This window comes from Pelobates fuscus, chromosome 3 (genome assembly GCF_036172605.1).
Source record: "Pelobates fuscus isolate aPelFus1 chromosome 3, aPelFus1.pri, whole genome shotgun sequence".
NCBI classification, from domain to species: domain Eukaryota; kingdom Metazoa; phylum Chordata; class Amphibia; order Anura; family Pelobatidae; genus Pelobates; species Pelobates fuscus.
The window spans coordinates 35,079,075-35,223,253 of NC_086319.1; the positions used below are offsets into that span (position 1 = coordinate 35,079,075).

Sequence of the window (144,179 nt, forward strand, 5' to 3'; positions counted from 1 at the left end):
TTGGTTGTATAGGGAGAGGTATTAGCAGTAGAAAGAGGGAAGTGCTCATGCCATTGTACAGAACACTGGTGAGACCTCACTTGGAGTACTGTACACAGTACTGGAGACCCTATCTTCAGAAGGATATTGATACCTTAGAGAGAGTTCAAAGAAGGGCTACTAAACTGGTTCATGGATTGCAGGATAAAACTTACCAGGAAAGGTTAAAGGATCTTAACATGTATAGCTTGGAGGAAAGACGAGACAGGGGGGATATGATAGAAACATTTAAATACATAAAGGGAATCACAGTAAAGGAGGAGACTATATTTAAAAGAAAAACTACCACAACAAGAGGACATGGTCTTAAATTAGAGGGACAAAGGTTTAAATATAATATTCGGAAGTATTAATTTACTGAGAGGGTAGTGGATGCATGGAATAGCCTTCCAGCTGAAGTGTTAGAGGTTAACACCGTAAAGGAGTTTAAGCATGCGTGGGATAGGCATAAGGCTATCCTAACTATAAGATAAGGCCAGGGACTAATGAAAGTATTTAGAAAACTGGGCAGACTAGATGGGCCGAATGGTTCTTATCTGCCGTCACATTCTATGTTTCTATGTTTCTAGGTGAAAATGTGATTCTTTGTTAAGCTAATTTGCATATGCCCACCCAGAATCCTTTGTAATAACATCACTGCAGATTTGTGATTTCTGTGGGAAAAGCAATTCTTATAGCTTGACTAGTGTGCAGATTTTTGTTTAACATTGTATTAACTATATATATATATATATATATATATATATATATATATATATATATATATATTAGAACGGAGAGGAAAGAAGGATTGGGGGCAGATAAATTTTTATACCTCACAATCCTGACCTTCCCAAGACTTGAAAGCAACCCAAAGATAAGTAATTAATAAAACATAACCTTTATTAAATATAATATAAAACTGATTATAGAGTATACAACTCATAATTAATCATAAAATGCTAGCCTACACCAGGCTAACAAAACCATTAAATAATGTGAAAAACAGGAGGAAAATAGAAATTAAAATAATAAATCAAAATAAATTAAATAAAATTAAATTAAATAAAAAATGACCAAGCAAGCCGAAGCAGAAATTAAGAGTGTACTGCTTCAGAAGGCAAATTGAAGTAAAAGAAACACTAACAACTAGTGGAAACAAATGTAACAGATAAATAAGTATCTATAAGGGTGGGACTCATAAGAATAGAGCACATCGGGGGGAGAAAGGTAAACCGTAATGTAGGGAAGGGATAACCTATAACTCCAAGTTTTTCCCTAACGTGCCTTCGAGGGCAACCCTTAAAAAATTCTAAACCCTACCCGCTCCCCAGCTAGGGATTAGAAGCCCCTTTAAATACGAAGTAAGTAAATATAAGAGTACTCTCCCCACATACACATAGTTGTGTGGTTGGCGGCTAGATTAGGGACAATGCTGCAGCATATCATGACTCTATAGATAAGCCACCACTCTATGGTTTACTATACCTTCATTTTATTTATTTTAATTTAATATTTTTATTTTACTATCAGACAACTATGTGTATGTGATGAGAGTACTCTTATATTTACTTTCTTCGTAATTAAAGGCGCTTCTAGTCCTTAGCTGGGGAGTGGGTAGGGTTTAGAATTTTTTAAGGGGTGCCCTCGAAGGCACATTAGGGAACAACTTGGAGCTATAAGTTATCCCTTCCCTCCATTAAGGTTTACCTTTCTTCCCCAGATGTGCTCTATTTCTTAGGATTCCCACCCTTATAGATACTTATTTATCTGTTACTACATCGGTATACATACATATATATATATATACACTGGACAATACAGTAAAACTGCACATTTTAGAGTGGCCTTGTATTGTGGCCAGCCTAAGGCACACCTGTGCAATAATCATGCTGTCTAATCAGCATCTTGATATGCCATACCTGTGAGGTGGATGGATTATCTTGGCAAAGGTGACGTGCTCACTAACACAGATTTAGACAGATTTGTGAACAATATTTGGGAGAAAAAGGCCTTTTGTGTACATAGAAAAAGTCTTAGATCTTTGAGTTCAGCTCATGAAAAATGGGGGCAAAAACAAAAGTGTTGCGTTTATAATTTTGTTCAGTGTATATCCTTCTTTCCCTCTATTGGTCACTTCTCACTTGATTTTGATTAAAAAGTTTTGTTGCTGTCTCCTAGGCACCAATCATCTTTTCTCCAATTAATCATGTCTTTTTTTTTTTTTTTTTTTACTTCCTTGGCGGAATACAGAATCAAATGAACATGTCCAGCCATCATGCTATTTGGTCGGTTATACGTCTTTATGGTGCTTCAATTATATAAAATTTGGTTGAACAACTGATCAGCCTAAATTCTGATGAACTGCAGTTCAGCCAAAACCAAATGCACAAGTTTAGTAGGTATGTGATCACTTTTATAATAAACACTTTATAAGAGGGGTCCTCTAGTATAGAATGTTGGGTCTATTCTGTAATAAACTGACTTGAAAACCATATTTGTACATGAAACGTCATACAATACTGTTTAACATTTGTCCTTAATGCATTTTATTCCCGATCAGTAAAAACCTTAATTATATTTCACGCATTTTAGCATTCTGCGCTTCCAGAATACAACCAGACATTGCATGACTGAAGCTCAGTGTACAGTGTGATACTTTTTATATCTGTGTTTTATATATCAAAATACCAGATTTCATACTTTCCCCTGCTGTGTTCTAAGAATAGTAGTTTAACACTAACAAAGTGGAGACCTGCATCGTGAGGGATATAATAAAATGTAAAATCAATAAGCTGGTTTTCTCCATAGACATGTTATTTTACCTACAAACGTTAACTATCAATGGTCTGTTTTGGCATCTTTGCAGATATTATAAATAATTTTGCTATATTGTTTATAATTGATGATTTCATTAGATGTGACAGTGTATTTGGCTACTTCACATTACGGTCATCGGAGAGTCTTTGCACACCCGACCCAGAATACTCCACTGGATATTGATATTAACTTAGCTGCTTCTTCAAGAAGAACTAGTTTCAACTAAGTATTATGAGGAACAATGACAGACAAATGACATCAAGCATCTATTTCAGTATACATTGTTGAATATTTTCTACAGTTAAAATTTGAATCTACCATTATGGGATCAGAAATAATAGAACTAATATGACAATATACTGACTACATGCAAAAAAAAAATTGACAGACTCTTATGAAATGTTATACATTGCAATGCTAAGTGTTTTATCTAGGTTAAACTGGATGATGCATATTGATTAAAAAATAACTTTAAGAGTTAAAAAGAAAAACATAACATTTAGCCTCATAATGACATTGTAACATTCTGTCCACCATGACATGAAAGTTGCCTAAAACTATCTATAAAGGTTATGATATGGGATGATGCTAAATGTACAAACATGCAGTAATTAAATCCCACTTGAAACTGTACTGTCTTACGAATTTTTAAAGATCTCCTCATAATCAGTTCCTATTTTCTCTACTCCTGCTTAGTTTACTTGCAATTTGGTTCTCTATCATCCTGCTCAATTTTAGTTCATTTACCGTATATACTCGAGTATAAGACGAGTTTTTCAGCACATTTTTTGTGCTGAAAAACACTCACTCGTCTTATACTCGAGTCAGTTGTCTGTATTATGGCAATTTTCATTGCCATAATACAGACAAGGACCGGGGGCTGTCAGGAAGCTGTAACTTACCTTCACCGCAGCTCCTGTCAGCTCCCTTCTCTCTTCTCCAGTGCGTGCAGCTCCCAGGTCAGCTCCCTCTGCAACTCTCGCGAGAGCCGCGGGGTCAGAGCGTTGCCACGGGTTACCGTGGCAACGCTCCGCGAGGCCGCGAGAGTTGCAGAGGGAGCTGACCTGGGAGCTGCACGCACCAGAGAAGAGAGAAGAGAGCTGACAGGAGCTGCTGTGAAGGTAAGTTACAGCTTCCTGAAAGCCCCCTCCTACAGTCCATCCATTGGAGAGCCCCCCTCCCTGGCCAGCTAACAAGCAGGGAGGGGGGACGAAAAAATAAAAATATTAATAATAAAACAAATAATAATAAGAAAAAAAAATATTAAAATAATAACATAAAAAAGTAATACAATTAATAATAAAAGAAAAAAAATTGTTACCTAAAAAAAAGAATAACATTAAAAAAAATATTAAAATAATAATTAATTAATAAAATGCCCACCCCCCACCAATGCTCTGCACTCACACACACACACTGCACACACACACTGCACTCACACATACACACAAAGCATTCATACACACACTGCACTGCATTCATTCTAAACACACTGCACTCATACATACACACTGCACTCATATACACACACTGCATACACACTGCACTCATACACACACACTGCACTCATACACACACACACTGCACTCATACACACACTGCACTGCATTCATTATATACACACTGCATTCATACACACACACACTGCACTCACACACACTGCACTCACACACTGCACTCATACACACACACTGCACTGCATTCATTATACACACACTGCACTGCATTCATTATACACACACTGCACTCATACACACACACTGCACTCATACACACACACACTGCACTCATACACACACACACTGCACTCATACACACACACTGCACTCATACACACACACTGCACTCCATTCATTATATACACACTGCACTCATACACACACTGCATACACACACACTGCATTCATATACACACTGCATTCATTATATACACACACACTGTAAATAAATATTCAGTTAATATAATTTTTTTAGGATCTAATTTTATTTAGAAATGTACCAGTAGCTGCTGCATTTCCCACCCTAGTCTTATACTCGAGTCAATAAGTTTTCCCCGTTTTTTGGGGTAAAATTAGCGGCCTCGGCTTATATTCGGGTCGGCTTATACTCGAGTATATACGGTAGTTTGTATTAGCTCCATCTTGGTTTTGTATGGTCCTTTTTAGAAACAATGTGTGAATGTTTCATGTGGATCCCATGTTCCACCCCTGTTTTCATGTTCTGCTATAATTTATCTCTCTTTATCTCTCATCATTTGTAGCTTCAAATCTATTAGTTTTTACTTTGTTCCTCTTGTTTCTTCCTCTAGTAGTTTATATGTCATGATGTAGCCATTAACCTAATTTATCCATAATCTCCCTTTTGTATTAAAGTGTCCCTTTTGGGGGCAAGCCTGGCAGCAGAATTAGACATATACTAGATGGGCTCTGCTTCCTTACCGAACATATTACCGATTTCTAACGAGCCCGAGTGCCATGATCATACTCAACAGATCTACAGGGAATATGGGACGAAAAACAAAAAAACAAAAGCCGGACAAACAAAAAATGGGGGTAAATATCGGTGATTTGTTCCGCCAAGTACAAGGCGCAAATGGGCCCAAAATGGCCACGGCTTGGAAGAATATACAAACTCCTCGGACGACCTGAGCCTGGATGACTGTACCCACGGTATGTTTGCTCCGTTAACACAGCAAAACCCAAAAAATGAGAAATACGACCTGGTCACCACAGAGATGTTAAAAACTGTGGTTGGAGGACCTGCAAATGGCAATATTGTTAAAAACTATGTTGGAGGACCTGCAAAAGGCAATCCAGGCTGATGTAGTCCAGCTTCGAGTGGACCTGACAGACCTGGTAGGCTGCATCGGAGTGATGAAGGCCTCCTCAGACAACCTGCGGTGGGGGGGGGGTGGGCGGGGAATCATTTTACTCGTGGGACATCACAGCATACACATATGTGTGTTTTATTGCAGTGATTATGTCTACAGTATTGTGACATTCACAGTTAAAATGCCATGCAGAAGTTCGAAAATAACAACATTTCTTAATTTCTCACACTTTTTTTTTTAGATTTTAGTCATATTAAATAATGTTCCATAAATAAATAGCTCATGTTACATAAAAGCCATATTTCTCCTGAACAAAATGATAAATAATAAAATATGGCTGCACTTAACATTTAAAGAGGTAAATTATGATTGAACAGACTTATAGCTCAAATTCTAGGTTTTGTTTTAATCAGTACATTTGCCTCTGTCCTTAATGGATATTAACTCTATTCCATCTTAATTTCATCTTAATTTCCCATTTTATTCTTAGTTACATCGCCATTGCCTGGTTTCTCTAACTCCAGCACAGGTCTTTATCACATATATCTGTGTCTCTCTATTCTATTCCCTCATGTTTTATTCCCTATTTTTCTTCAGCTTATGTATAAGGTTCTCACTAAGTGCAGATTATACTCCTCCAATATGCCCATCATGGGGAAATCAGATGACAAACTCAATTGGGAACTGGTATTTGGCATATCTTACATTCCCATGGGTTTGGTATATAACGGTAATCTCATAAAATGTAGGATTACAATTGATACTCTAAGGGAAAAACAAACGAACAAACAATAAAATACATCCATCAAGGATTCTACTAAATGTTTGGCATTTGTAAGATGGGTCACAAAATGTTAGAAATTTAGAGTTTGGCATTTATTATTTTGTCTGGGTTTAGGTTTTAGGAGTTAGATATTAGGGCTCTATGTTAGTGCTAGATGCTAAAGGGAAGCTATAGTCCTGAGAATAACAATCGTTATTTTGGGTTTATAGGTTCCCTTATGTCCACCTCCCTTTGCATTTAAAAAAATTAAGTTAAATAAGGTTTACTCACCTCGTTGCCAGCATTGGGACTCCTCTGCTGCAGCAGCCCTCTCCACTTTTGAAGATGTCCACATACCTTCTTGACATGCCATGCTTCTCCAATCAAATGTTTCTATTACCATATTTGATTCCAGGACTGTGTTTTACTCGGTCTGGAGTAGGAAGCACCTCTCATTACTGTCAGGAAGAAGCCTCTAGAGGTGTATTTAACATGGCAATGTAAATATTGCAGAATATATAGTGACAGGCTCCCTGCACTCAGATCACTTTACTGAGATGAAGTGGGCTGGGTGTCTGTATGCTGCTTTAAAATGAGATTTTTTTCTCACTTCTATCCCCCTTTGCCTTAAAAAAAAATAACTTAAATAGAGTTTACTCACCTCCTTTCCTGCTCCGAGACTCCTCTGTTTCAGCTTGCCACTCCGCCTTTGAAGACGTCAGCATGCTTGCTGATTTGTTTGTGACCTCTTACAATCCATTGCTTCTCATAGAGAATCAATAGGTTGGAGGTACGCATGTGTGACCAAAGGCAGGGCTCCTCCATTAAAATGCTTTTAACAGCATTTGAATCCAAGAGCAGACAGCTTCACTCAGTCTGTAGGACAAAGCACCTCTACTGGCTGTCAGGAAGACTACAACTATAGGTGGATTTAACCCTTCCATGTTAACATTGCAGCATCTAAAAAAAAACTGCAGTGTGTTACATAGCAAAAATTAAAATGACAAGACCACTCCCCCCACTCCACTTTACTGAGATGAAGTGGTCTGGTGGTGTGGTGGTGTTCCTTTAAGAGCACTGTAGTGTTCCTTTAAGGGAACATAATTATTTTACATTCTATCCACCCTTTGCATTTAAAAAATATTTAATTTAGATGAAGTGGCCTGGGTTATTATAGTGTCTCTTTAAGAGGCACAGGTTAGAGTATGCATTTGGGATTGAGGTTTAAGCTTAGTAATTAGAAAGTCATGTTTTGCATTAAGAATACAAGTGTGGCATTAAGAGTAAGAGTGTGTGGTTAGTAATTGTAGGAGGAGGATAAGGATAGGCCTTATTATTGGTTGGCATTAGGATAATACTTAAGGATTTAACCCTAATGTAAATAACACAAAGGGATATAGTAATCCTAGTGCTGCAACATTAAACAAAATCATAACATTCTAGCAATAGCACTGTTCCTTGTGTAACTTTCATTACATTATTCGCTTATTCCTATCATTTCTTTTTTTTTTTTTTCTATGATTTGTTTATACTCATTCTATATTCTCTCTTACCCAATTTGGTGTCACCATTTCCCCCTGCGTTGTTATAATGCATTGTATCTGATCAGCTGACAAAAGGATCAGAAGTGAGTCTCATTTGATTTATGGAAACAATAGTGTTCCAGACGCCTTGTTGCATATTGAGAAAGCATAATTATGCACATATGCAATGATAAAAAATAAATAAAAATGAAATAATACTAACTGGAATAAAAGCAAACATGTTTGGCTGATGACATTTTTTTGCAGCTTTATGTATTCATGAATTTATGGATAACTTAATTTAGAAGGAAATGGTAGCACAAATAAAATGTCTTATATCATTCACTCTATCTAATCACTAGACACTTGCAGGCATATTATATTCTTGATGTGTACATAACGTATATAAAATACATCCCTTAGAGATGATCAAAGATAGTTTATATGCAGTGAGCCAGAGAACTGTGTTACTAGCTAGCCTGAAAACCCATTTCATTATCCTGTTTAGATCACATCAAATAACAGATTTTAAATGTATATGGAAATGGAAAGTGAAACATACAAGATACACAGGCACATTTTGCTGACCTATACAGTACAGGCAATGTAATAGGTCATATTTTACCTCTTTTGTTTGTGACAAATAGCTTAGAATGAAAAGCTCTGTCCGTGGTGCTGAAATATCTGGTGATTGATGAGTGTGTCTGGCTGATAAATTTTAATGCCAGCAAGGGAGCCACAGTGATTCATCAACTATGGTAAAATTGTGTTCTCTGAAGTATGTGAAATTCATAGAGATTTAAATGTTATGTATTAAATATTAGCTTTAGGCATTTTACATTTAACTCTCATTGGTCGGTAACTAGCAAAAGGGAACCAAGAATATATGAATTGTAATAAAGCTTTTTTTTTTTTTTTTTTGCAGTACTAAAACAAAGCGTAGATCACAGTTACCAAGGAAAATAAGGATAATAAAATGGCAAGCCTGCATTATCAATAACTAGCTCCAGTAAAACCCTGCATTTATACTAACAATATTCGAGTGTTCCAGATGAACTAGAAAATCTACAATGATTACAAACGAAACCTAATTAGACTGAAATAACTGCGCCCATAATGAATGTTTCTTATTCTGAAGATAAATACATAGTATTAATACTAAGTGCTTACTCGTTCAGTATTTTAGTGTTTATATTAATTTAGACTTTTCTATTTTTGAGGTGTATTATAAAATATAGAATGTTCATGTTTAAAATATAAATGTTTTAAACATTAAGTAATCGTTTTATTCTTCTTACTGAGGGCTTGGAAGAAAATTCGTTTTCTTACTATTTATCTGTCTTTTTTAATGATTATTTAAAAAAAAAATAGCTATAGTGTGCCGAGTGCTTTTTCTCTGAAATTGTTTTATGTTAACATTCATGCCATTCATCCAGATCATTGCTTTTAACTTATGTTAAATTATTTAGAAGTTGTTTAACATCTCTTCTGCGTGATCGTAAATTGCGAATATCAGAAATTGTAATAGGGGTATTAAATTACATTGTAATTAGAATAATTGTATTAGAATAATATTTTTATTACATGTTTAAACTGTGTGGTAAGAACATGGGGTGTTTCTTATTAGTTCAATATACAAAAAAGTAATGTAATTTCAATATGTTATATTTCTATGCAGCATATAAAAACATGAAATGCTCACTTGAAATGCGCACCTAAAAATAGATGCATTTAAATTAAATATTAACCCATTACACTTATCATGTTTAGCAAAAAATAATCCTGAGAATTAATTTTTTTTTTAAATATTTTTTGGGGGTATGTGAAGTTTTGATATAATTTGCTACTATTTGTGTACCAAGATGTATACAGAAAAATTGCCAAATACATGAGTGTTCCATGGTTGGTGAAGTGTGCCATCCCTATAACTCTCACGTGGTTGATACTTTCATGTTGTGTGGAGCCACAAAGCATGTACCATGGTCAGAATCTCTCTAAAGGTAGGGAAGGTATTCCCTAAAACTACTACTGCAAATCTTCTCTTATTGCCTGGGAAAAGGTCATGCAGGAAGAGGGTAATTGTGGGTGCTTTTAGAAACACTAGCAAGCCATATCTATGGATGATGGTCTCCAAAACTATGTAAGAGATCATCATCCAACCATGAGTGATGTTTGATCTTCCATGGAGAACCTGACATCACCATAAGCTTGCTCTCAAGCAGGTGTCGGAGATTGTCCCTGCTGCTCCTGTATAGGTTTTAGACTATTATTTAAACCAGTGAAGCAGATGACCATGCTCTGAAACCTAGAGGGCTGCACTCACCTTAACCTGCATACATTATAAGGGTTCTGTTGAGGCCAAATTATACAACAAACATTATCCACCGCACTCACTCATTCGCTAAACTGCAATTTCAAAACTCACATAATGTTATTATTTTTTTATATACAACTAATCTAGGCAAAAATAATGGTGTGCAAGGGTGTTGTGGCAGGCTTAGGCAATGTTTTATCATATGCTGTTACTAAACCCCACTATTTTTGCCTAGGTTAGGTATTTAAAACACAAAAAGAGAGAGGGAGACTATAATATAGTTATATAAGTAGGAAGAATATAGTAAATTCAGGCAAATAACTATTGTATTTTCTAGGCATCAGTTATTTATCCTTTAAAACAACCCTTTTGTCTAACTAGTATTCAGGCAAAACCAAAATGGCTAATTTCCAGGAGTGCCTGGGTGTCTACTGACTAGCAAAAGTCACTTTCTCAGGGTGCTTGGGCTAATTTTGGTGAGTGGGAGGCACTTGTCTGGGGTGCTTGTGACCCTTTTAGTAAGTGAATGACACTTTATTTTGGCCCTGGGCACCTATGGATAACAGGAGCCACTTTCCTTTGTGCCTATTGGTTAGCAAGGAACACTTTCCATTGATGCCAGGACTCCAATTGACTAGCATGGGCCACTTTCCCAGGTGTATTTTTGGTGTATTTTGGTTAGCAATAGCCACTTTATCAGGTATGCCCAGGCACCTATTTACTAGAACAGGGATAGGCAACCTTCAGCACTCCAGATGTTGTGGACTACATCCCCCATAATGCTCTTACACCCATAATGCTGGTAAAGAATCATGGGAGGTGTAGTCAAAAACATCTGGAGTGCCGAAGGTTTCCTATGCCTGTACTAGAAGAATCAATGTCCTAGGTTGCCTGAGAGGCGATTGAGGAGCAGAATCAACTTTACCTAGGCAAATGCTGTTTTAAAGCTAAAATAACTATAGTTGCAAAGCCAAAAGTATGCTGCCTTCAAATATTTTTTTGCCTACCATAGCTATGTTTTATATATATATATATATATATATATATATATATATATATATATATATATATATATATATATATATATATAGCAACATACTATACTTATACTGCTACATAACAAATAGAATGAAATCCCAGGATAAATAAATTAAGTACCTTTCCTTATGATGGTTTGTCCACACAAGTTGTGTATAAATTATGGTGCAAATGTGTTGCAAATCTATGGAAAATATTTTTTTTTCATTTTCTTTTCGTTTTTTAAATAATACTAAATAATGAGTTATATGTTTTACCTTTAAATCAATATTTTCTTTCTTTTTCTTTTTTGTCTATAAACCGTTTGTAAAGGAATATAACAAGAATTAAAAGATGACAATATTCTCAAAATTGGCATGGCTTCGTCTATACAGAGAAAGAACAAACTGCTCTGTCACAAAATGGGTTGAAGAACATTCTATAGAAACAAAACATTGCACATAGTATTACAAGACTCAAATAAAGGAGATTTTTCCTGCATCCAAGCTGCATTTTGATGCTACATTGGAACATGGTTTTATGAAATATTTACAGAGTAAATGTCAATTTTAACCAATTAAGGGCTTTTACTATAATATATACATCTCTGGTAACTGAACAGCATTTTACACATAATTGGTCAGCGGGAGAACATCTAATCATTATGTTTTTATCCCTGGTAAGATGACCCATCCCTCTGTTGGGTATTTTGTAGCATATGTGTTAATTTTCCGTGTATCATCGTTATTGTATTAAATCATTTTAATATATTATAGAATCGCAAAAGCAGGTCTCTCAATTATTGTTTGTCGACATACAGCTATGAATATGATATTTTACTTAATGTAATGTTTCGCTTGTGTTAATTTTCTTCTAATAATGTTATGCTGTACGATGTTGCAAACTTCACTGACCCTTTTAAAAAAACATAATTTATGATAATGAATTAGCAATGGGATTTACTATGATTTATTTTGGACAAAAATTTCAGAGGTATGGAAAGCCGTTATTGTTCCCCAGAATTTTGGCTATCTAAGAGGTAACAATTACTGGCATAGCCTCTGGCTTAAATGTTACCTTTTCTTCTTGTCTAGTTTACTGCATGATTGCTATTGTCATTTTTACCTGCTATTGTCATTTTTAACATGTTGATTTTGGTTCATACCTGGTAAAAGTGAACAGCAAAATTTCCACATATTATAGAATCGCATATATATGAATTTATTTGTTAATTCATTTTACATTTATTTATGAAAAAAATATGTCAGAACCTAATAAAGACAATTTCAATCAATTTGTTTTCAGTATAAAACAATACATACATACCGGTAACTTCATTTTATTTTTATGGTCCATATATAGCCCACATATTGGACTACCAATAAGTCAGTGTATGTGGTGTATATTTCTTGATATTTTAATCTGAATGTTTGATTGGAAAATGTACCATATTAACTTCTTTGGCCTTTAAAAAAAAAAATGACAATGGTTTGGATAGACCTTTAACACACCAGTTCATGTTAAATACAGCTATTATATTTTGTGGGCACATTTGTTATAACGTGGCATTTTCAGACATATACAAAAACACAGTATTTTGCAGACTCCAGTATTTGAAGGGAAAATACCCCACATATACACACATCCACTCAAACTTTAAAGGGTTAAACCTCTCACACACTCACACACAGACAAACACACACGTGCACGCAGAAACACTCCTAGGCACAAAGATACATGCTCAGAGACACTCACACACATACATTCCCACACGTTCATACACACATGCATAGGTGCACAAATTCAGATGCACACATTTGTATTATCTGCCTTTAAATTTTATACAAATTGGTGTTTAATGAATAGCCCTCATTTAAGGACCAGTGTAGTTTATGCTGTTATTACAGACTGGTCTTTACATATCCTATTCTAAAATGGAATACCCAAGTCATTTAGTAACATGAGTGGTGTATGGAGCTTCTGGTGCAAGACAAGTAGAACATTGCAAACTGACATAAGGTAATATTGTATTGGTGTCAAACTAAATGATTGGTCTTTCAGAGGTTAATACGTGTGTATCTTGCAAATACCAGCAGACATATCTGGACTTCCTTGTGATTCTAGTCTGCATGCCCTTGTGATTCTAGTCTGCATGTATTTCAAATATCTTCTTTATTGGTTTGACTTCAATAATTTGACTTATTTCTAAATGCTAAAACAATTAAGGATAAATGCATTTTCTTCATGTAATTATCATATTATCTTTCCATTATTTTAACAAGTGTTTTGTATGTCAGTTTCTCATCAAAAAACAGCCTTTGAACAAGTAAATTTTTATTTTAATCAAAAATGTATTTTTCTGCATAAAAAAAGATTTACATATTTATTGGCTCTACTACTCTACAGAAATGTCAATTTTATAACATCATGTGTCAAATCTAGTTTATCTCATCACTTCAAAAACTCTTGGCTAAAATGTGTAATACGTCACAGGAGGAGGTATTGCTGCTCAGTTCATCTACTGTATTATTAAAAAAAAGAAACAAACAACAAAAAAAACAAATGCATAAAACAATGCTATATCTTCATACTGTAGTCAACAAAAGAAGTTTTTTTTTTCTCTTTATACATTTTTCCTCTCGTATTATTTTCTCCATGTTTGGTATTATTACTACATATAGCCAGTTATCTCAAATACTTTTAAACCGATCCCATGTAGAGTTATCTTTTAGGACAGTGATGTCACAGTTAAAAAAACAAAACAAAAACATTTTCTGCCAGTCTTCCTGCTAAAGGAGCACAACTAGAATATTGTGCTTGTTTGTATTCCATAAATTAAGCTCTGTCAGCATGATGTTTTTACGGTATGTTAGTTGGTACTTTAAGAACAGTGGATTTCACTTCAAGAACTGTGCTTTCTTTGTCTGAATTCCAAAGGCTTAATAGATACAGGTCACTGTAAGCAAATGCTGGTGTCTGTATACTATTCCCAGTACACTTTCTGTCTAAATCACGTCTCAAGTATAAAGATGTGTAGTTGAAAAAGAAGGCCACAGAGATAATTCCAAAAAGGCCCCCAAGAATTATAATCAAAGCTGTTGTATTGATATTTTCATTTTGCTTCAACATTTTTTCAATCCCTTTTGTGGTGACATTAATACATTGCTTTTCTATGTGTTGGAAGATGTTAGGTGCATCTATACAAATTTTGTATTCTGTTGATGGACTGAGACGTGTGAAATTGTATTGTTTGATATCCGATGGCATCCGAACGACGTGAGCTATCCTGCTAAATTCAGTGTTCAGGAAAGTTGTCCATCGCACACTGGATTTGAGGATCTTTGATTCTGTTTGCCAGGAAAGCATGACAGAATTACTTTGTACTTCTTTGATATTTATTTCCATTGATCCGTTGACATCCCCAGGAAAGGATCCATCCACAGTGAGCATAATAGTTTTCAAATCAGCGCCAACCAAGTTCTTTGCCACACAAGTATAAAGTCCAGCTTGTGAAACAGTTATATGTTTAATTTCCAAGGTTCCTTCAGAGTGGATATCATAAATACTAGCGACAAGGTTGGGTAGAAGTTTGATACCTGATGGTGTGATCCAGTAGATTTCTGGTTCTGGTTCTCCTGTTGCTCTGCAGTGCAATGAGACTGAATTGCCAGTTTTTAAATCCATATCCGATGGAAAACTCTGTGGTGCAATCAATGGAAGACATATCTCCATCATTTCCCTAAAGTGAATTTGCCGGACATTCTGTCCTTGAAGTTCAGGCGGATCAACACAAAACAATGAATCAGGTTCCATAAAGCGAATATTGGTTTTATTCATATTGATCCAGCGAATAACACAGTCACACCTGATGGGGTTGCTGTGAATGCTTATTTCCTTAAGGTTAGGCAAAGAGTCAACTGTACTCCGATAGAGAGCATTCAGAGAGTTGCTGTTGAGCATGAGGGTCTCCAGTTTAGGAAGTCTATAGAATGCATTGGGATGAATGTATGCCAGCTTAGGGTTATTTGTGGCTTCTATTTTTCTTAGATCTGGCAGATTTTCAATAGCAAGACTATCTATTGAAACTAGTTCAGGCATGTTATTAATTCCCAGCTCTTTCAAGTGTAACATATTGCTAAAATCCCCTCTTTGTATAAGCCTAATAGGATTTTTATTAAGATCCAAAAATTTGAGGTTCAGAACCTTCTGAAGAGCAACAGCGGGAACTTCAATTAATCTGTTGTCATAAAAAGAAAGGCTTTCTAAATTTTCAAGGCCTTCAAAAGCATTATCAGGTATGTGTGTAATATTTATCCCTGCTAAAACTAGGCTGCGCAGATTGATAAGTGGCCTAAAGTTCCAATCTTCAATTTTCATTATCGGATTTTCCCCAATCATGAGGATCTCCAAATATGGCATAAACTCAAACCATTTGCTATTGATCACTTCCAGTTCATTTGAATTAAGATGAAGCCTGAGAAGATTGCCCACCCCTGCAAAAGCTTTTGGTGAAATTGTAGATATCAAATTATGATTAATATATAGTTCTTGCAAATTTTTCAGTCCAAAAAAACATTCGTCTGTCAGTTCAACAATCTTATTTTCTTCCATGTATAATGAAAGTATCTGATGTGCATTGGTGAAATTGATATTGACCATTGTGGATAAATTATTTTGTGATAAATCCAGTCCTGTGAGATTTACAGGGAAGTTGTCTGTGTTCTTTATTTCTTCAATGTTGTTGGATTGTAAAAGTAAGACTTGTGTATTTACAGGTAACTTTGCGGGGATGTCATAAAGCTCTAACGCATTGCAGTCCACCGTAAGAGCCTCAATATAAATGGATCTTGGTGTAAACCAGGGCCTGATTTCACATGCACATAACTGAGGACAGTCTACTTTTTTCTGTGTACTGTGTACGAGTGCAGCAGTGGCTAGCCCAAGCAACAAGTTTAGTCTGAGGGACATTTCCCACACCATTGTTCAACTCTTGAATATTGAAAGTGGAGAAAATTATATAGTTTTCACTTCCTTTGTGTTATCAGTTATTCATGGACAAATGGTCACTTCACGGAAACATTGCGTGAATTTACCAAACAAACAACCATACAAAAAGCTAGTTTTTCTGTTCCAGAAACTAATTGGCAATCACTTCTTTTCCATTGTCTGCTCATGCTTTACAAGTGGCTATGCGTTCTTTTCATAGACATCAAGCTATTGCCTTGTAGAGTGCCCTTGTAGGTAGCCATAGATGATCAAGCAGTTCACTTAGAAGCGTATTTGTAAATTCCCATAATTGAGCAGTGACTTTCAGGTAGATGACCTAAAACAGAAAAGAATAATTATGTAAAAAATTAAGGTAACAAAATTATTTTAACTATATTAAAAAAAACCTGTAATTACCACATATTAAGAGCCAATGTATTATGTATGACTGTCCGTGTCACTGAAGAGTGGTTGAATGTTGACACAGAATAAAGACAATAATTACATTAATAATCAAAATGAAACTTTGCTATAAATTATTAATATTGTTGCTATAACACTTTACAATATGTTAGGTATTATTGTACACTTTGATCAACAAACCTGTTATACCATTTTGTGCTTTGCTCAAAATTTTATATTTTGATATTATATGTTCTCCCTTTTATAAATAGAAATGTATTATTTGTCCATGTACATTTGTACTATGCAACAATTCATTTTCTTAAATACTCATTACATAACCAAAGCTTTCATATAAGTAATGTCAGCATGCAGTAAGATTAAAATATCACTCATTTCTTCTACAGAGTTGACTTAGTAGTCACATTCAATAGTGGCATTGCCTTTTCATAAGTAAAATATGGGATTAATATACTTTTTGTTGAGTTCTGGCATGCTAGAGGGGAAAAAATGAAAAAGGTCAATTTGGAAGGAAACACAAACCTCCAGTTAGATACTATAAGGCACACAGAACCTGGTTGACAATGTGGATTGCATCCATGTGCCCTTATGATAGAAAGGACACTTGTGAGGTTAAAATTATGTTGACTTGTATCAACCTCGGTTCTTCAACATTTCTGTGCTGGTATTACTAAATGTTAGTGCCAACATCCATGGGTTTAAACACAGAATAGATTGAAAGCTCATAAATAACGTTCCATTGGCCTTTCCGATGCAGAGAAATTAACTTTTATTTATGCACATTTGTCTTGTTTTGTTTTGCTAGGAATAAGCCATCTTTGTAAAATTCCCAATAAATTGGCACATCAAGTAACGCTTCGTCTCATCGTATGTGTGAGTCTTCAGAGTGTATATTTTCAACATGTCTTACTTTACAAAACTTGTTAGTAACTCTTAAGTTTGTAAGTGTTACAGGTGTGAGCAATTTACTTCCTTTTCCATAAACAGCAATGACATTATAGTATAGATAATTCTCTTCTAGCATTTATTTTCAGATAGAAATAAGTAGATATAGTTGACTGTGCCCATGCTTTAAGATAAGTAAAATGTCATACAGTCCCTCAAAGAAGTACATCCGATCAGTAAAAAGCACATAAATACAGATTGCTTGCCCAAGCAAAGTACTATACAATAAATCTTATGCCCACCAGTGGATTAGGTAATTGGGGAGATTGCTGTTTTGTCTCAATCGTAGGTCATATTTTTCTTATTGTTGCCTTGGTGATGTATCAAAGTGGTAGAGATTTGCTGTTTTCTAGTTTTAGCAGAAAGCAGTTAAAATTGTTGTGTGGAAGCAAAGGCACTAACGTTAATGAGATACAATAACAAAATGACGAACTGCAACACAAATAAGGTAAAGATAATAGGCAACATTTCTGCTCTGTCATAGGTATCTGAAGTGTCATCTTTACCATCCTTTAAACCAGTACAGAGAGACAGGACTACTTCATCACTGGTGGTGCCTTGTTAAAACTCCTAATGGTTCATTTTTCTTTCCAACATGCAACATTCCTGGTGGACAAACAACATTACAAACACAACTACCTACTACCAACATTTATCACAATGACTTCAGACATGTGTTCCAACTATCTTCCTACAAGTATCATACATAAAAAAGTATCTTTGTATGTATCTTTGTATCAGCTACATACATATACTTACTCATTTTCCAAATCACAAAACCACATGCATTCTAAAAATGTCATGTTTTATACTCAGACATCTAATTGTTTTCCAAGCTGGTCTTATGGTGGGGAATCTCCATTCTTCCACGATAAGTCTTCTACTGCTCTTAATGCCAGCCTTAACTTCTGACACATACTATAGACCGAATAAGCACATCCATATATATTCCCCTGGTTTTTAGTCACACATTAATATATTCGTAGCATGGGATAGCTAATGCTGGAATATATGGCTGGTTTGATAATCTACAGAAACATGCAGTAGACAGTTGTAGGGTTATAATCCATACCTTCCAAAACCAGTGCCTTGAGAATCGTGAAGGGGTGGATATGCCAATATAGAGGATGGGCCAGGCAAAGTTAATGGAAGGTTAGCCTTGTGTGACTCATTTTAGCTGGCACACTCAAGGCTAACCCCTGATACAGTACGCCCTGCAGGGTCCTAGTGCCCTTAACATAGTCTTAAGATACGCTCATGCTGTGTTTGTTGGGGACAGTTCCCTGTTGTCCCCAAAAGTGAGACACTAAGGTGGGATGGCAGGACCGGACTCAAAAAGTGAAACTGTCCCACTGAAATCAGGACGGTTGGGAGGCATGGTAATGGTTTACCTGGATACAATGACCTGGAAAAAAGGGACTTGTGCAACTGTTAACTTTTGTTTTTACCCTTTTCTGTAGCTACTTCATCACACTCACTCATGCATACCTAACAGTATTTCAAATGGAAAAAAGGGGCACTTTCAATTTAGAGTTGTGAGTGGGGGGGTGGCCAGGGGTGTGAGTGCTCTGAAAATTTTTAGATGACTTAGTAAAAACAATTTGAGCAGCAAAACATTTAATTTACATCAAGATCAATGTTATTTATGTTATTTAGACTTACTCCCATATACATTTAATTCAGTGTAAAATACACATTCCTGTGAATATTATTGCTGTGAAACTGTAGTACAGATTTAGACATACAAAGAATACTGAGCACCTACAAAAGAGGCAGATTATGATAAAAAAGAGGGACAGAGGGATTTGGGACAAAAATAGGGACTGTAACTTCTAAATAGGGACACTTGGTAGGTATGTTCATGACATATATTTAATGTTATTTCATGACAGTATTCCTAATGCCAAACACACACTAATGCGGTGTTGTATGATCAGATCAGAAATGAATGCAAAACGTAATGAAAATATTATAAAAATATACGTTTATTTGGTACAATATACTGTATTCCAATGTCTTGGGATGTTATCTGTCTCATACATTCATTCTTTAGAATCCTCAGCGACTTTTTAAAAGTACAAACTGCACTTCCTGGTACTTCTTAAAATCAATCACTTTATTTTATATCAAAAGCAACACGCAGAGTTTTTGAAGGGAACATTAAAAACAAAAGCCTTTTCAGCTTAACCTCATTAGTTCCTTTAACAAGTACTGCATATGCCTCATATTGTGAAGGGAACAGGTAGGATTTTTTGTTAATTTATTGTAATTAGTTTGTTTTTGGCGAATATACCGTATGCTACTAAAACTCTGTGTTGCTCGTGGTCTAAATCGCACCATTGGGGAAAGTGGAGAAATCTATACTTAATGTCTTGTGTTTATCATAAAGTATGTGTCAGTTCTCACTGTTTGAGGAGAAAAAAGGAAATAAATTCCTCTGGACAAAATGTGGAAGGGGGATCATGACTGCTGGCCAGTATGGGTGATAGGGATGTCCCATGTAGGTTTACTTTGTATCTAGGATAATTGGTTATATAAGGCTGTTGGGTTTGGTTAACAGTGGATTGGCTAGGACAATTGAGTCAGCCTCACTGTTCTGCCTGCTCTCTCATCTCTCTCTATCTTTCATTGTGTGTTTGTTTGTTTTTTATTGTTAAATGGAGTGGGGTTTACTGACCAGCAAAGTTAAATTATGGATAATAATTTGTCCACATAGGACTTGAGGAGCCACAGTCTGCAAGTGAGGATGATGGCAAGTGTAGATTGCTGTGTGGTTATGGACTCTTTGAAACCTGACGTTCTTCAAAGGTTTTGCAGGCTGGTTTTGGGATTGTTATTTTAACAAATGATTTCAATAAAAGCTGTGTCTGTTTTCCCTTCTCACTATACTTTTGTGTCCTGTTTATTAATGGGCAACAGGCAATGGGAAAAGCAAAATCTTGCTGTATAGCATGTTTTATTATTTCTTTATAGTGAAATGTAATAGGTGACTTAGGCATATGTATACAAAGAGTTTTATAATACATTAAGAATATCATATTTAATTAAAACATCCAATAATAAAACTGCAAATTAAAATAAAAACATGGAGACATGGACAAGCAGTTTAGTTTTTGTTCAAAAACATTAGATTGTGGATTAACATATAAATGTCCTATCCAATGTTTGCTGAGCAGTATTGAATTTCTGCTAAATGTTGAGATACTTGTATTGCCTTTTGCATGGGTTATTCTGGTTTCATGGACTTAATGAATGCTCGCCTGCATGCTCTACAACAGGGGTGTCGAAAAGGTAGATCCCCAGATGTCTTTAAACTACAGCTTCCATGATGCTGTGTCATGCTAAAGGCACGCAAAGCATCATGGGAGTTGTAGTTCTACAACATCTGGGGATCTACCTTTTGGGCACCTCTGCTCTACAACAAATGAGAGTTGCTTTTATAGCCTTCTTTAGGGTTACTCAGTGCTTCAGGGTTTTACCATCACAGTGATGCTGTTGTAACAACATGTACGTATTGTGACTTTTAAAAATGTAATTACAAACAGTTAATAATATTAATAATAATAATATTGCAATGGAAATTGCATCAGATTCGTTTTTCACCTTCATCTGGATCAACAGCAGAAACAGTGATGTGTGAAAAGCATAATGAGATGGATTTAAGTCTTTTTTTTCCAGGCTATATTAGTTTGCAAGTTAGTAATATTTTCAATGCCCAAACATTGACCCAAAATGCACCATTGTATTACAACTTCAGCAGATTTGGTATTTCTGAATTTAAGAAAAAGACAGTGTCTAGGCCAGGGTGAAGCAACCTTAGGAACCCAAAATGTTCTTACAGCCTTAATACTAGCAACACATCAGGGGAGATGTAGTTCACAAAATCTGGAGTGCAGAAGATTGCCTAGTCTTTGCAAATGTTGTAGAATTCTGGAAATGTTACTTTACAGAATAGTGGCCTGGTTACCGAAATGTTATCTACAGGTATCAGTTAATTTACCTGAAATATTATAAAGGGATAAAATAGTAGTCATTCCCAATTCAGGCAGTGATACAAGATGTCACAAAACCCTCCACTGTAATGTATAGTGTTCATGAAGGGATAAAACATATTTGATATAGAACTATTTTTTGTTGTAAATGTATCATAATTGTGATTTTAATGCCAGTGTATGCATGGTATTGGTTTTGTTAAGCTGAATAATGTGTTTTATTTGGAAATTATTCCCTAAAGTGGTAACTGTGGAATAGCATAACTGAAACAAATGTCAAATCAAATGCTACCTGTTCTATTAGGATTTTTCTACATTTTTCACAATTTCCAGTTTCTAACGGTAGATCTATGTTTACATAGTAACAAACGATTGATGAGTTTGTGCTATTGTATGGATACCACAATGTACCGTTTGTTAGGAATTGTGAAGAATCATTGCACGGTTGTTACAGATATTCACACATATGTCTACATTTTTTCTGTATCCATTGTTCAAACACATCTAGAAATCACAATGGGTAAAGAATCTGTAATGATTCTGATGGTAATGAGATCCGATGGACTCTAGAATGGCCGTGGACCAGCAAGGTGCTGACCTTCACTAAGGAATAATGGTTAATTTATCATTGCCATAGAACAGTAATGCTGAAACATGGATTTCATTGTACTCTAAGGACGCTCTGTTTCATTCTGTGTACTGAATGGCTTAGTGAGTCTTAAATACTTCATGTATTCGATGTCCCTTTCTGCTAACTTCCACTGTAATGTCAAAACCTATGTTTACCACAGAGTCAATCTAAAGCTTTGTGAAGCTTCAATTTAGTTACTGTATCAATGTATAATGATATATCAGGATATTAATGTTTTTTTTAGTAGGAACATCTGATGGAAGCTATTCTAAGATCTCTTCTAAGAAGCCATCATTAGATACTGGCTGCATGGCAAATTGCAAGCATGTCTGAAATTGTCTCTTGCTATTAAAGGAAATTGAGAAAGTAGTTACAATGCAATTGGAAGGCGGTCAACTCACACTTAATTCCATACTCATTGCAGTCAAGATTTTGCACAGCATAGAAACAGCCCTGGATCATATGTGATATGATTCTTTTGTCTCTAGGTTGAGAGAGTCCAGTGGAGACTATTCAGCCATTGTACGTATAGACCTCTCTACGATTTCTGATTAAATAAACTATGACATCCAAACAGAACAGTTGAGGAATAAGTTATAAATATTTTATCACTAGAATAACACATGGGATCTTTTCACGTGTTTGTAATTCTGGATACATGAACATGTCATGATGTGTACTGCAAGGCTATTTTTTTTTATCTCCATAGCCTCACATCATATAGGTTAACTCAAGTAGGACTAATTAAACATATAGTTCAAAATGAGATTGTAGGAGATAAGCGTAATTCTTGTAATTGAATAAAAATGTTTCCACGCAGGTCAATGTGAGAACTGCCATTTGGGTACCAGAGTTACTGTTATTATAACCTCCTATAGAATGTAAGCTCTTTTAAGCAGGGCCATCTTCAACCTATCGTTCCTGTAAGTTGTCTTGTAATTGTCCTATTTATAGTTAAATCCCCCCTCTCATAATATTGTAAAGCGCTACGGAATCTGTTGGCGCTATATAAATGGCAATAATAATAATAATAATTTTCATTATGCAAATAGTGCACAGATATACTTTTTTTTTCCAGACACAAAACAGGCTTAACACGAAATAGACAGAATTATTTATGGTGGGGCCCAGGTGCAGGGCATAGTAGTATTTCAGACCATGCTTCTGAATGTTTAAGACTTGCCTACCTATTGCATCTATACAGTAGATAGAAGCACAGAGCCATTGGAACAATACGTCCAAATTACTGACAAACCATCGTATCTTTATTTCTGAGCTATATTCCATGGTCACCGTGCTCTATGTAAGACATTATACATGTCAATCTTGGAATGTTAACATATAAAGTCATGCACAGCCAGGGTCCCAGGTACCGTGGCAGAATTTTGCAAATAGAAATCTAATAACAGTACGAAGAATCTTCCTTTCCTCCCCTGGGGCCTGAGGTTTTATGTTTGAATCACATGATTCTGGAAGCCTGCCATGTACAATGAGATATAGCACTTCACTGGACATTATTAAATTGAAACTAGAGACAAGTTTACTCTGGCTTTGATAATTCCCCGTAACACTAATAGCCATCTTACACATCACAAAACCATGCTTTTTCTTCCATTACCAACATTCTACTCTTACGCTCTCTGCGTAGCTGTTGCTGGGATTTCTGAAATCTTTAAGTATCTTTTTGGAAAAAAGTGCGAAATAAAATATATAGTACATACCCAGCACACATTTTTTTTTTAAAATGTTATTTCAAGGATAAGTATTTTGTTTTCCAAAATCACTGTTCTAAGGTTTAAATAATGTATATAAACACAAATGTGAGCAATATCTTTTGTTAAAAGACCCGTAAAATATCCTCGAATGAACCTGTGTTTACACGAATGTGCCTGTTGTTTTTACATTTGTACCCAGATCTACTATAGCGCATTCAGACACCTGGATTAATCATGACATTAGTGCCGGATAGCTAGTTTTGACATCCATGCGTAAAATTGTATGTGTACAGCGGTTGAAATGTAAATTGTAGTATCTCTGCAACACAGAGTAAAACAAAGTTGCACATGTCAAGAAGATTTTAATCGCCTTAGTCTGAGAATCTAGGATTTACTCACTAAGCACCGAATTGTAGTGAAATGTCAACGTAATTGCAAAATGTAGACAAAATTGCTGAATTATCAAGCTCAGCGACAGATACAGCTTACCTACTTAGGATATGTAGTCTAACAGTGTTATTCACTAAAGTGTTTTCATTGCAAGGAATGCAAAGTGAATTCAAACTCAATTTAAAATTTAAATGAACCCTCCCCAACAGTAAACCTTCTATCACTAAATAATGTAAAAATGAGCTTTAGAAGTACCTTCATTGATTTAAAATTTTATCAGATTTTCTGCTCCTCCTGTGATTGCATGTAATTCCCCCCTTTGCTTTTTTCCTGCTTCCTGTATTTTAGCCAAACTGTCCATGAATGGTCAGACTCCAGTGGTTCTCTATGAGAATCAGTAATGACATGCCCACAATGCCTGTCCACCAATGGTCACACTGCAGTGATTCTCTATGAGAATCAGTAATGACACGTCTATGTGGGTATGCCGGAGCTTAGTGATGCAATTTATATCACTCAACAGATACCCACAATGCTTGCCTAAGAAGTACTCAACCTAAGTTACACTACAAACACAGCATTCAGACACTAGAACCTACATACCACATCACACACACACATTTCCTCATCAGATTAGGTAACATATAGTGTCATATGTTTCTTATAAATAAATAAATAAATATAAAGAGACAGACAAACTAATAAATTCCTGTAGAGCTTTATCTATCTATCTATCTATCTATCTATCTGTCTAGCTGTCTAGCTGTCTGTCTATCTATCTATCCAATCAGAGACTGGCAGGGAAGTAGTTAACAGTGGGTAGGGAGGTTGGCGGACAGGGGCTAGAGGGGAATGGGTTAACAGTGGGTAATGATGTTGGCTGACAGGGACTAACAGGGAGGAGGCTAACAGTGGGTAAGATGTTGACTGACAGGTGCTAGAGGAGACTTTATTGCTTTCATTGCAGGGTGAGAGGGAAAGGAGCTCAGTTGGGCTCTCGTCTTGTTTCTACAGTGCAGTCTGTGATGTGAGCATTCCTTACAATAGAAAAGACATACCTCTATTTTCATTGGCTGAAAAGGGTAAATTTCTTACAGAGACTGGGAATCAGGAACATATAATAATGTGAGAGGGGGTGGCTACGGTGGCTGGATTACACTGCTGGAAAGAGGTAAAAAATTACAGCACTGCAGGAAAACTACACATAATTAAAAGAAAAGTCTCTAACCACAGGCATTTTGAGCTTATTAGCTTTAATTTAAGCTTAAATTATTTAGCTACCTGTAGTGTCCCTTTAATGTTAAAATAGTTGAACTGGAAAATTTCTCCTAGTCAACGATGCTTGCAGATTGACTACTTTGGCCTTCAATTTGAAATTCATTTTCAATTCACTTTGAATCCCTGCAATTCTCACTTTAGTGAATATCCCCATAAGTTTTTGCAATTCAGTTTTCAAATCACCAGTTTGGTGTTTTAATGAATAATCCTCATTATTTATTTTATGTAAGACCTCTATTTAAGACATTGAACTTTATGATTTGTTTGATTTGCCTCCTCTAAAATGACCTATTCAAAAACATTTTAATTTCTTACTTTTTTTTTTCAGCTTATTAAATACAGTAAATTACTAAAAAATAACGAAGAATAGTTTACCTTTTCGTGACAGTGTGTATAAATATATATTCATATGTTTGTTTATGCATGGGCATTAAATTTAATATAAAATATGTATTTAAGATATATTGCATGTGCATCTACAATCTGTAGCATCCTTGATGGAGGATCAATTAAAGGTATATATGTGGTTACAGTTTTATCTGATATATTGCTGCCCTAATCAGTTCACATATTTGCAGTTTAAATGCTTGGAAAGACAGCTATTGATCGGATGTCCTTTGCTACTTCACATTGTCTTTGTTATCTTTCTGTGAAGGTATTTATTAGTGTCTATTCCATGAGGTATTTCCTTTGAAAGACACGCTATCCCCGCCAACTGGTGAAAATAAATTAACTTGTGCAAAAATACAGCGTTGTATATCACACACACCAACACAGACTCTGATTTTCAGGCCAATTATAATTCAGTGGAAACAATAATCTGGCAAAACTATTGACGATAAACATTAAATATAATACTGAAGCAATACAAATACAGTTGTGTCGGATATTGAGATATTACTGCAGTTTCTCATTCATGGTGTGTGAGCTAAGACACATTTTGAATATGATGTTTTGGACATATCAAAGAGATTTTGTTTGATCGCGCACACAGTTTTTCTTTCTGCAGGTTATTTACTAAAGACAAACTATCAGTCGCAAACATAGGTATTGGAAGCAGGCAGGATGAGGGGGGCAAATCCCGCCTATAAAATCTAGATAGAGATTTGAGGGGTAAAATTCTATCCAATTATGATGGTATAGCTTTTAAAATCAAATGTTTTGCAGTTAAAGAAAGATTATTTGTTTAAATAAGTTAGTTATCGTTTTTTAATAGCATACCAATCAATTACATATATATATATATTAGTGATGTCACGAACATAACATTTTTGGTTCGCGAACCGCGAACGCGAACTTCCGCAAATGTTCGCGAACCGGGCGAACCACCATAGACTTCAATAGGCAGGCGAATTTTAAAACCCACAGGGACTCTTTCTGGCCACAATAGTGATTGAAAGGGGGGGGGACCTACTCTCCTTCCCCCCCCTCCGGCCCCCACCCCATGGCGGCGGGTGGGGGCCATAAAGATAATGAGGGGGGACCTACTGTCCTCCCCCCCGGCCCCCACCCCTGGGCGGCGGGTGGGGGCCATAAAGATAATGAGGGGGGGACCTACTGTCCTCCCCCACTCCGGCCCCCACCCCTGGGTGGTGGGTGGGGGCCATAATGATAATGAGGGGGGGACCTACTGTTCTCCCCCCCCCCGACCCTCACCTGCCGCTCAGGGGTGGGGGCCGGGGGGAGGACAATAGGTCCCCCCCTATTGGTATTTAGGGCCGCCACTCAGGTATGGGGGCCCAGGGCGAGGACAATAGGTCCCCCATTGGTATTTAGGGCCCCCACCCGCCGCTCAGGGGTGGGGGCCGGGGGGAGGACAATAGGTCCCCCCCTATTGGTATTTAGGGCCCCCAACCACCGCTCAGGGGTGGGGGCCAGGGGGGAGGACAATAGGTCCTCCCCACTTTTTTTACTTTAGGGCCCCCACCCGCTCGGGGAGGGGGACCTTTTTTTTTTTTTTTTTTAACAGTGAGCAGCCACAGGCTGCTCACTGTTTAATAGACATGCCCCTACTCGCGGTATTGCGAGTAGGGGCACAATTTGCTAATACTAAGAAATTTTTACTTAGTATTAGTAAATTTGGCTGAAAGACCACAAAAAAAAAAATAGGAGGCAGACCGAACATCGCATATGTTCGCCGTCCGTGGCGAACGCGAACACGCTATGGTCGCCGGGAACTATTCGCCAGCGAACCGTTTGGGACATCACTAATATATATATATATATATATATATATATATATATTTATGTGTGTGTGTGTATGCAACCTTTATATCTATACATGAAACGGTAAGGTGGTATAAATAGGTCAATATATATGTAACCAGTAACCAGTGATACTGTATGATTTTTCTTATAAAAAGGCACGATTTCCTATAAAAGGCTGCCCCTCCACAGATTTGTGTTGGTTTCCAAACTGATGGATGCAGATTTAGTCTTTTAAATGTTAACAACTGCCTTTAGTAAATATCATTTCATGTTTTTACTACAAATCAGCTGCAAATTTGGATATTTGTTAACCCCTTAAGGACTGGACTTTTTTTGCGATGTTGTACATTTGCGACCAGGCATCTTTTTACACTTTTGTGGTGTTTGTGTTTAGCTGTAATTTTCCGCTCTCTCATTTACTGTTCATATACAAATTATATATTGTTTTTTTCAGGACAAAAGGGGCTTTCTTTACATACCATTATTTATATAATCTCATGTAATTTAATTTTTAAAAAATGAAAAAATATGATGAAAAATTGAAAAAAATACATGTTTTTTGACTTTTATGTGAAAAATCTTTTATTCATCTACAAAAGTGAATGAAAAAAACTGCTAAATAGATTCAAAATTTTGTCCTGAGTTTAAAAATACCCAGTGTTTACATGCTTTTTGCTATTTTTTTGCATGTTATAGGGCTATAAGTACAAGTAGGATATTGCGGTTTCAAAACATATATTTTTAAAATGTATCAATAGTGACATTGTAACACTATTATCTGTCATAAATCGCTGAATAACACCCCACATGTACATATTTTTTTTAAAGTAGACAACCCAGGGTATTCAATATGGGGTATGTCCAGACTTTTTTAGTAGCCACTTAGTCGCAAACACTGGCCAAAGTTAGCGTTCATATTTGTTTGTGTGTGAAAAAAGTAAAAAACTAAATTGAACGCTAATTTTGGCCAGTGTTTGTGACCAAGTGGTTACTAAAAAAGACTGGTCATACCCCATTTGCAATACCTTGGGTTGTCTTCTTTCGCAAATGGTATGCCATCATGGGGGTAATTCTCATTCCTGGGCTACCATACGCTCTCAAAGGCAACGTAACCAACCTGGCCATTTTCAATGTAAAAATATTTGACCCATATATTTGACCCTGTAACTTTCAAAAACGCTATAAAACCTGTACATGGGGGGTACTGTTATACTCAGGAGACTTTGCTGAACCCAAATATTAGTGTTTCAAAACTGGAAAATGTATCACAACAATTATATCATCAGTAAACGTGCTGTTTATGTGTGAAAAATGCAAAAAAAGTCACTTTCACTGACAATATCATCGCTGTGATATGTTTTACTGTTTTGAATCACTAATATTTGTGTTCAGCAAAGTCTCCCGAGTAAAACAGTACCCCCCATGTACAGGTTTTAGGGTGTCGTAGAACGTTACAGGGTAAAATACAGTGCTAGCAAATTAAATTCTCTAGACTTTTGGCCTGGGTTGGCAGGCAGGTCCCTTAAATTGCAATCAATAAAATAACTTAATTATGTAAAAATATTACATAAATACGCACGTAGAATTTAAATATATATGCATATTTATATATTTGAAGTCTACGTGTATATTTATATAATTATTTATGTCATTTTGTATATGGACATATGAATAGTTCGTATTCTTTTTATTTATTTATATATACATAGATATATATACAATTTCATTCTAAGTGTATTTTGATATAAATATATATATATTAATATCAAAATACAGTTAGAATAACATTTCGTATAGATATATCATTTTTTTTAAATTTTTATTATTATTTTTAATTTTTTTAATTTAATTTAAATTATTTATTATTCGTATTTTATAATAATATATATATATACAATATATATATAGTTATTATATATATTATATATATACGTGTGTAAATTAATTATAAGTGTCTTTTTATATTAATATATGTACATATTAATCTAAAAATACACTTAGCATGACATTATATATATATGATATATAGACATATATTATATAGGTATAATATATGTCTATATATCATATATATATACACATATATAATAATATTTTTTTTTTATTACCTTTCACTTTAAATTTTTTTATGATTTTACAGTTGCAGGGAGACTGCCTGTCAGCACAGACAGTCCCCCTGCAGGCAGAGACTAGGACACCTATTGTGACCATGTGGTCGCCCTGATGGGCGATCACATGGCCCCAGGGGTCCTAATCCGCCATGGGGAGACTGTCTGGGCTGCAGGCAGTCTCCCCACACCGGGAGCACCGCCGATCGCCGCCGGGGGAACGACGGCGATCGGGTAAGTACATTTTAAATTTAGGACGGTTCAGGACCGTCGTCGGTCGGCAACGCAAAAATGCCGATGACGGTCCTGAACCGTCTTGCGTCCTTAAGGGGTTAAATCCCAGTTTATAAAATAACATCTATCTATCTATCTATCTATCCATCCATCTATCTATCCATCCATCTATCCATCCGTCCATCTATCCATCTATCTATCTATCTATCCATCTATCCATCTATCTATCCATCCATCCATCTATCCATCCATCCATCCATCTATCCATCTATCCATCCATCCATCCATCCATCTATCTATCTATCTATCCATCCATCCATCCATCCATCTATCCATCTATCCATCCATCCATCCATACATCCATCCATTCATCCATCCATCCATCCAGTTACTGACTAACTGCTGTCACAGAAGAGGAAAAGTCTGTTACATTTTTGTTTGTTTGCTTTATTTAGCTGCAACATTTAGTCAAGCTGTTATATTCTCTGCCAGCTTAACTCACACTCCGGAAAACTATTGTGCTTTCCAGTTCCATGCGTTCTGGCATTGATAGATGTACGCTGCAGAAGTACTATACAACTAGGAGGAGCTTGCTGGGTTATGATAGATAGAGGTATAAAGCAGACACGAGTCTAATAAACAAAAGAAGTCTCAGTAACCTCATATGGCATAAGATCTGCATAATGAAGCCGCTGGAAATGATGTGCTTGGCTGCTAATTGTGTGTTGTCAGTTTATGGAGTTAAAAGATTAATGGTAAAGTAAAAGAAAAGAGCCATGTGCATTAAATGTATATGCTCCACCTCCCTGCTTATTTAATGGCATTTCATTCTTCTGATGGACAACATCTGCATCGGCGATCGGTAATTCAATATTAAGCAGAGAGACTTTCTGACTAGCTAGAGTTTTAAAAGATTTGAACTTATCTATCTTTTTTTTCTGTCTGGTTTTCTTTCTGTTTATATTTCTGGTTATCATCCATCTATCCTTCTGTTTTATAGAATGGTGTCACATATGTAAACAACACTAGAGATAATACATTGCTCTGGACTGCATATATCAGCTTTGTCTGCTTGTATTTAAATATTCGACACTGGACAAAACACCATTCCATATACACATAATCGATTTAGGTACAGTGCTATTTATACAAACAAGCATGCATGCATGTACGCAGAAACATTCTCTCTCTCTCTCTCTCTCTCTCTCATACACACATAGAAACATAGAAACATGCACACTCATATTGTCATAAACACACACACTCAATACACACATGAACACATACACTACAATATCTGTGTCCAAAAATAGAAAAAAAGAAACATACGCACTAATACTCTCATAAACACACACACTCAATACACACATATGCATGGACACTACAAATATTCAGGTCTGTGACCACAAAATATTTATAACTCACATAGATTTATATGGGCAGCACCATTTGATGTAGACACACAATTAAAATCTCATAAGCATGGAGCAAACAGGATTTCTTTCCATAGACAATGTATAGTAATTATTATCATTAGGAACCACAAGCCAACCTTGTATTTTTAACAAAGCATTCAATTCATTAAGATTCTATGTAGTGATTTGCTAATTGCGGCAGTTAAATGCTTTTAACACTCTCCCTCATGAAAACCCTAACTTATCAAGATTTAAAGTGACACTGCTAGGTGTAACATAAGTGAGTCAAGTTTTTGATTAGCCATTTATTTAATTATTATGCTAGAGAAGCCAGATGATTGATATATGAGTAAATCTGGCTCTAGAATAGCCATAAGGAACTCTCACATATTCATGTAGCCAGTTTGCATACTTTCAAACACTTTATTTTTGGGACCGACCAAAGACGATGGCAGGTTTGGCAATGGTCTACCTGTCCACACACCTGTACACAGCAGGTAATAATTAAAACTGTATTTTCTACAAATGTGTATATTGGCAAGACTTTCATTAAACACAATAAATAGATGGCATTTTGAGCAGAGAAGAACTGCTAGAATTTCTGTTTTGCCTGCCCTAGTATGTAGTATTAATCTGATGGCACAAAAGGTATCAGTTCCCCCTGTAATGGCACAAATACACTAAAATGAGTTTCATACCTAAATTAGGCTAAATTAAGTTGCCATATCCACCATGTCTTCCAGGACATATATTGCCTCTTCATCTTGATGAGTAACACATGAAAAGTATCATCTTGCTATTTGGATAATTTATGTGTTCTTCATTCCACAGGTCAATGCTTTTCATGTGCTGCCTGACAATATGTATAAATAATATAAGTGCTCAGAAAAACACGGTGAATGTGGCAACCATACTTTAATAGAGTCAACTGCACCCTAGCAGATAAATCCGTTATGACATGTTATAACAAAATGCCTACTCGAAAACGCAAGTATCATCAGAGCATTATAAAAAAAAACTAGTGAGCTTCAATTTAACACCATTCTAGATAGACAAATTCATGTTTTTATTAAAAGACCTATACATAAATGATATACCTGAATCCATCCTCAAGCTAATAAATGAATGGTCCATCCATAAAAGAGTATATAATATATGATGTATTTAAAAAAAATAATGATAATAATTAAGCCAAAGGTTAAACAATATTTGTCTCTTTTACTTGTCCTAGCCTTTGGAGTCTATCCAGAACACAGGTGCTCGTGGTTCTGTTCTTTTGAGAGGTTTTATAAGACAAACATTGCTATTTCTAACATGGCTGCATATATACGTTGACAAGAAAAGTGAATATCACTCACATTCAAATACAAAAACATATATGTGTATAGAGGCTTTCAGGTAAACATTCCTCAAACTTTTAAAGGGTTATTCACTAAATAATGTATTGTTAGAAATTCAAAGTGAATCTGAAATCTTGGACCTAAATAACTAAACTGAAAATACAACATATGTAGCTTGACAATTCCCATTTAACGGCAAATTAAAATGAAATTAAAATCTGAATGGCTGCAGATGGCAATCTGTGGCTATAGCTAAGTTGGAGATTTTTTTTTCCCTTACGTTTTCCCATTCAGATTTCAGTTCAGAGTTTAGTGAATAATCCATCATGTAAGAGCTAGCCTCGGGCTTTGTGGTGACATCATTGCTCTATGAAATGCTTGGTTGATAATGCCACCATAGGGAATATACAGATGTGTATATTCACTCAAACCTGGCTCTGGTACCTGAACGGATTAGTTCACTAAGTATCTGACCGTGGAGTGGCAGGCGGGTTAATGCTTTAGAAGCTTTTTTATGATTAAGACTGTATGGAACGTAGAAGCCTACGCAGAGAAGATCATCATTTGTTTAGTGGTCCCTGAAAGAGAAGACACTTTTACTGGCCCTTAGAAGGTTGAATTGAATTTTATTCACCTATAACACAGTTTCCTTAGCAGAGTAAAGATGTCTGTTTTATTGCCGATTAATGCAATACTGGTATACTGACTGAGTGTGCTTTGTTTACTGTCCTGGAACTTGGATATAAGTAGAATTTTTAGACTTATATTTACCTGGACACATATCACTACTTTGTGGTCATGTGGAGCACATAAAAAGTGTTGCTCTGCTGTATGTGGTATTTATATGCTACAAGAAGCAATGTCAGTGTTCTAGGTATCTCCACTAGGCTAGGATCTCTTCTAGAACACGCCATTGCATATGAAATGTATTTTCATTGGTCGATGTCAAAGAAAAAGATGGAAGACCTGGCATCCCTCAAAAGGGTTGGCAAATGCACTGCCCTGCAATATGTATGCATCATATGCTGCAGAAATACTCAATGATTAATGACTTGATTTATTACCTGCGGCTTTTAAATTCATTATACTGCAGGGCAGCATTTTGTGTGTACTACTCATTCAATATAGATAATTAATCTGTGCCCAGAAAAACATGATGGATTTACCTATGTCTAGGTATGCCATCACATCTAAGACAGGCTAGTACAATTGATCTTGATATAGCAACATCTGTCATGCAGGTTGGTCCCACTTTGCTGAGTTGGGGAAGGGAAATCCTTACTATTTAATAATAATTTACACAATGGTGGTATCAACAAAAAATGTATGTTATGTGCAAAAAAAAAAGTAAATTAAATGACATATCTCGACTTCCCAGCATGAAACTTTGTCAAACACAAATGCAACACAATGCTTCTCTATATTACAGATTAACAGTTTATTAGATCTTTTGCATTGTAACCTTCAATGGACATCATTAACATTAATGAGAAACGTTGGTGACCTTTTCTTTAATTGGCCTAATTTTATAACATTCCACTGCATCTCTTTATCAAATACAATATCAAATACAATTTCTTGCCTCCAAATTTTCAGTCATTTTTATCTAGTGTGAACTGATGCATCTGTGAGTCAAAAATACTCTTCTATTTTATTACTATAATTTTTGCCCAAAGCTTAACTGAACGGCTAATGCGCCTAGTAATGTAAGTGTACGAGGGTGCGGTAAAGGGTCATTTGGTATACAGTAAGCATCCCTGGGAATTGATTTTGTTAATGCTAAAATACTTTTCCTTATTGCTCAATATGGATAGCATCTTAAAGCAATCAATTCTTTTAATTAATGTCCCAAGGCACAAAAGATTTTGCTAATGCTTTCACAGAATTATACATCTCGAGAAATAAATCTTTCAAATAAAACTTTTATTATGATGTGTCAGGTAATCTGAAATGTATAAATTTAAACACTGGATGGTATGCATGACTGGAAGTGTAAGGAAGTCTTGTAATATTAAAGTGCTAAAAAAAAACTAGAGGAAGTATGCAAATATGTAAAATTACACATAATGATCATTATTGCACCTTTTTCTCATACGTCTTTCATTTTAACATTTATTATTTAGTTACACCTAGTTAGTACATGCTCATTCTTAACCACTCTCTTTTAACCACTTCACTACCAGAAATGAGTATAAATGTTTCATTTATACTTAGGAATGACTACTAGCCTGTAGAGGATTTCTACTAGAAATTCACTGACTTAATGGCTGCAAATGTTGCTGAAGAAACCAGCTCACTTCCTGCTTCCAACCACTAAAGGAAGTTTAAATGGGTCACAACATTCCTTCAGTCAGGGAGGAAGGACAAGTGAATAAACTCTGCCATTTTGATGTTAGCATTACATCTGAATTCCAGATACTGTTTGCAATTTTAGTAAGCTGCAATGCTAGTAATGCCTTCAGGGTCTTACAAACAATTTATAAGCACGGTATTTGACCATGTGTATTTATCTATTTTTGTCAACCCTACTGTATGTGAGAAAAAAATAGCATTTTTACATTTATATTAAGATTTTAGGGCCTGTGTAAAGCACAGCAAGATAAAGAACACTGTATACTGTCTAAAGCTTTTCATTTCTCAAATATTAATATAATGGCACGAACGAACAAGTAATTAATAAAAGCTGTATGCATTTTAATAATTGTCATTGCAAGCTATACACAAAATAGTATTCTATATGATTATATGATAACTATGCACCCCTTGCTTTAAATAAATGTTATGCTAAGATTTTATAGAAAATAAAATGCTTGGAAGTGAAGGGGGGTAAGCAAGTGCTAGTAGTTTATGTGTGGCATAACTATGCAGATAAATTAAAACAATTAGAAAGGTTTTATCCAACTGGCTGATCTAAAAATACACATAGAGTAAGTCACTGAACCCTACATTCCAATGAATTAAAGTCCAAATTACAAAATTAATTTAAAGCTGGGACAATAGTTTAATTTTGAGAATGCATAATTATATTTGCCTAAATCTTGCCATACAGATTTTAATTTGCTACAATTTGAAATTTAATGAATAACCTTGATGGTTTCTTTTAAATAGTTATTTTTTTGCAAATTATATCCTTTATGCACATTGTTATTCACTAATTAGCACTGCAACACAATATATATGGATTTAAGGTGGTTAAAGCACAATTAAAAAAATATATCCAGAATAATAACTTTTTAAAACTTTTTTATATACTTTCTTTTGTTTATACAATTGTGTTTTCATGTGTGACTGCTAAAATATGCTGTACTTAATTGTGAGGGTCAGCTGAGTAGCTCAGATGGAGAAAACACACAAGGTTAACCGTCAATATATATATAGCACGCAGTACCTTAGGTTTACAAGTGTCCCTTATAAACACTCAAAAACCAGTGACAAGAAAAAAGAAAGAAAACCAAAGGTACAAAGTAATGTGAATCACCAAAGTGATAATGTATTAATAAGTATTATACAAACTGCAGATACGTAGAAATGTATGAATTCAGAATGGTATCTGCAAAAAATATATAAACACTACATAGGGTAATATTGTAAGAAACCACTGAGAAATATGGGTGGTAGAGAACTCACAAAAATAAGTTGAAATCAGGCATATCTCCCTCTGTATTGGGGACCTGGACAATATGAGAGACCTCCAGCGATGAATCTCAATATGGAATGGTAATAAATCTTCTAATGCACTCCGAATAAAGAAAGAAAATAGATAGTTCAGATAGTATAAAAAATTAACAATTTTATTGCATATATTGCACTTACAAAGTGTCAGAGTAAAATCAGATTGTCTCCACACTGGGTGGTATTCATAGGCAGCGACTGAACCAATCAGGATACAAGATCAGGAACAATGGTAGCAGCACCAAACAATATACAAAATAAAAGTTCGGTATAAAAAACAAATAAAACAATTCCAACGCGTTTCGTCCTTCTATGTATATGCATACATCCCTGAGGAAGTCCATAGAAGGACGAAACGCGTTGGAATTGTTTTATTTGTTTTTTATACTGAACTTTTATTTTGTATATTGTTTGGTGCTGCTACCATTGTTCCTGATCTTGTATCCTGATTGGTTCAGTTGCTGCCTATGAATACCACCCAGTGTGGAGACAAGCTGATTTTACTCTGACACTTTGTAAGTGCAATATATGCAATAAAATTGTTAATTTTTTATACTATCTGCACTATCTATTTTCTTTCTTTATTCGGAGTGCATTAGAAGATTTATTACCATTCCATATTGAGATTCATCGCTGGAGGTCTCTCATATTGTCCAGGTCCCCAATACAGAGGGAGATATGCCTGATTTCAACTTATTTTTGTGAGTTCTCTACCACCCATATTTCTCAGTGGTTTCTTACAATATTACCCTATGTAGTGTTTATATATTTTTTGCAGATACCATTCTGAATTCATACATTTCTACGTATCTGCAGTTTGTATAATACTTATTTATACATTATCACTTTGGTGATTCACATTACTTTGTACGAGTAGCTCAGATGCACTAGGCATTATCAGCACTACTGGTCACCTGGAGCAATGCCCTCACAGCTGCTAGTATAATGGGAAAACAAGCCTCACTGTCCAGCTGTCTGTTTGCCATTGGCTAGTGGCATTCCAGCTCCGTCATTTAAATGAGACCAGCAGGGGCACAGCCACAATTCGACTTTTACTATCATAAAACATGACATCTAAAATACTATAGAAAGATCTGGAGTCAGGCAGACTCGTATATCAAATGGCAGCCATGGCATTAGGGGGTTCCCATACATCTTAATGTCAGACACGCTGTGTGTTATGGTTTTTAATGAACAATGTGAAATCAGGCAGTGGAGTACTAAAGAGGGAAGTGTCTGCCTAGGGTGACAAGTAAAAGGGTTTACACAGTGCAAACCCCTCCGATAAGAGAAGGCACCTGCCTATCGGCACATTGTGGATGGGGGCGCCATGTGGCAGGTGCCTTCTCTGCCATAAACCTGGAGCTAAATGCAATGCTGCTGAGATCACTCTGCACTGATTTTCCAGCTTCCTCGAGTGCCCTGTACTGTTACTGGAAATAGGAAATTCCAGCCCCAGCAACAGTACAGAGCAGCACGGAGACAACAGTGCACAGAGACAATCCTATCAGCAGCAGCAAACCACTGGACACCAGTGATGGGGTTCTACTCCAGTTCTCCTTGTCAATGAAAGAACAGGGATGCTAGGTAAACTATTCTTTTATTTATTAACATAAACATTAAGTGTGTGTGTATGGATGCAGTTATGAGTGCGTATATAAGTGTATGCGTATGTGAGTCTGTGTACCTAAATCCATATGCGTTTGTGTACATGAATGTCTGTGTATGAGTTAGTGTGTTTTTATATGAGTATGTGTGTGTATATGAATGTGTGTGCTTGAGTGTGTCTGCGTATGTGTGAGTCTTTCATGGTTATTAACAAAAGTCAGAATTCAAAGTGAGTTCAATGTGATTTTCAAACATAAGGCCAGGGTATCCAAACATTAATTTGACCTTAAATGTAAAATTAATCATGAATTCACCTTAAATTCTCACCTTAGTGAATAACCTTGTATGTGTGTTTATGTATCCATATGTGTTTGTGCACGAGTTTCTATGTGTGGATATCAATCTGTGTGTCTGTGCTTTGAATGTAGTATAATATGCATATGTAGCGTATATGAATGTCAGTATTTGTGTGAAATTTCCCTAACAAAAGGAGATTGGGTGGTGTGGAGGGAGATCCAATTTTATTTTACAGTTCGGGGTGGGGAGGAGGATGCCAAAATATATTTCTACCAAAAATACCATTAAACCGAGTACATGAGCTATACATATAGAAAAAGCAATTCAATTAAACTATAAACACTGTGAAAAAACAAAGCTATTAATATATGAGAAATAAGAAGGAATCTGCAAAATATCCATAGTATCAGAGATCTATATAACGCCCTCATACTCTCTTCACCATTGTTTTATTTTCTACGTGTTTTTTACATGAATAGAAATACCTTGGCAATAATGAAGCTTTCAGTGTCATTGCTGATGTAACGGGCATCTTGTAACGTAAAAAAAACAAAAAAAACAATCTGTGCTATTTTATTTTCTTGCCAGTTACTGTGACCCATACTGCATGCGCTGATTCTTTGCATGAATGGCGCTGTCGCATTGTATAAAGGAGATTGACGCAAACGGTAATGTGAAGGCTAAGAACAAAATGTTCCACTTAAAATATAGCTCACAAGGGGAGATTGTGTCTACACATATCTTTAGGAAACTTGACCTTCAGCTAATCTATGAGCATGCACACATTGATGTTATGTTTACACCGAGAATATGTTATTATGGGGAATGATCAGGAGGAAAGAAGAAGAGTATTAATCAGAAATTATATATACATATATCATATATATATATATATATATATATATATATATGATCAAGGTAAGTAACAGCTAGTAATTGTAACATACCTAAATATTGCATCAATCGAGTGCTTAATTTTCCTCTTTAACTGCATTTAAACTAAATTTAATGCTTCTTTAAGTAACATTGTTCTAAAACTGCGCATCTCTCTTTATACTCTGAGTTTAAGGGTCTCCTTTCCCTTTTACAATTACACAAAAAGGCCCTAAAACTTATCTTAAAGGCACATATTCCTTTCTGCATCAACTCCACTTTCCTTAAAAGCATTAGCATTGGTAATATTTGTCCAAGCATTGGTGACCAAGAAACATTGGTGACTTATGTCACTTGTGCAATGATCACTGTGCTTAAACCCAGCAGTGGAACGTCCCCTGGTGCTGCTGCATAAGGGCCTGCACACTGAGATGGCCCATCTCATGGCCCTTGCACTTAGGGCCACCTGATGCGCATTTTTCCTCAGGGGTCCGGTTGTGCACTGCTGTCCTCTAACAACAAAACCAGGCCTCTCTTACATTGGTTGCCCGTGCAGAGAGGAAGGGAGTGCAGGTTATCTCATCCCAACTAACATACACGGAACCACGTGGGGGGTGGGGTGGGGGTGGGGGTGGGGGTGGGGGGCGGGGCAAAAGGGTGCAAACTGACTCCCAACAGTCCCAGCCAGCAGAAGCTACCCTTCTGTACCTAAAAGACACACATTGTTTGTCTATATTTGTATGTGTGTCAGTGTGTGTATCTGTATGCCTGTGTATCTGCATCAGTGTGTGCATCAGAGTATGTTTTTGTTTCTGTGTGGCTTTGGATTTTAATTTGTGCAGTATTTGTATTTGTGTGTATGTGTACATGTATGTATGTATGTATGTATGTATGTCAGTTTTTGTATCCTTTTATTTGCATGTGTTAGTTTGTGTATCTGTGTCTGTGTATCTTTATGTGTGTCAGAGCATGTATATGTTTATCAGTGTGTGTGCATGATAGTGTATGTATAAATGTGCATACATCAAAGCATTCAAATGCCAACAGTACATACAAACACACCTCTGTATTAAAACACCAACATTATATATAAACACACACCTGCATTCAAAAACATTACACACAAATCCACACCTGCATTCAAATACCAACGCTACATACATACACACCCCTACAATCAAAAGCCATACAAAAGCAAGCTTTTTTTGCATGTAGCAGAGAAATGGGGAAGGGTCTATACATCAAAAGCACGATATTAACATGCAGTGGTTTGGCTGCTTAGAGTGTCCCTTTAAACTAACAAATCATTGGTTTGTACTTAGAATTGAAACACTTTCATGTATGAATTAGTGCAACATTACCTGTTCTTATTGCTGCTACTACTACAAGTATCCTGCTACAGGTATCAATTAAAAGAAATTGAAGGGTTACAAACATCCATGCTAAATGAAAATGCAGATTATTGTAACAGCTATTTCCTTACATAAACCAGCTTTTTAAATGGGTCAGGCACCGAGACCCAGCTTAACATTCGAATTGCATTGTTTTGGTATTTACCAAATTATGAAAAAACTGTAGATACTCTTTATATTGCTACAGATACACAGGGGAACTTTGCAAGTAACACTAATATCGTATATACAGGGTTGTGTTCATTAAACACAAATTTGTAGTAAATTAATTACCAAATTGCAAAATAAAGGCAAAAAAAATGTGTATTTAGAAAAAATAACAAATTTAGCCATAGTCACAAATGGCTATTTTATCTCAAATGTGTAGTCAAGTTTTCAATTCAACATTTTGGGTTTTTATTAATATAATTCACGCATGTAAGATCAAAATTGCAGACATCAAATCAAGTATTTAAAAACCTTGCTATTTGGGACTTTCTTTTGAATCCTGGTTGTCAGCTAAACCCAATTCACAGCTTTGTCTGCATGCACAGCTAGTATATTTATCTTATATATGTTGTAAAAAATAATAATTGGATCATGGTAACAAAGCATAAATTAATTCACTAAAATGATAATTGTGCAGACGTAACAAGGCACTTGTGGCTAAATCGTTTAGCTGAAAAAAGCTTATTTTTTTTCGATTGATCTATTTTGGATTAAAACTTGAAATTCTGTTGTCTGTTCTGCATATTTTCCATTTAAAGTAAAACCCTATTGCCTTTTACAGTAGGCATTGTTTAGTAATGCTGAGGCCGGCTGCTAAATAATGTCCTCCCTTTGCTTTCCTTATGACTTTTTTTTTTTTAATGGAAACTCTAAAATGTATCTTTCTTCTATCAAATATGTTAATTATTATGTTCCCTGCTTCCATTTTGCAGGTAAATCTGAAAATTCTGATCCTGTTTGACCTTTTGAGGACTAATTATCCGTGTTGCATTCACTGGTTGGTTTGCCTTAATTAGCTTTGTTCCTGAGGCTGTCATTGATAGCTTACACACTGGTTCGCAAGGGGGTGTTACTGGTATTTAAAATGGAAGGCATTCACTGCATGAATTGCTGTGCATTGTTTTTCATCACTGGAGCAACAGACGGCTGGGAGCCAAGTCACACTGGTTAAAATTGGAGAGAGAAGAACATCAGTACTTGGCAATTTATCTCTTCCCACTTCAATGGACAGACAGCAGCAGCAAAAAAAAAAAAAAAGATATATAAAAAATGGAAAACAAAACAAATGTGCGGCTGCATCATTGCATTGCGAAAAACCAGTAGGATAAAAAGCAAATAGTTTGTTTCATAAAGGACAATTTAAATTGCAGCAAATAATGTCAAAGCTGAGCCATTTTCGCAACCTTTTGAAAATGTACAAAGAGAAATACAGAACACCCTCCCCATTCCCCCCTGACCCTCTGGCATCACAACCATTTTAGGCAGCTGATCTGGACTACTGCCCTTCTGATGTTCCTTACACAAAGCCAATCCTTGGAGTGTCTGCTTGATTTGTTTGACATCCACTAAACAGAATAGTGTTTTAAAAACCAATTCTACTGAAATATTGATTCTGATTGATAGTTTGTGATTTTGACCATTAGAGCCTAGTAAAGCAGTCAAGCTGAAGACATCACTAAGCCATCTCGTTCATGAATGGACACAGTGAACAACTAGCAGGCATTGGAGCTCATTTAATGCTTGTTGCTAGAATGTATTTAGAACTTAGCTTTTCCATCTAACAAAAAAAACAGAGGTTCTAGCAAAGGGACTATATATTCCAGTCTTGAACAAATATCCTGGAATTGATTTCTAACTGTGTATTCTCCTGGAACACTGAAAAGACAAAACGTACATTAACCCTGTGTGTTCTAGGAGGGATAATGTCTTGCTCTCCCAGCCAATATCTAAAGAATTACCGTGCAGCATTGCAAATTAATAGCGTAACCTAAATCTCCTCTGATCTACATAGTTCATCTCTTAAGACACATAGAGGATCTGCGATAATATATTGAAATCACCATATTATATGAAGGTGTATATTACATTTTATTTACAGATTTATGATAAAGATATAAGTAAAATAACTGCTAATGAGACATAGTAGTGGAAGGTCTGTATTAAGAAACAGGATATGGGTGAACTAATCTATTTACATAACCCTTTCACTGCCAAATCATTTTTTAAACAAAATAAATCCGAAAATATGTTCTGGAAAGTAATATTTTTTTTTCTATGTCAGCATATGTAGATGGCACTTTTTTTTTTTTCTTCCTACAAAACTAATTTCTCTGTTGATTCTCATTTCGTGGAGAAAACGCATTTCAAAAATAGGTAGCGGATAAAATCTGTACAAAGGATCAGCGCTAATATACTAGATCTTAAAGAGATAAATATAAGGCAGCGCACCTGAGGAATAGTATATTCAGTTTTATATATAGTTTTATACAATTGTATAAAAGCCGGAGGTGAAATAATAAAATACCAAGTGGTTACTCACATTTTAGTGAGCAGGCAGACTGCTCAATGGATAAAGCTTGAGTGGTATAATCCCCACCAAGGATTCTTTGGAGTAAAATTCTCAGTGGAACAATAGTGAGTAAAAGAGTAAACTGGCTGACTCACAAGTTGAAAGTGACCAAAATACCTTAAATAAAATACAGCAAATACAGCAGTCATTTTGGTGCCAAAATCAAGTAATTTGATGCCTATATAAAGCCAGTGTTGTCAGGTAAATGTTTTTATCCACTTGAGAAAGCCCTAAGGGGAGAAACGCGTTGTGGTATTTTAATTGCTGAATTTTAATAAAGGTATTTTGGCCACTTTCAACTTGTGAGTCAGCCATTTTACTATTTTATTTATTTTTACCTGGCACCAGAGTTTTTATTGTTCCAGTAAGAATTTTACTCCAAAGAATCATTGGTGGGGATTATACCACTCAAGCTTTATCCATTGAGCAGTCTGCCTGCTCACTAAAATGTGAGTAACCACTTGGTATTTAATTATTGCGCCTCTGGCTTTTATACAATAAGCACTATTATTGTTTCTCTTATATTTCATATGGTCCTTATACCAACAAGATATCCATCTACTACAAAACCTCACGTATCTCATAAGTGGGGATTGTACCACTGTATGACATCCACACTAGAGCTAGTCTTACAGTTTTGGAAAATGTTAGTAGGACCATATAGACCTCTTACATAATACGACTTAGTACCTGTTGGGATATACTGCACCATTATTTGCTGTCTTTTTATTTTTTCATATGGATTGCACGAATATCCCATGTCCATTCGTTACTGAGGAATACTTCCCCTGACAAGATTGTGAATGACTTCTTATGCAAGGTTTTATTTGGACTTTTTTGCTGTATTTGTCAGGCATAGACTCTTTTGAACTTACTTTTTGTACTCTTGATTATTATTCATTATCCATATTTCAAACTCTTTCAGTTTTTTTTATCTTGAATGTATTTTCTCTTATATAGTGTCTTGTATATGTGCTTGTATAGTTTATAATAAGGTTTTTTTTTCACCTGTGGCGTCGCCTCTCCCTTCACCTTTTTTTTAGAGGATATAATCATTTTTTAGAGGATAAAAGATCTGAAAAAAATACATTTCTGAATATTTCACTTTCTACCATATTTTTTGAGCACTCCATTTTGCCCCATTGGTTATTATTATGCCCAATCTACCTTGCCTACCCACAGTGGCCACCATAGACCCACTCTGCAAATTGTTAGCTATAATTACATGAATATTTTGCTTACCCACTGCCTAATTCATTGGGATATGTTTCCACTTTATAAATAATTTTAAAAAGCATAATACTTTAGTTAATATCCTTAATTTTGACCATTTCATTTCTAATCATCACAGATAGTCACTCGGTTGAGGCAATGTTAAAGGTGAACCATCACATATTTCTAGATAACAACATTGAATATTTAATTTTTAAATGTCTGTTAGAGATTTATCATTTCAACTGCAATCCCCACACAGACACAGTCAGGACACACAAAGTATTCCCTGTGGAATTGACACGTGTAAAGGGCAGAGCTCATAGCAAAGATTTACTTGGAGCCAAGATGGACGTGCTCAGTTCCAGGACAAAGGTAAATACACCAGTTTTGTTTTCTACATTTAATTTACATTTTCAGGCTTTAAAAAATTAATATGTGTTAAACATATAGGATAAATACAGCTACAATTAAAAATCATAGGAATTGTTAATTCCCTTTTATTCTGATAGTTTAAATTAAAAACTAAGGATCTAAAACATGGGAGAACCAGTAGAGTGTCTCTTTTTTGCCACATGGTCTTCCCACTAACATTTAAAATAATCATTTATTGATGCGACTGACTCTTTGGAACATATCCACTAATATGTTAATTTGTCCATTTTTAGGAATTTAACTGACAGGTGCACTCATATAAATATATCCTGCTTCCTACCTGAAATATCTCTCTTTAGTACAAGCACATGCTAGCATTGCTGTGCACCCATATGGACACTGTTACTGCCAACCCATGTGCATAAATCACATCACAAATATTCCATGGCAGCTCCAGACGTAATGCAAAAGATTAACCTAGTTTAATCATTGACGTTTCTAGGGCATACACACCCTCTTCGATTGAATATTTATGTCCCTATACTCTAGAATGACGTTGTTGGTGTTTAAACACATGGCCCTTCAAGTATCCTTCCAGCTGTTGTTTGGCTACAAAAATTTAGCTTCAGAAGCTGCCTGAGGATTGTCTGACAGCTTAGATTTAGACTTTCCATGTATTTTACCTGGGTTTCTACAGCTAGCTTTCATTGCATCTGTTTTGTTCATGTTAAGGTGTGTTGGTCAAGACTAGCAGGGTTGCATTAAGCTCAATGTTAAAGTTGTGTGTCACTCTTGTTTTGGACCTTGACTGAAAGTTGCTAATCTGTGGCTAGTTGACATGCTGGTAACACAACGGTCCAAAACGTTCTGCCTTGACTGATGGGGCACCTGTTAGTTTAACATAATTTATATTAGTAAGTTTAGAGGAGAAAAAAATAAAAACGTTTATCAAGGGCGGATAGCGCCGAAACGTTGGGGGCTATTTTGTGTTTGACGTCTTCACCCTCTTCTCATGTTCCTTGATAGGGTCTGTGTTTGTTATGTATTTTTTGATTCACTATCTTACCCAGGTATCATAACATTGTTTTTGTATCAGTGGTTATACCACTTAATGTGGATTATTTAGACCTGCATTTTCCTATTTGGTCCCAGTCATTGCTTACATATTGGGTAGATATGTTTAAGTATATTGTTATTCTATTTTTTCCTTGTTAATAACTGTTATGTGTGAGTCTGTACAATAAAGTTTTTTGCATTTTTATTGGTTGTGCTCCTCCGTTCATTATTAAATGATTATATTAATAGCTCTTTGGAAATGGACCTTTTGGAGTGAGCACCCTGATGTATATTAGTTTTCTTAGTCCATCGTTAATGGCTATCAACCGGGTGTGCCCATCTTTCTTTTGTTAAAACATAGTACTGTGCAGGCAGATCATAACAATAAAGAAATAGATATAAAAAAGCCACTAACATTCCTATTTTTAGTTTTCTCTAAACAGCAACCTATACATGATCTGTTTTATCCAATGTATATATATATGCTAGATAAGTATCCCTTGTTTCTTATAATCCTAAATTTTCAATAAAAGATACATTTTATAACAAATTAATATACTTGTTATTAAGAGATTATTTTAAATATATTTGTTTTTATGCTTTTTCCCCCCCAAATACATAAGTGGCAGTTAAATGACCACTATAGTGCCAGGAAAACATACTCGTTTTCCTGGCTCTATAGGGTCTCTAGGTCCCCCCCATCCTTAGGGTCCCCCTCCCGCCTGGCTCTAGGGTGAGGAAGGGGTTAAACACATACCTTTTCTCCACCGCCAGGCTCCCTCGGCGCTGGAGGCTCTCTGCCATCTTTCTCGTCATCAGCTGAATGGGCATGCGCGGCAAGAGCCGCACGCGCATTCAGCCAGTCTCATAGGAAAGCATTCTCAATGCTTTCCTATGGATGCTGGCATCTTCTCACTGTGAAAATCACAGTGAGAAGCGCGGAAGCGCCTCTAGCGGCTGTCAATGAGACAGCCACTAGAGGTTGGATTAACCCATAGGTTAACATAGCAGTTTCTCTGAAACTGCTATTTTTACAGCAGAAAGGGTTAATCCTAGATGGACCAGGCACCCAGGCCACTTCATTAAGCTGAAGTGGTCTGGGTGCCTATAGTCCTTTAAGGGATTAATAATATCTTTGTTTAAAGCAAAGCAATATAGATGCCATTATATATAAAATAAACTAATGGAACAGCGATATATCGGGACAGTCTGTCTGTCTTGTTGCTTCATACAAACGATAATTTGCATAGTAGTTGATGTTACTCATTAAGAGAATATCAAAATGTTTGCCCTAAATAATATTTATTCTGTTTATGAATTTACCTAATTGTAAAGACACTGTCAATGCTAATTAAAAATAAGTCTTGTTTGATTTATATTTGTTTTTAATGATGTGTTTCGCTAAGCTACTCACTTCATTAATAATATTACAATTTAAGTTGATGAACATGATTATCAGAACAAGTTTTGTTCTGAACGCTATATTATCTACAGTTTGTGCTTTTCCAAGTACCTTAAACAAAAATCATTTCTGATTATAGTTGAATCATATGAGTTTTTTTCTTTAAACGTCAACATAGAAGAAAAAAAAAAACTAAACAAACAAGGTCATTCAATATTAGGTCATGCCTTTGTATAAAACCGCAGGCTTATAAACAGTATAAAATAAAAAATCAAATAACCTCAATGAATTGTTCTATGTACCAGCAATGAAGAAGGATTTTGTTAATATTTCAGTCTAACATGCCTTTGGAAACAAATTCTATTCCCATTTGACATTTGGCTTTCGTAGTTTGTTTCATGAAATATTTTTTTTCCCGTCAAGACTAAGCAATTATTCATCCATTAATTTATTCATCAAGACCTTGACGAGCAATCTACCATTTTTCAAATTCAATTTGTATCATGTGGTAATTTATATAAACAAGCCTGATCATCACTTTATGGTCGCATTTTTATGCCACAGCTTTTTCTAAACTATGCATTATAGAGTGTATTAGTCATATCTCAAATCCATCAAAAGCTTTAAGTTTGTGTCTCAATAAGCTTCTTCTAATTATTATTTAGAATAATTACTAGTTTTGAAAATGATGAAGGAGGATGTTATGGAAGCATTGAGTCATGTTATGGACTCATCAAAAAGGGTTCAGATTAGCAAGAAATGAACCATAAACTATTTCTATGATGTTTAAACAAGGTTTCATTTGCAATAATTTATTGGTGATAAGTTTCCATAAATTCACGACATACACTAAATAAACTAAATTAATGTCATATATGATTTAGGTTGCATTTAATGTAATCTCAGTCTTGATAAGTGATCATTTTCTCACCTCTATCCACATGAATCTTTGTATTTTTCAGGAATTTTCCATTCTTATAAGATGGTTTCTTTAAGAAACAATTTTTGTATTTCTCTCTAACACAGTAAAGCATAAAATAAAGTCCCATTAAAGGTGTGAAATGCATCAGAGTTGATACAGTTCATTCTGCTACATTTCTCAGCCATGATGTCAAATAAGACTATAAGGCTCTTTTTCCTTTACCTATGTGGACTGAATCATTTTCCTTTTTTTGTGGTAGAGATCTAGCTATGAAGATTTAATACTTTAAAGCAAGCTTTGTCAAGGTAATTCATATCTGTCAGATTAAAATTAGAAAGTATAATATGGTCCAGGCAGAACTTGGGTTTCCATTGTCTAATCGATATGGCCAACTAGAGGAGCATTTTCAACCTTGACCTTGTATCCATGTGTAACAGATGGAAGTTAGTAGTTAGTTTTCAATTCTATCACATTTTTACTGGCTAACTGTCAATAACATCAAAATATAGCGAACATATCATTTTCCTATTGGATTTATAGGGAGTTAGCTGTGGTTATGATCTTGGCAGCAGTCAAGAGGCTGTAGTTACATTTTGAAAGTTATTGGCAGATGTGGAACAGTAGCAACAGGACTGGAAACCAGTCAGAAAACTGTTGCAAAGTAGCATTAGCAACTTGCGCTAAGCAGAGACAGACAGTAATTTTGGTTGCTAATAGTGAAATTTAAAAAGACTTACTACGTGCTCTCAGTAGCAACAGGCACTTTAGCATCTGGTTGGTAAAAAGTAGCAACAATATCATTAGAAACAAGCCATGTGACTACACTTAGCTAAAAATTGTCATGTCTCCTGCACCTTCTGGACTCTACCATGCTCATGTTAATGGTGGGATTCATTCTGGCATCTTTTTCTACTTAGACTGCTTCCCCTTAAAACCCTTGTAATTTCCCCAATGCTCACTTAATTTGTTTTATTATATATCTCACAAGTCTGCAACCATTCAGTGACATTGGTCTCATACCTTTTTGGTTCATAATTGATGCAAGCCACTATTGACCACTCTGACCACTCATTCTTGCCATAGTACAATCCCAGTTACCCAAGAGGGTAATATTGTTATCTTGTGTTTTTCCGATGATTGACTTGACTCTGTTTTTGACTACACTGATCACTGGAATCCTAGACCTTAGTTCTGTTATCTATCTTACCCATATATCTTTACCCCTTGACCTCGGGCTCTCCTTGTTTACTCTATTGTCTAGATAATATCCCACATTAGGCCACTGTAAGGACCAGTAATACATTTGCTTTCCTGTGTATAGGACACCTTGTTCCTTAGGTTTTCCTGTTGCTGTATGTCTGCTTTGAGACAAAATAAAGTGACTAGACTCCAGTTATTGGTTAGCATAACATTTCCCAGCTCTTAACATCTTTCCTGCCCCTTTTACAGTAGATATATTCTATTTGTATACTTCTAAAGTTTTTAAAACCAACATTGTCCTCAATATCTGTTATCTAGATTCATCTTAGTATGCTCAGTTTAAACGGCAATAACTCTCTGATCAGATCATAGTATTAGAAACTAATTGATGACCTTATTCAGTGTTTTCACCTGTCACATAGAGAAATTTCAACTTTATAGCGACACAAAGGATTTTTTTCACAAATCGAGTTTTTGATATAGCTCATTATTAGAGTTCTTATTAATATTATTGTATTTTTAAAACCTCTGAATTTCCCTCTTCAGCCTGATCTTGTATCGACCTTATACCTAATATATAAAAACATGCATATCTATGAAATGGAACATTTGACAGCTAGACACCATGACTTGATCACAAGCTGAACCAAATCTATGAGCCACAGCTGTCCACGTTCTAATTCACTGGAGTGAATTGTATGTTTTAGCTTTTCAATGGTCTGTCATATTTCCATTCTACCTTTTTACTTTCTCTTGCACTTCTACAGTTGTATTATGAAATAGGTGGTGGCCTAGAGCCCCCAGGCTTAGACAGGGATCTGGTGGGCCACTCTCAGTGCCTAGAGCATTGGCTCTAAAGGTTGATGTGTACACTGCTTCCAAGAATAAGTATGGAGTTCACAATATCTATCTGTTCAGCCCTGCACCCCTCTCTACATTGTAGGAGCATATGATATGCACTTTAGTTAAGTGCATATCACTTTAAGAGCTCCCTCAAGGTCTCAACATTCCATGAGTCAGAGTTTAACAGCCAGCACTCAGAGTTAATAACTGAGCACAGTGATCTCAAAGGAGTGCATGACAGAGGTTCAGACTATTTGCTCCCTCACCAGGAGGGACCGCTGGATCACCAGGGATTAGACTTTCCTCCTGCCAAAAGACAAAAGATTGGTGGGAGGTAAAAAATTAAAATATAAAAACCATACAAAAACAATCAGTCTCCTCACCACACTCACAAGATTTGGTTTCCATACAAAAACTCTTAAAATCCACAAATACACTGCACACCGTTTACTTTTTTAATTTTACATTAGGTTTTGTAAATTAGCTATATAATGTAATAAAACGAATTAATCATTTTACCCTATAGCATATTTTTCTTTAAATATAATCTTTTACATATAAAATTGTGAATGCCACCAGATATCACATTTCAAATAATGTGTATAGTATAGATTTTTTTCCCCTTTTTAAAACTCTAAATGATCTGACATTGATAAGATTATTTTCCAATTGGCCTTTAATATTTAAAACTAATAACCCGTGTATAATTATCTCTTCATGTCTTAAGATGTAATTTGTTGTTTAACATCATTTTTTCAAATCATACTTTACATATACAGCTGAGGTTTTTACATTTACATTCACCTAATAGTTTTAGTCTTACTGTAGACCAACATTTATCATTACAATTACTGGTTATATGTAATGACTTTTTAATTGAAAACAAGAAAAAATTAGACTATAATATTCTTAAAGCAATCATTGTCTAGACATCTAAAAAAAAAAAAAATCAGATATACAATTTTTAATTAAATATTATGAACAAAATTAGATTTCCCGGTTTGGCCCCAACAAATTACTCTGTTACTTAGTTAAGGGATTTGTATTTTGTTAAAAAAAAAAAAAATTCTCTCTCGAATGTTGCACACCCAGCTGATTTAAATGCAAGATGCATGTAATGTAATTGGGCTGTCTAGGCATCATAACCAGTTAGACTGCTGACCTGCTCAGCCAATGAATGACTGAAAAATATGGTAAAAAAATTATACTGGTAAATAGAGTCATAGGAGCCACGTGTATTGTCAAGCCTAAAGAAAATAGTATGCAATTAGGTACAATAATGAAACAAACTATGTATAAAATTCCCACACCCACATGTGTGGTACAAATTATACATATTTCTCAAACTCTATATAATATTAAGTGTAATGTATGATAAGTAGTAAGTGCCTCTTGTGCAGATTCTCAGTCATGACTTTATCAACACCTTGGCCAATGAGATAACTCCACTGAGGTACATTTGTGAAATGTGTATACTTGTAAACAAAACACAACACATAGTGCTGCTCATAAAAACAAGGAGGATAGTTTTTCAAAGGTGAACAGAGTTAGAATGTAGAATTTACAACAACCTATATTACCAGCCCTCTCTTACTAATATGTAACTTTGGAAAATACGTAAGTAAACAGATTTACTTTGGTATTGCAATGAGTGCATGTTGGGCACTGTTTTCACTATAAATGTTTAGCACTTGGTTTCCCACCCAGTCTATCTGTTTCCTATTATCTTTCTGAGACTATAGACTAGTTAAAGAGGGCTGGTAATGTAGATTATTGGCATTTCTCCAATAACCCAGGTTCTATTTATTATAGTCAAGCAGGCTTCTGCATTTGACTGTAGTTTATGACCATTTTCCTCTTATAATGTAGCCTGTCCATTTTATTTCTAAGTGGCCAAGGTAATAACATGTATTTATTTAATAGTGTTTACATTGTAGGGTAAATTTAACCTGGTTCCAGTCCTAGTGATGGATTTGACTGTATGCAGTTCTCAAGTTCTTGTTTATACCTTGCTAACTTTATAAAAAACAACTATATACTAGTAAAGAAACAGTACATGTAGAAATGTGGGATTCATAGAATCTGGATATTATCCCACAGTATACTAGTACAAAGGCAGCAATCCATATAATAAAATATTACTTTTAATTATTAATTTAAAAATAATAATTGCACGGTCACAGTGTATCAGCAATAGCACAGTCGCTATATCCAAATTAAAAATAGGGTAGCAACAAGAGAGAGGGAAAAGAAAAAAGAGATAAATCTGATCGTGCCTATTGAAATCCTGGCACAGCAAGTAAGGGAAAGACAGGGTTAAATCAAAGATAGAGCCCAATTGCCCAGTTCAGTCTCCCTACTCCCGTTTCCTAATCTCGCCAAACACTAAAAGCTTTCCATCTCTAGTTGCTAACTAAAAAGGCTGGCGTTAGAAAAATAGAAACAAATCTAATCTAATCCAACTTGATGTCTAATGCGTCTAATATAAGATCCAATGAAGTGAAGGGGTGGCTGTTCAAGTCTAACTAATTGTAGCTTCAGTATCATCCCTGTCTACCTTCCACATCCTTCACTGCACTAGTGCCCGACGCGCGTTTCGCCGAGAGTCGGCTTTTTTTTTGTTTCTATTTTTCTAACGCCAGCCTTTTTAGTTAGCAACTAGAGATGGAAAGCTTTTAGTGTTTGGCGAGCTTGGGAGACATTGACAACAAATTAGCATCTATTGCTATCTTGTACATGAGGATTAAACATTGACTTTTAGTTAGTGTCAGGTGCCGGTATATAAACCTTCTCTTACCAAAACATTGGTAAACTATTAAAAGGTTAAACCAATGTGTGTGGGGAGGGGAAGTCTGTCTGAAACTGATATATTGATGACATTTCACTTCACATGCTCTTTGTCTTCAATGCACTTTTCATCAATAGATTAATTTTAGCTGAAGACATAAATACCATTAGCCATAATTAGTTATAATTTATGCAATACTTTATAATGCAATCAAGTTAAATACATGTTGTCGCACTGCAATCCCTTATTGAAACCTTTTGCATCAACTAAAACAGTGAATGGGGTGTAAAGCATAATAATTGTTACTTTTTGTAGTTAAACTCATCAGATTCAAATTAGTTATTTAAAGGTTCTATAAAATCCAAATTATAAACACTGCTGGAATGTCATAGGAAACACATAACATGTTTATTTCAAAACTTCAAATTGTGCATCATTCTAAGATATTTTGAAATTCAACAGTCAGGATGTCTGAAGTGATATACAAGTGTTGACAAAACAGTACGTGCAAAACATGATCAGTAGAAACCAATTATAGCCCTCTTTGATGTACATGTATTATAAATTGTTTCTACTAACAATGGAAAAAGACAAACTTTTTTTAATAAAATTATTTTGGGTTTAATTTTTGACAAGAGATCTATACACAGCATTTCTGTTATATTATGTTTGTATGCTAGCTTTGTATCCCTTTCTTCAAATAAATATCATGCTAATATTTTTTTTGAATTATCAGTAGTGAAGGGATTAACTTTAATATTATGTAATGATTGTCACAATATTATCACAACTGCTCCATGAGCCTTAAACACTCATTAAAGGCCCATGCTGAAATGTTTGGAGTCTGTCATAAAAAAAAAAAAAAAAAAAAGGTTTCTACCCAGTAATTATAACATTAAAAAAAAGCAACATGCAAAGATGTACAAATACCAAGGACTGAAAGAGAAGCTATAAATGATATAGAAAATGAAGGCACTGATTTTTGCATTTGTGACAGGAGCACTTGGGGCTGTAACTCACAGGTTGGGAGAGTGGCTTTAGCAGATTCCAGTGGGAACATCCGAGATCTCTGTATTGAAGAGTGCAGTTGAAATAAAGGCCTTTCTACAAAACATTTGATGATTCCTAATCGGAACGGATATTCCTCCAGACCCATAAGTCATGTATCTGCACCCGCTACCATTGGGATATAAATGACTTATTCACTGGTTCCATACACTGAGAAGCTTACTCGCGGAACCAGTGTTCTGTGAGTGTTGGTGCTGTGGGAGAGCACTCGATATTCTCATCTATATTTGGTGGAAGTGACCTGTGATCAGATCATTCTGGCATGCTATCTACACAGTTGTTTTCTAGCTGACAGACACCTGACTACCATTTGATGAAGAAACCTACCTGTTCCATTTTAATCTTTTTTTCCATATGATTTTTTTCGAAGATCTGTTCTTTCCCACTTGATAAAGGCCCCCCGTAGTCTTATACCTACCTGCTGGAAGTGGACAGAAGTGCCCATCATACAAGACTGGATTCTTAGAGTGAAGGAAATCGGCTCATGTGAGCAGCTTATACTTGCAGCAGTGGACAATAACCAACGCTATGTTAACATGTGGTTTCAGTGGCTTGCTGATTGGTCAGTGGAGTTTGGGGGGGTGGGTGTGGGAGGGGTAAACTGGAATGCTGATTCTTTTTTCCCCAAGTCCTGTGGGTATGACCATAAGCTGCTGGTAGTGGTGCTCTTCCTTGTCTGGATCTCCATTCAACTTATTCTCACACTTCATCTCCTTCTGACTGACTTTTTCACTCTACCTGACCTAACTTTGCACCATCTAACTCTACTTCCTCTGTCTTCTTTCTTGTATGCTTTACCCTGGCTCTCTCTCAACTGGTCTATCACCTCTTTGAGGGCTAAGGAGATTGATTTGGGTTTTGGGCAGTGGACGAACACCTCCTACCATTTTGCACATTTGATAACCCTAAGAGATACTGTATCGTCTGCTACTGTGTTTCTAACATGTCTGACACTCTAGTACAGGCATAGGCAACCTCCGACACTCCAGATGTTTTGGACTACACCTTCCATGATGCTTTGCCAGCATTATGGGTGTAAGAGCATTATGGGAGATGTAGTCCAAAACATCTGGAGTGCTGAAGGTTGCCTATCCCTGCTCTAGTACATGAACATTGTGTCTAGCATGTATTGGTACTTGTGCTTGTAGTTAAGTGCTGCGTCTTTCTTTTTGATAGTTAATATAATGTTAAACAAAAATCTGCACACCAGTCAAGCCATAAGACTTGCTTTTCCCACAGCAATCACAAATCTGCAGTGATGTTACTACCGCAAAGGATTCTGGGTGGGCATATGCAAATTAGTTTAACAAAGAATCACATTTTTGCCTCATTCCATTTTAAACATGGATTCCTTTGAGTCTGTGTTTGCTGTATACAACAGCTTTGAAACACAACTTGGGAAAAGATGCAAAGCCAGTGAACCACTCCTGGACAGCTGTTTCATTGTTAATGCAAATCATCAGCATGAGGTTGGTTACTGGTTTGCTTATTGAGGCTTGTAGTGCTTGGGAAGCAAAAACCAAAAAGAAAAGGTTATGGTGGGGAAAAAAATTGTGATTGAAAACCCCTTCCACCTGAAGTCTGTGGATAGTTAATACAATGTTACACCAAAATCTACACACCAGTCAAGCCATAAGACTTGCTTTTCCCACAGAAATCTCAAATCTGCAGTGATGTTACTACTGCAAAGGAGTCTGGGTATATGTATATACAGTAAATTTTTATTTCCACTTTTACGCAATGTACAGCCTTGTATTTTTCAAAACATTATGTTACGAGCCATTCACAATGTAATGAAATAAAAAGCTTTTCGCACAGGTCAATGTGGGATACCAGCAGCAAAGCAGTACAAGTACAACCTGTTAATTGCTACTTTAGGCATAGTGACAGCCAATCTTCTTTAATTTTCAAATGTTTATTTGATGCCTTACATGATTCCACCCAACGTAAAGACTAAGACAACAAACCCAAAACTCTGAATACATTTTCTCCCTAATGGCTTAATTATGACACTCAGGATGTTTGTGAACTTTTCCTAAAATTCAAGACCAACCAAAGGGTTATGGGGAGTTTTCAATATGTCCTTTGAGAGTACTACTCTCCATGTTATCCATTAACATTGCCTTAAATCAGTGAACATTAAATTTAGCATCTCAGATGTGTAAAAAACATCTGGGTGTCAAAATGGGACACCAGGCTGTGCCACACTAGGGGTGCATGCAGAGCTTAAACTTGGCAAGGGTGCTGTTGGATTTTGTGGCAGATTCTAAATGTGGACACAAACACTAGCAGATGGAAAAAAAGAAATATCCAAGCACATCTGAGGTTTCTTCTAAAAAGTAGTCTTTATTTAAAACAGGAAGTGGAGACAACATGTTGGCTCCTCTCTGAAGCTTTAAACACTAGCAGAAGCACAGATACACAAACTTACATATGTGCTTTCATTGACAAATATGTACCCATGTTTAGTTTCTACAATGACACTGGCATGGTGCTTTCCACCGGACAAACCAAATAAATGCCCACTTTGCCCTCTCTAGATGTAACAGGCTTACTGAGAGTTGACCTAGATTTTTTAAAATTACTTTGATAAGAACATTTTGGGCACAGAGTGGGACTTACCCCACCATTAGCTCTTAAGTTCCCTGGCTACTTAGAGGGAGGTATCAGCCTGGCACAGCCATCTACACCATATAACACAAGTCACATGTTTTCTTAATATATATATATATATATATATTTTTTTTTTTTTCTAATTTTTCGATCGTCACAGTTCTGTTTCCAATCTGCTTCTGCATAAAACATGTTTGAGCATAGTGAGGATTGAGAGGATTTTGCATATTAAAACAATGCAGTGCTTTGACTTTTTGAATAGTTTGCTCTCATATTTTAACACTCATGGTGTAATTAGCATTGTTAATGTGACAGGGGTTAATAAGTGCAACTGCTTATTTTACGAGACTTATGAAGTGGCATCATATTTAAATCACATTTTTATAAACACCATTTTGTGTTAACTCATGCAAGATAAGTTGAAAAAATTCCCATATTCAACACTCATTTAGAACTAGCCATCTGTAAAATGAACTGTGAAGAATATTTGCATCCTCACGAAATTAACCTGTACCATCTGTGTCTATATCTGTTTCCCCTCAATAATGCTGAAAAGCCGCCTCCTATCAGTGTGTCTTTATTTTCCTATAGTTACCTTCTTCTGTTCTTCAAAGATGTATATTACTTATGAATAATTTATAAAACACAATTATAAAAAATATATTCAACCCACACAAATCATGATTTTATGGAGCACACATGTTGCAAAGGAGTAAATCTTTGATATATAACTTCCAGGCTCTTAGTGAACACTGGCTTTAAAGGGTCAGTGATTACATAACCTTTTCTCCATCAATTTGGCATATGTACAGACTAAATTTAGCCTTTAAAGTCTTACCATGCCCTCCTCTCTCTACTGGGGTTCTGGTAGATTTCTCTGTATGAGCAGAAACCATAACTGACCCATCAGAAGAATACAGTAATAATTTGTAAAGGCACTTTGGTGCCTCCAACCATTCACAAAGGACTTCAAATCATGGTCACTAACTGGAAAATTATGGATGATGATGATGATAAACTGGTGGCAAACCTAATCTGCTGAATTTAAAAAAAAAAAAAAGATAAAATTAAACAGGATTTATGATACTCAAATTCTAATCTTCTTAATCAGATTTTAATGGAAAATAAAATCAAACAGGCTTTATGATACTCAAACTCGGAGCTACTTAAATGTTCTCTTTCATGTAGCCTGAACTAAATATGAACCGTTACTGTTTTCTTAAGAATATAATACCAGTTAACATCAAACACTCCTTAGACAGGATGGGGTATCGCCTAACTTGGAGCATGTTAAAACCCGTGTCTGTACACACTTTTACCAAACCTTGCCACACAGAGAATCCCTACATAGAGACCTGACATGGTTTGAGACACTCTGTGACCGAAGGACCAACCTAGCCAAATCCACGTCCCTCATTTACCAGCATCTCCTTACAGGCCATCTGGAGAACGCGGACACCTTTCGCCGACGCTGGGAACGCATCCTGGGTACATCATTCACCGAGACTCAATGGGAAAAGATCCTGGTCCTACACCACAAATGCTCCTCTAGCTCCGGCTATCAGGAAACCAATTATAAGCTCCTATCGTTCTGGTACAGAACGCCCGACAGCCTACACAGGATCTTTCCGGCGGTACCCGACACATGCTGGAGATGCGGGGAGGAACGCACAACGATCCTACATATCTGGTGGGAATGCCCACGCATCACACCATTCTGGGACGAGATCAAACAGCGAACGGAGGAAATACTGGGGTCGGACGGTAGATTCGATAGAGAGGCGGCTCTACTACACTCTACACCAGACACCATCGGGGTGTATAGAAAATCTATACTCCGACATCTGTTGAACGCCGCCAAGGCTTTGATCCCATTGCACTGGAAGCAAGATGTAACCCCGGCGATTGGTCTATGGATGGAAAGGGTGGTGGAGATATACAGGGCGGAATCGATCCACGCTTCGTTGATAGGTATGGAGGAGAAGCATGTCGAGAGGTGGCGGCCGTGGCTGTCTTACGTGGCGGGGCGGGGTGGGGGGACGGACGGAGCGTGGCCCGTGAGGGGTGCCCCTCTACACCTCCCCCCTCATCCATCTGCGCCCCTGGGCTAGTGGCACTTCATTAACACGGAACACCTCGGTTCCGAATCTACCATGGGCAAGACGAGGGTGCTCCTCTAGATCCCCCCCCTTTTTTTTTTCTTCTTCTCTCTCTCTTTCCTCCTCTCTCTCTTTTCCTCCCTTCTGTTATTGTGCTCTCCTTTCTACACCACTGGCTCTCTTTCCCTGACCCCACGCAATAATCTGTCCCCATTGCCCGTGCACACTAGTTTCCACAACAGTCTACTAGGAGGGTATGGTGGGCTAGGTGCTAGGCGGATGCTCTGCTAAATCGTCGCTGCCCTCTACTATAGACTGAACCTACAGACTTTACCACCCGCACGACAAAACAGGGCCCGCGCGAGGCACTGGGACCCAATAGAAACCCACTATTCCTCAATAATATATAGGACGACGAGTCCCCTCTCCTATTTATATCTTCAGGTCAGCCTTACCACAGATGTTATAATAGCCCCTATCTGCTTCAAAGACACTCCTTGGCTGTACACGGCCATTATGATGACTGGCGTATCTTGACCATACACTACACAGTCACTACCTGGCTCACACAGAGTTGATAAACCTACCCCTTCGCAACCGATTATACGATACAGGTGTTTGCATATTTACTACATGTACCGTAACGAAGTTAACAATGTTGCTACTGTACTACCTTCTGATTGTTAATATTGTTTTGGTGTTCATTTCTTTATATTTATATGGCTGCTCCCGCTGTTGCGAGCCCTGCGTGTCTCCTATTTTACTATCCTATCGCATTGTTATACATTTCCGGTGACACAAATAAAAGCCGTTTGAATACTAAAACCCGTGTCTGAACAGCTGACTTGAAAAAGTCTGATGTCCTCCATTGATTGAATAATCCCAGACTGCATGTACACATACAGGGTTATTTAATAATGTGAGAATTGTCAGGAATTCTAAGTGAATTTAAAAATGCAGACCAAAATAGTCTAACTGGAATAATAGCTGACTTGGAGAGTTTTTTTTCAATTCAGCCAGTTTTTGGCCTTAGATTTTAAATGACCAAAAATTCTCATTTTATGTCCATTTGTGCAGGTAATTCTAAGACCTGGGGACACTGTAGGGAGCATGAATATGATTCTCATCTTGGAACTTCCCCATGCATATGCTGCCGTCTGTAATATCCTACACGTGTATCAACTGTCATGAGCTACAAACCTAAAGGTTTACTCCAAGCTTCATAACCAGATATTATACAGCATCATATATCCACTTCTTCTGAGCAGCAGAAGCTGGATGTAGATCACACTGGCCATTCATTGACTGAGAGTACCAGCTGACCACATTCAGCCAATAAATGCACACAATTGACATTAACAAGCCTGGAGCTCGCTAATGACACCCCAGTAAAACGTCTGGAGGTGGAGTTACAAAGGGGTTAAATACCATATGTTCTGCATTTCATAGCAAAATGCTGCATATACAGACTCCAAGCACCATTAACACTTCAAATGACTGAAATGGCCACGGTGCATGGAGAAACCCTCTAAACTACAAGAATTGTGCAAAATCATTCTCTATATTTTATATCTCTTAAAGGACATCTAAAGTCACATTGATGAAGTGGTTTGGATGCAGTGGTCCTACAGTTTTAACCCTTCAAGGTAAACCATTGCCATTCTCCATAAACAGCAGTGTTTAGCTGTTAAACACACTTTTATTGGCTGTCAGGCTGACAGGCACTAGAGGCGCTTCCACTGTAGCAACCAAGTTTGACTCAGTCATGTGATGTTCCATGTCTAGGAGGACATTGGACATCATAAACTGTAGCTCATAGGAAAGTATTTAATTCAATGCTTCCCTATACAAAGCATATAATTGGGTGTGTGCATGCAGTGCTTGCAGCACATGCGCATCAGATCCCCAATGAGGAGAATTGAATTGGACCAGGGACAAGGAAGCAATGTCTCCTTGATGATGTTGTGGAAGGCAAGTCAGGTAGCAGAGCTGAGAAAGTCGTGATGGTGGAAAAAGTTTAGTGAAAACCTTTTTATACAGGTTTTTACATATCATAAGTGGGGAACCTGAATCTAATTAGGGATAAGGACACTATTGCGCTAGGAATTTAGGTTTGAATTCCTAACGCTACAGTGGCTCCTTTAAGCATGTTGCATCTGCTATCCCTGATAATAACATATGGCAATAGGTTATATAGACCACACACATTCAAACATTGGTAATATCTAATATGTACTTACAATTTTAGAAAATGTTATCTAAATATACTGTAAACATGAATTTGTCCTCTAAAATCTAATTAGTCCAGTAATCTTAATACAGGTAGCAATGCAGATAGCCAACCCTGTCTGTAATGACAGATGAGGCTTTACTGGTTAATATAATGGGCAGAATGGACAGCTCCAAAAGGCTGTGTGCAGCTCTCAACTTTAAATTGATTTCATGAAACTGCTAAACATGCTTGAGATATCAGCCCATATAGGAGTAGATTCAGCGGTGTGTGCTCGCTGAGCAGGAAACTCACTGAACCAATCATACTGGCTGTGAAAAAGTACTATCTTTATGTTTGTTGCTGAATTGTATAATAATGTGATAAAACAAACATTAAACTATGGAGAGGTCTACTTAATTTTACAGCTAGAAACAACAATATATGTGAACACAACCCAGTGAAAAAAATTAGATATATGTGATTCAAAGCAAACCAGGACTTCCCTTAATGTTTCAGGTGAAGTATCCCGATAACTCCCCGAAGACTTCCTCTTGTCTTCAATAGATATATGCACATAGATTAGGGGAAAATCTGCTAAATGTAAATACAATAAAGAAACATAGCGTTTAACTGTGTGGGGACTGGCACTGATTTATAGTTACAATTGGTCACTCACAGATTTGCAGAATTAAAAAAGCCTTGAGTGGTATCTTTCAGTGTCCAATATGTTGTCCCTCCTCACATGTTCCTCTCAGAGCAGAATGTATGTATCTCAAAAGAAAAAGATATATACACGAATGTAGTACACTTCCAGAGTTGAATAAAAAAGTATTTAATGACTTACATATAGGTAAAAAACAAACGGCTTGTCACCATGCCTCGGACGTGCATGGTGACAAGCCGTTTGTTTTTTACCTATATGTAAGTCATTAAATACTTTTTTATTCAACTCTGGAAGTGTACTACATTCGTATATATATCTTTTTCTTTTGAGATACATACATTCTGCTCTGAGAGGAACATGTGAGGAGGGACAACATATTGGACACTGAAAGATACCACTCAAGGCTTTTTTAATTCTGCAAATCTGTGAGTGACCAATTGTAACTATAAATCAGTGCCAGTCCCCACACAGTTAAACGCTATGTTTCTTTATTGTATTTACATTTAGCAGATTTTCCCCTAATCTATGTGCATTAATTTTACAGCTGTCTTAAAGGAACATTCCCAGAATGAGCAGATAAATCGAATCTATTAAAAAAAACAAAAAAAAAGCACTTGTGGGATTTGTTTGCAATTTTACATAGGTTGAGATCTGTTGTTCGTGTTGCACTTTCAAATTTAGGAAACAGGTGTTCTCAGGCCATTGAAGCTACTGGTAATTTCATTACACATATGAGTACTTATAGGACCACTGATGTCACAAAGACCACCTTATCTCAGCCGATAAATACACCTCGTGTGGGTGTCACATGGACGGCTACTATAGGCACTTCCGAGGCAACGTTTGAATAAAAACTTGCTCACATGACGTGAATCTCATCAAATGCAGTTAATAGAAAAGCATTAAACTAACTCATCCCCAGTGCTCCTCAATGACAAGCGTTGGATTGGATGACATTAAGGGACGAGGAGTGGGCAGCAGCTCCAGAGAAGACTTGGCGCTGGAAGAAAGGCAAGTAAAATGTTTTATTTTCAACTTTTTACTGCAAATTGTGGGGGTGCCCTAAAACTAATCAGGCATTAGAACATTTTAGCATTATGAATAGAGGTTTGGAATCCTAACGCTGTAGTGTTCCTTTTTATGTCACTGAATACAACGGGAATCACTAAAACATCTGCAATGCATCAGGGAAGGCTTCCACTAAGGTAATTGTAAGTAATCATAAGCATACTTATGAAGAAATACGGAAATATACTGCAATTAATGTACATCTGAAAGCTTGCTAGATCCCATCAAACAGAACAATACATTTGTTATCCTGCATAATAAGAGATAATGTAGAGGGATAAATATATTCTTCTAATTTGTAAGCAAGCATGCAGAAATCGAAATCTTGGAATTCCAATTTTCAAGTTCATGAGAAGGGTGAATGTGTTTTATAAAAGCTGTGGTTTCTTTAGCGCATGCACTTACATAAAGATATTTTGAATCCAAAAACTGCACTGATGCACAGGTGGAAGCAGTGTTCCAGTGACAACAATCCCATTTGTGGTATTTGCCTGTTGTTCTACATGATGTTAAGTGGAATCGGCTTGTTTTAAAAAATAGAGTTAGAGTGCCATTAGCTTGCTCAGTCAATAAATGTATTTATAGTTTGTTAAGTCGAGTCCTGTTATTGTTCATGGTCTGTGTTAAATTGATTGCATGAGTGTGTAAAAGGAATATATATATAAGACAAAGGACTTCTAACCATTACATTACTAATAGCTTACTTCTTGATGACCTTCTAACTGACCTCTTAGTAAAAGTCAACAATTTTCTGTGCCCTGGAAGAGAATATGTACATTTTCCAGGAATTCTAAAGATGCACCAAAACCACTTTAACATAATAAAGTGGCGTTGGTCCATAAATCCTGTTCCTGTACTCTGGCAATGTAAAACATTATTATTTTGAAGAAACACCAATATTCACATGTTGTCTAAAAACCCCAGGTGCCTCCTCATCTGCACGTTCAATGTCGTCACTGCATGATGATGCCAAGCATGTTTACTGTTTATGAGAAGCATCGAACAAAGGAAGGGCAACAGATACAGTGAGGAGCCTGTCTCAGTGCATGATTACAAATAAATTTTATGTTTACAGTTAATTTTTTTATTTATTATAAATAATGTGATCTTTAATCTCTTAAGGACTGAGCCAATTGTAAAAGTTGCAATCAAAACAAAATATAAAAAAAAGCTGTAATTTGCCTTACATGTGGTTCAACTGTAATTCACCTCTTTCAAATTAAGTGCACCCACACTTGAAAATTTGCCAGATTGGTTTGCTGGGCATATGTTGCCTTTGAGACTGTATGGCAGCCCAGGAATGCAAATTAACCCCATCATGGCATACCATGTGTAAAAGTAGACAACCCACTGTATTCAGAATGGGGTATGTCCAGTATTTTTTAGTAGCCACTTAGTAAAAAACCCTGGGCAAATTTAAAAATTAGCCTTTATATTAGGTTTTTTGCATGTTTCACAAATAAAGTGCCCTTTCACCGATGATATCATCAGTATAATACATTTTACTGCTCTAAAACACTGATATTTGTGCAGAGTAATGTCTCACAAGTACAACAGTACCCCTCAAGTACAGGTTTTATGGTAATTTGGTAAGTTACAGGGTCAAACATAAGATTTGCCAATTTCAGGTTTTGCAATTGCTATTTGACAGATTTTTTTTAATATAAAAAAATATAAAATATATATATATATATATATATACACACACTTTTATTTCCTAAATATGCATATTATAAAATAATTAAAGCATTTTATAATATATTATACATATACAAGTGTATTTTGAGATATATATATTTATATATATATATATATATATATCATAAAGAACACTTATGAAATCATATGTATTCATTATATATGTCTAATATATTATAAAATGCTTTAATTATTTTATTATATATATATATATATATATATATATATATATATATATAAATATATATATATATATATATATATATATATATATATAAAATAAAATAATTAAAGCATTTTATAATATATTAGACATATATAATGAATACATATGATTTCATATATATATATATATATATATATATATATATATATATATTTATTTATTTATTTATTTATTTTATTGCTTTTAAATTTTTTTAGATTTTATATTTTTAGGAGTCAGGGGGACTGCCTGACAGCTCAGTTAGTTCCCCTACAGGCATCTCAATAGACTCCAATTGCGGCCATGTGATCATGGTGATCACATGGCCCTGGAGCTGGAGCTAAAGCTGCTGCAGGGAGACTGCTGGGGTTTCGGGCAGTGTCCCCCGACCGGATCGTCGCGGATCGCTGGTCCAGGTGAGTACAGAATTTAAGTCCACCCTTTCAAGGACGGCATAGTACAACAGTCGTCCTTAAGGGGTTAAAAAAAGAAAATAAGACATTATTGTAAAATGCTCGACTGTTATCAACATTACTATCAAATCATTACTGCATGTACTTTTCTTTATTTTGAGAGAAGTGCTACTTCTAAATATCCTATAACCAATGCTACTATACATAAATATTTTGTTTAGAGTGTTTGTGCATCTGTGATTAATGATTAAAATACAAAAGTGTATAATTCTAATATGCACAGGCGTTATAATTATTGAAGGATGGTTACATATTTAGTAAAGCAAAATATATTTTTTCTCAGAAGATCTGTTATGTTAAGAAAACAGACATTCTAAATGCATTCTCATTTCAGGCCAAGTACAAAAAAACAAACATTTCTACAAATCTCCCTTAAGAACTATAAACAATGTGTAAACAAAAAAAGTGTGCAATGAATATCTGCTTGAAAAAGTGGTAGCGCTAACACTTTGTAACCAGAGCTAAGCAATTTATTTAATAAAATTAAAAAGAGGATTAAAGTAACTATATAGAATACATGCTGATTAATATTTTATCTTGCCATATTTACATACAGGGTATGAAATATTAGTATAAAAGGCAACATTCAACTTTTCTCACATACAGTAGCTGTATCAAAAGTAGATAAATAAAAATGGTCAAATATCTTGCTTATATGTATTTGCAAGGATCCTGGAGGCATTACTAGTAGTACAGCTTACTAAAATAGCAACAAAATGTAAAAACAATTTCTGCATTTGAGCGTGAACTGGTCTTTATACAAAAAATACATGCAACTAATACATTTCTAACATAAGGGTTCTGTATTTAAAACTGTTATAGCAATTTTTATCAATTTCCAAAACATTTACCGAATGTAGGAATGATATGACACATTGTAACGCTCTGTATTGTTTAAAAGCAAGAGGCAAGATTATATTTTCAACCAATGTACAAGCATTATATAAGTGACTAGTGGTTTCTGGAAAAAGAGAAATTTGTTCCTCTACAGGTTTGTAATCATAGCTAGACTATAAATGAGGGTATGTGAGGCTTTATGGACTAGATTATATTCTGCAAAATACATTAAAATAAAAATGCTTATAATTTAAGTACTAAAGTCGATAATATACTAGCTATTCATCACATGTTTCAAATCTATCTATCTATCATCTACCTATTATCAATGTATCTTCTTTGCTTGGTATTCAAGAGGAACTGTCACCATCTGGGGACTTTTCATAATGTACAAAGACCCCTGACAGTGACATCAAAGCTGGGGGATCTGGTGGGAGGCAAAAGTGATTATTGCTTACCTGATCCTGTTAATTCTTGATCCTACTTATTTATATTCAAGGTGATATTTAGGATACCATATTTACTTAATATGTCCATAGAACAGTGTATTCTTAAGCCCTTGTATTTTGATCCAAGAACTGATCGATATGATTGACAACAAATACCGTATCACGAACTCCATCAAAATACTGATGTAGATATTCACTGTTCATCCTTGCCAGCAACATTTATTACAAGTACCTGTTTGTGGCTTTGCCCTTTCAATATCTGTGGCTTAGTAATGTATCTAGGTCACACCCATTTTATGCCTTCAGTTTGCTCTACAGAGGAGACGGAAATCAATACACAACTAAATATAGTGCAAATGACGTGCACTTAGGTGCTTAAACATATCGTTGTCAGATGTGACATGACAATGTTCTGAACATGAAGATATCATCCATAAAAATACAAATTCTGTTATACTTTTAGTGTTATTTACTCTAGTAAGAAAAATGTAGCCATGCCTTTAGTTCACGCTATTCTGACCTTAAATTTAAAGTTCACTTTGAATTCACTTTGAGTACTCACTTTAGTGAAAAACCCCGTTTGCCATCAACAGGTGGGGGTCCATCTTTTTTCCAAGTAATTATTTAAACACAAATATAAAAAGAACAAGAAAATAATATTTGTATCCAATTTACAGGAGATTTTTTTATGTTCGGTACAGACGTAAATCATTAAATAGCTACCCTGGGAGTACTTGCTGTTTCATTCTGCATTTAAAAAGGTTCCGTGCGTTTGGCCTCTGAACCTTCATCAGGCAACATGGTACTTAAATTAATCAGTGTGTCCCAACTTCCTGCTTAACATTTTGCAATAATGTTTAAGACTAACATCTCAAGCTGCAAGACACAAAGATGTCAGTTTACTTTAATTTTCTATTTAATAATAAAATAAATTCAACTTATATATACATACAAGATGCAGCACGTTGTGGCAGGCTTATGCAATCTATTATATTAATTTACTGTAACTAAACCCACATTAGTTTTGCTTAGGTTATGTGTTTGTTTTTTTTTGTTTTTAAAACCTATTACAAAACGTAAATAAAAAATAGTAGAAATCCGAACACAAAAGTTCAGAAATTATTGCTTCTAAATATATACTTGAGAATATTCCTATATTTTCCAATGCTATGAAATGTATAGAAAAAATGGATACTATAAAAGATGTAATGGGTACAGCGTACCAATGCAGGTAAATAAAAAAATAAAAAAAATAAAAGAATGATAAGAATACCCAGGGCTGAGAAATCAGATCAAAGTATCATACCATCAACTGTGCAGAGCATAACAATAGGAATATCTTGACACATAGCCTTGTAGGGGTATAACTGTTGACTGCTACTAACAAACAAAGGATAGCCTCCAAGATACAACATTAACAGTCAACACAGTGCCAGAACTAAAGTAGAAGGGCCATTGTGCAAGTATTTATTGGGCCCCTATCACAAAGATAGCGAAACAGTATATCCCCATCTGTCGTACAGCTCCCATCACGCTTTGCCAGCTGGGGATCTTCCATTTGCCCATCCTTGCAGGCTTGTGTTTAGCACTGAACAGTGTTTGTTGTAGAATGTAAGCATGTTTTGTCTAGAGTATGTGTGTGTGTGTTTGAATGTAGGAGTGTACCTGTGTGTAGTCTTGTTTTTTTTATTAAGCCGCATGGTACCCTGTAACTAGCATGTTAGTAAAACATGTTAATGAGAGCAATTAATAAATGGCAGATTTATGTGATGCTAAGCAGAATAATACAGCTCAGAACAACAAGGGGGTTATTATAAAATTGTTGCTTTGTGTAAAATTGTGTTCCAGAATATTTTATTGGAAGAATGTATCATAAACCACGGACTGTCATGTATTTTTCTCATTTATTCTCAATCTGCCACAGTATCCGAGCTAGTCAACGATTCCTGTTGTGTTTATACAGAACAACAAAAACACAGATCTGTCTATGGTAATTGTTTCCTTTTGTAATATTCTACCCAAATCTGCTCATCGGGACAGGAAGGCTATCATATCATTGATTGACACCATGAGGTGAAGCTGGAACAGCAAAAATTAAATAAATCTCTAAACTAATTTAATCATTAGTACTTTCAAATAAATAACACATTCAGCCCAGGAGGGAAGTTTTTGTTTTGTTTTGTTTTTTATTTGAGTAGAAAATTGTGGAGATTCTTTGGAATATTAATTATATATTTTTTGCACTCAATAATGCACAAGCATAAACACTGAATTATCACTGTGGCTGCCAAGGCTGTGGGTACCAGGGAGAGCTCAAGCTACTTTCAAAACTCAACAAACGTTTTGACAGAAAAAAACACATAGTACCACGGCCAAGTAATTAATTTTAAAAAATAACGTTCCACAAATCATTGCCTAAAACACTAAGATGTGAAGTTGCTGTTGTAAAAAATAATAAATAAATAACTTTTAAAATAGTTATTAATGGAATCTGGTCAAAGACACATAAGGATTAGGTTAATTTAATTAATTTAAAAACACATTCACTATAATTTAAAGACACATTAACATATCACTCTACGATATGCTCATATACATCAAAAACTAAAAGAAAAAAAATATATTTCACCAAAACTATTGAATGTGGTAAAGGCAGTAATTCCATTGTTTTGGTGAAAGAGACAACCCCCTTCCCTGGATCCTTGGTTTTCCAGAGGGGAGGAAGTGAAATAAATATAGAAGTTGGACAAACCAAATTATGAGAGGCATAGACTAAGCAAATGGGGAAACTAAGAGCTAAAGAAACTAAATTATTAGAGGCATAGATGCCTCTACTGGTTGAAGCATTGACCAAGTTTTGACCAAGTTGATAGAGATTTAAGTGCAACTTTGAGGTGATGCTTTTATTGATCCTCTAGCGGATATGTGATGATGTCGTCTGTCTTTCATTTCTCTTTGGTCCTTGATATACACATTTCTTCATTTCCCTTTAACTGATCTTTTCTATTAGGTTATTTTTTTTCACAGTCCATATCTATATGATTTTTTTACTTTTTGTCTTCTCTTTTCCCCTCTTGGATTGTTCTGTACCTAACTTTTAAGTGGTAATTATGTTTTTCTGCAGGCTTTATTTGAATATGCGTTGATTACAATATGTTTTTTAAGAGTGATAGCTGTAGAGTAGATCAAACTGTAGGCATTTTGTAATCCTGAGACATTTGAGACCTTTCCTAATATGTAAAATATTTTAGACCAGGTTAAACTTGCAACCATATAATTAAATCAAAGCACAGTTGCTTACCCTGATTCATTATTGAAGAGACACCCAGCAAGGAAGTTCATTCCTTATAGACATACAGACAAATATAGGAGGCTAAGACAAAAGCAAGCCATTGTGGCAATCTCTATAAAAATAGGATGAGAACTTTAATTGGCACTTTACACAAGGATAGAACAGAATAAAAAAAAATCACAAGGGGAGCCACACAAAAGAAGAAATACTCACTTCTAAATGAGTTTCTGACTTTTTAGTCCCTAATTGTAAAAATCTTATGTTGACTCTTGCTTATGATGTATGGCAAAACCCAAACACCCAATTAAATATGCATACATACCGTATTATAAAAACAGTCCTGTTTTAAATAAACTGAAAGAAAGAAAGAAAGAAAGAGTTGGCGGTACTCTCTAGGTTATTGTTAATAAGCAATAGGTCGAGGGATAGAACTGAACCAAATAAACCCAATATTACATCCAACAGTAATCAATACATGTTTTCTAACACATAATCATATAAAAATAAGCTAACCTCAGATATTTGTGATACCTAGTTATTGCAAGTCAAGAGAGCAGGAAGTATGCCATTGTATCTCATTTGCTGCTTGTCAAGTTAATGTTATTTACGTACATTATTCCCAACCAACAGTTTTAAATTTTCCCAGTATTTATATCTTCAAATTTATTATCACATCCAGTGGTGGCTGGTGAAGTTTTAAGATAGTGGGGAGCCAGATTCCTCTTCCAGGTTTCTCCACCCCTTATAGTACGGAGATACTCATACAATATGAGCATAATATAGAGATGCTCATACAATAAAAGAATATAATCACAAAATAAAGATATCTAAAAATCACATAGAGCTGAGTACAATGGAGATGAGATTTCTAGAGATGAGATAACCATATCACAAACAGAGCTGAGAAAAAAAGCTTCTTTCTCCAATCAGCTGCCCCAAGAGCCCCTATGGAGTAGACTCCACTGATCACATATAACAATACATATAACAATACTGGTTAACAGCGAAGATTTTCGCTTAAGGTAGCTGAAAGTTATAATTGGAGACCCGTAGAATACTGAGTACAAACTACAATGATTGAAATTTCAAATGAGAGGCCAGAATCCCAGAGGTACAAAATAATGCAGTAAATAACTGGCTCTTAAACTTGAGCCTACTAAGGCCTCTGTAGCAGAGCGCTAATTTAACATAGACTTTTCTCCACTGGTATTCCAATAGTTACCCAGGATCATGTAGGTTATCATAAGAAGAACAGCATAAGCAGTAAATAAAGTAATCCACAAATATCCCATCACCTTTCCTAATAACTGGATGACGCTCAGTATCAGGAGCAGAAATGAATTTCAATGCCACACACTCTGCTTGTATGCAATCCTCCGATGCAAGAGAGACACCTACATAAAATTAGGAATCACCCAATCGCTAGCTGGTTACAGTACACAGGTTCCCTCCCCTTAGCCTGGGAGATAACACAATTATCTATACATTTGAAACACACATTTTTACCCAATTCCTGGATGTACCCCAAAACCATCACTTACACCCATAAATTACATATCCCCTTATAGCCCCAATCTGGGTGAGCAACATACTGAAAAATCACCCAGATCGGTTCAGGGGTTGGTGAATTTCCTGGAGGTCTTCGTTTTACCGAACGCACTCGAGATGTTAGCCAAAGAGAGTTCCATGTGTTTTCACCTTGCGGTCGGTCTCCGTTTGTGATGTGAAAAGCATGGTTTAATATACTGGAATCTGCCTGGGTTCGGATGATTCCCCTCGTTCGTGTGAATCCTTTCACCGAACGCCGTTCCGTTCGTATGTTTTCCCATGAATGGGTGAAAGTATGGAAGTCCCTGCTGTGTTTGCGTGGTCGAGTGTCTGATTTGGGTTCCAGACAGTCGATGACCAAACACCGCTGGTGCGTTCGTATGGCAAGATGGCCGCCGCCACGTATTCGTATGCTGAATGGCGGCCAACCAGGTGATACATAGTGCGTTCGCGTAATTGTCAATTGAGGTAAAGTGAATAACGATAGGGGAGGTCAATTAGTGCCACGCTCCTCTCCGGGCTGGTCTGGTTATTCGGAAGTTTGTTCGTTTGTCGAATGGCATAACTTCAGATGGTTCAAAGTAAATTCTTACCGAACAACCAGACGAATGACACAACAGATAGGGGGTTACTTGGTTCTTTTCTCAGTGTACTGAACCATGGAGGATGGAATAAAATACTTTAACAATTAGGGGTAGGGACAGCCAACAATAAAATACTGAGTAGTAACACACAGTCCGCTACAGCCTCCATAGATATTTTTGGATAAACTTTCTAAATGATTTAATATTTTTGGATAAACTTTTCAAATAATTTTAATAGTAATAAAACATTAAATATACAATATATAAATGTATAAAAAAATGTAAAAATAGTAAAAAAAGTTTCATAATTCATTAAATTATTTAAAAGGTTTATCCAAGAATATTAAATTGAGGCCTAAATTAGGTCAGTGACTTATTATTTAAATCCACTTTAATTAAAAGCAAAATACATTTTGCAAAGCACCTTAATTAGACATTTTCCATATCAAAGAGGCTTCAACTGCACTGGGGTAAGCAGTGCTGCCTCAGTAAGCAATATTTATCTGGGGATCTGATGAATATGATGTGTCAGTTCCTACCAATGGTGATCCACTAAAATTAGACTAAAAAAATAATTTCTTGGGTCCCAACTCTGAGGTTATGGACCACCTTAATAGAGAATATTGGCTTTGGGTACTGTGTCCTTGTTGTTTTAACCCTGCAATGTAAATCATTGCCATTTTATACAAAGTGCAATTCTTAAATTGCAGGGTGAAACACACCTCTGGTGGCTGTCTTCCTGACAGACACTAGAGGCACCTCTGCTGAATAATCAAATCAGACTTGGTTATTCAAACAAATGCTGCTGATAGACAGCATTTTTATTATTTATTATTATTCCTAAAATATTTTACCAGGAAAGATACATTGAGATTTCTCACATTTTCAAGTATGTCCTGGGTCCACAAAACATTGCATTGATATAATAGGGTACAATAAAATACAAAAACAATATTAATATACAATATATACAAAATGTAACATAGAACAGGTATGAATGATATAATCAACCATGACAGGTGCATTCTGTTTTGAGGTATGTAGAGAGGGATCTCTTAAAGGACTTTAGGCTTGAGGAAGATTTGAAAATGTGAGGGAGGTCGTTTCATAATTGCGGTGCTCTGTAGGAATGATTTGATTGGTGTAGCAGTTCAAATTTCTGCACATGTGAACTATCCACCGAAGCATTGGATTGCTCAGATCATTAATCTTGATATCAGCAAACCATAGTGAAGAGTATTAAAGAAATGTACAAACTACCTTTTAAATCATCATAGGGGGATGTCTCATTAATAGGTATGGTAACACTGTTTGTATTTCTCCGTGACTCCTCTCCTGCAACTGTCAAAAATACCTTAGTTCTCTAGCATGTAAGCTCATTGAGCAGGCCCCTCAACCTCTCTGATCCCATTTGTCTGGTTACAATTACGTGTCTGTTAGTCCACCCATTTTACAGCACTATGGAATTTGTAGACAACCATCCATTTTCATCAAGGTATATCACCCTAGTAAGGTTGGGAGTGTAAATATGAGCTTTGTGGTTAAAAATATATTTTTTGATAATGAAGTGGAATTTTCAGAATTAACTACCGTAGGACATGTGTTTGCAGCAAGATGGATGAAGCACAAAGATGGATGAATCAAATACGACACAGAGGTTCCGAGCTGCTGTTGAGGTTATAAGGAAAGGAAAGCACCAGTGAGGAAAAGCAATCCGGTTATCGCTGGGTTCAGCGTTTTATGACAATTCTGTTTGAATGGCAGATTCACTTTAATGATATAGACTCAGACTCTATAACCAATCCTCTGAGAGCTGCTGGTCCAGACATAGGTTTTAGAATTACTTTCACATCCAGTTAATCAACTAACTTTGCAGTAGGAATCGCTAGGCTCTAATTGATTTCTTATGTGTTAATTAAAGAAAAGCCAAGGTTCTCTTAGGAATGGGCACCCTCATAGGAATATACTTGCTTTGATATAGTTTAGTCGACCAATAAACACACAACAAACAGAATAGAACATTGATGTATTTTATATGAGACTTCTCCTAATTTCTATACTTTGTTTTTTTATAAACTTCTGCATCTCCATAAATCTGAATCACTTTCAATGGTAAAAAAGAAAATTGATTAGCTGAATTCGTGAAACTAATGCAGCTTCAAGCAGAGAAGTATCATCACATCAAGCAACTTATTTCATGTCCTTTAAACATAGCTCTCAGCTCTCATACTTGACTCATTTCTATATTTTTTACAGTCTTCTTATATATTAAAGCATGTTTTGCCATCCACTTTCATAGAACTCTTTTTTTTTTTTTCTTTAGTTATGTTCGAGCATGGTAAGAATACTAATAAGTTAGCATATTGCGATTGCATTTTCAAACTGACCTTTCAATCACACACAGGGTATTTTTAGAAATGTTATTAGTTTAGCATAGTAAGGACAGACACAGCCTTCAGTTATCACACTATTTAAAATGTTGTGTCTGGGCTTGTTTGGATTTTATGTTTGTTATGCCTTTTATTTTTTTGTACTTTATATGATATTTCAAGTGATATAGCCCGAGGGTCACCAAAAGCCAGGTCCAACTTTTGCAGAACTAAAACCTCTATGCTGATACTCTGCCTTAATATGCTATAACTGCTATGGATCTACCTTTTTTACCTTTTTTGACACATCTTTTGTAGACACGTTAAAGCAAGCCTTTAACTTGGGCTGTGCCTGGTAACAAATGAACCCTAGAACCCCAGATAACCTACACCGATAGATATTTGGGTAACTTAGATGTTAAGGGCTGAATGTGCATGGGAAATGTAATCAACAAGTCTCTGGAACACCATGGTTTGCTATCAGTTACCAAGATAGTGTCTTTACAAAATGTCAATACTTAGTAACATAGGCATGGTGAGAAAATATACATATGCATATCAATGTGTTTTGTATTTTCTTTTTAATGTGGAACTTTAAATCCAAAGGGTATTGAACTGTACCTGTATCTGCAAATACTTGAACCTTCAACTAGGACTAACTAGAACCAGTTAATGTGTACATAAATTTACAAACGTCTCCTTACATAAAATGTGATACACATGTTGGAAGAAACATGCAGCCTCAAAATCTTTTAATTCAATGGACACTATAAGCATCAAACCAACTTTAGTTTGTTGAAGCAGTTTTGGTGCATAGATAATGCTCCTGCAGTTTCACTGTTCAATTCTCTCCCTTAGGAGTTACATTTTCGCTTTTTTTATGTTTATGCAGTCCTAGTCACACCTCTCCTGCTTGTGACTTACATAGCCTGCTTAAAAAAAAAAGAGATAAATTAACTTGCTTTAGAAGTTTTTATCTCATGCTCTGTAAATTGAACTTTAATCACACACAGGAGGCTCCTGCAGGGTCTAGAAGACAAATAACAGAGCCCGAGTTAAAAATTTCTAAATTAAAAAGACTACAATAAAGGAGGTCTAAATTGGCACTGTCACCATTTGTGGACTTTGCATATTTTGCAAAGACCCCCGATGGTGCTATTGCTGCTGAGGGTATGGTGGCCAGGGAGCAGGCAAAGGTGAGATCTACTTACCTGAACTTGTCCCTTGTGGGCATCGCCATCCACTTCCGGCAGGTCCTCTTCTGCTCCTGCAAATTTCTCCATAGACAGAACCAATTCCTGGCAGCCATCACTGGTAAAAGTTGGAGGATTGAAACTTCTTAATGTTGGTAGCACCGGCCAGCATGAAGAAGTGTCAGGCATACGAAAAATACATATGGCAAAGTAGTCCCTACTCTGTCTTATGTTATTGATTACACATAGATTAGAAAAAAATGGAAAGAGAGACAGAGTAGGAAAGAGGAAGAGAAGAGGAAGTGGTTGGAAAAGGGTAAGTATGGAGTGACAGTGCAGCTTTAAACATTAGATGTCTTTTTAGGGAAGTGTTTAGGAAGACTGTGCAAGTCACATGCAGGGAGCTGTGACTAGCACTGAATAAATTAAGTGATTTAACTCCTAAATTGCAGAGAATTGAGCAGTGAGACTGCATGGGCATGATCTATACACCAAATCTGCTTCATTAAACTAAAGTTTTTCGGTGTCTATAGTCTCTCTTCAATGTCGATTTGCATAAATTTCATTTATTTAACTACAGGAAACTGACCTTATCATCCATATGTTTTCTGTATAATAGGCTTGTTTTAGAAAGCTATTTCATTCATTTTTATTTTATTGTAAATATACTTTCTCCTCATAGATGAAAAAAAATGCACAAAGAAATCACCTATTAAGTACGCTCACATAGCACAGTAGATGATGAACAATCTTTTAAATAATATTAATAACGCTATTAATATTTCCTTTTGTAGCAGTAAGGTAGGTAATATAGTCTGGACTGCACTCAGAATCTTTCATGGATCATGTACCGCTGTTGTGTACATCTTAAAATTTCATGTATTTACTTGCTGCTCAGAGCAGTAATGTGAAATGTCTGAGCTCTAGGAGAGTTTACACTTTTACATTTTCCTTGATTCACAACTGGGCTGTTCCTTCTCTATTGAGCCACTCTTCAAATTGTACCAAGAGAGAACATCCATACACCATTTATGTACATTCACGTACATGAGTAATTCAATATTTTATATTACTTTAAATTATAAGTCACAAGCCCTTCCTCCTCCATCTCTTATGTTGCATTTGACCTATAAGGACTTTTTGTAAATGTAAAAGAAGCTTTCCATTTAAATAAATTAGGAGGAAAAGAACAAAGAACTAGCACTTAAATTAGTTTTACTGCAAGGTGAGTACCATCATTGAAGCAATAGGGAGCTTTTCTATAGAGATATTTTTTTGTCTAGATTACATTTATGTCCCTCCCACACAAAAAAGCAACATACTGTTAGCACTCATTTTATAATAAAAAAATGAACAATTTTAGGCAATATGGCAAAAAATTTACTAACATCATAGACTGCAAAGTGGCAGTGGAAGACACAGATTCATGAATCGTTCTTTCTATTCTGTTATCTCATTCTGACTCTCTTAAGCGTCAAAGATGTTGTATATTTAAAGAAACTACTATATGTACAATGGCTACAATGGCTACAGGATGGAAAGTCAACTGAATCCAACTTTCATTGAGATCTATTTTTACATTTCTCTTTCACAGTAAATTATTTTACCTGCATTAATCATCGCAAACAAAAAAGTTAATAATGCATATATATTGTGAGTCATGTTTAAATAAGCTTGTTTAGACTTCCCAAGGGGTTTGTACAAAATAGTTTTAGTGAAAACCTAAAATATAACTAATCACTTTAGATTCATCTATTAAGTATATCAGATAGGTTTCAAGGAATGTGATTTCTTGCATAGTAATCAGAGAAAGGTTAATTTCATTATACCTATAACCAGGGCCAATGGGATTTCTGTGAAAGATTATGTGCAGGTTAATTGAGAATCAGTGTACAAAGCTCTGAAGGAGACCTCTTCTCAGAATATGATACTGTATGCCAAGGGTTCATATGTAAGCCAGTGCAAATCCATAACATATCAGTCTGCTGGACTTTAGGTTGCATGTTTTTTTTAATATGCTATTTGCTTTTGAATTAGTTATTATTTGTCTGGAGTGCTAGTGATCTATATGACAGCACTGCAGCAAGAAATAGTTTAGCCGTGTGAAATGAAGACGGTACCAGATGGCATTTATTATTATTATTATTATTATTATTATTATTATTATTATTCTATTATATATTCAATTATTATATTCAATCTTTTTATTTTGCATCAAAAGAAACATTCAAAACATAGTATTGTTTTTTCTTTTTCAAATAGTAATTTTTTTAATTTTTTTCACATTATCAATGGGAAAAATTTCCATTCAAGTTAAAAAATCTTTTTCGGGAGTTGTTTATTTTGTTATTTTTTTGCATTTATTAAAATGAAAAGAGAATTCAGCAATGGTATTGTTTGAATCAGAAACACATTTTTTACCTCAATGGCTGGCGAATAAAGAATCATATAAAAGAGTACAATGCAATCTATTTCAACATTTTAATGCAATTCATCTGCATCTATCATGTAACTCTTCCTATAACCTTTCAGCACGCAATTCCCAGTTTAATTTGCTTTGAAAATAGGGTATTCTAACCTTACTCTTTCTATGTAGGCTACCTGTGTCCAATATTTTATTATGGGCCATTATTTATTATAAAGCGCCAGCATAGTCTACAACCCTGTAAAACCAGAAAATGAACCATTTAACTGAATTCAACATGTTTGACTTACATAAACAAGACATACTGAGGTCCTGCTCAAACCAGCTTACAGTGGAGCAGTGGTCCCCAACCCAGTCCTTATGGACCACCAACAGTCCACGTTCTGTCAGTATCTCCATTTGAATAAAAAAGGGAAATACATAAATCTGACTGTTGGTGGTGCATGAGGAATGGGTTTGGGGCCACTGGTACAGAGAACACGAGCTAAACTTATACAAACAGTAAAATATATGCTGTTTAACCCCTTAAGGACCAAACTTCTGGAATAAAAGGGAATCATGACATGACAAACATGTCATGTGTCCTTAAGGGGTTAAAGCAAAACTGTATTAACAACATAGTCTGTTGATGGTAAATGACTTGAGAGGATGAGAAGGAGAAAAGTGGACATTAATGAAGACAAAAGGGTGATGTGTAAGAGGAATACATTAGGTGGTTATTTGTTATGGATTCTTATAAAGTGTTTTCTTAAGAATATCTTAAAATAATGAATGATAAGGAAGTCTATTGACTGGGGAATGACCTTCCTTAGTAGTGGAATTTTAGAGAAGTACTGAAGGTTCACATTGGTGGTGCACGTAAGAAAGACACAGGTATTGGTACTAAAAGAGGGCTGGAAAAAGTTAGAAGATAACCATGAAAGAGCAGACTCGTGAAGATGAAGGCTACAAATGATAAGCAGAAAAAACTGGAGGACAAGTGTCATTGCTGTTTCCTTGATGTATTCCGTCATGTGTCATGTGAACTAGAAAGCAGTCGAGGGTGTTGAATGCAAGGAAACTGTTTAGTCTAGTTCATACAAACCATTTGTGGAGCTTAGAGGAAAAAGGTGGTAGGAAGATGGAACAATACTTGGCTGGGGAATCTGTAAGAAATGTAGGTTTTCTAAAGATGGTAATTACTGTAGTATGTTCAATTAGGGTGGAACATATTCCAGTAGAAATTGGATAAATTGATTATTTTGAGGAGGATCAAAATTGAAGGACAAAGATCAGGAGAACTGTAGAAGTCTCCTCCTTGGTAGTTGCTGTAAAAGAGCTTCAGATATAAGGAAAGCTATGGTGCAATCAAGTTGAGCTTGGTAGAGGGGGGAAGCTGAGGTTTCATACCTTATAGCAATCATTTCAGTAAAGTAGGATGCAAAGTCAGGATTTCTAAAGCACGTTGGAGCAGAGGGATAATGTGATCTATTAAGCAACAATATTTATGCAAAATTTTAATTTTTAGTCTAGTTATGCATTTCAGTTTTCTATTCATTATTTTTTTAAATTAAAAGAATTTGTCAACAAATTAAACATCTCCTCCCCCCCCCCCCCCAATAAAAAAAGAAATGTACATTGGAATTCATAACCAACTTAAAAATGAATTTCATAATCCAAGCAAAGCATATATTTGTGACATACTAAGACTATGGAAGACAAATTGAATATGCCTACACTGTGCATACACCAGAATTGTATTCATAATTGCAAACATTCCTCTGTAATAATTGCAAACATGTTTTTCATCTTATCGCAATGTTCCTTTATTATACATGACCCTATACATTACGGCCCCTTCACCGTATTTTGTTAAATTTTTAATTCTCTACTAGGCTATACCTGAAAGAGAATAACATTAGTTATAGCTTAGAAACAGCCAGAAAAGCTTAGAAACACATCTGTGAAATATCTTTCTGCAAAAATGTTTCTGCCACTTTTATCTTGGAAGCAATTTTTGGCATTTAATTCTGCTTCACCATATTAATTATTATCTATGCACGATATGCACTAACATTGGAAATCGGGGGCGTGGCCTGAATGCCGATGGAGTGAGTCGCATTGCTCCTGAGATCCTAGGCCCCAACCTGTTAAACCCTGCACATCAGCACCCCAAACAGCAAGAAAATGGGGAAAACAAAGAAATCAAACGCTGCTGGTACCTCCGGAGTTACACCGGCAAAACATATCCCCGGCCCGATGGATGACTTCGTGCTGGCTCCACAGGGCCCGCGGGGCCTAGACGGCTCTGCCACGCCGACACCGTCCTCACCTGCATCCAGCATAGCTCACTCAGGACGGACCTCGCCGATGGCCCCCACGCTGTCCCAGATATCAGCAGACCTGGCTACAATCACTACCAACATGCTCACCCGCAAAGATAAGGCCGAAATTGTAGCGGAGTTGAAAGCAGTCATCCGTGAAGAAATCACGGCAGTCCGCAGGGACCTTTCAGCGCTGGAACAGCGTGTGGATAGTCTGGAGGTGAGCCGCCTACAAAGTGCCCAAACGATGCAAGCTGCTGAACTGGCAACAGGGAGGCAAGGCAACATCCTCCTGGACATCCGCCGCCAAGTTGAAGATCTGGACAATAGAGGACGACGCAAAAACATACGGACCCGAGGCCTCCCAGAGGCGGAAGGGGAAAACCCTCATGAGGCCCTGTCAGGCCTGTTCACCCACCTCATGGGAGACGCGGCCCCCAATGATTTTGGAATAGAGAGGGCACACAGGGCTCTGCGGGCCCCTAGAAGAGACGGCCTTCCACGAGACATTATCTGCTCGCCGGAATCCTTCCCACTGAAGGAGGCAATAATGCAAGCAGCACGGGCACAGCAGCGGATCACATACATGGACTCCCAGGTCTCCCTCTACCAAGACCTATCCACGATTACCCTAGATGCTCGCCGAGCGCTCAGACCACTGACCAGGCTGCTACAGGAGAGACGGATATCCTATAAATGGGAGTTCCCTTTCAGCCTCCAAGCCAGGACAGGCAATGTCTGGCACATTATCCGTTGGCCAAATGACGTTCCTCGCTTTCTGCAAGCGGCAGGCCTGCCCACACTACAGATCCCGAACTGGATCCTGGAGGGTCCTCCGGCCAGGGCCACGGGCCCGTTGGAAGTGGCGCACAACCTCCGAGTGGGCCCTATCCCGTCTCAACGCAGGGGGGGCCCTGAGAACCCTGAAGAATAAACGACGAACACACACAACAGACAGCTGAGACCTCCACCCCGACCAACCCAGTTGCCACACACCTTTCCACCGTGGCCCTCCTCCCCCCTGGATCCCCCTGCTCTGGACCTCTCCGTACGAAGACCTACCTGGGGTATGTACTTTTCCGATACACCGCCCACTGATATCAGCTACGGGTAAAGGGTGGGACATGCCTAGGTGGGGTGGGTGGTCGGCCCAGGGGACGGCACCCGGAGCATTATCTCCCCCAAGAATCTCCCACTACCAAGATGCTACAGCGAGGGTCCCCGTCAGGTTGGGAGGGACGGGATCTCATAGGGGGTACTAGGGGATGATGTACTTTTCCAATGCACCGCCCACCAATATTAGCTACAGGTAATGGGTGGGACATGCCTAGGTTGGGTGGGTGGTCGGCCCAGGGAACAGCAATCTGCGCAATATCCCCCCAAGAATCTCCCACTACCATGCAGCTGCAGCGAGGGTCCCCGTCGGCTTGGAAGGAACGGGATCTCATTGGGGGTGCTAAGGGACGATGTACACTCCCCGGCTGGTGTCTACCGGGCTCACTTCAGGTAGGGGTCCCGTGTACACAACCACGATGCATGGATGCCCTGCGGCCCACAGCCCGTTCTGCTGGGGGGCGGACTGGAGGGGGACGGTGGGGGAGACATGGTAGGTTGGGGATTTGCAACAATTTATGCCGCTTGATATAAGCTTTGAGCAGTTGTATGGGGGTCCACAAGTTATACAAAGTTTATTAGCTATGCCGCATCTGTTTCCGCTATAAACCCATTACTGTAATGCTGCGCCACTGATTAAACTTTAAGTGTGGAGACCCGCCCGCTGACACGAGTCCATTCGCTCATGTAAGCAGCCATGTTTCGCCTCGTGTTGCATACACTTAACATGTACGCACGCCACATGACAGACGCGATAGCGCAAAGCGTTACATCATCACACAGCCTAAGAGTACCCCTCAGGTCAGATGATAGCAACACCCCACGACAACGTAACTTAGGGCCCAAATTGCGATACACTGACCCATCTCACACGACCCACAATGTGGACGCACACGGAATGCAACACAACGTGACAACTTGACTCATTCCCGGCCCCCCAGCTTACACACAAAGAGCACCCCTCAGTTTGACTTCACAATTGGCCCCGACCTGCCGCACACACGAACACCTGATTCCTCCCGAATACACCTAGAGACTCACCACCCAAAAACAGCAGGGGGGCGAGCCGCCGGTGTTGCGGTGGGCCTCAGACACTACTACTACTACTACACACACTACAGGGCAGACAGATGGCCTCACAACGTCCCAAGTATCCGGAGGGACACGACCATTCACCACATCCTCAACAAAACTCTAACTCTAAAAGACGTAAAGCTCACGGACGCCCCTATCAGGTTGGGAGCTGAAGGAGACATTTAATGAAGACTGATTACTAGACCAAATCTCTCCACTGGCCACGACGGCACCGAACCTCACTGTGACAGACCTACCTGTAAATAACACCGGGGCTCCAGGGAAGGGCAGATAGCCACCCCTAGGATCCACTAAAACCCGGTACAGGGTCATAGTCACACTCACAACTACCCCACCCAGAGGACTGTCCAGACTCCGGACCGTCCCATCTTCCTAGACCCCACGTACTAGACGAATCCCTTCCTAGCCACTCTCCAGTGCCGCGGCGAGTGGGGTCTCCCCCGCCCTCCTCCCCTCCCCCCCTTTTTTTTTCTCTCTTTTTCGTTACAGGAATGGCAGCCGCGCAGGGGTTTACCCCGGCCCAGCTGATGTATTGGTCCAATAATGTTCAGGGACTCAACACACCAGAAAAACGGGCCCACCTACATCGCCGAATGTGGAGTGCCAAAGCTTCAGTAGTTTCCTACAAGAAACACACCTCAAAGGTAGGGACGCACCCAAACTTGAAAACCGGCGCTTTCCTCTGGGATTTTACGCGAACCACTCTGAAGCTAAGAAGGCCGGAGTCGCGATTCTGTTTGCCCACACCGTACCCTTCCAGTGTACACAATCTATAGCAGACCCGAACGGAAGATATCTCTCCTGAAAGGCACCGTTGCTGATCACGCATACACCTTCGCGTGCTTATATGGACCGAATAGGAAACAACACATTTTCCTTAGTAGAACGCTGTCCAAACTGGAGAAGTTCAGAGAGGGCCTGCTGATTGTGGCAGGAGATCTGAACATGCCACTGGACCCACTACGAGACACATCCAGGGGCCAAAGCTCGATCCCCACACACTGCCTCAGAGCCGCGCAACGTTCCTTGCACAAGGCGGGACTGGTGGACTGTTGGAGGGCGTTCAACCAGATAATCGTGACTATACCCACTATTCCTCGGTCCACACACATTACAGTCGCATAGACTACATCTTCATAGCCCGAGAATACCTCAACTTATTACGCAGCGCAGACATAGGCATCATGGACCACACTGACCACGCACCAGTATTGATCCACACCCACTCTCCGCTCTTCAAGCCGAGGGAAAGGCAGTGGAAGCTAAATGAATCCATGTTGGACGATCTGGAATTTACCTCCGCAATGACTCAAGCCTTAACAGATTACTTTGCGACAAACGAAAGCCCAGACATGCAACCTTTGATGCTCTGGGAAGCCCATAAATGTGTAATCCGGGGACACCTCATAACAGCCAGCACCAGACGTAAAAAACAAAGAACGAAGCAAATCGCCGATCTCACACGTCAAATTGCGGATCTTGAGCAATCCCATAAAACCACCCTAGAAGACAGCACTTACCACCGCCTCACGGTAACCCACAGGGAGCTCCGGGATATATTATCCCAAGGGCTGCTTCACACCGCCAGGAAAACATCCAGATACTTCTACGAACACTCGAATAAGAGTGGAAGACTGCTGGCAAGGATGCTCCATGAAAAACGAAGATCCCGACACAAGGTCCACGCGCGAGACGGGGCCATCACACAACTCCCTGAGGGCATACTAACAGCGTTCCTAGAATATTACGCGGCGCTGTATGACCAAACACAGCATAAAAGGGATGCTACGGCGATACACCATCAAGAACGGATTGCAGCGTACTTAGAGGAACATGTTGCCCGTAAACTGACCCCAGAACAAAATGCCGATCTGGAACTACCCCTGTCAATTGAGGAACTGGCTGGAGCACTGAAAACATCCAAGCCACACAGGGCTCCCGGACCCGATGGTCTCCCAGTCGCTTACATACGAACGTTTAAGGACATCCTTCTACCCAGACTCCTGACGGGACTCAATTCCATTCAGGACGGGGGGCACTTTCCCAAAGACTCCTTGAGAGCGACAGTCGCGATCATACCCAAGGACGGAAAAGACCCAACCAACTGTTCCAGCTACCGGCCGATCTCGCTTCTTAACGCGGACATAAAACTCTTTGCCAAGGCCATGGCCACCAGGGTTGCGCGGACGCTCCCTGACTTGACCCACTCGGACTAGGTAGGGTTCATACCCGGTAGAGAGGCCAGAGACAATACCATCCGAGCCCTTAACATCATACATACATCAGTAGCTGGCAAACGAGATCTGGTGCTCCTATCCACCAACGCCGAAAAGGCATTCGACCGGGTAGATTGGGACTACATGGCAGCTACCTTGAGCCACATGGGGTTTGGTACGCGACTGCGGACCTGGGTTGCAGCACTATACACCGCACCATCAGCTCGCATACGGGTCAATGGAGCGCTGACTGACTCGTTTGACATAAGCAACGGCACGAGACAAGGATGCCCCCTGTCGCCTCTACTATTCGCCCTCACTCTAGAACCCTTCCTCGAAGCGGTTAGACGACACGGAGGGATCACAGGACACCGCATAGGGAGGAAAGAGCATAGGGTGGCGGCTTACGCTGACGATATGCTCTTCTTCCTAGAACAGCCAAGAATCTCGATGCCGAACCTCCTGGAAGCATTTCGAGATTACGGTGAGGTGTCCAATTTGAAGCTCAATCTGGATAAATCTGAGGCGATGCCACTATCTAGGGACCCGACGCTCCAGCAACACATCCAAACGCAATACCCCTTCAGGATATGCACCACCAAACTACGTTACCTTGGCATTTGGCTACCAAAGGACACGACGCACATATACCAACTGAACTTCGCGCCCCTTTTGGCTACCCTGCAACAGGATATAAAACGGTGGACGGCTCTCTACATCTCGTGGTTTGGCCGAATAAATGCCATAAAAATGAACGTCATGCCACGTATATTATACCTATTCCAGACCTTACCAACGACTATCCCAAGAGAGTTTTTTCAATCGGTAACGACCACCATCCGGCAGTTTGTCTGGAACCACAAACCATCGCACGTAAGGCGGTCAACACTGGAACGCCCAAAGACCGAGGGCGGTGCGGGACTGCCGTCGATCGCCACGTATTATCAAGCAACCCACCTTCATCGTCTGGTCGACTGGCACGCCAGCCCTAACACAAATTAATGGGTCCACATCGAACAGCAACAGGCCCAAGGCAAAATTCCCGCCCAGTTGTGGCTGGGTGAAGCTTCGCTCGGGGATCTGCGCACAGGTAACCCGATGATAGACGCCACGTTGCAGGTTTGGTGCAGAATTCGTTACACCAGGAACCTCACGACGTCCCCCAACCCGCTCACTCCCATCACCAAAAACCCGAAACTAGCAGGGGGGCTTAGCTCGTCCGACCTGAAGAATCTTGGGGCCAAGGACTGGGTATACATAAACCAATGGTGCGATGGACCGAACCTGAAGTCGTTGGCAGCACTGCTAGAGAACCGCAGGCCTAGCAGATTGGACGAATTCCGATACCACCAGGTCAGAACATACGTAGCTGCTGTGAAAGGCAGTCGTCACCTGCACCGTCCACTGCTCCCACTGGAAAAACTCTGCTCCGAAAGACACCACCTTATGCATGGGGTCTCGACCCTATATGCTGAGCTCCAAAACAATGGAGACAAAACACCTCTGGGATTTACGGAACGATGGGAAAGAGACACGGACGTAGTGCTCCCAGACGACGAGTGGAAAAAATATTCCTACTGTCGCACAAGGGGACCATAAGCACCAAATACCAAGAGTGCAATTATAAAATTTTGACGCACTGGTACCGGACCCCGGCAGTTTTACGGCACATACACCCCACGATCCCCGGTGAATGCTGGCGATGCGGCACAGAAGAAGGCACAGGGATACATATATGGTGGAGATGCACGCACATCGTACCATACTGGCAAATGATTCAGCGAACAATAAAATAAATAACAGGAACGGAGGTCCCTCTCCAACCACTGCCCATGCTGCTAAACCACACTAGCACACCCCTGAAAGTGTACAAGAAAGGCCTTGTCATACACCTGTTGACGGCGGCAAAAACACTAATACCAACCATGTGGAAGAGCCCGGCAGTACCCTCATACCAGCAATGGATAGACAGGGTAGAAACCATCTACAATATGGAAATGATGACGGCCTCCCTTCAGGGACGCTCAGACAAATGCGCCCTCACGTGGTTCCCGTGGATGGACTACATATCCAAGAAGGCAGGGGGAGCCGATACAGGAGGGGGTGGGAGCACAACCGCCGCGGCACGAACACTCCCGACGGAAGGGCACCTGCCTGCTAGAGCCAATACACCCGACTAAACCCCCTGCGACTGGACCCTCCCAACATCCAACCCTATCCCTTTTTCCCACCCCAAGATTTACTGACAACAGACGGAACCTAGCAACCGACAGGCTCAGGAAACTTTGGAGAGACCTTGACTCATTATAGACACCCCACGACAACAACACCAAGAGATGGGGCTTGAAGACATTCACCCGATATCCTTAGAGACCGGCACCACTAACTAATCTCGTTGGGATCCCCCGGAATAGGGAGTGAATTGAGCCACATACAGTAGACATACATTTGAAAGGGACATAGGCCACCCCGCAACATCGGGATAGACGAATAGCGCAGGACAACACGATATGGATTGCCACCAAGCCCACACTCGCACACTTACCAAAGTGACTACCACATACTACCAAACCAGTCACCCCCTACCACAACATATGCAGCCACTAGCGAACACAGGCAGACTCCCCACACACGCAATCCCAACTGATCTGCTACAAAACAAGACTGGGACAAACGCCCATCTGAACTGGACTCTACTCCGTCTAGGCATAAGACGCTGCGCACACAGACCGAATTACTTTCTCACCCTGTCCCAGCCCGAAAACCTCCATATACCTATCTCTCAGGCGCCCATTCTCATACTACCATCAATGCAACCGACTAACAACCCGGTGGGAGACGGGCTAACAGGAAACAATATGTGTAATGAGCAGACGACTACCATGGCAACCGTATCAGGACAAAGACGTAGGCCGCACCCTTACAAATGCTGCCCAGTAGCGCTATGCGACAACGTAGTAATACGAAGCGTCCTATGCCACATGCGAACCCATGGCAATCCGCTTACATGGATCTGGGGACATCTCCTCATACTCCAGGGATACCACCTCCCCACTCTCCCCAATAGCTGACAAAAACTTACCACTATGCCTACTCGTAGAACTAAGTAACTCCCTCCTCTTTGAATATACCAAGAAATCCAAACTCTACATTAGCTATTTAATATTGTTGTTATTGTTGGATGCCTCAACAAACATATTCACGTGTTTTGTTTCATTATGTTCATATTGACAATGATGTTCTGAGTCGCTAAGCATAAACGATGTTACCTTATCTACATGAAAAATAAAAAATAAAGAATGTCAAAAAAAAACATTGGAAATCATGATTAAATGGCACTCCAAGCACCACAACTGATGCAGGTTATGGTACATGGTGGAAACGAGTGAACCCACCATGTTTGTTTGTTTAACGGAAACCTGGGTGAAGAGTCAACCTAGCTGTACAGTAAGTGATACAACAATTTAACTGGGATGAATCTTGCTATGTTTTAATGATCAGTGCACAAGGTGAGCATGATATATATGCGCTTAATAGAACTGTTTCCCATTTAGACATAAACCACATTGGGGGTGATTTATTAAAGGGATTATGACAAAGGGATTCTCCAGTGCCAGGAAAACAATCCATTTTCCTGGCACTGCAGGTCCCCTCTCCCTCCCACCTCCCATCCCCTGAAAACCCCTTCATTAACTTACCTGAGACCCCCGCCGATGTCCCTCGGTGGTGGTTTCGGGTCGCCGCCGCTCCTCCCCTTCATCACGTCAGCCGGCGGGGGAGACCGATCCCGCCCGCCGGCTGAGAAGACCTAATGTAAATGCGCTGCAATGCCGCGCATTCGCATTAGAGCTCTCCATAGGAAAGCATTAAAAATGCTTTTCAATGCTTTCCTATGGGGAACTGAGCGACGCTGGAGGTCCTCACACAGCGTGAGGACGTCCAGCGACGCTCTAGGACAGAAAACCTGTGCTATGAAGCAGGAAGTGCAGGAAGTGCCCTCTAGTGGCTATCTAGTAGACAGCCACTAGAGAAGGAGTTAACCCTGCAAGGTAATTATTGCAGTTTATAAAAACTGCAATAATTATACTTGCAGGATTAAGGGTAGTGGGCAGAAGTGGCTTGGAGTGTTCCTTTAAGGCTACAACAGGTAGTATTCTGGGGTAAAATGCTAAATAAGGAGTAATCAAAATGCAAACCAATATTATGTCACATTTAAAATGTATTCTACATTGTTACAATATATTCTACAGTGTTACAAAGTTTCAAATGCACATTTTACTAATGGGATACATTAAGCAAACCTAAAATGTAAATGTGTAGGTTTGTAGAATACACTAAATGTGGACTTGTCTCTATAATTCAGTTATTCAGTTGCAAAGTATCTTATTGCAGTATACACTGTCTTATACATTCCTGAAGCCAAACAACTGTTTAACCCCTTTGAGTGTCAGAGATATGACAGAGCAATGTGAGTGGCACCCTTCTGGCATTGAAAGGGCTTAATCGCGCTTTTAGATAACATACTCCAGATGTTACAACTCAAATATTTGTAGAATTAAAAAGTCTGCTGGGTGTCCACCCAACTATCAAAAAAATCAAAACAAATGGGAAGGTAGAAGCAGATGCAAATATGTGGCAATGCAGACAGCTATTAACCAGGGTGAACAATTATAACTTAACCCCTTTCCTAGGCCATGTTGAGAATATGGAAAAGAGGAGTCTGCTGATTCCTCCCCATTTGTGCTAATATTTCTAAATCTCCTTTGTGATGAAACAAGGGCACAATTTTCCCATTTCCCTGCCCACATTGTAAATCACTGTGCTAGTGTCATTAACCCACTAAGTCAAGAACCAGAAAAAATGATTCATTCACCTAGCACCAACAGTGCCAAATCTAAATTCAGTTCCAGAGGGAATCCCAGTCTACTGGAAAGTGCCAGTAACATAAATAATACATTTGAACGTACACTTTAGGTATACATGTTATTGTTCTATAGTGTCCTTTGTAATCTATCGTTCTCTTAAAAATGAATGTAAAATAACTTTGCTTAATGCTTTCCAAATCCAGGATAATAGTCTTTATGAAATCACTTCCTGTCCAATAAGCATCTAATAAATGAAAAAGATAAAAGAAACCTTAAATCCCAGTGCACACTTTGACAAACACAAACATTGAAGTGCAAAAAGAAAATAATCTTAATGATAATAAGATTGTGATGTTTTGCTCTGAAGGCTTTTTTGATTGGATGAGCTGACAATCAGCGGACTACCAATCATGCAGTATGATTGGCTAGAATATTTTAGCCAATCACTTTGACCTCCCATTAAGTTGTGTTTTTGAACCAAGCAGAAACAAGCCTTTCTAAAATGAGGAATAGTGATCTAATCCATCACCCCAGTCAGGTCTCTTATTTGAGGTAGTTAATTGATTACTTAAAGAAGAGCCCTGAATGGTGATGATAAATTAGCAGAAGCAAACTACATCATTACATTATTTTCAATGTAAGCTACAATTTCCCCATATACATTAAACATAATAAACAAAAAACGTCAGCAACACTAAGCCTTCTGTTCTAAACATAATTGACTGCATTTGCAAAAACAGTTATTTTAAGATCCAATAAACTGCAACTTTCCTAGGTTTTAATTTCACAAATATGACACAAAATTAGCAAGATGTCAGGGACTACCGTATATACTCGAGTATAAGCCGAGTTTTTTAGCACATTTTTTGTGCTAAAAAACCCCAACTCGGCTTATACTCGAGTCAATAGTCTGTATTATGGCAATTTACATTGCCATAATACAGACTGGGGCTGTGGGGGCTGTAAGAGAGTTTACTTACCTCTCCTGCAGCTCCTGTCAGCTCTCTCCTCCTCCGCGCCGTCCGTTCAGCACCTCGCTCAGCTCCCAGTGTAAGTCTCGCGAGAGCCCTTACACTGGGAGCTGACAGAGGGAGCTGCACGGACGGCGCGGAGGAGGAGAGAGCTGACAGGAGCTGCAGGAGAGGTAAGTAAACTCTCTTACAGCCCTCACAGCTCCCCACTGAACTGCCAATGCTGGACCACACTGTATGAGTATCAAGCAGGGAGGGGGGACGAAAAAAAAAAAAATTAGTAGTAATAAAAAAAAGAAAAATTAAATAATAATACAAAAATAATAAAAAATTAAATTAAATAAATAAAAATAATAAATAATAATAAAAAAATATTAAAATAATAATAAAAAAAAATTGCCCATCCCCCACCAAGGCTCTGCAACACACACTCACACACACACACACACACACACACTGCACTCATACACACACACTGCATTCATACACACACACACACTGCACTCATACGCTCACACACTGCACTCATACACTCACACTGCATTCATATACACACGCTGCACTCATACACACGCTGCACTCATACACACACGCTGCACTCATACACACACGCTGCACTCATACACACACGCTGCATTCATTATACACACACTGTAAATAAATATTCAATTAATATATTTTTTTTAGGATCTAATTTTATTTAGAAATTTACCAGTAGCTGCTGCATTTCTCACCCTAGTCTTATACTCGAGTCAATACGTTTTCCCAGTTTTTTTGGGTAAAATTAGGGGCCTCGGCTTATATTCGGGTCGGCTTATACTCGAGTATATACGGTAATTTATAATCTTGCAGAAACACCATACGACTTGTTTTCTACATCAACTTATCTTTCCATCTAGTCTGATCATAGTCAGGGTTTTATATTTTCATCCTATGAAATGCCTTATGCTTCATCTTGAAAACCTTCTTCATGTGGCATTTAATATGTGACTTTTGGTTGCCATAGTAAATGGACTTCTACACAGGCTTGTCTATCTCTTATGCTTTCCTAAGAAACAGTAACTGTGCAATGTATTTAGAATTCTAAGGTGCAATGTATTTAGATTCTTCCTTGCCTGAAGCCCGGCCAACTTACTACAATAGATCTCATTGGGGCCTTTGTAAATTTGTGCAGATATTTAGATGTGTGTATACATGCATGTGTGAGCAACATTATTTAATACATGTATAATGATGTTTATCTGATTATTCAATGTAATATGTATAATATTTTTTTAGATGTAATGTGCTTGTGATGCATGTCTACTTGATATGTGTAATGTGTGTCGTGCATGTGACATAATTTTGTGATGTTTGTTATGTATGTGTTTAAACGTGTTGCTCTGTAGACTCTTTAAGCTGCAATGCTGGAGGATGGATTAAATCAGGCTCCCGGCATGCATCTTTCACACACAAATGATGTTACTGGAGCAATAACAGTCACTTTGTGCACCTTGCTGATTCCAAAAGGCAATAGCCAGAAAATGAACTGCTAATTTCCTGGTGCCTTGTTGTACAGCTGGTTAAAGTCCATTACATAAGAAGATACGGGGAGAGCAAGGCACTTAAGAATAGGGAGCAGACACACATTGTCATTTTAATAGATACAGCTGCATTGACAAGCAGTCACCCAAAAAACGACAAAATATAAAACATATCGGTATCCGAGATGCATTCTTCTACTCTGGCTTATGGGTTAATGTTGCCTTCTTTTATACAATAGCTTACACGAACACTCTCTTACATCTGCTTTTTGGAAAACTGGCATTAATACCAGGTAAAACAATTAAAGCAAGATCCATATGCATGATTTAACATAACATTGTTACTGTAGCCAAGCTAGCAGCTGTTTAAACAGAGATACTTTAGCATTTGATGTTTTTTTTACAGAATAAGAAATAGGTTTGGAATTTATACAGCAACCTTGGTGTAAAAACCTGTATTTTCAATTTAATGAAATAACCTTGACTCTTCAACTAGACCAAGGTTATTCAAATTGCTTTCCATAAAATGTCTGTTCTGCTAACCTAACATCATAAATTTAATACTGTAGAGCTTTTATCTTTGATTCTTTCATATTATTTACTACTGGCAAACTGAGAACTTACTGATATATAATGACTTGCATAGACACCGTGAACTGGAATGTCCTAAACAAAACTGATTTAGGCATTTGCTTGTTCACAATTTATCTTGAATACACTGTATGTAAGTTGTGATTGCACTATATTTGTCTTCTTTTTCTTTTCTTCTTAATCACAGAATGTTCAGTCATTTACAGGATAGCTAATATTTGTAACTAAAATCTGTACAGATTGCTAAGGCTCTTGAGATTTTATAATCAATAGATATCTTCAGCTTTAAGGCATGTCAAATGCAGCTTAACCTTTTCATTAACAGAAAGGAGAGAATTATATTTGGCAGTATATTTAAAAATGTAATTTGCCTTCCTGCAAAAGATTTAAAAATATAAACCTATCTGGGTCCTCCTTGGATCTTTTTTGGTGAGTATATGTTGCCAGCCCATTTTTGTAGTATCCATGCATGGACAGCATAAATAAGCTTCCTGCTTTAGTAATGGGGTAAAATACAGTGAGTTTTTTTACCCCTAAACTAAAACTTATGCTATTGTGCTTGGAGTATTTATTTTACATTCACTACAATTAATTTTTTTTTTAATTATTTAAATTTTTGATATTTTCTAGGGTCTTCATCTCAACAAAATTGCACTAAACAGCACAGCTTAATCAAACAAAAAAACTATGCTCCTATCTCTGATGACTGAATTACAAGTAATATTCAAATGGTCATGCTCTTCTTAAAAATTTACTTAGTTCCTCCTGAAAGACATAGCACCAGGGAGACATGAGTCCAACTTGACTTCAGTAGTGCTGCTCGAGGAGTTTGCTTAAGATAAGACAATAGTGATATCGCTAATGGCTTCTTTTTGTGAATGTGATCAAGGTGTTCATTTGGGCAATTGGCCTTAAATGATATTGGTTTCATGTGAAATAGTAGTGGCTTTTATAAAACATCAAGACAGGGTTTATTTTTGCTAGAACTTGAATTCCAGCACATTAAAAAATCATATTGGAAAATGTTAACTAATGTTGCCGTTCAGTTTTAATATTACTTCAATTATTATTATTGCTTAATGTTTCTAGTGAATAAAAACCTATGTTTCTTCCAAAGGGCATCCGTTATTTCAATGAGCAAATTATCATGTGTTCAAATGATGTCATCAGTGTTTTTTCCGCTGTTATACATGGTTTGACTGAGCCTGAAATGTATATGGACCCCTAATTTCTATGCAGTGCTGGGATGTACATTTCTCCAGATTGAGTGGGGTCCGAGTTACAATCCCTTTGCCCCTTAAACAATGCTTTAACAAAACATTATTCCCTACACTATCACTAACACGAACTACTTCACTACACTATAATACACATTAAGCCCTATTCTACACTATCACTAACATGAACTACTTCACTATACTATAATACACATTAAGCCCTATTCTACACTATCACTAACATGAACTACTTCACTACACTATAATACACATTAAGCCCTATTCTACACTATCACTAAACAATAATCCCTAAACTTTACTACAATAATAACTAACCTCTACACTATTTTATAATTTAATACTAACTTCTGCACTACACAACATACCATGATTATTATGAAGCCCACTGTTCACAACATGACACAATCTATAAACAATAAGCCCGGCATTACACTATCCTAATCATTAAAACCTACACTACACCTTCATTCATTAACTCTACAAACACTGTCATATATCCCCTAATTCCCCTCCAACATTATGTCTAAATCATAAACCGCACAAATATTATCATTTACAACCCAACTCGCCTCTCTTAATTAACCCCCACATACATTGTAACATGTTATCCAACTCACCACCAATACATTAACCACTACAAATCATGTCAGACACCCCCCACTTCACCTCCCAATCATTAACCCCTCTGTACATCTTTTAATTTACTCAACAACTAATTTTCCAATCCCTCTGCATATTCTGTCACATCCTCCACCTTCCCTTCCATTAATGTACTCTGACCCTGTGACGTACCTTCCATTCATTGGACATGCACAATGAGTAGGCATAAAAAAGATGTGTGCACAGAGGAAGGGCTAAAATAGCCCTATTCACATGAGAAGGTGCCCAAGACGCTCAGCTCACGACTGCTGTAGTCTGCAGTACAGGATGTGATGCAAATGGGCCTTTAGAAAAGATATACATTCATAGTATTTTTAAAAGCTGTGAGTCATTTGTATCATTAAGATTAAGAAAGAGTTGAAACATACTATGTGTTCCATGCCTGTCTATGAATCACAGCACAATGATAAGCTTTGCACACAAAGTACTGCAGCTGCCTTCCCCCATTGTTATTTTAAACCCACTCAGCTCATTGTTCCTCTTTGCATTTACCTATTTAATTTGAAGCATTCTAGGATTTATTTGTGTTAATGCTGTTTTCAGTGATATCATTTAACCATTGGTGTGCTTGAAATGACAGCAGCATGTAGCCTTCAATGTACAGTTTATGTATGTTTGTGTATACTAACCTTACTGAGGTTTGCTGTATATAATCAAATGTAGTACACGTCATCATGTGCGCAAAATGTCTCGCTGAGCTATATGTAAAGAAAATAGGTAAACCCATTCAACACAGCTTGCTAGCACTAACATCAACAAAAGTGTGACACTCACAGAGGCTACAGGAAAAAATGGTTTATACACTTCATTAGGGCAGCAATGCTAGATCAAATATGGTTTCCTTTTTTCTGTGAATACAATTTAACTGATGTCCATCTTAGTAATGTAATTTGCAGAGATGAATAATTTCTGTTTGTATGGTCTGACAAAGAGACAATGGTAGACTTGAAAAAGTGCAATATTAATATACCGACTTAGAAAGTAAAGGTATTGCTATCACCCCACTTATCTAATATATAGTAAAGAATAATAGACTGTAAGCTCGTTTGAGCAGGGTCCTCTTCAACCTATCAATCCTGTAAGTTTTCTTGTAATTGTCCTATTTATAGCTAAATCCCCCCTCTCATAATATTGTAGAGCGCTACGGAATCTGTTGGCGCTATATAAATGGCGATAATAATAATAATAAGAAGAAATGTAGATGCAGCAGCAATGGTGAACGAGTCCTAGCACAACATTTTAGAGTTTGCATTTAATTTAAATGAAAGTTTTGTTGATTTTCAGCTGAGTTGCATCATTAGTCCAAATAGCCCATTATGTGAAAAAATGCAATGCGTAAAATCGTCAAAAGAAGTTACTTTACAGAAGTTGTTTAATGATTCACATAATAAGCAGCATGGTTTCTATCTACATACCTCGCCAAACAAAGGCCAAACAAATTCTACATTGCCTATATGTATTCACAGCGCAATTTAATTATTTTACAGTCATCAATGAGAACAAAAAAATATTACATTGAATGGAAACATAGAAACATAGAATGTGACGGCAGATGAGAACCATTCGGCCCATCTAGTCTGCCCAATTTTCTAAATACTTTCATTAGTCACTGGCCTTATCTTATAGTTAGGATAGCCTTATGCCTATCCCATGCATGCTTAAACTCTGTTACTGTGTTAACATCTACCACTTCAGCCGGAAGGCTACCCTACCCTCTCAGTAAAGTAATACTTTCTGATATTATTTTTAAACCTTTGCCTCTCTAATGTATGACTATGTCCTCTTGTTGTGGTAGTTTTTCTTCTTTTAAATATAGTCTCCACCTTTACTGTGTTGATTCATTTTATCTATTTAAATGTTTCTATCATATCTCCCCCCCCCCCCCCCGTCTCGTCTTTCCTCCAAGCTATACATGTTAAGATCCACCTTTCCAGGCAAGTTTTATCCTGCAATCCATGAACCAGTTTAGTAGCCCTTCTCTAAACTCTTTCCAAAGTATCAATTTCCTTCTGAAGATACGGTCTCCAGTACTGCGCACAATACTCCAAGTGAGGTCTCACCAGTGTTCTGTACCATGGCATGAGCATTTCCCTCTTTCTACTGCTTAAACCTCTCCCTATACAAACAAGCATTCTGCTAGCATTTCCTGCTGCTCTTTTACAATGTCTACCTACCTTGTCATCAGAAATAATCACCCCTAAATCCCTTTCCTATGATGTGGATGTTAGGACTCTATCAAATATTCTGTACTCTGCCTTTGGGTTTTTACATCCATAATGCATTATCTTGCACTTATTCACATTAAATGTCAGCTGCCACAACTCTGACAATTTTTCTAGTTTACCTAAATCATTTGCCATTTGGCTTATCCCGCCTGGAACATCAAACCTGTTACATATCTTAATATCCTCAGCAAAAATACATACCTTACTATCAAGACCTTCTGCAATATCACTAATACAAATATTAAAGAGAATGGGTCCAAGTACAGATCCCTAAGGTACCCCACTGGTGACAAGCACATGCTTCGAATATACTCCATTGACTGCAACCCTCTGTTGCCTGTCACTCAACCACTGCCTAACCCATTCAACAATATTGGAATCCAAACTTAAAGATTGCAGTTTATTGAGTCTTCTATGTGCAACAGTGTCAAAAGCCTTACTGAAATCTAGGTAAGAAATGTCTACTGCACCACCCTGATCTAATATTTTAGTTACCCAATCAAAAAAATCAATAAGATCAGTTTGGCATGATCTCCCTGTAGTAAACCCATGTTGTCTCTGATCTTGAATCAGACTACATTACAGTAGGTTTCAGAACTGTGCATGAACTGGAAGAAAGAGTGAAAATAAGATAAAGTAACATGGTTAGATCAGCTGTACTAAAATAAACTTTTTGGACCCACCGATATTGGGGTAATGTAAGTAGTGGTGGGCTTAACACAATATGACCATATGGTGGAACTGAATCCCCATAATTGTTTGCTAAGATAGGTGATTTTAAGTAGCCTTATAAAATGTAAAAATTTACTTTTATGTGTGGGCTGTTTCCTAATCTTTATTATGTACAAAAAAAAAAACTGACCGAAATCAGGAGACAACAAGTTATATATCTATAGATGATCCAATAAGGTGTGTGTGAAGTACCTTAGTGAATGGGATGAGGAAGCTTGTTTCAGGAGTTTGGAGGCTAAGAGAAACAATGATTGGAGCAATTAAAGGGACACTATAGTCACCAGAACAACTACAGCTTAATGTATTTGTTCTGGTGAGTATAATAGCTCCCTTCAGGCATTTTCATGGAAACACTGCCTTTTCAGAGAAAAGGGGCTGTTTACATTGCCCCTAGGGACACCTACAAGTGGCCAATCCTCAGATTACCACTGATGGGGCTTCTTGGCTCAGGGCTGCACAGTAAACTGCCCTGCCATTCAGCGTCACCACGGTCTGCATGGAGACGCAGAATTTTCCTCATAGAGATGCATTGATTCAATACATCTCTTTGAGGAGGTCCTGATTGGCCAAAATGGCATTTGGCCCTACCCCCGTGCTGAATTTAGCCAATCCAATGCTTTCCCTATGGCCATTTTGATGATGTCAGAGAGGGGGAGGAGCCAGTGCCGGCAGTTTTATACTTTATTGGGTGACTAAGAGGGGGCAAGCCACCTATATGGTCGGTTTAGAACTATAGGGTCACTAATACATGTATGTGCTCCTGACCCTACTGTGACCTTTAAGGAGAGATAAAGTAAACGAGTGGGTAGAGGTATGGAAGCAGAAGGTGAAGGTAGGCGTATAGCATGATTTATGTAAAGAAATGTCAATAAAAAATCAAGAGTGTAGAGTATGTGCATATGATATATAAAATGAATTTGAAGATAAAGTAAAACATGTTGATCTGAAGTCACTGGAGTATTTTAGGAAGGAGACATACATTCTGAGATAAGATGATGATTCTACAGGATAATGGAGAAACCGTCCAGGGAGGTGGGAATTACTGCATTCAGATCTGGTAAAAATAATAAATTAGATAATTTTTCAGAGGAAAACTTATGTTTGGTACTAAAAGGGAAGATGACTGATGAAATTGATTGAAGAAATAAGAACAAGGAATCTGAAATTACAACTAGCTTTGAGCTTAATGTATATATCTTTTTTTACAGAATTACAGAGAAGTCGAAAGCGTAGCATTTCAAAAAATGTGCTGCATGGCAAATAATAAATCAGATGATGGTCCTACCTTCCTACCCTCCAACTTTGCTTCCCGTCAATGTATACAATCATAATGGGTAAATAGGTATATTTTTCTATTTCTCAGGTTGAGGATGATTTTTGACATTCCTTGCTTGGGGTCAAATTATTTTGATCAGGAAGAAGCTGGTCCAGATAGTAAATGTAAGGAAAGTTTTGAATGCTTCCTAATTTTATAAGTGGGCAATTTAGGGACATCAGTGTCACGTATTATTCCGCTTATAAAAATGTGATTAATGGAATTTACTCTTCAGACAGGAAAAGTTGTGCCGAACAACATTAATGTCCTGACAGGAAAGGTTGTGCCGAGCAGCAATCAAATCCACAGCAGGTTTTTTGCAGAGCAGCAATTATGCAAATTGGAACCTGGTAACTGCCTTTGGGGTCAAAGGCCAGTTACACCCTATCAGATCCAGAGGAGGGGTATTTAGGTCCAGTTCTCATCCTGCTCAGTGCCCTGTCGTGGTTTCCCTTGTGGTTGTCCGAGAGCGCGTTATTTATTCTGGTATTTCTGGTTATTTGACTTTGGCATTGTTTTTGACTTCCCTGTTTTCTGGCATTCTGTATCCCTTGACCTCGGCTATTCCTGACTATTTTTGGTACATTAGTGCGGCCACTCTAGGGTCCGGTATATGTTACCTATCAAAGGATGTTACACAATTCTACGTGCTGGATCATACGGTAATCCTGACAGTCAGTGATTATTTAGACAAAATCTGGATATTGCACATGATGTTATGACTTGAAATGCTGTAAGGGTATTAAAGACGAGACAGAAGGACAGCTTAGGCATGCTGTGCAGTATAGATAAGCAATTACATAGATGGTTTGTGAATTTGAGGTATATCTGCAAATACTGATCTCTAGAAATAGGTTGTTTTGAGAAATCGTGAAATAAAGATTTTGATGGAGAATTCAATTAACATATTCATTTACAACGAGAAACAATTGGAAATTGGCATAAAATATCTGCATAAAAGAACTCAATGTAGAATCTGCTGCAACGTGATTGCAATCTGTTACAGTTGGCATAACAGTTCTGTGTATGAGTTCCTTTATGTGTTACATACCACTTGCTATACCAAACGGCTTCACTAATGAGAACTTTAGGAATTGTTCATAATATTAATTAGACAGCTAATGAGCACAAAATCCAATTATATTCATAGAGTTTTCCTTACTTTGCTCCAGATTCAGATACATTATGTACCCAATATTTTGAACTGATTCAAGATAAGCAATAGCTATGTTTTTAGATATGCAGCAATCTATTTTGTCTCAAAATTAATCACAAACTCTAAAAACATCAATGTTAGTAAATTATATTATATAATAAAAAACATATTTTGTGAGTAAATCTGAACATTTACTTTGTTAACATCTTTCCTTTTACAATGAATTACCTGTGTGTGGGTGTTGAATGGTTCCAATAATTTGAATATATAAATAGTGTGCATAGTTAATATTTACTTTTAAGTAAATACAATTGGTTGAAGCTGTTTGGCTCTGGAACTGTTAGAAGGGAAAATGTGGGATAAAGAATTAATTAGTTATGCAGTTTCTCTCCCCCCCCCCCTCCCCCCACACATGGTATTGAACCAATTCATCTAAAATAATCATGTAATTTTTTGAAAACCAAATGTTTCAAAATGTTTTACAGTCACATGTTTTTTCATTAAAATTTGAATTTAGTGAATTATTAGTATTACGCTAACAAGCCGAACTAAAAACATTGCTCACTTGTCTATTTTGGCCAGAAATGTCCTACAACAGTTCACATTTTAGCAAAAAAAAAACCTTGCAAAGCACATGTATAAAGCTTCGATAAATAAATCCAATGTAGCCAAAATCTCTACAGCAAATAAATCACATTTAAGTGCAATTGCTTTCCCTTTTACAAAAAAGCCATATTTGTTCCGAAATGTTATTTTTATATTTAAAGTCACTGAATCGAATGTCGTAATACGCACATTCAAGTATCGTTGCTTTTATAAAAAATGTGACACTCTTTTTGCCATCGTTCTTTTTGACATACAGACTGGCAAACTTACAAAAGCAAGTCCCTTGAGGGCAGTCCGACTAGTTTATTGTGCCATTTTCAGGACAATACCGGTACTGACAGCTCTTGTAAAGCAATGTTAAACAGGCAGATCTCTTAGATACCTGTTTATGCAAAAATGTATATGTGAATTAATTACAAAGAATGAATTGGTGCATTATTTATCACTTGCCATAAGAGTACTTAAGATTCATAAGCTATGGTAAGCAAGAGAAATAATATGTTGCTTCCAGGAACAGTTTCAATTTGTCCAATTATTCCTTTATAACTTTAGACACTATATAAATAAAAAGGACTGATGTGTAGGGCATCGAACGGAATACCAAATATTTATTTTCGAACAGCAATATTATACTATATTATTCTTTCCTCTTTTCCAACAGAGCTATAGTTTCTTTCAGCCTTCCTTAACTACTGCACAAAAAAAGATCAAACTGATTTTATATTACAGATGTATGGATCTATTTCAACATAAATACTGAGATGATTTGGTATGGTCCTTGATTTTTTTTTTGTTTTGCATGCAAATCTTATATGAAACCTCAAAACAAGCTTTGATACACTGAAATAAAATGGAATGCCCTGATAATTCCCCTTTGAACAAAAGCTATGACTAGTATATTCATTATATATGTCCCTTATTACTTTGTATTAGTTTAAATATTGAACTTGTTTCACTTTTTAAATCTCTCAATGTAATATCCACCATGCAGACAATGGCTAATACTAAGTCAATACTGGACTAAATTAATTAATAGATTATATTTTTTTATTTATTACATAACATCCAACCCTCAACAACACATCTTTTTAAATTCAGTTTCTTAACCAGATCTGCCCCCTGCTTTTTTACATGTAGACATGTCAGAATGATTTACCTTGTTCGTGTTGGTACACCTAAAAGCCTGCCTGGGGCGCGCTCAGCCTTTTCTCTTAGATCCCATAAGCTTTCAAGCTAACTAGCAGACATATGATTCGTGAGAATTTGAAAATAAAACATTACATGCTCATATTCAGTTTTCCATTTTCAATCATTTTTCCGCTAAACAAAAACAAATCAATAAATAAAAATTTTAAATATTAAAGGGACCCTGCCACTTCCTAGAACTTTTAATAATGTGCTCACTTATCCCTAAAATTAACAAATGTGTATTTTTAAGGTGTGCACAATAAAATTAAATGCAGAAGTCCAATTCTCTATATCCTTCAACTGAGCACCACTACCTTAGCTCCCTGTCAATCAACATAGAGAGAGAGTGCAGAGAAAATGAGTAATAAAAGATGCATTGTCTTTATTTGCTATGTTTGCCCTGGCTTTGCCTTGTCTGAACTGGGTTACGATGTCAATTTTCAAGTATTTAATACAAATTTAAAAGTAAATGGATCACGTAATTAACACAAATTATAGATGATTTTTAATATTTTATTTGTAGGTGTAAATTAAAGAGAGGAACAGTTCCCCTTAAATATGTCCATATCACATTTTCATTTTTGTCTCTAGGGTAATCTCAGGCTTATTCACTAATGCAGCCATAGGCAACCTTCGGCACTCCAGATATTTTGGACTAGACCTCCTGTGATGCTTTGCCAACATTATGGGTGTAAGGGTATTATGGGGGATGTAGTCCATGACATCTGGGGTGCCAAAGGTTGCCCACCCCTGCACTAACGTCTGAATTGTAGCAAATCAACATCTGAATGGCAACATTTAGACAGACGTAGTCAAATTGTGACTATCTATTTTTCCTGTTGCTAAAAACTCTTTTCACTTGTAGTCTAATGAAAAAACAATGGCTGAATTATTTATTTAGAGCAATTTACTTATGAAGATAAGCATCTGCTTTTACTGTTATCACACTTTGATTACATCTGAGCTTTAAGAGTATTAGAACTTAAAATGTAATCAGTAATGGGGCTGCTATGCAAAGTGACATGTTGTGTTCAAGTCATCGAAATGATTTAAAAGTGTGCTGTTAAATGCTTTTGATCACATTGCTGTTTTTGGATATTTCGCTGCTTTGATTTTTTTGCTATTTTACTTTGACATTCTGTACACATACAAAATCATTGCACAAGAAAGAAACCAGAATCCAATTCTGAACCCTGGCCTGTGTCGTTAGAGAGCGACAGTATTAAATGGAACTCTTTAGAAGGAAACATGATGACTCCTGATTTGAAGGTCTCAGATTGACCTTTAAAACTGTACCTTTGACCTTAAAGGGTAAAAAGATTTAAAAAGGACCAGATTCTTCTGATAAAATGGCAAGACATCCAGTATGGTGTTTTTTGTTTTTTTTTAGCTCCCTGACAACTGAAATGGACCCATTTTAATTGGAAATATATTTTTTTCTTTTTGTATGAGTAACATAAAAAATTCAATGTCAACCAATTAGAATTTGAAGTGATTTTCAATTTCTAAAAAGAGAATGAGATTTAACAAGTGAGCTGTTTTTTTCACTGTTCTGTTGCTAGGCTGTTAATCGCAGTAATTTTATAACAGGACATAATCTGGGGCGCAATTTCTCTTTTGAAAGCTGACTGTTTTATTTGGCACATTAACATATATTCTAAGTGAGTAAGTGACCGATGGATAACAGATAAAACAATACTGCCGTATTTCAGGACATACTTGGATGCTGAAACAAGCTAAATTTACCTTTCACATATAAATAATCTTATAATAAAATTTTTAAGCATTTTGGAACATCTGGACACGCATTTAATAGTTTCATGGTTTAATTCTATTTTGTAAATTGTAGTTTGTGATATTCATTTCACCTATTTTAGCCATGCTGAATAGCTATTTTATGCAATGATCAATGAACATATAGGACCATCTAGCATAGTAATATTTACAAGAGCACAGTCCTTGGCATTACTGTAACAAATGAATACTCCAGTATTTCATATCAAAAGGGGCACTTTCTACAGCTCAGTAGTGATTGTAGTGTTAATGGTGTTGAGAAGTATGTAACATCGAATATGGATATGGGGAATATGCCCCAGTTGAAATAAGGAAAAGTGGCATATTAGGAATATTTATTAATAATGTGTCGATATTAAAAAATACTTACTTTTGCATGGGCCCACTGGATTTCAATGGTCTTAAGTGCTGTTGGCCTAATTCCCCAAATCCATAAATTGAAGAACACGATCCACACGATCCGCACTCACAAGATAAATAGACCATTTAATAAAAAGCGTTCCTTGCTGTGCTTGTTCATTGAACAAAATATATTACATGGAATGATCTGACTAAAAAATGCAGCAAAGATATACCAAATGCATAAAAGCTTCTTGCATCAGGTTGAAGGGCAAAAAAAAAAAAAAATCTTAGAAAAACACTGAACGCGTTTCGCGTCCGGCTGAAGATGCTTAATCAACATAAAAAAACTTAACAACCAGATTCTAAAAAGGCAAGGTGAGGGTGGATACTTTCTCCCTGCCAAATTGACAGGGAAATAAATAGTACCTTTTCATTGTTCCTGTTCCAGGGAATAAAAGACAAATTCACCTTTAATGAAGACAAGTGGAACACTGCCACTTTAACTAAATTGAAAGTGTTCCCATAACCAGGTTAAGTGCACGTAAATATTATCCTTAAGTGCCTGGAGATTTAAAATACTCCTTTTTAATTTAACCTAATAACAACACCACCAATATTATTGCAAAGAATTGCACTGTTGCTATTAAAAGTTGGAATATTTGACCACGTGATACATTCATGATAAAGCATATCCCATTTTAAATTTTAACCTTCGCATGGTCAACCTCCGCACTTACAGTAAACTCTCTCCCTCTGAAATCCCAAAAAACTGTCCAAAATGCACATAACCATAATTATTAAAATGCCAAAGTGCTATTCAAAATATCTACAGTTGTGCCTAAACCCCCCCACAAAAAAAAAGCTGGGGTAATAAATTAATAATTAACAACTTCAGATTAACTCATATGTTGCCAGACAACACTAATTGAAAAACGGGGCAAAATAAACCCAGTAGTGCCCAACTACAAGATCTTAAAGTGTTAAACCTAAAAGAGTGCACTGCAAAATTGTATGAGTTTAATCCTAAAGTAACCAAATAAATGTTACAATGAATCATTGAAAAGAATAAAGTTACTTGTCACAAAAAATAGTTGCATTTAACTTAAAGGGACACTATAGTCAGCAGAACAACTGCAGCTTAATGTAGTTGCTGTGGTGTGTATATCAGTGTTCCTCAACTGTCTCCTCAAGGCACACCTAACAGTCCAGGATTTAGGGAGTACCCGGGTGTGTCTAAGATGTTTAGAAAAAGAAGGGAAAAAAAAACACCTTGTGGTGTTTTTTTTTTTTTTTTTTAAACACCTTAGGCACACCCGGTAATCCCTAAATCCTGGACTGTTAGGTGTGCCTTAAAGAGAGGGTTAAGGAACACTGGTGTATAGTATATCCCTGTACACTTCTAAATGTAAAAACTGCCTTTTCAAATAAAATGCAGTGTTTACATTACTGCCTGGTAACACCTTTAGTGCCAGTCATTCAGACAGCTTTCCTGGATCAGTCCGACGCCATGTGCAACGTTGACATTCAACGTCTCCATGCTCTGCATGGAGGCACTGAACATTCCTCACAGAAATGCATTCATTAAATGAATCTCTATGAGAAGATGCTGATTGGCCAATGCAATTGCCTGGCAATAGCCTTTCAATGCTTGCCTGTGGGAAAGGATTGGATTGGCTCAGATAATCAAAATTGATTATCTCAGCCAAGGAGGCGGAGCAAGGGAGAGTCCAGCCGTTACTCCACTAACATGGGAAACAGGCCCCTAAACATGACTTTTACAACTAAGGTGTCAGGAATATGTTTAAATTCCTCACACTATAATGTTCATTTACGTCATAGGACTGTTTAATCCACCCAGTATCCATGTCTCCAAATTATGTCCTAGTTCAACTATGAGAGTTTATAAAATGTGTAGATACTTCTTAGGACATAGGTATTCTAATAACAGGCAGTCCTCACTAACCGACTGGGTTCTGGTCTTACGACTCAGTCGTAAAACGAATTGATCGGTAAGTGAGCTAGCGAGCATGTGCAAGAGAGCAGGTCTACGTTTGGGGGAAACTTCTCGGAACATAGTTTAGCTCACTAGCGCAGGGAAACTCTGAAATCTATGTACAGGGAAAATTCACTGAACATAGACCAGCTCTCTAACGTAGGGCATCCCTCAAATCCCCATGCTAGAGAGCTGGTTGTCAGTGAGACCAGTCATAAAACAGGTAGATCGTAAAACAAAGACCACCTGTAATCTAAAAAACAAAAAAGGGTTTAGATTAATTAATAAATTATGTAATTTCAAACTTTCTCCCAGTAATAGAGGAAGTAAAAGTTATTTTATTATACCTGTCTACATATTGGCAACAACTACATCTATTGGCTCCACATTTGTACATACCTGTGCAGCTAGGCCAAGATCATTTAAGCTGCAAGTCCCCTAGCACTACTTCTAAATTCCGACCTACATACCTCTCTGTAGAAATTGACCATCTTAAGAATGGGGAGGTGTTTACATCCAATATTTACCACTGAATTGAACTGATCACTATATTTAGTGCAGAAGATAGGGAGTTTAAGTTCTTTCACCTATGCCCCATTTTCCATTGGGAATATTTTTTTTTCCATCTATTACTTTTTCGATTGGAAAATGCTTAAAAAAATGTCAGCATCCACATACATAATGCAAAAATATACATCTAAATTTAGCCACCCAAGTATGGATAGATTCTTACAGATATTATTATATCAGATAGAGTGGGTGCTGGGCGGGTCCTTTTTTATCAAACCACTCGAAATTGGTAAGGAAATAAAATGGAGTAAGGTGTCCATAGACTCATAACACAATAGCCAATGCTCTGTGCATTTCAGGGCAATGGGACCGTATTGCCATGGATAATGCATGTATGCAGTATGAATTCTCCATTGTCCATGGAGCTGAGGAGGGTGCAGTATTCGGGTGCTGGGAGAGCCCCGTGTTTTGACAAAACATTTGGGAGCTTTGGATGGCACCCACAGACTATTTTTACCATATCCACTATAAAGAGTTGTAGTAGTTATGGAGATTACAATGCCCTTTAAATACATCCTTCTAACCAGTTTCTAACTTCACTTAAAATAAATATATCATATAGATGACAATATCCTTCAAATGCATGAAATATTATTGTGTAAGAAAATACTCGTTCATTCAAAAGAAAATGCTTTACATGGTATGCAGCTACTACAAGTGGCTTGTAATAGACTTGTTATTCTCAAAGAGTATAAATAATAAGTCAGGTTTGCAAACATATTATCTATATTACTGAGCTGCTGAATTCTTCAGAAAAAAATACATCTTAAAAGATATTCGCTTGAGATGTTTTTCAACATGGCCGCCACACTGGATGTGAGTGGATACATGTGAATCTACCCAAGCACATCTGCTCACAACTGCAGTCGCACAATAAGGAACACGTGAACACTTTGTGGGATGCTATTGTTAGAGGTCTGTGGTAGGTGGAGGCATATGTATCTGCTAAGTCAGCGGTATTTGTCATTTTTACCTCTCTTTTTATAGTTTACAAGCAAATGGCAATACAAATAAAAAAATACAAATACAAAAAAAGATTTAAAAGGGACACTATAAGTACCAGAAACAGTACAGTGCTCTAAAGCGGTCATGGTAACTTTTTGGGATCATAGTAACTTTTTCAGTTACCATGATCCCACAAAGATTTGAGAGGGTGAAATTTGTATATATTTTGTGTGATTTCCCTTTTTATGTTATTAATGGTTCATTGAGTTCCCAGGCACCAATAAAACGGTTTGCTAATGATTTAACACCTTATGTGTGGACCACCAGCTGCCAGTCAGCTCCTCCATTTAGAGATGGAAGTTCTACGCTCTGAGCAAGCCCACCTGGAACAACCAGCTCTCAATGGAGAAAATGGCTGAGCAAATTAGTAAACAGTTTGACTACTTATATTGTGAGAGCACCAGAGCACTATAGGCACCATAACAACTACATCATACTGTAGTGGTTGGGGTGCTTGAAGTGTTACTTGATGTATATGCTTACCAGTAGAGATAAAATTGTATTAACAATGAAGTAATTATTGTCTTTTATGCATGGTCGATATATTTAAAAAAACAAGTGCTAAACAATGTATTCACTAAAGCAGGAACTTAAATGGGCACTATAATCACCTAAACAACAACTTTAGCTTAATGAAATAGATTTGGTGTATAGATCATGCCTCTGAAGTTTCACTGCTCAATCCACTGCCATATAGGAGTTAAATTGTTTTTGTTTCTGCTTATGCAGCCCTAGCCACACCTCTCCTGGCTGTTGCTCACACAGCCTGCATTAAACCAGAAATGTTTCATTTTCAATCAGATATAACTTATCTTGAAAGTGTTTATCTTTTGTATTTTTAAACTGAACGTTAACCACCTACAGAAGACTTCTATAAGGTCTAGCAAGCTATTAATAGAGCAGGAGATAAGAGATTCTAAAATAAACAGAATTTGCAATAAAGGAAGTGCAAACATTAGATGACTTTTTACAGGAAGTGTTAAGGAAGGCTGTATAAGTCACATGCAGGTAGGTGTGACTAGGGCTGCATAAGCACAATGATTTAACTCTTAAATGGCAGAAAATTGGGCAGGAAGACTGCAGGGGTGTGATCTATACACCACAACTGTTTATTGAAGCTAAAGTTGTTTGGTGACTATGGAGTTCCTTTTATATGGAAATTCAAATGTTAAGTCAACCGAGCCAAGCTGGAAAATAACTGAAAATTATTATTTTCTCTAATTTATCTATAGTGACTTAAAATTCACAATGCACTTGTCAATTCTTCACAAATCTTAGGTTAATGGATAAAACAAATGGGTTTGAAATAGAGTGAATCACATTTTGAGCACAATAAAATTTTTACAACATAGTACATCTACTTGATGCATTATTTATTTTTTTAAATGTTTTCAAAACTGGTGGTAGAGAGTAAATATCTTAATATAATGTTCGAACAGATAATGCTAAAGCACACTTAAAATGTTATGGCATTTAATCCGTGAAAATTGTTAACACTTCCAGATGCTGACAAATTGTATTTACTTACATTACTACAATTTAGCTCTAAAATGTCTGAACAAACATTCAAATCCTCTGTCTCTTTGCTTTAGCAGAAACACTGCCAATTCCATTTTCACAACACTATTGCTAGAGAAGAATTGATCAACTCTATTTATATTTTAAAGCTACTTTATTTATATATTTATTTGTGCGACGTCACACATAAAATGAATGATTGCTCACTTCTGCCTGCAGTCATAAATCAAGACGCTTTAATTCAGTGTCACGGGAGTCTTGCTAATTCAGGGCAGGCCTGCAGTGATTGTTCTTGGTTACTGTATAAACCACTTCAAATTGTGTTTATATTTCCCATACATCATTTCTAGCCCATATTGGCAATATGATATATACAGGTGCTGTATGCATCACAGAAGCTCAACGCTATTGATATACTGCCAAAATCATGAGAAGCCCCTTCCCCAGGTGCCTTTTGCCTTTGCAAGAAACTGGAACTAGCTATGCAACATAGTTCTTATTTAGTATTCCATCCTCTCTGTGGCATACGTCCAGATTCTGATTAAATTGTGTCATCCAATCCCAACTCAATCAATAAACTAACATATATCACTTCCTTAGTTGCCTCATTCCAAAGTAGAGAGACACAAACGAGAGAAAATATTGTTTACCTGTGTGAATGTGTAAACAGCTTACTCAGTTTGTGTATCTTAGTGATGCTAACCTTTGCAAAGCTACATGTATTCAAACTATATAACCCATCATTCTCAGCTAACATGAATGCTGGCCAAGCATCCTGGTAATTGTAAGGCATACACATTTTGGGCTTTTAGGCTTAACAATCACTTGTAAACCAATGTTTTGAGATTTGATTTGTTGTTTGCGGAAGCATTTCATTCATTATATTAACCCCTTAAGGACACAACTTCTGTAATAAAAGGGAATCATGACGGATTATTTCCGTCATGTGTCCTTAAAGGGTTAAAAAGCACCTATGTATTCCACCCATTGTACCGCGCTACGACATTTGCTGGCACTATATAAATAACAAGATAATAATAATAATAATAATGTAGGGAGCTCCATTCAAAATGTGGGCGGTATAAGGGAGCAGTATACATATTGTTAACACGTCGAGTGGGAATTCAATATTTGTATAATTGTATTAAAAAAACAAGGAATATTTGATCTAAGTCAGCACTGAAAAAAATAATCAGTTTCTTGGCAACTGTTAGTGGTGTAATACTAGACCTCTAGATTGTTTTTTTTTTTTTGTATTTCTTCTATCCATGTGGTATATGGAAATATTTTCTTTTGATTTACTTAATAATTAAATCCCTTGAGTACCAAATGGGATACAATTTTCCTTCTTTTGTCATACATTACTAATAGGGTTAAACAAAAGAACGTGCCGACGGGGGTAGTGTTCCACTGTCGTTGAAAGGGTTAATTATTACACAGCTGAAGAGCCTGAGCTTAGGCAGAAGCAATGTACTACAAACTGCTACAGCATTATAGGATTAGCTGCAAATTTCATGCTTTGGCATATTATTAACTGCAAACATCAGGTGCATTGTTCAGTCCATACACACAGTATGCCATCACACACTGATGGATTTGGAGTAAAATTACTATGCGTGGGTGAGAATTCTCTTTTACATGTTTCATTACTTAGCAAGGTTAAGCTTTGAGTAATAATAACTTCTAATGGACAGCTATAGACACATGAGCATATGTAGGGTCACTCCGAATTTGGGAAGGAGATAAAAGGAATGGAATGGGCTAATGTAATATCATATGGCACAAAACAGCACAGGAAACCACATTTTGGACTTGTGGTTTGTGCTAGAAGTCACATAGTGCTAGTCAGTTGCCATCCTCATGGGTATTTAACTCCAAATTTAAAAAAAAAAAAAAAAAAAAAAACAAAGATATATCCATATACATTGTTTCGTTTCCCACTTCTAGGTATGTTTTCAGCTCTTAAATATTTATCATTTATTGTAGACATGGTTTCATGTCAGTGTTTGCCTTAAAGGAAAGCTCAATATGCAATTCAAGTAATCCTACCTCCAAGCATGCTGCATTTCCCAAGGGTGCCTTTGACTTTAAGGGTCTTGTGTTGTCTTTTTTTAACCCTTAACTGCTGGAGGGAATCTCAACATGTCCCATTAAAAGAAGAGACTGAATTACCAAACATTTGGACGAGATCAGTGATTCTTTCTAATTCTATCTCCACTAACAAATACATATGAATGCATACCTATTCAGATACATTGTTATATATATGTATATATATATATATATATATATATATATATATATATATATATATATATATATATATATATATATATATATATATATTATGTTATATTATATTATATATATATATATGTGTGTGTGTGTGTGTTTAAATATATAACACAAAGAGGCTCATTAAGATCTAATCATAACATTTGGTAATTCAGCCTCTTTTTTTAACGGGACGCCTTGACATATAGGTATAGAATTATAGTAGCAGTTTATTTTCAAGGCACTGGATGGTATCATTAAACATATCCTCCTAGTTCTATGTAACAGTGAGGCTGCTAATTGCTTAAGGAGATTAGAGCTTCTTTAGTTAATGTAAATCCATTTTTTCCCTTCTTCTATCTAGCATGCGTCAGTTCCAACTGCATTAGCAAACAGGCATTCACACTGTCTTTTCAGATGGGCAAGAGGATATGTTTTAAGGGAAGTCATTAACCACAATCCCTAAGATGTAGCCTGGCAGATATCCAATAACTGTGTGTGATATGCTCATTCAAGGTCCCTGATCTCTGCCTTTTTATACCGCTGAATACACTGACATTTTCAAAAGCCTTCCTATTTAATATGTCGCTTCATTGCTTACAGATTAGATATATATTTTAATTTGTTATGACATAGAAACACAGATTTTTTTTTTCTGTCCTCTTTTTTGAGTTCTTTAGAAGCTGGGCTATGATATAACACACACAGTTCTTTAGAACGTTGGTGTTTTTTGCTAAATGCAAAGCAGTTAAAGTGTGCAAACAAGAACATAATATGCAAAAAAAGACAACAGGAAAGAATGCAATAGAGTAGACTGTTAGAATTTCGAATTCAACTTACCTACTAAGCTTGCCTTCCTAGTGTCTTCTATAGAATATTGTACATTCCTTAGTTCTGGTTGCAATGTACGAAACACCAGGATGTGAAAAGATACACGTATAGTCCTTTTTTTGTTCTGTTTATGCATATATCCAACAGCATGAATGGGGCTGCTTGCCTGCTAAGATCCTTTATGTGTGCCAGTGCTTTGTCTCTCTCTGGCTGATGCTGACAATCCAATACAGAGACGTTGCTTGTGTAGCCTGTTTTTCCCCTCCTTTCTGTGGTGGTCCTGGTGGTTAGGGCTGCATCATTCACCCGATCAGTTGTCACACTGACATGGTACTGCCTGCTCAGCTATCATTAATAACTGAACACCCTCCGCTCCCCAGAGAGGAGCCAATAGCTTCAGAGTGCCAAGATACAGTACTCACAGCTGCACTAGCCTGGTTGGCTGAAACAACATGCCTATTATATGACATTGCTGGTTAGGTACAAATAAATGAAACTAGCAGTTTCCCCCCTATTGTTTTTACCTAAAGTGGTTGTTCTTGAGGGTGCTAATACACATTAATTTTCTTATATATATTTAATGTTATGCCTATATAAAATATTTTGGCATATTCTAAAAATAAATTAGCAGTTGTGATAATAAGAATATATGTTGCAATTGGTGCGATGATACTTTTAACAAAATTTTATGAGCATTAATTACTGCAGAAGAATTAAAATGATTGATTTTTTTTTTTTTCTTTTTTCAAATGAGATGATCGTACTGTGTTTACGGCGTATAGGATTTTAGGGTGTTTTTAAAAGGGAGTGAAACCTATGCAGTGAACTTGGTTAGAAAATAAAATCTATTCCTTAAAAAAACTAATTGTTAGAGCAGGCCTATTGCATGCATTGTGTTCTGTTTTTCTAATTGAGCCTGTGTTGTGTTGCAAAATAAATACTAAAAATAATAATAATAATCTATTTATCCAGAAAAGGAATATTTATATTTGATGATTTTTAAGTATTCTTGAATATTATTACCCAACTTAACTTTAATTGACCCCGGAAAAAGAAACGCTAAGCTAACTTGGTATATATCAACATTAATAAATGAGATTTCATTTTTTTTTTTAAATTATGTTTAATTTAAACTTCACAGTCTTGTGTTTAACATCTCCATCCAATCTAACCCCTTTTAATCTCTCACGTTTTTCACCCAACCTACCCTCGAATGATATGCTGTCTCGTCATATAGCCTATTCTTCCACTAGTCCCTGATCATGTTCAAGTAAACAAGTCTTGTTAGATATAAATACGCTCCATCCAAGATACGATTAACTTAATAAATAAATCAGTACTATGCTGTTGAAGAAAGTGTTCTTATTGCACACTCGTGTAGGGAAATATTTCACTCTGAAATGAACAATTCTAATAGCTTGCATATATTAATGACAAGAAAATGCTGTGTTTGTAAGTATTTGCATAGCAATCCTAGGTGATGCAATGGGCCTGCATTACTTATAGCAAAAGACACAGACACATATAAAAGTGAGACTAATTTATCATGCTACATTACTGCTAATTTTTTTTTTTTTTAAATAAACAGTTCATGTATGCTCTATGTATACCTAAATAAGTAATGGGGTTAATGTAACAAACAATAACATGCAATAAGTTAACCTTAAAAAAAAAACCACACACGTCCAAAAAAAACACACACGTCCATCCAGTTAAACCCACCATAGACCCCGACTGTTGCTGTGGGTCATACATTTGCAAAGACAAACAAAACATAAAAACTAAGCACGTTTGTATTCTATAAAGTATGAAATCATTATTTAGACTGAAAATATTATCATTCAGAATTCTCACTGGAGCAACAAACTATTGAAACCTGCAATTTCACCTAAAATTGATTTAACCCCTTAAGGACCAAACTTCTGGAATAAAAGGGAATCATGACATGTGACACACGTCATGTGTCCTTAAGGGGTTAATGATCTATTAAATGCACCCTTTGCACTTTGTAGTAATGAATTACACATATCCATTGGTCTGACATTATAGGATTCTTTGTAGGGAGTGATAATTTATATTTTCAGTTTTTTTTTTTATTTGTTTCTGACTTATTATGTTGCATTGAGGTTTGGTGTACTTTGAAGTATTTGTAGTCCTTTTGTCCATTGGACCAGCATTGTACATTACTTTTATCCACTGGAGGTTTAAAGCGGCACTGTTACCACCCCCTCAAATATAAGTATGTTATAAAGATTGAATCTTTATGAAATACGCATTATGACATTGGAATTTCAGTGAAATTCCAACCCAGTCAAGAGATATACAGAAACAAAGCAGGGACCACTTTGTCTCTGTATATATCATCTGCCTGACTTTCTTAGACAATGGGCGGAGTCTAAGTGTCAATCCCGACTGCTGCCACCAGTGACAACTGCAGAGAATTGGCTCTGTCTATGGAGAATCCACAGTCTTGCAAAATCCTACATAGACCTCAATGCTGTACGTTTGCACATGCGCAAGAATACTGCAGTGACGTTTGCTGCTAACACTCCACCCGCTGGTAATAGATGGCTCTCCAGCCACTGGACCCCAAGTGGCAAAGTCGCCTTTAAGGGCCTTTGCGAATCTGACGAAGTCCCCAGATGGTAACAGTGCCGCTTTAAACTTGAGTTTAGTTGCTTGAAGATTTACTAGGTAACTAGGTGCCCTCCCAGAATAACTTAAAGGAACACTGTAGTCACCACAACAACCTCAACAAATTGCAGTGGTTATGGTGCCTGTGGAAGGCAGGTCCCACATCACTACTTATCTACTCACAATAGTGTTTCGCAGTCTTCAACAGCCTAAAGCCTAACCTCCAATAACACTAGAATGGCAGAGGTGGAGCTATGCTCCTCTTCTCTCTATACCTGAAGTAAATAAGAAGTAAGTGGATGAGAGCATCAGCTGAGTACTCTCAGCCAATCACTACTCAAATCCTTGGTATGAATTGGTAAGTAACGAGGTGGAAGCATAACTCTGCCTCTGCCACTGCCATATTTTCATTGAACTTCAGACTGCTAGTACATGGTGCAAGCAATCTATATATGCAACATTGCAACTTGCCACACAGCCTAAAGAGAGAAAGCTATCATTTTGTGTCTAGTTAAATCCTTGGTAAACGTGACCAAGGCAACCAGAAACTCTGTTCCAGACTGCATAATCTTAGTCCTCTGTTTCAAAACTGATTCCTTCCTCCGTGCAGCCCTTCCTCCTTCCCCCTTTGCTTACTCTGTTACATTGATTCCTCCTTGCCTGCAGCCCTCTCACCTTCCCCTTCACTTGCTCTATTATACCAACGACTCTCTTCATGCAGCAATCCTTCCCCTAGCTCTACCTACATGCAGTACTCCTACCTTCCACTTCACTTGCTGTGACATTGATCCCTCCCTTCGTGCAGTCCTCCCTGCATGCTTCCCTCTCCCCATCATCCTACCTACATACAGCCCTCCATCCCTCAACTTCACCTACTCTGATACATTGATCTCTCTCTCCAGGCAGTGGTCAAACTGCTAACAAACTGTAAAACCCCAAAATGTTGATGCCAGTACTGGTTAGCTCTACCTCTTTCAATACACCTCCAGTTACTGTATTTATTGATCCCTCCCTCTGTGCAACCTTCCTTCCTTACGCTTCACTTACTCTATTACAATATTGGGCCCTCCCTCCATGGAAGCTAGCCTTCTGCCCACCGACTATGGTCCAGGTCTGAGACCCCATTCAGAAGTTACCCTGTCCTATGTGTCACCCAGTCCCTGGTAGAGAATAGAGCTAGTCCCCTATCCTGTCCCAGGATGGAAGGGCTCCAGGAGGACCCTAGTCAAGCCACGGCGACTGGAAGAGAAGCGCTGAGGGTTCTCCCCGGTTCCAGCAAGGAAGTGATTATTGGCGGAGGTACCTAGCCAGGGTACAGGGAGCTCCGCTACACATACATCTATTATTAGGTCATCAGAGAGAAGGCATTGACATTCATTGATTTGTATAAAGTTATCATGTTGCATCTAAGATTCCATTTTCAAATGTAAACAATTACAACTTTTCTGGCCTTGGAAAAATATTAAACAGCTCTATAGAGTACTAGTACAGATTCCCTGACTCAATGCTGTACCATAATGGCTAGTTGGGTGCAAATGTAGTCAGTGTGTCAACATTCAGAACAGACAAGAGAAAATAAACAAAAACTGGCTACTTAGAAGAAATTATAACTGTATATGCATTACATTAATAATATAACAGGTAATACTGACAGTGATTATATTTTGCATTTTACCCATGCAGTGTTCTCATATAATGATTTTTTCTTTCAACAGACATGTTAACCAAGAGCAAAAGTAATGGTCCTCCTTATAATTGTTATCAACCTCCACACCACAATTATTTTTTTTTGTTTAATTTCATCTTTATTAATTTTTTCCTGATGTAAAAGATGATTTCGTTTTAGCATTTACCTAAAACCTTCTAACCCCTTTAATAATGTTGGGACTTGCTCTGTGTTCTAGCAATTCCATGATACTCTTTTAGGGAAAAGGTGCCTAAAATTGCCCCACATAATCAAATTTGCTACAGAGGTCTATTTCTTGCCAACCAGGAACAATTTTATGTATCACAATTTAAGACTACAACCAACTAAATTCCTGAATCCATCTTGATTTAAATTTCTTCTTGTTTAAATCAGACTATAAGTCACATAGTTTACATTTGTTTCCCGATAGTAAAAAAAAATAATTTACTTTACATAAATCTGACCTTTGTGCACACTTTGTCCATATCGAGAGCTGTCCACTCAATGCAACCTGAAATAACTTACCAAAATCTGTTTTATTCCTGGTCCTACACCAGGGGTAGGCAACCTTCTCACTCCAGATGTTGTGGACAATTTCTTCGATAATGCTCTTACATAATTCTGGCAATGCATCAGGGGAGATGTAGTCCACAACATCTGGAGTTCCTAAGATTGCCAACCCCTGTGACTTACACAGATCAGTGCTGCATTTTAACTCTTAGACCATGGAAGGTATAGTCACGCATAATGGGGCATCTAGACTTTAGAAGGTGCACTAAATACCAAAGCTAGTGTGTACGAGAACATAAATAATGCATAATTTTCTTCATAGCTGAGTCAGCAGTTAATTTGTAAAAAATGAAGGAAAGTTTATACACTACGGGCTGGATTCTCTTTTATTCTGCTTATTGAAGAGAAACTCATCCATTGAAGTCTAAGGGAAAATTGTTATTTAGAAAGCAGTGTAAACCCTTACTCTGCTAAGAGCATCTAGTTTCGATAGTCTTTTGACATTCATAATGGTCCTTAGTTGGCCTTCAGAAAGAAGAAATACAAGATTAAATAGTCTCTACATTTACACAACAATTTAACATTACAACATAGTATAAAATAAACAGAAATTATAAATTGAAGAAATTATAAACTGAAGAAATTGAAGAACAAAATATATATATATACACTGAATGGCCCCAAAAAAGTCACCACCAAAAAAAGGTCACACACTCTAATATTTAGTTGGAATGCCTTTAGCTTTGATTACGGTACGCATTCACTTTGGCATTGTTTCGATAAGCTTCTACAATGGCACAATGTTTATTTCAGTACAGTGTTGCATTAATTTTTCACTTGATCTTGTATTGATGATGGGAGAGTCGGACCACTGCGCAAAGCCTTCTCCAGCACATCCCAAAGATTCTCACTGGGGTTAAGGTCTGGACTCTTTGGTGGCCAATCCATGTGTGAAAATGATGTCTCATGCTCCCTGAACCACTCTTTCACAATTTGAGCCTGATGAATCCTGGCATTGTCATCATAGAATATGTCCCTGCCATCAAGGATGAAAAAAATCTATTGATGGAATAACCTGGTCATTCAGTGTATTCAGGTAGTCAGCTGACCTCATTCTTTGGGCACATAATGTTGCTGAACCTACACCTGACCAACTGCAGCAACCCCAGATCATAGCACAGCCCCCACAGGCTTGTACAGTAGGCACTAGGCATGATGATTGCATCACTTCATCTGCTTTTCTTCTTACCCTGATGCACCCATTACGCTGGAACAGGGTAAATCTGGACTCATCAGACCACATGACCTTCTTCCATTGCTCCAGAATTGAATCTTTATGCTCTATAGCAAATTGAAGCCTTTTTGTTTCAATTAGCCTCCCTGATTAGTGTTTTTCTTAAGGCTACACAGCTGTTCAGTCCCAATCCCTTGAGTTCCCTTCGCATTGTGCATGTGAAAATGCTCTTACTTTCACTATTAAACATAGCCCTGAGTTCTACTGTTGTTTTTCTACGATTAGATTTCACCAAACGTTTATGTGATCGCCGATCAAAATCAATCAGGATTTTTTTCTGATCACATTTCTTAATTGAAGACGATAGTTCCCCACTATCCGTCCAGTTTTTAAAAATGCGTTGGACAGTTCTTAACCAAATTTTAGTAGTGTCTGCAATCTCCTTAGATGTTTTCTCTGTTTGATGAATCCCAATGATTTGACCATTCTCAAACAGACTAACATATTTTCCACGATATTGGGATGTGTCTTTCGATATGGTTGTTTAAGAAATGAGACACTCCTTGCATCAGTTGGGGTTAAAAAACTTGTTGCCAGCTGAAAGATAATCGCCCATGCAGTAACTATCCAACCCATTCAGGAGCTCAAAAAAATGGCTTTACGTAGACACTTGAACAATATCAGTCAGTACTGGCTGACCCTTTCCCGATAAAGAAGTGAGTTGATATCATTGTTACCTGTAATTGTTCTGTATCTTTTTTAATATGCATGTCTTCCACAGTAGGTTGACCACCTACCTCCTGCTTAATACAAAGAAGATCTGGAGTAACCATGTATTAACTTGTCACTGGTGTTTACTGACCCACACATCTGATGTAAACCGATGTAAACCATTACATTTCCAAAACACACATTGAAATGTACTTTGCTAGATTAAAGCACTAATGTATCAACATAAATTGCAATTGAGCATTACAAACAACTTTAGATGTAAATATAAATAAATCATTATAATTAGTTAAATATTATTCGTAAGGATCACTAACGAAACTGTTGAAATGATAAGACTGCAACAAAATAAAACAAAAATTAGGTTTGTATAGACTCACGATTCCTACACGCGGGTAAAATATATCTCTGGCAGAGAATAAGACTAGTCGATTTCGATTCATACAAACTAAACCATGTCATTTTTTTTTTATCCTTAAAATGCAGGAAGAAAAAAAAAGCATTTTTAATGCTGCTATTTTATATTTTTTTATTGTCTTTTTGTATTCTTAGCGACATACACATAATTTCTGTTTTTGTCAAGAAAGCAATGCAGTAAATGATAATTATTAAAAAATATGTTTTATAAGTGAAACCTATTTATCCATTTATCTAACAACTAATACAGACATTATTTGTACAGCTGCATTACCTCCCCCTAGTGGATTAGTATTTCAGACATAACACACACATTTCCTTATCTATATTACAGTTCTTCTGTTACAGATGCGGGCTTTAGAATGGCAGCTGTACTTGTCAAATCATTAATTACCAAATCTACTGGATAACTAAATGATTGCACTCGGCAGGGGAGTTGAAGCTTTATAAACAAATGTATAATAATTAAACAAATTGTAATAATAGGCTTGCGACACCTTTTTATCAGCCAGTTTAATAAACCACATCAAATAATACTTTTGCTACATGAAAATTGAAGATCGTTCACACCCTCTTATCATACAATACATTCACATTGTAATGTGTTATGACAAGAGCTCTTGTTTACTTGGAATTGAGGAAAAAGCATGCAAATTAATTCATTTTAAAATCAGTTACAATTTTGCTCTTTATGTTTACAGTGCGAATCTAAATATTTTTTTAGACAGAGCGTTGGAATCGCATGTTTTATACATTTCTTCACAGCCTCAAGTGGTTTTATTTTCAACTAATACTAAAGATTCACTAGTATATTATGATATATTTAGGCTAGGGCTATTGTTTCGGTTAGAGTTGTTGTTTGAGTATAAGTTAGCATTAGTGTTAAGGGTAGTGTAGGCGTTAGGGGTTAGGTGTAGTGTGGGTATTAGAATAGCATATGAGTTAAGGGAAGTTGTCTATTCTAAGGAGAGCACTGGGATATTCATGCCCCTGCCCAAGGTTAGTGGGAGCTTCCGTTTAGAGTGCAAACTATTACAGGTACTGCTTTAAATTCACCTCAAGAACAGCAAAATGAAAATAGCTGCCACTTCATAGTGTAACTCTTACTTATTTGGGACATATTGCATGTTGACCTCCACTTTAGTTACTGCAGCATCTAAAGAAAGTTGATATAAACAAAGCTCCAGGGCCAGACGTCATTCATCCATGAGGAACTAAGTGTGGAAATAAGTGAACCTGTGGTTTTAATCTTTTACGATTCTTTTTCTTTCAGGAAGTGTACCGGAGACTTGGCGTAAGGCAGATGTGGTCCCTACATTCAAAAAGTGTTCAAAATCATTGTCTGGAATTATAGACCTGTGAGCTTAACTTCTGTGGCTGGGAAAGCATTTGAAAAGTTATTTAAAGTTATTATATAAAGGGATAAAATATTTAAGAATTCCTTGAGAAGAACATGGTTATCAGCAAAAATCTGCATGGTTTTATGATGCATAGATCATGTCAAACTAACTTGATTGCATTCTACGAAGAAGTAAGTAGAAGTATAGATCAGGGTGTTGCAATGGATGTGATCTACTTGGATTTTGCCAAGGTGTGTGATACAGTTCCACACAATAGATTAGTGTTCAAACTCAAAGAAATTGGTCTTGATGGAAATTCTTGTTCTTGGGTAGAACATTGGCTTAAAAATAGAGTACAGGAAGTTGTCATTAATGGTACATATTCAAGCTGGACAGAGGTGGCAAGTGGTGTCCCTCAATGTTTTGTTCTGGGACCCCTTCTGTTTTACATGTTTATAAATGATCTTGAAATAAGCATTGGAAGTCATGTTTCAGTGTTTGCAGATGACACAAAACTCTGTAAAATAATACAATGTGAGCAAGATATTACTTTGATACAGATGGATTTAAATAGACTGGGTGCATCAGGGTAAGAATGGCAGAATACATTTAATGTAGAAAAATGCAAAGTTATGCACTTTGGTGTAAAGAATGCACAAGCAACTTATACCCTTAATGGAAGTGTATTAGTGATAACAACACTCAAGAAAGATTTGGGAATTGTTATTAACAACAAACTATGCAACAATGTGCAATGTGAATCAGCAGTGGCTAAGGCCAGTAATGAAAAGGGGCATTAATTCTCGGGATGAGAATATCATTTTGCATCTTTTTAAATCACTGGAAAGACCACATCTTGAATATGCTGTGCAATTTTGGGCACCTGTTCTACAGAAGGATATTATGGCACTAGAAAAAGTGCAGAGGTGGGCTACAAAATTAATAAAAGGAATGGAATATTTTAGCTATGAAGAAAGGTTAACAAATTGAAACCTCTTTAGTTTAGAAAAACGTAATCTCAGAGGGGATATGATAACATTATTCAAATATATTTGGGCCAATACAAACCATTGTTTGGAAATCTATTCACAAACACTGGAAGAAAGAAGATTTAGTCTAAGGCTAAGGAAAGGTTTTTTTACCATAAGAACAATAAGGATGGGGAAAGTTCTGCCTGAAGAAGTGGTTTTATCAGAATCCGTACAGATGTTTAAACAGCAACTATATGCATACTTGCAAAAACTTAATATTTAATGGTATAATTTTTCAACTGTAGGGTAATAGCGCCTTGATCCAGGGATAAATCTGACTGCCATTCTGGGGTCAAGAGGGAATTTATTTTCCTAGTTTGCTGGAAAATTGGAAGTGCTTCAAACTGGGTTTTTTTGGCTTTCTTTTGGATCAACAGCAAAAAAACAAATGTGAGGAAGTCTGAACTTGATGGACGCATATCTCTTTTCAGCCTATGTAACCATGTAACTATGCAACTATACATCAGAGAAGAGGGGCAGACTGCAGAAATGCATGACTCAGGTAAGTGTTACATTGTTCAAAAATAGTTTGACTCCTTACCATGGAATATCATCAGCAGACATCTGATACAGGGACCACTACAACAGACTGTAGTAGTTATGGTGCTTAGACTACTCCTCTATTGCCTTAATGGGACGATTTAACTGAACGTTGATCACCCTTGTGCATTATATGAAGATATAAAAAAATATTATCAGCACTTGATATCCTTTTGTGCTACAGATAAGAAGTTAATGTGATCTAATAGGTGTATAGTTTAGCTGTGCAGTGCATGGAAAGCCCATCTGTGAGTAATTGTTAATCCATCATGTTACTTGTTGTCTGACATTTTTGTCCCACTTTGTATTATAAGATATCATTGGTATAATGTCAACTAAATTGCCTAAGAGTGAATGTGGTGAATGTGGCAACATCAAATTCTAAAATATTGTCTAGAACTATAATATTGCAGATTCCATTGTCTGTAGCTACCTTATTCACAAAACTTGGAATTGTGGTGAACTAGAAATAGGTTTTTAAAATGTACGGCAAAATAACAAATTTGTATATGTTCTAGAATGGGGTGGGCAAAAGATGTATCTTTGGAAGTTGTAGTTCTACAAAATCTAAGGAGCTATCTTTTGGCCAGATCTATTCTATAATTTAACTAAGTTTCCAGCCTTTTAAACTTACAATGTGCAATCCCCTTGTCAGTTCTCCTCAATTTCTGCAGGTAAACTGGTGTCAGAGTCACTGCAAAAAGATACTTTGATAGTATCATTAACAATTACTTTAACTCTACAGAACACACTGCAGTAAAAAGAAAACCATAACTTGTGTGTTGTGTTGCCATGGAAAGTAATGAGTACAGTCTGAACATGGGATCCTTACATCCAGAGGAAACAATGGCCATACAACAATTCTATACAAGTATTGCTTTTCATGGACAAAACAAAGAAAACTATGTTTATAGAAAAATTCATGAAAGGTTCTGACAGTGTATGTACTGTAAAAGCTCAAATCCACCGTTGAGCCATGTTTGGAATTAAACTTTCCCTTTAACTGTCATTAGAGTTTATTAAAGGGACACACTAAGCAATATCACCAATGCAGCTCAGAATAGTGGTTGTGATGCTTGGATTCACTGGGATCCATCTCATGGTTTTTTTGTCAAAGCATTGGAAGCATTTTAATAAAACCAGTTTCTGATAAACTGCAAAAAAATACATTGCAGGGTTAAGACTGCCTCAATTAGACAGCTACTAGAGGCACTTACTGTTTGTTAGGTGACTTTTTGGAATGCTTTGTTATAGAGAGAGCCTAACGCTCACTGCTCCTGTGCATAAGCACCCCCCCTAATTTGGGTTACTGCAGAGCAGGCAGAGCACCAACCGAGCGAAGAGGGAGATCGGCATTTAAATTGGGTAAGTACAGTAAGGGTTTTATCCCTTAAAGTGTGGGGGGGGGATGAATCATGTGTTTGGCATGGTGCGTGTGTGTCATTTACCTGTGGCAGAAATGGCAGCAGGGTGCACCATGGGAAGAAAGGAGGCTGGTGAAGGCAGTGTTATGCTCTGGGCAATGTTCTGCTAGGAAACCTTGGGTCCTGGCATTCGTGTGGGTATAACCTTGATATATTCCACTTATCCAAAGATTTTTGCAGACCAGGTACAATCCTTCATGGCAATGGAGTTCCATGATGGCAGTGACCTCCTTCAGCACACTCATCCTGCCACACTGCAAAAATTGTTCTGGAATGGTTTAAGAAGCAACAAAGAGTACCAGATGTTCCCCCGGACTCCAAATTCCCCAGATCTCAATCCGATTTAGCATCTGTGGGATGTGCTGGAACAACAAATCCGATACATGAGTGCCCCACCTCGCAACTTGCAGGACTTGAAAGACCTGCTGCTGAAGTCTTGGTGCCAGACACCACAGGACATGTTCAAATGTCTTGTGGAGTCCATGTCTCAACAAATCAGAGCTGTTTTGGCAACACAGGGGGACCTACACAATATTAGGCAGGTGGTTTTAATGTTATGGCTGATCAATGTGGAAATATCACCCTGGCAGGTGTAAATTCAAACCTAGGTGGTGAAAAATATATATACATAAGTAATACTTTATGAGCAACACCTAAGACTACCTCAGCACACACTAAATTGTTAAGAAAATTGTTAAAAGAAGTTGAGAAGAGCATAACTGTCAGAGCCCACAATAGGAAAAGAAAATGAAAAATACATGCTACTCATAAATGCAGGTAGTGAAGAGAAAGGAAAAACCCAACCCGCATTTCGATGTGCAAGCAAGCCTTCGTCATGGGACTACGAAGAAGGAGTGCTTTCACACCGAAATGCGTATTGAATGATTAAAAAATGAAGCTATATGTTGCACTAGCAATATTCATTGCAATAGTATAATGATATATATATATATATATATATATATATATATATGTCCTTTTTATATTTCATGATTTCTATAGCCTCCATGAATTAGTTGTCAAGACTGCAAAGCTATGAAAGCCATTTCTAGCTTGGTCTTACATCCTAAAAATGGTCAGATGCTGCATTAGTCATTGTTGACCAGTTTGGCAGAGTGCGCTCCTCAATAAAGTCTGTATAGTACATTGTATCCATGTCTGGGAATCTCGTTTATACCTTTATCTAATCACACTACTTTTAGACACCTTTTAGAGAGAATTATTGTCTTTAGTTTCTTACTTATCAGCTAGGAAACTCTGTCTGTGGATATTGTATTCCAAATGGTTATGTTACAAAGGAGGACTGAAGTGATAAATCCTATCCTATTTAGTGCCAAGGAACCCTCAATCCTATCTAGTGCCTCCCTCATGTAGAGTGGTTGTGACCAAAATAGCTAAGTAAAATGGTCAAATACCTTACTTGTGTGCACTTGCAAGGAAACTACTTAGCATTTTTAGAGAATAACATTGTCCAAAATGTCACAGCAAGCTTAACATGAAGTCATGTATTTGTATCTAAAGCCCTGGAGTGTGCCCACCACACACCCCTCCATGTCCTTCCATCAATGTGCTTTCAAACAAAAAGTATGAAACGAGGAGACAGGTAAAAGGTGAGAGGCAGCATTTCTAGTTTCTCTGCACTACACAGTGGGACAGATACACTTTAATAGAATTAGGAGACAAGGGTTAATCATTGTGTGACTTGCATATACAGTTGGCTATTGAAACATGATTTCCTTCCAGTTCTGTGTGCAGTAATTTCCTTTATATTAGCAGTGCCTTTGACATCTTGAAAAATGTGCTATGTATTCTATATATTAATGTGTTGGAAAATAGAGAGATCATAACCTTACAATTCTCAGGACTTCAGCCTTTTGTTATCCTACATTCTTGAGCTGTTGATAAGGCAAATGAACCGTAATCGGTTTAATGTCTAATGATATTGGAGCTGCAGCATGCAGTAATCACTCGCAGAGACATATCAACAGCTTCATTTACTTTCTTTTCTTTTTTTTTTTTCCTTTTAATCTCTTAACCCAAATAACAGAAACGTGTATATAACCTCAGTGAAGTTGTGAAAATCCTCTCTGCTGTGTTATTCCGATATTAGTTCAGTCTTCACACTCCGACAACGTTAGATATGGCCATGACAGAATGCATAGGTGTCGAGAAGGAGGAATGCATAATTCCTCTAATTAAGCCTCAGATATTTTGTGGAAGGAATTCACTGAAGACATAAAAATAGAGGCTAAAGAGCTTTATCTGGTATTTAATATTCTTGAAGGAGACATATGAAAACATGCATACTGTAGTTATAATAAAGGGAGGGGGAGCAGCTACAAATTCTGTTCTTCAGCTTCTGCTAATAAGGAATAGCTGACATATCCTCCCACACAGTGCCTAATTTGTTAGCAATTCTTTTATTCCTCCTTGCCCTTCTTTCTTTTACTCTGGATTTTCTATTCCCAGGTTTCTTGCTGGCTTATGAAATAGGACAATTATGAGCATATTCATGTCTATCACAAGTCCAGAAATGTTGTTTGAGCACATAATCACACATGGGGCTACTTTTTATCAATAACTGAGGGTTCCGGGGAATAAACATACAGATGTGATCATCTGTAATTTATTTTATGAACAAAGCGATGGTAATATGATAAGAGACTTCACTGACGTACGTGGGATAGGGTTTATTTAATGGCAGGAATGGCGGGGGGGGGGAAAGAGAAAAATTTATAACGTTAAGCAGAGAATATCTTTTAAAAGAGTTCCGATCACATCACATTATGTTTGTTAGTATTTAACCATGTGACATACAGAGGGTTAATTTTGTCTTGAAGTCAGATCCTTATTCCTGTAGCATGACAAGGTCATTAAAGATCTTATGGGTTAGAAGCTACATATGGCCCTCAAGCTCACGCAGCTTTTGAGTGGGTTTCCTTGCGAGGATTTTTATGCCCATTTCTGTGCTTTAAAAGCTGTGCTGTACAGCAGATTAAAAAAAAAAAAGGAGATCTATGGCAAATTGCTACCCTCCTGTATCATCTGTTAATAAGAAAACACATTAGCTTAGATTGCATTGCTTCACATTACATTTTCGAGTTGGCATTTAACACAGCGATGCATCTATTCATTTGGCTCTATTGAAAAGGAAGGATTCAGGTTCGCTTAATGGATACATAAAAGTTCATCTCATCATCCAGATTTAAGATTAAACTATAAATTGCACCTACCTAAATATATCTAAACATTTTAGGGTTTTATTCACTAAACACTGCATTTTACAGTAGTGAATTTCAAAATCTTGGCAAGCAGCTGATTTGGAAAAAAAGTATATCAACCTAGTTCTAGTCATATCTTGGCTACTTAAGGCCTACATGTTCAGGTCATTACAATTGATTGTAAATAATTCTTATATTTAATATATGTGTGTGTATATATATATATATACACACATATTAAATATAAGAATTAAATATAAGAATTATATAATGTTTGGGGTCAAATGGAAATGTCCTTGTTTTTTTATTAAAATAACATCAAATTAATCAGAAATACAATGTAGATATTGTTAAATGTTGTAAATGACTATTGTAGCTGGAAATGTCTGATTTTTACTAGAATATCTACATAAGTGTACTGAGGTCCGTTATCACAAACCGTCTGTCCTGTGTTCCAATGGCAAGTTGTGTGCTAATACTAGTTTATCATTTGAGAAGTCTAAATGACCATTAGAAAACTGTTGTGCTGATTAAAGAAGCAACAAAAACTGTCCTTTATTTGATTAGTTAAGTATATGGAGCTTTTGTGGATTTGATTACTGGCTCATGATGACCAAAAACAAGGAACTTCCTTCTGAAACTCATCAATCCATTCTTGTTCTGAGGAATAAAGTTGATTACATTTGAGAAATTGCCATGAAAGATCTAACACAATGTTGTGTATTACTCCCTTCAAACAAAAGCGCAAACTGTCTCTAACCAGAGTAGAAAGAGGAGAGAGAGGCCCCAGTGCACAACTGAGCAAAAGGACAAAACATTAGAATGTCTAGTTTGAGAAACAGATGAATCACAGATCCACAACTGGCAGTTTTGTTAAATAGTACATGCAAAACAACAGTCTAAACATCAACAGAGGACTCTGGGATGCACATCTAGGCAGACAACCCAATGTATTGCAAATGGGGTATGTCCAGTCTTTTTTAGATTGAAAAAGCTGTCTGGGTACAGTGAAACATGTTTCAGCTGGAGGATTGAAGATTCCACATAATAAAATTTCTCACAATTTTGTTCATACTTTATTTGTAAGTTTTTACTACTTTATTTAATAAATTTTGTTTTATATTTGGCATCCATCTTCCATTGTTGCTGCTTAAAGAAGGGTAGTTGCCCCCTTAAAGGCACAGACACCTACACACCAGGAGCCAGGTATAGGGCTCCACATCAGGTGAGAAGCCATTTTTTCTGCACTATTTGACATTGTACATGGGGATTGACCGTACCAGGGGTTCTCCAATTCCCCTTGTTTTCTCTCTCTCTCTCATGTACGCATAAGGATCTCCAGACGCCTAGAGGACCGATTGGGTACTGTGTCACCATAAGCACACGCAGGCCATTGAGATCTGAGCCTATCCTATAGGGCTCTGCTACATGTGAGTGAGACCATATAGAATATTCCCTCACTGCACTTAATGAAAACGTTATCTGCACTATTTCTTGCATTTACATTTGTTTCAGATATATCGCTATGAGTCACGTTTTCCATACATATGTATGTTAACCCATATGGGTGAGTCAACAAATTTGTAAGCGCTCCACATGCACACCAGTGGTGGATTTTATTATTAATTTCCAATACTGAGTGTGCACTTCATCTTTTTTAATTCTATACAAGTATTGCTTTTCTTGGACGAACAAAGAATACTAAGTTTATAGAAAAATCCATGAAAGGTTTTGACAGTGGATGTACTGTAAAAGCTCAAATCCACTGCTGAGCCATGTTAGGAATTAAATATTCCCTTTAACAGTCATTACAGCTTGTTAAAGGAACACACTAAGCCATATCACCAATGCAGCTCAGAATAGTGGTTATGATGCTTGGATTCTCTGGGTTCCATCTCATGGATTTATGTCAAACCATTGGAAGCATTTTGATAAAACCTTGAGCTTTTCCTAGGTAAGTTGCATAATAAACACTTCCACAGTGTCATTATTGATTTCATCCAACCTTGGCAGTATTGATAGGCTGAAAGCACTGGGCTACTATGCCCCTAGCAATCTCAGCCAATCACCACCAACCATTTTAGACTAAATTGACCTTGATGTCTAACAAAGCAAAAGGGACCTTGAAGAGGTCATGCCATACACTGGAATGTGCTTAATTGGAGTTAATATCCAACCATGACAATGGCCTAAAGCATAGATCCAGAATACGCAAGGACTATTTAGGAAAGAAGTATTCTGTCTTTAATGGAGTGGCCACCACATTCACCAGATCTCAACCCTATTGTGCTGTTGTTGAAGCAGCTTAAACATATGGTAAGCAAGAAGTGCCCATCAAAATAATCCAACGTCCTTCAGAAAGCATGCATGGAAATCAGTTTCAGATTACCTTAACAAATAAACAACTAGAAGACCAAAGGTTTACAAGACTCTAATGGCTGCACATGGAGGATTATTTTATTGAGTAAACTTTGATGGACACAATTATTATTTCACTTAAAATTCATTATTTCTAAACTTGTAAATAACTATTTTTCCGATTCAGGTTATAGATTCTAAATTCTCCTTACAAAGACTCATAAACAGTGGCATTCTTTAAACATAAAGTTATATCTCAACATCAGTTTATGCTAACATTTACACAATTTACTGGACATTGAATTTCTATAATGGCAGTCTTTTAGTGAAATCAGATTGAGTCAATGTTGGACACTGGAAAGTTTAGTATAACATGCAGTTACAGTGGGAATTGTTGGAGTAAATAAATAGCAGAGAGAAAATAAATAGAGAACATGCAGAATGCATAGACGGAAGAAGGAGAGAGAAAGAAGGCACAACAAATGCTAAATATCAAAAACACATGCTTGTACAAAGCACTGTGAATATTAGATTACAGATGCTCCTCACTTACTGACCAGGTTCCGTTCTTATGACCCAGTCATTAAACGAATTGGTCGGTAAGTGAAGTGCATGCACACCAGCGCAGGTCTATGTTCATGGAATTTTCCCTAAACATATATTAGAGGGATTCCCTGCTCTGGTGCGTATGTCTATGTTCGGGGAAATTTGAGACTAAGAAGCTAACAACACTACAGCCGTTAATTCCAGTTATAATGCACCCAAATATTAATGTTGGTAAAATAGAAGTGTAGCCAGAGGGTGAATAGCCGAATACAGATACGTTTTTGTTAGATGAACATGTAACTATACTGTTGAAACGGTAGCAACAGTCTATTATAGTACAAATGTTCATAGAAATCTCTATTAGAAAGCAAATGTTGCTAAATTCCTATATCTGGGGGAAATGTGCTGCAGTGTATCCCAAGTCTGTTAAAATAAGACTGAAAAACTAGCAACACTGTTAGACATACACCCTAATTGTGGTATATACAGATTTAAAGGGACACTATAGTCACCAGAACAACTACAGCTTATTGAATTTGTTCTGGTCAGTAGAATCATTTCAGCTTTTTGCTGTAAACACTGTCTTTTCAGAGAAAATGCAGTGTTTACATTACAGCCTAGTGATAACTTCACTGGCCACTCCTCAGATGGCTGTTCCTGGGTCATTGCTGCCTAAATTGCATCCAAACATTCAGTATCTCCTCCCTCTGTATGCAAAAACTGAACTTTCCTCATATAGATTCATTGATTCAATTCATCTCTATGAGGAGATGCTGATTGGCCAGGACTGTGTTTGAATCATGCTGGCTCTGCCCCTGATCTGCCTCTTTGTCAGCCTCAGCCAATCCTATTGGGAAGCACTGTGATTGGATCAGGTTACCACTTCTGATGATGTCAGCAGACATGTTGCTAATCTAAGGCAAACAGCATGTAGAGCTACAGCTTCAGGCTTGAATACAGTTAGATTTTGCTATATTTAGGGAGGCATGAGCGCACCAGGGGGGCTAGATGGTGGTTTTAACACTTTAACACATGATTGTGTTCCTGACCTTATAATGTTCCTATAAAAATAGTGGTTCAATATAGAGATATATGAATAGTGATTTTAATAGTATTGAGCAGGAAACATAAATCCTCTTTTAGTTCAATTCCCAGTAAATCCACCTCTCAGACCTACTCACAATCTAAACTGTGCTAACCCTTAATGCTGCTTCGAGGCAGCCCCTATTCTAATATTCTCCTAGAAATAAGTATATCCTAGCATGTAGTTTGACAAATAATACTCCATAGAAACGGCTACCGGGTCATAGGAGATAAGTAATGTTATAGGTAAGAACCCCACATCCTAATACTGTCTCCTAAGGCTGCCCAAGGTGAAATAAAGGCGCATGCTTATAGGAATATATATATATATATATATATATATATATATATATATATATATATATATATATATATATGTATGAACATTTGTACTATAATAGGCTGTTGCTGTTGTTTCAACAGTATAGTTACAGGTTCATCTAACAAGAAACTTATCTGTATTCCGCTATTCACCCTTCTGACTTCACTTCTAATTAATCCAAATTAATTTTTGGAACAACTGCAATTAACGGCTGTAGTGTTGCAATTCTCACTTACAGTCATAGTGAGTCAATAACTAAAGCAAGTTATGGGTAGATTGAGATCCTGAAGTTATCCTAGCATTTACTACAACACTGCCCAAGAGAAACAGTGGGTCAAGGGGGACTTTGAAAATAGTGCATCCATTTATGTAGGTCTTTCTTGGTGGATGTTAGGACCACACAATCTCTCCTTGAAATTATGAACTAAATTAAATGTATGATACAAGTTATATGTACCTTATTATCAATCAGGGGTGGCATTAAAAAAATTATTTACCAAATAATAAAGGTATAGACAAGAAAACAGTGTAATAGACATTCTCCCCACATACTCTATAATCCTTTACATGTATATTATCTTATATGTTTCCCCATGCATTGTATATGTATGTATGCATATAATATATATATTGCATGCAAATTTACCTTTGCATTGCCCATACCATGCCACTCTCACATTACAGACATAGACACACACTAACACGTGCACACAGATACACACTAATACACAGGGCCGGACTGGCCCACCGGGATACCAGGAAATTTCCCGGTGGGCCGTGGCACCTGGGGGCTGCGCAGCTTATGTATGTGCCACCGGGTGGCCGGTCCGGTGGCACACACTCTGAGGGGGCCGGCCGGCCGGCGCCCGCATTCCGCGCTGGAGCCGCCGGACTGGGTGGCAGCCTCACCAGTCCGGCGGCACTCCTGTCACTAATGCTGGGGGCTGAAGGAGGAGGAGGGAGCATGTCTCTCTACCATGCTCCCTCGCGGTTCCCACAATTCCCAGCACGAGGGCGCATGGTAGAGAGACATGCTCCCTCCTCCTTCAGCCCCCAGCATTAGGAGTGCCGCCGGACCGGCGAGGCTGCAGCGTGGAACACGGCCGGCCCCCCTGACTCCTCTCAGGTGGGTGGGGGGGATGGAGGGGAGAAAGACAGTGGGAGAATAGAGAGACAGAGGGGGGAGAATAGAGAGACAGAGGGGGAGGGAGAGTGCCACAGGGAAAGGGGGGAGAAAGAGACAGAGGGGTAGAATAGAGAGACAGAGGGGGTAGAATAGAGAGACAGAGGGGGAGAGAGAGTGCCACAGGGAAAGGAGGGAGAAAGAGACAGAGGGGGGAGAATAGAGAGACAGAGGGGGAGGGAGAGTGCCACAGGGAAAGGAGGGATACAGAGACAGAGGGGGGAGAATAGAGAGACAGAGGGGGGAGAGAGTGCCACAGGGAAAGGAGGGAGAAAGAGACAGAGGGGGGAGAATAGAGAGACAGAGGGTGAGGGAGAGTGCCACAGGGAAAGGGGGGGAAAGAGACAGAGTGGAAGAGAGAGACAGAGGTAGAAAGAAGAGACACACAAGGGGAGGGGAGAAAGGCAGAGGGGGAAGAGAGAGACTCGGAAGGAGAGGGGAGACCCCCCCACGAGGCTCTCCCCTGCCAGCCGATCTCTCTCCCCGTTCTGATACCGGAGAAACTGACGGAAGCCAAGCACAGAGAGATGGACACAGGTTTCTTCAGGAAGGAAGAGATTCTTTATTGGATCACCGATCGGGACTCAGAGGGACTAATGTCACCAAAATACAGCAAGTTCTGAGCCCCGGACAATAGTGCAGGCTCCTTATACAGGCACATAACTCCTCCCATATTAAGCTCCACCCGCACATTCTCTTGACCAATCAATACAAATATTGGGGAGGCCATTCATTATCTTCCCAGGCGCCTATCTCTATGGGTCCCCTTTTCTTCCTATGATTCACATCATACACTTTAACACCTAAAGTCTCACCTGTTTCAATAGGTAACAAGAAGAAGGATGGTTTGAGCATACCCAACACACATGCCCCTTCCCAGTCCTGTGGCAACTCCGAATAGGCTTTCTTACCACAGATCCAGTACAAATTTGCTGGGGCTCTCCAGGTAGATGTGATGGATAGGTCAAACCACACATCCTTTAAATTGGCGTATCTAGCAAACGGGTTAGATGGTTCTGAGACATTTGAAGCCGACCACCAAGTTGTATTCTTCGTATCATCATCATAAGCTTTTTGCCCTAGACAAGTTAATTCTCCTACAGAAGTATTATACATCATTCCTTTCCTTGCTTTATGCAAACCTATGATGGAGGTCTTTAATCTCCACTCAGATTTACCTCTAACACTCATATGATAATCGGCTTGTGTAGATATTAATTGGTCAACTGCCTCAGAACCGGACATTACCTCCTTTGCTTCCCAAGGCCATTGGTCTCCAATGTTAGTACCTCCACACACATAGCAGTTGGTAACATTAAGACTACCGGCAATACTTTCGGCTAAATCAATAAACAGGTTTTTAGCATTATGGGGGATCTTATTATCTATGCTCATCTCTTCGTAAAAGGAATGGTATACTTGATGAGTCTGGGAGGATACCGTATCAGTCTCTATCCCTATAAACAATACTGTCCCAGGATCTAAACCGGTCCCATATATTTGAAACCCAAATAAATTACCATATTTATCTAAGAACTTGTCGGGGTTATTTATAAGTATATGGACTGGATTGCATTCCATAGACTTACAATATGGGCTGGTAGGCAACTTAGTCACAATCATGTCCTTGTCTACTGTCTGTCCCCAAGTTGCCCACCCCACACAAGACCAATATGGGCAAAAGTTATAATCTCTATTTGGGCATCTAGGACTCACATATTTATTTTTACTACTGGGACAAATATATTTATCGTTAGACCCATACGTCCTCTCCCATCTAAGATCCCCACATACATTCCACGGCTTTCTACCACTTGATATCGCCTTACACGCATCAAATAGCAGAACACCCGAAGAATGTACGGATTCTAATACCGTCTTATTAATTAGGGTCCCCTGAGGATCTCCATTCCTGAGAGTCAACCAAATTGTACGAGGTTGATACTCTGGACTGAAGCACTTAGGTTCTCCTACTCCTAAATGGCACACACTATATTCTATATTTAAGTATCTACATCTTGATACATCTCCTTTACACTCGTATTGTGAATGCCAAATTAGGGTTTGGGAAATATGGTTACCTGTTCTTGTAGTCTTAATGCATACCTCACAGCTAGGAGTGTCGGTACCTCTACCTTCCTGAATATAAAAATACACATAAATAAACATTATCATAAACACATCTTTCGTCGTCATCCTCAGTCTTCGTCCGTGCGAAGGCACCTCAGCTTCCAGGATGTAAGGGCTGCAGGGAATGGAGTTCTGCTCGTCTTCACAGGGGTCCCTTCGAGACTTTTCCTGGCTTATACACTATACGTCGGTGAGCGGACAGGCTTTATTATGGCCTTCTCACTCACTTACCAAATCTCTGAAACAATAAAATTTGTAATCCACAAAGTTCCTCGTCACTCCGACTGAGTCGTGCGTTTTAACCGGATCTTGCAGGGATTCTCTGGATCTGCTGTAACTTGCCAAGAATCGACTGCTGCTGGTTTAACCCTGGAGTGATGTATCCACGGAGTCACTTCGGCTACTTTTATCGCTGTAGGGGTAGACAAAAGAACAACATAAGGACCTCTCCACTTGGGCCCTAACGGTACATTATTCCACTCTTTAATCCACACTTGGTCTCCTGGGTGGTAACTATGAACTGGGGAATAAATATTCACAGGTAATCTATCTTGTACCCATTTCTGTACCTCCTCCATAGTCTTACCCAACTCTACAACCTGCTGCCGGGTAATTCCTTCTCCCAACTGACTCAAATCCCCCCTTAAGTTACCAAGTACGGGAGGTGGTCGCCCATACATGATTTCAAAAGGAGAGAGGCCCATCCTTCTGGTAGGTGTACTGCGGATTCGCAATAGAGCTATGGGTAAGAGAACGTTCCACTTAAGTTGGGTTTCCTGACACATTTTAGCCAACTGATTCTTAATAGTTCTATTCATTCTCTCTACCTTACCAGAACTCTGGGGTCTATATGCCGTATGAAGCCTCCACTTTATACCAAGCATATGAGTCAGTTGTTGTAGGCACTGATGAACAAAAGCTGGACCATTGTCCGATCCTATAGAGCAGGGTAGTCCATATCGGGGTATTATTTCTCGTAGCAGGAATCTCACAACTTCTCCTGCTTTCTCTGTACGAGTAGAACATGCTTCTACCCAGCCTGAATAGGTACACACAACCACCAGCAGGTAGCGATGTCCACCAGATTTAGGCATCACTGTATAGTCAATTTGTAAATCGGACATGGGGAGTCCCCCCATAAACTGGACTCCTGGTGGCTTTACTGGTCCTTGCCTTGCATTATTTTTAGCACACGTTACACATCTTCGTACAATGGCCTGAGTCAAGTTGGACAATCTTGGTATGTAGAAATGTTTTCTGAGAGATTCTTCTGTGCTGTCTCTCCCAGAATGTGTCCCGTTGTGATAGTTTTGGACAATTTCTACCGCTAGTGATGCTGGAATGACTATTCTTCCATCTTCTAACTGATACCATTTGTTCTCCAAATACTTTCCAGGTTCAGTCTTTAACCACTCCTCTTCTTGAGCTGTATAAACTGGAGTCCATTGAGACAGTGGAGTTGGTATAAGAGCAGCTATATGCCCCACATACTCCTGTCTTCCAGATTCAGCGGCACGCTTAGCTGCACTATCTGCCATCCGATTTCCTTTGGTTACATCACCATCTCCTCTCAGATGCGCTCGACAATGTATAATACCGACTTCTCTCGGCTCCCACACTGCTTCCAATAGTTGTAGGATTTCAGCTGCATACTTGATTTATTTGCCGCTTGATTCAATAGTCCTCTTTCTTTATACAAAGCTCCGTGGGCATGAGTGGTTAAAAACGCATACTTGGAGTCCGTGTAGATGTTCACTCTTAAACCTTCAGCCAATTGTAACGCTCGTGTCAGTGCTATCAATTCTGCCTTTTGTGCTGATGTTCCTTTTGCCAGTGGCCGAGCTTCTATCACCTTGTCTATTGTTGTTACTGCATATCCTGCATAGCGGATCCCTTCTTTCACATAACTACTGCCGTCGGTGTAATATTGAACATCGGGGTTCTGGATGGGAAAATCACGAAGATCGGGTCTACTTGAAAATACTTCATCCATTACTTCCAAACAATCATGTTGACTTTCAGTAGGTTGTGGCAAAAGGGTAGCTGGATTTAAGGTGTTTACAGTCTCTAAATGCACTCTTGGGTTTTCACACAACATTGCTTGATACTTGGTCATACGGCTGTTACTAAACCAATGATTTCCTTTGTAATCCAACAACGTCTGTACTGCATGTGGGACTCGTACATAAAGTTCTTGACCCAGAGTGAGTTTATCGGCTTCAGCTACTAGCAGGGCGGATGCAGCTACGGCTCTTAGACAAGGTGGAAGTCCGCTGGCCACTGCATCCAGTTGCTTAGACATGTAGGCAACAGGTCTTTGCCATGATCCCAAGTACTGTGTCAATACTCCCACAGCCATTCTTCTTTGCTCATGTACATACAGGTAGAATGGTCGTGTGTGATCAGGTAGACCTAATGCTGGGGCACTCATCAAAGCCTTCTTCACATCTTCAAATGCCGTTTGCTGTTCTTGAGTCCATAAGAAGGGGTCGTGCTCTGTACCTTTGATAGCTGCATACAGAGGTTTTGCCAGTATCGCGTAGCTGGGAATCCATATCCTACAGAAGCCTGCTGCCCCCAAGAATTCTCGCACTTGTCTTCTATTCTTGGGTATCGGTATTTGGCACACAGCTTCTTTTCTCTCTGGCCCCATAATTCTTTGACCTTCAGAGATATGGAATCCCAGATATTTGACAGTTGGCAAACACAACTGAGCCTTCTTTCTAGACACCTTGTATCCTGCCTTCCAGAGAATGTGTAGTAGATCGTGCGTTGCTTGCTGACATATTTCCTTTGTAACTGCTGCTATCAACAAGTCTACATATTGTAAAATACACACTCTCCTGGGATGGACTCGAAATCCAATAAATCTTGACTTAGAGCTGAACCAAATAGGGTAGGTGAATTTTTAAACCCTTGGGGCAGTCTTGTCCAGGTCATTTGGCGTTTTGAGCCCGTTACAGCGTTTTCCCATTGGAAAGCGAAGATACATTGACTTTCTGTGGCAATTCGGAGGCAAAAGAAGGCATCTTTGAGGTCCAAGACTGTAAAATAAGTAGCCCCGCCCGGAATTAAAGCAAGCAGGTTATATGGATTGGGCACAACTGGATGTATACTAACAACCGCATCATTGACTGCTCTCAAGTCCTGCACAGGTCGATACTCATCTGTACCGGGCTTTTGAACAGGCAGCAATGGGGTGTTCCAGGGGGAAGTACAGAATTTTAGGATACCATACCGTATGAACTTATCCAGATAAGATTGGATGTTCTTCTTAGCCTTCTGCGGGATGTGATATTGTCTTAGGCTCACTGGATAAACCCCAAGTTTTAGTTCGATTTTAATAGGTGGAATATTGCGGGCCAGTCCTGGTGGGTTGTTCTCTGCCCAAACTCCTGGTATGTTGAATAAGGATTCATCACTCCTAGGGTTTTGGCTAGTCAACGCTGTATAAAGTCGCCACTCTTCTTCCTTTGGTACGGATAATGTCATAATACCTGAAGGTCCATTAAACTTTAAGGATGTTGTTCCATTTGGTAGGAACGTAATCTGCGCTTGTAACTTAGATAGCATATCACATCCCAGCAATTGGACTGGACATTCAGGCATATAAAGGAATTGATGTTTTACTACGTGGCCTCCCAATGTACAGAGTCGACTTTTAAGAACCGGTTTTGCAGCACTTCTTCCAGTTGCTCCTATTACAGTAATAGTTCTTCCAGATGGAGGAGCAACTAGGTCAGTCACCACCGAATGTTCAGCACCAGTGTCGATCATGAACGCACTCCTTTTTCCCCCTATTGATACATCGACCATAGGCTCCGCTCGACCAAGGGGGATGGAGCCCGGTCGGTATCAATAGTCCTCCATAACCGTGTCAGCCAATCCTACAAAGTCCCTACCTTCTCTATCGCGGGACCTTTGCGCTGCTGGATAGTACCTATCTTCCCTTACACTTCCTCTGTTCCCATTACTCCCTCTATTACTATTGCTCCCTCCGGGGCCTCCTCTACCTCTCGCTCTGCCTCTAAAGTTTCCATAACCTGTCCTAGGTCTGTCTCTCTCATACTGTTCTCTTCGCGGACACTCATTTCTCCAATGCCCTTCTTCCCTACAGTATGCGCACTGATTTCTACTCAGAGGTTCCTCATTCCACTTACTATCGCCTCTATCTGGGCCCCGTCTATCTACGCCTACGATCGCTACCGCTAGCATATCTGCCTTTCTACGCATCTTGCGCTCTTCCTCTTTCTTAGTCTCTGTTTCCCTGTTCATGTATACTTTATTTGCTACCTCCATTAGTTGGGTGATAGACATTCCTGCAAACCCTTCTAACTTTTGTAGCTTGCGCTTAATATCTCCGTAAGCTTGGCTGACAAAGGCGGAGTTCACCATTCGGGAATTATCTGCGTCTTCCGGATTAAAGGGGGTATACAAGCGGTATGCCTCCAATAATCGGTCATAAAAGACACTGGGCGCTTCATCACTTTTCTGAATCACCTCAACTGTCTTCGACATGTTAATAGCTTTCTTCCCTCCGGCTTTCATGCGTCTCTATAGGCTCTGAGTTGAACCATATCTGCGCCATTTACATTCCAATCGGGATCGGTATTAGGGTAATGTGTTGCGACCCATGCTGCTGGATTGGCTTGATTCAAAGCACGGGCTCTATCCTCTAGCGCTTTAATGGCCTCTTGATTAATCCTTGTCCTTTCCTCATTATTAAACAAAGTCATTAATAACTGCTGGCAATCAGCCCATGTCGGATTATGTGTCTGAACTATCGAGGTGAACAGATCGGTCATAGCTTGTGGTTTCACAGTGTACGAGGAATTGTGGGTCTTCCAATTCAAGAGATCGGTAGTCGTGAACGGGACATATACGAAGACTGGGTCAGCATGTGCCATTTGACCTGCGGCATCGATATAAGCTGACCCGGGATTCAGACGAAGAGGCATCTGATAATGTTTTAATTGTTGGGTACCGGTCAGTTGTCGGTTTAGTATGGGGCTACGTGGAGGGGCGTCAGTTAGAGGTTCCAGTCGGGGGGGAAATAGGGCTCATGCGGGATGTGGGAGCTTGATTTTGGGAAAAGTTAGTAAATAGAATACTCCCAGCCGAGCTAGAAGAAGCTTGACCGGAAGTTTGAAGTGGCGCCAAATCAGGATATTTAGATCTAACGGGGGTTGGTTCTGGTTCCGGAAGGGGAGGTTTAATACGAGGGGGGTGGATTCTGTACTAGAGGAGGAAGCGGAAGTAGATGAGGGCAATGAGGGGAGGGGTATAGAACTTCCTGCATTCGCGTTACCTCTTCCTGTAGGGAAGTAAGGGGGCGGCAAAGGGATCTCGGACTCAGGGGGCGTGTCCAAAATGGGCCTAACCACCGTCCTAGTGGACAAACAAGTCCTGGCCACCATGAGGCGACATTGCTCCTCGTGGCATATCTGAATCCATTTTGGCGAGTCGTTTACGGCCTGTCTCCAACAATCAATATATGGAAACTGTCCGTAAAGTTCAGGCCTACCTGACACAGCCACGTGTACACGCTGTATCAGGGTTGGATCCAAACTACCACATGCCGCAACCAAAGTAGGCCACTCCCTAGTGCACAAAGTAACCAAACGTACAGGAGACATTTTAACCCCAAAATCACATGTTTTGAATCCCTTTTTAAAATTCTTTACCATACAACCTAAGGGATCCGGAATCGTTGACTCCGACGCGCCCATACTTATCAATGGAACGTCGTTGACAACGAATACTATGCACGCGTACTATTCAACAATCACACCCGTTTCCTCTGGCAACAGCACCACGTGGTACGGTTACCAAGTGAAACGTACACAATAACACAATAAACACTCAGGGAATTCCCGTACACACACAGCTGTTACACCAGTCACTAGATAATCAATATTATGCCCTTTGGCGAAACTATACAGTCACCCACGCTATAATTCTCTATATACGAATTACCCGTCTATAACACACCCCAGTAACATCGTCTTTTACAAATAGCGGTTACAGTACGGTTAGCATAGGTCAAAGCACAATTTAAGGTCACAATACAATTATTAGTGGTTATGGTGTTGAACATGCAATAGACGACAATGATTAGTACTTATATACAGTGTCAGTAAATATACAGGGTTATGGTACCGTGCACTATGATACAGCAAAACACTATTAACACTCTCGCTAGACGGCTGAGCTCGCGCTATCTAACAAGATATACACTTTACTAACAATCTTTAACACATTTACAATTCCCAACTAAACTATTGGCCAGTACCTTGAATGGACTACCTAAAACTATCTACATCCGTTTTGGTTAGCCACACTGCCCAAGCACCACATATAGCGAACTAGAGGACCGAATTTACACAGACGCCTCTTAGTCGATTACTCTATCAAAAATCTAGTGGGTTCCAAATTTACACGCCTTCCCACTTAGCCAAGATAGGTTGAGAGCTAGCGAACCGAATTTACACAGACGCCGCTTAGTCTCCCGGTCCCTCCGACCTAGCGAACAAAATATACACCCTAGAACGCTAGTCTAGACAAGACACCGGTGTCCGGCTAGGGCTATTTACACCAGAACCCCGCCTGACTAACCAAATCAAACGGTCTTACTAAAGAGCGTTCGATTGACCGGTGCGCCTTCGCTCCTTCCCTCCGACAGAGGGGGCAGATTCCATACACAATTCAAACCCCTTATGGGCCTACCGCACAATCGGTATACCCCTAGTGGGTCTGCCGTCTAAAACAGCAGTTGTCTTACCTCCTCGTTCCTGAACCTGAGTTCACACTCATCGACGGGGACACCCCAGCACTTCTTACGTAGAGGCCGATGATCTCCTGGACAACAGACCAGTGGCGCCGAGACGAAGGGAGGTCCACGCAGAAGTTCAGGGGTGCAGCCGTAGAGAACGTGGGCAAAGATAGACTGTCTCACGCCTCTGCCTCTCAGCTACCGTTGAACGATGAGCTTCCCGGACAATGCACCAAATGATACCGGAGAAACTGACGGAAGCCAAGCACAGAGAGATGGACACAGGTTTCTTCAGGAAGGAAGAGATTCTTTATTGGATCACCGATCGGGACTCAGAGGGACTAATGTCACCAAAATACAGCAAGTTCTGAGCCCCGGACAATAGTGCAGGCTCCTTATATAGGCACATAACTCCTCCCATATTAAGCTCCACCCGCACATTCTCTTGACCAATCAATACAAATAAGAATTAACTTCCTGCTTGACCGCATGGCCTGTCCAGCACAATGGAGGAGGGGAATACTATATCCTGTATTCTTGCACATGCTCCGTACACTACTGATCGTATCTTGCCTCGTGCAACCAACTGATCGATACGTCAGCATATGCACGTACACATGCCACGTGGTAATCTCGGCCTACTAAATTTATTTTTACCGAGATTCCACCACAGTTCCACAGGCACCATGCAGGCAGCCAGCTCCTCTGCGTCCGGCAATGCTCCGGCTCTCACGAGAGTGAGCTCTAGCCCTGGAGCTATGGACTAGAGATCACTCTCACCACTGCGACCACCATGAATTCCTGGTGGTCACAGTGTTGAGAGTGAACTCTAGCCCCATAGACACACTGCCCCCAGACACACACCATACACATTCACACACTGCCCCCATGCACACATTGCCCCCCACAGACATACACAGCCCCCCACACACATTCACAGCCCCCCCATACACACATTTCCCCACACACTCTATGCATTCACACACTACACCCCTCCCCCCCACACATACACTGAACCTTTCACACACACTGCACCCCTCACACATTGCACCACTGCTCCTATACCCTACTACAGCCCCATATCCCAGCACACCCCAGGTAAGTTGTCAAACTGTTCTTAAACGGTTTGACTACTTACTCTGTGAGGGGTTCCCGGCACTCCTTGCACCATAACCACTACACAGAGCAGTAGTGGTTATTGTGCATGGATTTTTTCTTTAAATTATCTACAAGTGCCCCTCCCGGGATCAGGCTCTGGATCCTCCACTGGTATATGACATGTATATTAATGTGTGTATTAGTTATATACATATATATATATACACACACACGCACACATATATATATATATATATATATATATAAAATTATGCCTTTTATATTTACACATATATTAATGTACATTTATATATGCATAATACACAGAGAAATGTCATTACTATGTACCATATGTAATGAGCAGATATTGTGCCTGGGCCATATGTGTGTGGGTTAGCTGCTTGCAGAGTTTTGTGCATATGGGGAACTGCCTGTGGCCTTTGTTCAATTTGTTCATGGCAAAGCTATGTTTTATGACTTTGTGTGTATGATGAGTGTCTTCAGGGGTGACTATGACACGGTGAGTAGAGGGGTAACTGTGTAAGGGTGAGTGTGACAGAGCAAGAGGGTGAGTGAGACAGGGTTAGGAGGTGAGTGTGACAGAATTAGAGAGTGCAAGTATTGCATGGTTGGAGGAGGGAATGTTACAGGCTGAGGGGAGGCAAGTGTGACAGAGTTAAATTGTTAATGTGAAAGAGTGAATGTTTTATGGTTGGGGTAAATGTGGCATTGTTGATGGAGTAAATGTGACAGGTTTAAGGGGGGTAATTGAAAGGGTGAATGTGGCAGAGTGAGGGGGTGAGCGTGACAGGATTAGAGGTGTTAATGTGACAGAGTGAGTGTGGCAGGGCTGAGGGTGAGTGGGGCACGGTTGGAGAAGGGAGTGGTCCCTTGTGGTCCAGTGTCCTTGATAGCTGGTGGTCCAGTGTCCTGGCTCCTGCTGGTTGGGGGGGCTGTCTCTCCAGTCTGCCCTGAGAGCCAGCACAGTCTGAAGCTCCACCGGGTGTGAGCTGCAGACTATGTAGTATATTGTGATCTCCAGAAGTCAGAGCATTGCTGTGGTAACCCGTGGCCACTCTCTGATTGGCCAGAGATCGCAAGATACTTCACAGTCTGCAGCTCACACCCGACACAGCTTCAGACTATGCTGGCTATCTGCCTCTCAGGGCAGACTGGAGGGGCCTTGCACACAGCGGCATACCGGACAAGCTGCCAGACCTAAGGTCCTGACACAGTCTGTCCTATGGCGATTAAGGCAGCCATGAGGTCCCATCTAGCGCGAGGCCTTAGGTGGCTGCCTAAATTGCCTAATTAGAGAGCCGCCACTGTTATCTATGTTTCAGAATACACATTGTCTGTATCAGGCATATAATAGAGAAGAAAAAGAAATACTGTCATCCTATGAAGAACTCTCAATCCTCTAGCAGAAAATGGATGACAGTGATTAGGTATGAGTGCTCTGGTGCCCCTTCCTCCCCAATGTAAGTAGTCAGATTGTTTTAGAATAGGTTGAATTCTTAATTGGGATCTGCTGGGCACCTCTCCCTTCCTCCACTGCTTCGATCCAGGCTTCGCTCATTGGCTCAGAGATATAATCTCAGCCAATAAGCTAGACCTTTACTGCAGTGATCATCTTAGAAAAGTTAGCTTTGGAGCTTCTGGTTCCTTGTTAGCAGTAGTGCAGGCGGGTAGAAGTACCTGACATTCTACTATGGTTTAATTACTTAGAATGGAGGTTAAGAGTGTCCAGGCACTCCAAGCTCCAGAACTAACACATATGGTGCTTGGAGTGTTCCTTTAACTGTTTATCTTGGTACACTTTTAAATCTACA

General features: G+C 37.9%; 1 protein-coding gene across 1 annotated transcript; it reads right to left on the minus strand.

The window, feature by feature from the left end:
• Positions 1–13,160: 13,160 nt before the first annotated feature.
• On the minus strand, positions 13,161–112,433 carry LRRN3 (leucine rich repeat neuronal 3). Its single transcript, XM_063446886.1, has 2 exons — positions 112,098–112,433; positions 13,161–16,608 (listed from the first exon to the last, which is right to left on the minus strand). The coding sequence occupies exon 2, from the start codon at positions 16,263–16,265 to the stop codon at positions 14,145–14,147; it is 2,121 nt and encodes a 706-aa protein (XP_063302956.1). The 5' UTR covers positions 16,266–16,608; positions 112,098–112,433; the 3' UTR covers positions 13,161–14,144.
• Positions 112,434–144,179: the final 31,746 nt, after the last annotated feature.

Coding starts and splice junctions, on each gene's coding strand:
- LRRN3 (XM_063446886.1), bottom strand. CDS start 16,265: ATGGTGTGGGAAATGTCCCTCAGACTAAACTTGTTGCTTGGGCTAGCC.